The 125957-nt window shown below is 40.3% G+C and overlaps 10 protein-coding genes across 17 annotated transcripts; 4 read left to right on the top strand and 6 right to left on the bottom strand.

Moving 5' to 3' along the window:
• Positions 1-10252: 10252 nt before the first annotated feature.
• On the bottom strand, positions 10253-63263 carry LOC117462443 (guanine nucleotide exchange factor VAV3-like). Of its 4 annotated transcripts, none has more exons than XM_034104681.1 (27): positions 62955-63263; positions 58389-58505; positions 49829-49887; positions 49549-49614; positions 48731-48848; positions 48017-48109; positions 46239-46307; positions 46050-46153; positions 45410-45509; positions 44807-44902; positions 41861-41929; positions 41398-41484; positions 40041-40126; positions 39804-39936; positions 36714-36823; positions 34555-34656; positions 34018-34109; positions 32944-32966; positions 32293-32341; positions 29730-29860; positions 27060-27125; positions 26778-26812; positions 26514-26630; positions 22421-22508; positions 21783-21912; positions 12872-13020; positions 10253-11584 (listed from the first exon to the last, which is right to left on the bottom strand). In XM_034104681.1, exons 1-27 carry the CDS (start codon positions 63156-63158, stop codon positions 11543-11545), a joined length of 2535 nt encoding a protein of 844 aa, XP_033960572.1. In that variant the 5' UTR covers positions 63159-63263; the 3' UTR covers positions 10253-11542. The 4 variants fall into 4 exon arrangements, with proteins under 4 accessions (XP_033960572.1, XP_033960573.1, XP_033960574.1 ...); XM_034104682.1 differs by having other exon boundaries at positions 48017-48106; XM_034104683.1 differs by lacking the exons at positions 58389-58505; positions 62955-63263 and adding an exon at positions 50801-50850.
• Positions 63264-66964: 3701 nt separating this feature from the next.
• dcaf8 (DDB1 and CUL4 associated factor 8) lies at positions 66965-73748 on the top strand. Of its 2 annotated transcripts, none has more exons than XM_034104366.2 (13): positions 66965-67204; positions 67680-67748; positions 67833-67928; positions 68146-68846; positions 69044-69184; positions 69908-70002; positions 70288-70398; positions 70519-70649; positions 71140-71247; positions 71485-71615; positions 71794-71913; positions 72371-72487; positions 72619-73748. In XM_034104366.2, exons 2-13 carry the CDS (start codon positions 67712-67714, stop codon positions 72724-72726), a joined length of 1896 nt encoding a protein of 631 aa, XP_033960257.1. In that variant the 5' UTR covers positions 66965-67204; positions 67680-67711; the 3' UTR covers positions 72727-73748. The 2 variants fall into 2 exon arrangements, with proteins under 2 accessions (XP_033960257.1, XP_033960258.1); XM_034104367.2 differs by lacking the exon at positions 66965-67204 and adding an exon at positions 67270-67447.
• A 1711-nt stretch (positions 73749-75459) lies between these two features.
• Positions 75460-84224, bottom strand: ndc1 (NDC1 transmembrane nucleoporin). 2 transcript variants are annotated; one of them, XM_034105091.2, is made up of 18 exons: positions 84038-84224; positions 83111-83231; positions 82928-83029; positions 81835-82009; positions 81623-81758; positions 81385-81493; positions 81193-81244; positions 79999-80131; positions 79424-79516; positions 79256-79337; positions 78968-79129; positions 78574-78828; positions 78227-78339; positions 77713-77763; positions 77238-77301; positions 77050-77150; positions 76406-76566; positions 75460-76327 (listed from the first exon to the last, which is right to left on the bottom strand). In XM_034105091.2, the coding sequence occupies exons 1-18, from the start codon at positions 84074-84076 to the stop codon at positions 76264-76266; spliced, it is 2013 nt and encodes a 670-aa protein (XP_033960982.1). In that variant the 5' UTR covers positions 84077-84224; the 3' UTR covers positions 75460-76263. The 2 variants fall into 2 exon arrangements, with proteins under 2 accessions (XP_033960982.1, XP_033960983.1); XM_034105092.2 differs by lacking the exon at positions 77713-77763.
• Positions 84225-84562: 338 nt separating this feature from the next.
• On the bottom strand, positions 84563-85335 carry LOC117462608 (uncharacterized). Its single transcript, XM_034104880.1, has one exon. It carries the CDS (start codon positions 85333-85335, stop codon positions 84574-84576), a length of 762 nt encoding a protein of 253 aa, XP_033960771.1. The 3' UTR covers positions 84563-84573.
• A 999-nt stretch (positions 85336-86334) lies between these two features.
• yipf1 (Yip1 domain family, member 1) lies at positions 86335-90290 on the bottom strand. Its single transcript, XM_034104421.2, has 10 exons — positions 90190-90290; positions 89776-89904; positions 89419-89573; positions 89214-89294; positions 89015-89102; positions 88721-88837; positions 88446-88612; positions 88080-88262; positions 87356-87461; positions 86335-87053 (listed from the first exon to the last, which is right to left on the bottom strand). Exons 2-9 carry the CDS (start codon positions 89807-89809, stop codon positions 87375-87377), a joined length of 912 nt encoding a protein of 303 aa, XP_033960312.1. The 5' UTR covers positions 89810-89904; positions 90190-90290; the 3' UTR covers positions 86335-87053; positions 87356-87374.
• A 196-nt stretch (positions 90291-90486) lies between these two features.
• On the top strand, positions 90487-92839 carry lrrc42 (leucine rich repeat containing 42). Of its 2 annotated transcripts, none has more exons than XM_034104713.1 (8): positions 90487-90717; positions 90810-91218; positions 91307-91441; positions 91527-91648; positions 91760-91845; positions 91926-92039; positions 92172-92256; positions 92359-92839. In XM_034104713.1, exons 2-8 carry the CDS (start codon positions 90830-90832, stop codon positions 92652-92654), a joined length of 1227 nt encoding a protein of 408 aa, XP_033960604.1. In that variant the 5' UTR covers positions 90487-90717; positions 90810-90829; the 3' UTR covers positions 92655-92839. The 2 variants fall into 2 exon arrangements, with proteins under 2 accessions (XP_033960604.1, XP_033960603.1); XM_034104712.1 differs by having other exon boundaries at positions 90487-90722.
• A 1276-nt stretch (positions 92840-94115) lies between these two features.
• Positions 94116-97567, bottom strand: tmem59 (transmembrane protein 59). 2 transcript variants are annotated; one of them, XM_034105231.2, is made up of 8 exons: positions 97338-97567; positions 97019-97124; positions 96699-96793; positions 96442-96594; positions 96273-96345; positions 95731-95851; positions 95501-95618; positions 94116-94833 (listed from the first exon to the last, which is right to left on the bottom strand). In XM_034105231.2, exons 1-8 carry the CDS (start codon positions 97491-97493, stop codon positions 94681-94683), a joined length of 975 nt encoding a protein of 324 aa, XP_033961122.1. In that variant the 5' UTR covers positions 97494-97567; the 3' UTR covers positions 94116-94680. The 2 variants fall into 2 exon arrangements, with proteins under 2 accessions (XP_033961122.1, XP_033961123.1); XM_034105232.2 differs by having other exon boundaries at positions 96273-96315; positions 97338-97566.
• A 393-nt stretch (positions 97568-97960) lies between these two features.
• tceanc2 (transcription elongation factor A (SII) N-terminal and central domain containing 2) lies at positions 97961-99859 on the top strand. The gene is made up of 4 exons (XM_034104733.1): positions 97961-98329; positions 98437-98578; positions 99182-99375; positions 99659-99859. Exons 1-4 carry the CDS (start codon positions 98231-98233, stop codon positions 99845-99847), a joined length of 624 nt encoding a protein of 207 aa, XP_033960624.1. The 5' UTR covers positions 97961-98230; the 3' UTR covers positions 99848-99859.
• Positions 99860-100197: 338 nt separating this feature from the next.
• cdcp2 (CUB domain containing protein 2) lies at positions 100198-103657 on the bottom strand. The gene is made up of 6 exons (XM_034104879.1): positions 103591-103657; positions 103003-103350; positions 102198-102539; positions 101078-101431; positions 100696-100874; positions 100198-100500 (listed from the first exon to the last, which is right to left on the bottom strand). Exons 1-6 carry the CDS (start codon positions 103655-103657, stop codon positions 100198-100200), a joined length of 1593 nt encoding a protein of 530 aa, XP_033960770.1.
• A 1782-nt stretch (positions 103658-105439) lies between these two features.
• On the top strand, positions 105440-107137 carry LOC117462606 (piggyBac transposable element-derived protein 4-like). The gene is made up of 2 exons (XM_034104878.1): positions 105440-106819; positions 106994-107137. The coding sequence occupies exons 1-2, from the start codon at positions 105440-105442 to the stop codon at positions 107135-107137; spliced, it is 1524 nt and encodes a 507-aa protein (XP_033960769.1).
• Positions 107138-125957: the final 18820 nt, after the last annotated feature.

Genomic DNA, 125957 nt, shown 5'->3' with positions numbered 1-125957 from the left:
CAGTGCAGGGTAGAATTCCACTTATTGTTAAAATTTACAATTTTTGTAATTAAAAATAAATTAAAAAAGGGCAATAATTATGCTTTTGTGCAGAGAACAGGTTCAACATGACATGTGAATGCCTGAAACACACACATGTGAAAAATAACCTTGTGTGCTTTAATGATACGGACGAACACACTCACCAACATCCATAGGACCTTCAACCCTCCCTATTCTGATCAATGTTCAGCTCCAACGGTTGAAATTGGATTGACTCTGTGTATGCAGCAACACATCAGGAATCTGTGACTTTATCAAACTCCTATTCACTTCGCTGACACCGCAAGGACAGCTGGTGGGTGGTTCACTGGCTCGGCGCAGAGAGCCACAGTACACTAGAATCAATATACAGAACAAAGAGAAAGTTAAGCTGCCTCTGCTGGAACATAATGGAAATACTTTCTCCCTACTGCGCTTTCAGAGTTCATGGAACAGACTTAACAGGAAGCCATGCCTCCTTTCTGCCTCCATCCATTAGCCCAAGAAAGATGTGAAAAATAAAAAAATCATAAAAAGGTACAAGTCACGTATTTGATTTGAAACCATCTTTGTATCACTGGGCTCTTATGCCAGACGCTTTGTGTAGGTTGTAATTGCATCTGAACCATTGCAACAACAAATTGAATTAAAATCAGTATCTGAAATGCAGCTTTAAGCAGGACTATTTAGAAGCACCGTGCTCAAGCTATAAAACAAAATCTGCTTTCTTGTCACGACCACAAACCAATCTGATGTCCCCTCATTGTAATACAATCCAGGGCAGCAATCGGCTCTTCGGCTACAGATGGTAATCCTATTCAGTGTCATACACGATCGCAGCTCTTGTCTATTTTTTCTCAATGCCAAATCCAGCACTACTGGCCTTCAGTGCCACACCTAAATTGCAAATCAGCCACGGCTGGGATTGGCACTGCAAACCCCCGATACCCTGTTGAAGAAATTATTTATGTATCACACCGACGTCGTCCATAAATAAAAGATACCATTCACAGTCTGCTCTGGAGTTCCTGGAGCTTGAAAGAAACCGGTTTATCCTTTTTTTCTCACGTGCTGAGAAAGACTTGGGGTTTGTGTTGGTCCCTCGGTTGCATCTTAAACACCTCTGCCTGGGAAAACAAAAATAATATGCAGTACCAGTATAATAATAAAAGACTATCACCTGTTTCAAAGAACATTGCAAACAAAAACCCATACTCGGCCTATTTGAACTATTAGTATTTTTGCAGTATCATTCCTAGAGGAACCAGACAGGTTAAGTTTGCCTGACAGGACTGCACTCCGAAGCTTTGGCTCTTGTTTCTACTTTGCATTTTGATTCAGTATATTTTTAACAGTCAGGGACACAAGTACACTAAGTTAAAGCTACAATGAAACAAATGACTTGATTAAAGATGCAAAAACACAAAAGCTGTAATGCTCATCAAGAAGAGTTATAGGCATTATTTAGTAAAGGGAAACACACACATCAATCTACCTGCGCCTATTGTTATCTATGTATGCAAGTCTGCACAATGGCAGCATCCTGACCCGTGTGACTGCAGGATGACACGAGTCAGCTGACTACCATAACACACACAACAAATGCAACAGAGGAAGTTGTCAAGGTACAGCTGACAGAATGCGCTCATTAGGGGAGGAAATGGGATTCAATTGTTGCTTCGATGTAGTGGAAATGCATCAAAGCTACGAAATAGGACAATGATGTGTGCCCTGTTGTTGACTTGTTATCCCACAATCATCTGACAGAGAAAGGTCAGGATATCTCCTTTGTGCAGACTTACACACATAGATAACAATGGGTTTGGGTATTTTAATGCATGGAAGGAAGTATGCTGCACTTTACAGGAGAAAAAAATGGTGTACAATTATTGTTTTGTTAACAATGATGTCACTCTCAGTCTCGAGCCACAATTACACACAGCAGATCCACTGGTCCACATTTTGTATGATAGTAGATCTAGATGCGTGGCTGGGATGAGCAAAATAATGTGATAAAGATTGTTCCGGTGTGAAACTCAGCTTAAAAAAATACTTTCTGTCCCAAGACCGAGAGAACTATTATTTTGCTCCAAGCTCTTCAAAAGATTCCCAAACCGTCAGTGCGTCATGACGGGAATAGCTGTTTCTCTTTAATCCCACCTTCTGCACAGAGTGTGCTATAGCTGCACCAAGAGTCTGGTAACGAAATTACCAAAGGTGTGTTTGGCACGTGCCTGACACATTTGGCAAGGTGCACCTGACACATTTGGCAAGGTGCACCTGACTGCGATGTAGCTGCGCTGCTGGGTTCTTGAAAATAGAGCCTGTCGGTCCTCTTATTGCCCGCAGAGAAGCATCCAACCATGGACCTGCTGGGGAGATTTAAAAAAAAAGCTGTGAGCAGAGAACTGACAGCTGCTGGTTCTGACTCTGAGAGGTGGACATCTGAAAGATGACACATTAATAATAACATGTGCAATAGGACAACAAAGATCTATTAGTTGGACACACCTCTCTTTATAGAATGTTAGTGCTTGAAAATTGCTATAAAAATTCTGGATTTTTTTTTTTTTTTTTTTTTTAACTACATTTTTCAACATTTGTTGAAAATCAGAGTTTCTGGTGGTATTGGTTAATTCAAGCTAAGTGTTGTCTTGTGGTTTGGAAGAAAAAGAGGTACAGGTGGTGCTGGTAGAAAACCCCGAAACAAAGAGATACTGTACAAAAAAAGTGGCTAGAGAAAAGACACAGAAAGATAGTCGGAGACACTGAACGGGACAGAGAGGAGGTAGTTTGAGGCAGACAAAAACAAAGAGATTCAAGTTACAGTGGGGAGAAATACATAAAGGAGGGAGAACGAAAGCCGCCATGAAACAATGGTACCCTGATGGAAAGAGGCGGCACAAACCTGGAGGAAGGGATTGGAGAAAAAGGGGGAGACAGAGGTGGGAGAGAGAAGAAGCAGGAGGGGGTAGAGACAGACAGGCCCTGCCAAAAAGCCCCCATGCTGAGCAGCAGCACCTCGTTAAACCTGTCCTCGGGAGTCACAGGCAGATGCTCTGCTTTTTCTATGATAATGGCCGAGCTGCTAAGCAGCTAGCGCCGTCACGCTCCTTTGAACCACTATTGACCTCAGAGCCGTCGCTTTCAAGCCAGCGCTGGTTCCAATCACTCAGAAGGGGCTTGTTGCACCATACGTTTAATGCAGGCACATAGTATGTATATAACTTGTTATCAAGTGTTGTAAAATAATGTCCTCATGAGTCGATGTCAGGCTTGTGCGCTCGGCTGCGCTGCATGTGGGCATCAGATAGAGGAGCTAAAGATTCATGATCCCCAATTATGTCTTAAAACCTTTGAAAACATGCTCTCCAGACTGCGAATTGGCATTAAGGATATGAAAGTGTTAACCATTAATGCACATGTATTCACCATTTTACATTAAGGAGACCCACCGCTGTCAAGCATCAAAGCACAGTCAGCACATGGAGCAATGAGTCAAGATGAACTTACCAGGGTAAGGGAGAGATAGAGGGAAAGAGCAGAGTTCTCTGAGGATTAGCTCATTTAGTCTGCTTTGATCTGTGAGATCTTAATTGCTGATGGAGTCCTCACAGCGACTTAGCAACACTTTCCAGACAAGGAGAGAGGAGGGTGGTCTTGTCCTTACCTTCCTTATTCCTTCTTTCTCTGGACGAACTCATCGTAATCTCAGAACATTATTATTTAATAAAATGGAGATGAATGATTAGAAAGTATAAGCGTCTATAAACTCTCTTGAAGCTCCGGGAAGTTTTACAGTTGTACAGCAGTGCTATGAATGGAATGCTAATTTGAGCATGCTGAAATAATGATCTTTAGCATGCAGTATTCTTCATCTTCGCTTATTGATTCAGCTTGGTAATATTTAACTATAACTGGAAATGAAATCGGCAAAAAAATTACATTTTGAAGTGTTGACGTTCAGATTCCATGTAGCAGATGTGGATATATTTGACTGGATACGTGGACAGATGTCACACAATAGCAAACCAATAAAGAAAAATACAGACTTAACAGTTGTGTAATTAGTTGGGACTAAACTAAAATAGGGATAGAGTAGATAATGGGTATGGGTTATACATGTGCCACCCACAGCTCTTTACAATAAGACATTGCGCTTGTAGTGATCCCATTTCATAATCACTTACAATATCTTTTTTTTTTGTATTGGTACAATAATGGTATATTAGGAGTATTTAATTAAGTCACCCTTCATCAAGTAAGATCTAATGGCTTTATATGGCCATTAAATTTTAAGTGTGAGCTACAACAGCTCCTGCCTACAAAGCCCTTAATGGGCAGGCGCCATCTTACCTTAAAGAACTCATTATACCCTACTGTCCTACTAGGGCATTGCGTTCCAAGAATGCAGGGTTGTTGGTTGTTCCTAGAATCTCTAAAAGTAAAATGGGAGCCAGAGCCTTTTCTTATCAAGCTCCACATCAGCTTCCAGTTTGTGTTCGGGCGGCAGACACCCTATCCGTTTTTAAGAGTGCGCTTAAGACCTTCCTTTTTGATAAAGCTTATAGTTAGGGCTGATTAGATTCAGCCCCTAGTTTTGCTGATATAGGCTTAGTTTGTCGGGGGACATCTTACTTCTTCCTTCTCTCTGTCTATACCTGTGTACTCTCATGTTCCGATTAACCCAGCTTCCCCAAATGTCTTTCTCTTTGGTGTCTATCTACGCTGGGATCCGGAGTCATGGATGATCCTGCGGTCCTGTGTCCTGGATCGCGAGCCCTGGATCGCGAGTCGTGGCTGTGGTCCTGGATCATCGGTCCTGGATGGATATCCTCGTGGATTCATCTTCCTATTATACACACATGCATTTCCAAACATTTGGACTACCTATGTTGCAAATGTATTATCTTTTCAATTTACACACGGCATCTATTGCACGTCTATCCGTCCTGGGAGAGGGATCCCTCCTCTGTTGCTCTCCCTGAGGTTTCTCCCATTTTTCCCTTTCAACTGTGGGTTTTCTCCGGAAGTTTTTCCTTGTACGATGTGAGGGTCTAAGGCAGTGGTTCTCAAAGGGGGGGCGCAGAGGCATGCCAGGGGGGGCGCGAGAGACCAGGAGGAAAAATGGTTATAAAAAAAATAAAAAAAGATTAAAAAAAAAAAATCATCATTTGAAAAATTATTGATTCGAAAATAATATGATGCAGTACAATACTATTAAGTCTGGGTCTCTGTGTTTCATTAAAGCTTGACTCTGTGTGTGTGTGTGTGTGTGTGTGTGTGTGTGTGTGTGTGTGTGTGTGTGTGTGTGTGTGTGTGTGTGTGTGTGTGTGTGTGTGTGTGTGTGTGTGTGTGTGTGTGTGTGTGTGTGTGTGTGTGTGTGTGTGTGTGTGTGTGTGTGTGTGTGTGTGTGTGTGTGTGTGTGTGTGTGTGTGTGTGTGAGCGAGAGAGAGAGAGAGAGAGAGCGCACCGGTACCGGAGATAGTTGTTGTTAGCTTCTGGTGCTAGCGAGCTACGCTAACGGATATAAGGAGTTTTTTCAACAACAAAGTGGAGGAGAGTCCCATCCTGTCAGACTGAGAGACTCAGTGAGCTAAAGGACTCTCAGTGTTATCTCAGTGGGTCTCAAACGTTTTGGTCACCATTAATGTAAACAATTATTTCCGAGGCACACGTTTATATGATCATTATAGTTATACAAAAATAAGAGAATAAATGAAAAACAGGTATGAAATACTATATGACAGTAAAAAAAGAATAAAGTTTAAAAGGGTGATTTGTAAAATATCCATAAAGAAAAAGTAAATCTGTTTACAGTTCTGTTTCAAATGGGTGTTGAGAGATGTATCCATAGAACCCTTCATTTTGCTCTCAAAGTGCACCAGATTGATGCTTTTAACTTCAATATTTAAAAATAAATCTTCCCGGGGGAGCTTGCCCCCGGACCACCCTATGTGAGGTCCACACACCACCTGTAAAAATAGCACTTTACCCCTGCTTACACCTACAGTATATGCCGTGAGCTGATTATCGAGCCTTCATTGTAACAGTTGCGGGAACACATATGCGTGTAGGGAGTGTTGCAGTAGAAAATTCCACTGTAGCCCGGTACATTAATGGGAAACCCTAAATGTTTGAGCACCCTCTATGAAACGTCAAGCTACCCCACAGCACCCCCAAAAGAAATCTCTGGTGCCGCCACTGAACCTGACTATTTGTGTTGGGGGGGCCCGACTTTTTTTTTTCTACAGAAAAAGTTTGAGAACCACTGGTCTAAGGACAGAGGGTGTCGTATTGTCATACTGATATTCTGTACACACTGTGAAGACCACTGAGACAAATGTAACATTTGTGATATTGGGCTATATAAATAAACATTGATTGATTGATTGATTGATTGATTGATTGATTGATTGATTGATTGATTGATTGATTGATTGATTGACTGAGTTTTGCAACAAGACTGGATACATTTTTTCTACGTTCCTCTTTTGTCTTGCAAGACAGGTTTTAATGCACCTTGTCTGAATACAGAAACACTCTATAGTTGTGGTTGTTATGATTTGGTAAGTTGGGTAGACAGTCAGCAGTTGAATATAAATCTTACAGATAAAGTATTTGGGAGAGGCGAGCCCTTTAGAGAGGAAGTGAGTGCTGCCGTATAGGGCAGCTTCAGCTTTTGCTAAATCCCTGTTTAACCCCCATATAGAGATCCAGAGGGGCTGACTGGCAAAGACAGGGGGTTAAGGAGATCATTCAGACAGATGAAGATGATGCATGGCTTCCTCTCTCTCACTGTGTGTACGCCTTTTGTCTCCCTCTCAGATTCACACATACAACATGTCTTTCCTCACTGCACTTTATCGACTCCATGCAACCTTGTACGCCCATTTCTTTCTCTCTGGCTGCCATCCAACTTCTCTGTCGTCGCCTTTCATCTCTTCGGCTAAGACAGGAACAGGCAGATTAAGGAGAGAAAGAGTATTAGGGGAGCCATTCTTTCTGCCTCTTTGTGACAGGTTAGTGCAGCAGAGCCCTCCCTCTGCTGAGTTTGGTCATTAGAGAGGCGGCAGAGCAGTGAGGGAAAAGTAAGCCTGAGCCAGGGAGTGTTTACAATAGATACTGATGCTGTGAGACACTGGTGTATACATACTTTCCTGTATTAAGTGCATGTCTATGTTTCCTTATATATCTAAATACATAAAATAGCAACGGTAATAGATTAATTAAAACAAACAATGTAATGAAAATAGGAAAATGTGGCAAGAACTGTTTCAGATATGGTTATAGTAAAACTAGCTGCATGCTACAGTAAGAGGTAAGAAAGGAAGAAAGGCCAAGTGATCCCAAACTGTAAATTGCTGGAGGCAATGATGTAAACCATGACATGTAACGCAAATGAATAGACCAAGATATAACAAATTAAGTGTGAGGGCTTATTTAATCAAACCATAATTTTCTGAAAAAAGTAATAGCCGTATTATTGCTTAGAGTTGATTTACTCTTCAAAAGCAATGAACAGTCCTTTCATATACAGGACGAATAGTTATTAACGTCGTCCAGAAAAAAATAATAACTTCAAGAAATCCATGAGGCGAGGTTTGAACTTACTAACAATGTACTTTCACTTTTAATGTTCTGTTCCATGTTTCCTGGAAATGACACACATGCATTGGTGGAGTTTTCTTTTTGAAGTTTACTTGCCCAAATGCTTTTCTTGTATCTCAATGAAGCAAATGTAGACAGAAAACAGAGCTAACATCCCCGCACCACGCACTGGTGTTTTCCTTTTCTGTTCCGTTTTATTCAGCCATTATTTGAGCGTTGCAAGTTCTCAACTGCACATCCAACTCTGCAAAGACACAGCTATGATTTGTGATGAAACTACAAAGCCTTTGTTCCCGGAATGTAACATTTGTCTAAAAGATCAAATAGCCTCTCAAATTTCAAAAGTACAATTCTAAGGGTATGCTTTTATTAAATATTGATGTCACACTCATGGTACGCGGGATGCTAATGTTTGAAGGGAAACAGTTTCGCCCTTGCATGCTACCTTGCATACAGTGAACAGCCGTTTCATCAGCCTTGAATCATTCATTCCAAGAGAGAAACCAAAGAGTTGAGGTAAACACAAAATCTGTGGAATGTAAATGTTCACCTGTTTTTAAAATGAATTAGTAAAAGATAAACAGCCTGCAGTGAAGTATATAGGCCTACCTGTAATTAACATAAACTGTATATAAAAAGGTAATCACACACACGACTTGGCTTTGGAATTCCTTTTGTGCATTTTATTTTACTTTGATGATTTCAAATAGCATACAACATGAGAAATGGGAACTCTTCAATAGAAAAAAAGTTAAATATTAGAAAAGTACGGTTTTTATTTTATTTTCAAGGTCCACAATGTTAACCTAGACCCTTGTGGCGAGCCATAACTGTGATTTTTGGCGTAAATGAACCACATCTGTCCATTAAATAGGTAGCTACTGCTACAGCCAGCAGCCGGATATTTTAGCTCAAAGAAAGGAAAAAGTAATTGAATGTTTTACTGAAGAACATAACACTTTTACTTTAACGTTCCTCTATTGTGTAAAAAGTGTTTAGGGAAAAGTAATAAAGTAGGACTCTTAGAGGCACAGTAAAGAAATAAATAAGCTTATTATGATGACATAATATGCAAGATCCAATTAATTAAACACTTAAAGGCTATAAATTAAATTGAATAAACTAGTCACGTAGACCAGAGCACATCATAGCCCTTAAGGCCCAACCAATATAATCCTTATCCATAGATGACACTGCAGCCTGTGCACACAACTGCTTATCATTCAGTATCTTTCTCAGTGTAGCCTTGCAAGAAGTAAATCCAGAAAGAGGACAAAACTCAATATTCAACACATGACCGACTTAATGACCAAATAAATGATTAAATGATGGTCCAAGTAAAAGCCACACCTCGGCGGGTGTGCCACAATGCATTAAGCCACATACATTAAGACAGACACTTATCATTGAGTTAACAGCAGAATAAAACATCACCAAGAAAGAAACAACATGTAGGCCTACAATATAAACCGCAAAGGCCAAAGTACACACGATAGACAATGCATATTAGCAGGGGCGGTTCTAGGGAGGCGCAGGATTTTGTTGCTGTAATGTGAGATTGTGCAGACACGCTTATGTAAAGTAGAGATGTAACAGTTCATTGCCTTTATTTTTATATAAATATGGTGTTTAAGCTGAAGCTAACAGTAATAACTATAAGATCTATATGAAATAAATAAGTGTACTGAAACAAATACCAATAACTGTATTGCATTGTTTTCTTATGCGCAATTACTTCATACTGTCTAGTTCTCTTTTTCGTCCTGCATTCCCCCCTCAGAAAATAACTGGCCCCCCAGTGGCCCCCCCAGTCAAATTGGTCTAGAACCGCCACTGCATATTAGGCAAATAGCAAAAACAGAGCTGCATGAGTGTCATTTCTTTAACTCACCTGTTTGAAGGGCTTCCCATCAGTCTTGTGCACCATGAAGTCCCCCCAATATGCTCCAGGATCAACATCTTTAAAATAAAGCTGTTTCAAGCATTAAGCAGTCCACTCAGTCTTTATGTCCCAAACACTCAACATTTTCAAACATTTTGGGGTGGAATGAGTGTGTGAAGTTGTAAAGTGAGCAGGATATTTCTTTACAAACAAATCTCACTGAAGGTACAAGCCCCTCAATGAACGCCGACATCACCTGAAGATCCATTTTGAAAACTTTAGCAGTACCACCTGTTCTGGTAATTTCGTTGTGTTTGATTTATGTCACTTAGCGTGCCGAGAGGGTGGAGCCAGTCAATTAACAATGTCAATGTAGGTGATCGGTACGCTTTTTGGAATAATTCCAGTTTAAATCATTTTAATCTTGTCTTTATTGTTTATTAAAGTGCATGTGGTAGGTTCATAAACCACTAATTCAGGGCCAGTTCCAATTACACACACCCACACACACACAGCTATCTCTTACTCTTCCCCCTTGTGGCCGTAGACAGACAGGTGGACAGACAGACAGACAGATGAGCAGGCACACCAGCAGCTTCTCTATTGCAGCTATTGATTTATTTCCTTTCTTTTTCCATTCTTACAAAGTGTATCCTTTGAATGTGTCTTTTGTTTTTATTCTTTAAGGGACAGGAATTCAACTATAGCGAAACAAGAGATGAAAATAAGAATAAAACATGATTTTCACGTGTTGTTTTATCTCCCATTTGTTAAGTGAAAAAATCGACTGTATAACTTTTTCCATAAACACAAAATGCAAATCACTCACATTTTGGACATACATTTGATAAAATATGTACTCCTTTGCCATGAATATCAATCCAACTGAGGAGTGTGGCTTAACAAGTTGCTGTTAAAAAAATACCTTTACTAAGCTCTATATGGATTACCTAGACCAGAGCAACGGATAACATGCATGTTTTGGTAACACAGGATTATTCAGTGATTACGTGGAAGGCCATCCGAGGTGAGCTTTTGCCAAATTAAGTCAGATATGTAGATGGACTGCAGTCAGGTCAAGACCCTGTTGAAGACGACGAGCATAAGGATGAGCTTACCTGAGCTAACTGTTATTGACAGTCTGTGCAAACAATTCTGTAGTTTTTCAAACCATTTGTTTTCTGTCCTGGTGGCTGGCCGATCAAATCAAATGGTATAACTTGATTTAACGAAATTATAACAGACAAGGAATCAAAGCTTGGAGACATCAGTGGTGGATACCAAAACTTTTAAAAACATTATCCTGTGATGATATGAACAAATGACTTTTTGCTCAACAAGACATATTGTAATTAAGGTTACAATAACAGCACATGTGCATAACAGATCAATCCATCAAAACAGTGTCAGATCAAAACTCAGCAAAAGTATATAAATATCACATACAGTTTACATCAGTCCAGTGATTTAAACTTTAAAAAGTCAGATAGAGAGTCGACCACAAATATCTGAACAGCCAAGAGGGTTTTATCGTTCCAACAACAGTCAAACTCCTCAGCTCCTGCATTTCCATTAGTTGCGGTACCTGGGCGCAGTGCGCTGTCAGCAGGATCTGAGTTCCAGTTGGGTGACTGAGCCTTCCTGGTATTGAAACATGATGACAGTGAAGGCGAGTCTCACACCAGCCAATGTAGTCATCAATAATAAGACAAGGTGAGCAGGAAAGGAGGAGTGAGGGTTATCCGGGAACAGCACATGCACTTCCCAGTGGGACCGGGGACAGACAGGGCCGCAGAGAGGCCAGATACTCCTGGAATCTGTGATTTGACATCTGCTCTGTGTGAGAGTCTGTCAGAGGGCAAGAGAAGGTTTTTGAGGGCATCACCGCTTGCTCTTTAGTTTGAGTCCCCGGGTTTTTATCAAATAGATCTGACTGGAAGGGCACAGAGAGTGGCGGAGCAGCATGGCGCTCACAGGAGGAGGTCAACTTTGAATGTACACTGACTCAATGTCATTCATCCCGCAAAGTCAGTCCTCCTCTTCCACGTAGGTAGATGGGAACCAGCCCATCTGAAAGGGCGAAATAACAGGAGAAAATCCATTAAATGGCACATATAATTGACGGGTAAACATTTATCATGTAGGTTTGGAATTTTGAATAGTGCATTTTTCTCACACTGTAGTCCTTGTCCCCTCCAACTCTCACTCTGATCCCAGCTTTCACATTTTTGCATAATGCACACACATAAAGATTTCTACCCTACTCCTTCCCACCCTGTCAAGATCAAACCACCCTCCATGCAGACACTCAGATATCAAGCCTTTGTATTGTGAAAAAATGTGCTTTAATTAGTTAATCATAGAATTTGGAGTAAAGTTAGTATAGACCAGTAGATACACTGAGACTTTAATCCACACAAAATAACACTACGGGAAATCTGCTTCAAAACAAATGGTTTTACTCCCTTTAAGCTCTAAGAGATGGTAATCATTGATCATTTGTATTCAAATGAACTCAAAGCAGAACATTATAACCTAATACTGCAATTATAATGCCTGGTATTCAAGAGTGAATTGTCTAATCAAAACGATGTGTAAAAATACTGTATAAGCCTGCAGAATACATGTGAGAAGAAATTATACTAGAGCAGGGGTTCTCAAAGTGCGGCCCGCGGGCCAATGGCGGCCCTCGGAAATGTTTCTGGCGGCCCGCGATAGTTAATGTGACAGGCTGAAATGCATGCGTTATATTTTAATCCTCCATGGTTGTATCTAGTAAGAATTAGAATGGAATTTAAGAATGGTAAAACTGCGCCCCCTGGGTTTTCATTCCTAAATTATGAATGACAGCTTGTGGAAAGTTTGCTAGACTACTGGTTGCATGGCAACTAGGCATCTCGCGAGTTGCAGTAATTGGTTAGTACAATAAAGAAAGGATTTGTTTTGGAATTATTTTGTGTTCCGTTTTTTCTTGGGCGGCCCTCAATGCAATATTGGGTACCTAAATTGTCCCTCACTCATCAACACTTTAAGAACCCCTGTACTAGAGCTACCATCAGGAAAGTGGAACTTCTGTGTGAATTATTCAAATCTTAAACTGCACTGTAACTTTTTATTCATGTATTTTTTTCTTTTAATGTTTATTTTGTATCTTTGCTTTTTAATGACTGTTTTTAAATGCCTTTTTCTGAATGTCTTTCATTTTTGTAAAGCACCTTGAATTGCCTTGTGTTGAAAGGTGCTATATAAATAAATGTGCCTTGCCATTGTATTTGATAAGAGTGCAAAAACACCAAGGTAAGGATGAAATCTGCCATAGTGACACATGTCAGTAATAACATCTTACAGGAGACCTACCCTGCCGTCGACCTCTCCCTTCCACCACCCATTGGTCATCTTGGTGTAGATCTTGATGATGTCACCCTGCTGCAGGGAGAGCTCCCGCGTGTCTCTGGAGCTGAAGTCATAGCGTGCCACGGCAATACCCACCACCCTGGGGGAAAACACTGAGAGGAAGAGTCTTATTATTGAGAGACATCTCTTATTTAAGCTCATAGAGCAGCCATTTCACTTAAAATGGTAAAATAACTTCATTTTCTTTGGCACTTTATTCAGAATCTAATGAAAAAGTATGGATACTCTTAGATATGCTTGGGAGCACTTAAGGGCGAGGATTTTTAAACATTACCCTGAACTGATCTTATTTTGATATTTTAATAAAACTTTGACAAGGAAAATGTTAACTCGAGGTCAACTGCAAATTAGAAACCAAGTACTTTAAAGTTTGTTGGGGTCCATGGACAATCACAAGGCAACAAAACTCAGTTTCTCTACCTTTCATATACAGTGGTATATGTTCATTATATTTTGTAGTTGATGGTTAAGGTTTTCAATGGTATGACACAGGTATTATCCACAGTAAAATCTTTGTGGATCTTGTAAGATAAGGCAGCCCTGACTCCTGGTCCTGAGTTAAACTAAGTGTACATGTAAAAGCAAAACCACAAAGATGAGGGAGAAATATATACAGCTACCTAGCTTGGTTGCAACAAAAAAAGTAGAGGTGGTAAGTCATGGGTTATCATATATATTCATGTCTTTCTATCATTAAATGTTTCTAAAGGAGCATTTCTCTGGTTATACCAGGTTTTTCCTACTCATGCAGGTCAGGGCTCATATCACTTGTGACGCAGGTGTGCACGGGTTTGTTTACCTTATCTATGACAATACAGGAGACACAAATGGGAAAATGTGCTGGATGAAAGGGATACATTTACTCCCTCATGCACACAGGCGCATTATGCCAATACAGAAGCCTAAGCCCACACATACAGTACATGCATGCACACACAATATATGCACATGCACACAAAGGCAGACAGAGTAATCTTATGCCTTTATTATGTGTAAAACAAAACGGCATCTCTTCCCTTTTAAGTAGCTGAATTGATAGTATTTGTTGGATTTGGGTCAAATGTAAATGGTGGCTTTGCATTTCTTTGCCACTGTTTTGTGGATAATTCTGAAGTTATTTTACGAGGAGATATCAGAGCTGTCAGAAATTCGCAATATTTCCGATTTAGTTACAGGAAGCTGACGTGAATGTTTTTTTCTAAATGATGACTTAGGGTTAGCAATATGACGTAAGAGCGGCATCATTAGAATACATTATTTAACAGAGGCGGGGAAAACAAGACAGTTTGTCTTTGGAAACCTGGAAATGTGGGCATACATCAAGTGAGAGACGAAGAGAGTAGAAAAGATGTTCCTGTACCTGACCAGAAAGGCGAGGAGGAGGGAGGAACAAAGCTGCAGCCGCCAAGAGGAACTACAGAGAAACGGAGCGAGTGATGGGAGGGGGATTCAGGCCGCAGTGGCAGTAAAGACAGAACATATTGGCAAAGTTAACACAAGTTTGACAGAAAGATGGTATGAGAGAGGGTAAAGAAGAGGGAGATATAGGAAAAGTTGGCAAAGTCAAAAACAAGAAAAAAGCAAGGACGGGTGGGAGAGAGAAGGGCAAAACTGTTAGAGCATCAGACATTTGTCAAGTCACCACAGACACATTATTTTCATCAAATACTGACAAGCTATTATGTGGGCTATTCCCCTTAGTTGTAATTAAGGTTAGGTCTTATTACAGTGGCGAACCGTCAGGGCCTTCAAGGTATTCAGAGAATACTCAGATAAAACAAACAAAAAAATCAATTTAATTATATAAATAAAAGGTAATAAAATGAATAAATGAGAATCGTATCTGTGTTGTTGATCTGTACTATTACAGTGTTACGTTGATTTGTTTGTCCTTCTCCGACCATGCACTACGCATTTCAGTGGTTTTGTGTTAGAATAAAGCAACCAATCAGATCTTGCTCTGGGTCTCTGGGTAGAATATCCTTCAACCAAGGTATTCTACATCCTTGATAGAATGCCCTGGCCGTTGCACTGAATGAGAGCGTACATTTGGACTGACAGTTTGATCAACCAATCATATATTGATTTGTAGCCAATGGGCGTATTCTTTCAGAGTTCCCCTCGGTTGCAGGGTATTCTAGAAGGCCCGCTAGTTCACTGGCTCGAGACAGAGGATCTAGATCAGTGTTTCTCAAACTTTTTCATACCAAGGACCACTTAACCAATAAAAAAACACTCGCGGACCACCTAACTCCACAAATATCCCAAAACATATCGTTTTTCTAGAACAGATTATAAATCGCCTGGAAATGGTACAAACAAGTGGCAACATGTGTGACGAAGGTGTTGCCCTGGGCTTTCTCATGCAATAGAAAATGAAACGTAAGCTCGTTCCATTGTAGAGATATTCCCGCGAGAGTGCGGAAAACTTAAATGTATTTATTTATTTCAAATGTTACCAATATACTCACGGACCACTAGGGGGCGCTCACGGACCACTAGGGGGCGCTCACGGACCACCAGGGGTCCGCGGACCACACTTTGAGAAGCATTGATCTAGATGAATGCGACGAAGCAATTCATGCCGTTTTATTGTTTTTAACGTTGAAATGACAAGTGCAACAGGTGAAGATGAAGTTGTTGCGGAATTGTTGCGATTACCCTTTTCCAGACGACAATTCAGTGAAAAGACGGACATTATAACACCGGGGGGGGGGGGCTGCGGTGACGGGGGGTGTGTGTGTGTCTACAGAAGGTCCAGTTGTGATAGACACGGTTCGCCACTGTGCAACAACATAAAATAGTATTTCAGAGAGTACTGTGCTTCAAACTTTGTGGTAACAGTTAAGGGCCCTTCCCTACATGACAATGCCCCCCTGCACAAAGCCAGGTCCATAAAGAAATGGTTTTCCAAAGTTTGGTGGTGTGGAAGATCTGAGACCCTTCCAACACCTTTGGGAGGATCTGAAAGGATGTGTGCAAGGCCCGTCTTCTCAATTATTTGCATGAGGCCAATGCTGAGGTCCTTAAAAAAAAAGCACAGAGGGTTTTCCAGCAACATGTTTCACCAGCTCAACTTTTGCTGCACTGCAACACAGTATCACCCAGCATGGCGCTTCAGTAGCCAATCCAATGTGAAGAGTACATTTCTACTACACAGTTATCGTGTTGGCAGATACAATAATTGTCGTTGAGAGTTGTACAATCTTGTCTCAGAGTATAATCAACCTCTATGCAGTGATTTAGCTTTTGATAAGCCTTTGAAGGTCACTTTAACTGGGGTTCCTGGGTTGTATTTTGAAAACATCCCACTGGTATTTGAAGCAACATGACCCAACCAAGGCAGCCTATCTGTGTTATGTTAACATCATGGCTGCTTTCGGTGTGAACGCCCACTTATTGCCCAGCAGCTGTGGCCGACCTCACTGATGCTCTGTGGCTCAATGGAAGCGAATCCCTGCAGTTTTAAATTCTCCTGTAGAAGCTCCCTAGAAGAGTAGAAGCTGTTGTAACAGCTTATTGAACTGGATTCATACTGTAGCTTCTATAATCTCCCCCAAGTCATACTGTACAGTATACCACAGCAATAAGAACCTTTTAAGCTTCAGACCAGGCGAGCCAGAGCAACAGTATGGGGGTAAGTATACATCTGGGCACAGCACGAGGAAATGCCAAGAACATCTACACCGCAGAGCCAAAGACTTCTGCTCCCATATGAAATCCCATGTGAGCCAGCAGCCCCTCACACTCAGAAAGCCGCCTGCTGTCACCACAACAATATGGTTACATGACTTCTTCCTCTGCCCACAGGGATTAGTAAATGCAGGCCAATAGCTGTCAACTGTTTGTCTGACCAGAGTACCTGCACAGAGTATAAACAAACATATATGTGTGCATAAACATATATACAGTGCACAGTCCCTATAACTTAGGTACTGAACTAGTATGTGAGTATTTCTATTTCCTGCTACTTTGTACTACAATTCAGTGGCAAATACTTTACTTTTTAATCCATTACATTTATGCATCTGCTTTAGTTGCTGAAAAAAATATATATATATTATATTATTATAATAATTAATAATACAAAAATAGTATATTATATACCAAGGATCAAGGAGACTCAAGAGCTACACGGCATTATTTATAGCAACATAAATAAGTTCCACCTTTACCAGTGTAACAATTAAAGTGATGAACACATTAAAGGATCAATAAATATAAAGTATTATATTATCTTTTTTCTTTCTTGCTGGTACTTTTTGAACTATAAATACTTATTAATGCTAATGTTTTACTTAGAATTTTGAATACCACAGAGACTTGTTACGGAGTATTTACACTGATATTACAATTTTAATTTAGTAAAAGATCTGCATACTTAGTCCGCTGCTTTATATATATATATATATATATATATATATATATATATAAAGATGCAATGCACAAAACGTATGTCTCTTAAAGGTCCCATGTCATGGCCATTTCTACTGATCATAATTCCATTGTTGAGTTCTACTAGAATAGATTTAAATTGTGCAATTTTCCAAAGTCACATTGGTTTCTCAAACAGCATCTCTGTATAGTATGTGTATTCACCAGGTATTCACTCTCTGTCCTAAACGGCTTGTTGGAGCTCCTGCCCCCCCCCCCCCCCCCCCTCCGGGTCGGCGACACAGCGAGAACAAGCAAAGCTCATCCTGAGCACACACAAACACTCACAGCCGAAGTAAAAACAATAAGTGTGGCTTGATATTGAGTAAGAACAAGGTTATAACGCTGTGAGAATGGGTCTGCGGAGAGCATTTCTCCGCAATCCCAACTCGTCTATTACCAGCGTTCAGGGAGCTCTATGTAAGTCAATGGGACTCCCTGTTAGTTAGCCAAGGGATCCTGGTGTGTGAGGTGCTCCGCGGATTGGTCCATTTGTTGTTGATTTGGGTGTTCACACGTCACAGAACCCAGGAAGCAAACAATGGAAAAAGAGAAATCTCCAACGAGGCGTTCTGGGGCAGCATAGACAGTTCTTCTCTGTGTTAGAGTTGTACTCGCTACAGGGTGTACTTTGAGGGTGTGTGACTCTGCAGACCGTTTACATGCAGAAAAAGCTACATATCACACAAGGGGACGGGTAATAACCGGAAAAGCATGACATGGGCCCTTTAATACATTATACTGATGCAGTTTCATCTTATCAAACTAAACATCCAATAACATTTTCAATATTTCTCTATTAAATGCTGAAGATTATTCACTTGGAATCGTTTCTTAAGACCACAACATTGTAAATCTTAATAACACTGATGATTCTAAATGGTTTTCCATCACACACACACACACACACACACACACACACACACACACACACACACACACACACACACACACACACACACACACACACACACACACACACACACACACACACACACACACACACACACACACACACACACACACACACACACACACACACACACACACACACACACACACACACACACACACACACACACACACACACACACACACACACACACACACACACACACACACACACACACACACAAAGCACTCAGTCAGACTTAATTAAAGTTGCTGCTGGGATTCCTCTGAACAAATTACTCCAGAATGTTGATATTTTTCCGGTAGCTCTGCATCTTGTGATTGTTTGCTCAGGCTCGCATTCACTCAGAGTCGTCTGTTTTAAGATTCAAACCATTTTGTGTGTGCTTTTTGTTTCTGGCGTGACATCTGTCTTTCTGTGCTGCTGTTTACCCGACAGAGTACGTGTTGCCCACACTAAGTCTGTCTATGGGGGTGGACGACTTAAGGCAATAATAATCTATCCCAGAATGCACTGAGGCAATGCCGGGTCTATCCAGGCTTTCACACAGAAGGAAAGCGCGTTGATTGGCAGCGATGCACAAGCACACCTCTTGCCGAGCTGCTTTGAAGCGTGATGCGCTGGGAGAGCGTTGCTGCCAACGGAGGCAGAGGGACAAGGATGTAGCAGCATTTTACATCCGAGCAGACACAAAGGGCTAACTTTGACTTTGTTCCAGTGTCGCCTGCTTCCCTCTGCTGCAGCAACTGTGCTTGTTTACACATACGTCTCTTTAAGTTAAGACAGTTTACCTCCAGCTGCTTCCTGCTCATTTACATCTGATCATTTTTGCAAACTTTTCCCAGTTTTGTGGAAACAGGCGCAGCGCCTCAGTTGGACCAGGGGTGTCCCCCAGGTGTGTGTCCCCCAGGTGTGTGTCAGCAGGCGGCTGTCACACAGTTTCCTCCACTGCCAGCCCAAGTGAAATGTCATGTCCTGTCAGGAAAATTGTGAAGCCATCTCGGAGCTGAGCAGCGTGTGCAGGGTGACGTTTGGAGTAGCAGGCTCCTGGTGCTTGCCTGGGGCATCGGGCCCTAACTGGGACCTCCCTGCCAAGCCTGGTGAGCCGCCGACGCTCCTTTTAGTTACATCACTCTGTCTCTCCTACTCCCTTCTTTGTCTTTGTCTCTTCCTCTATCTCTCCCCCTGCCTTCCCCGCATTGTGTCTTTGTTCTACCTTATTCACACTAGCTATTACAATGCAATCTGTATTTGAATATGTGTTTATATGAAGGTGCAAAATCAAAAGAATGCATTAGATCTTAGTGGGAGGTAGTCTGGCTTGTAATGTGTACAGTTAGGCAGCGAGGAATGGTTCAACAACTTTTGTGGGTATCTTACCAGACTTATTGTCAATAAGATAAATATACCACAATAGTCAGGGATCCTTGGCTAAGCACAACAACTTACTGGAGTCTCCAGATGTAGCTGAGAAATAATTATGGAACAAAGAAATCCCATGAAATGTTGTTTTTACACTTTGTGTTATGCTGGAGGTGCAGAACACTGCCAGCTGACTCCCGGAGTTTCCAGTTTTCCACTACAATAAGATAGCATTAAAAAGCCCTATTTTTATTGCACACACAAGAGCGTGGTTTCCATCTCCTCCTCTAACTCTTGGTTAGCTTAAAGGTTTATTAACTCCACTACAAAAGCCTCCAGATGACCCTTAATTGTGCTCTTTTATTTACTCTATCCCTCCCCTTGCCATTAGCTCTCTTAGCTTTTTTCTTACATCAATATTTGTCTCACTATGTCCCAAATAGTTCTCTCTTCCTTTACCCTATCTTACTTTCTTACACCTCTTCCTCAACTCCCACCTATCCAACACTCTCCCTCTTTTCCCTACTTCTGTCAATTTCACTCGATCCACATTGCCCCCCTCTCACACTCTCTATTGCTAACCTGCCTCTTTCTCTCTCCTTCCTCTTCCTCAGGACCTTTCTCCTTCACATGCCTCCTTAGAGTGAATGAGCATCTGCGCCTGTCTCCGAGGGCCAGTAATCACGCAGGGGCCGGTCTTGTTGAATGTAAGCTCGAGTGTGAATGTATTCATGTCTGTTGAAGCCTGCAGGTTGAAATCAGAGCCTCTCACGGTCAACATTTACCTATTCAGCACAAGGTAACCGGTACTTTAGCAACCTTATCTCGGCTGCATGTTTCATTCATACACTGTGACAGCTTCTCATATTTGAGTTTAACAATAATTCTATACAACATCTTCTGTGAAAGGGATGGGGTCTTTCACATAGCATGCATAGCCTCATAACCCAAAGCCATACCTTATATAACAAAGGTTGAGTGTACATTCACAGTAATGCATCCTTGATTGTACATTTCACCATCTTTTACATCCTTAAGCACAATTAAATAAGGCATGATATATGTATGAGTCATTGTCTTCAAATGAATTCAAAGCCAATTAAAAAAAAGGTTTTACCCTTGAGAATAAAACATACATTACTGACCAACCTACATTAAGCACCGTTTGCAAGTTAGCAACACCGATAGCAAACATTTCAGAACCAAAAGTCGAGGTCCGATGTCATAAAGAGAAAATGTTGTATAAGACTTCATTGTAACGATGGAAAGTGTGAAAGAGGCTCAATCCAGCAAAACAGCAAAAGCATGTCTCCCAAGAAAAGCTGCTCTATCTTTCCACCAGTGCCGTTCCCTTGGGAATCCTGTGGCTCATTAAACTCTGCTAAATATTTCTAGCGTGTCTCAAATATCACAGATGGGACTGCCTCAGGTATTAAGACACACGGTGTCTGATAGCCAGGCAAATGCTTTCTGTCATCATAATTTCATAATGTTACGTGGCGTGGGACATCTTTCTATCGTTCTTGAAGGGAGGACATACAGTACATTAGCTGTTCTGTCGTCGGGGATATAGCAAGTAAAATACAGATTTTAGCAGTTTTCTACCCTTAGCTTGTTCTGTTGTTTATTACATTACATTACATGTAATTTGTTAGACGCTTTTATCCAAAGCGACTTACATACATGCAGTACTGTGGACAATCCCCACAGGAGCAATTTGGGGTGAAGTGTCTTGCACAACGACATGCTGACTGCAGTGGGACTCGAACTTCCCATCTCCTGATTCGAAGTTCAGCGCACTACCCACTGAGCCACAGCCTCCCCATTTATATGTAATGTAGTAGTAGTAGTAGTAGAACCTTTATTTATCAGCTATTTAAATAAATAAACTTATAATTTGTATAAGATATTTGACAGCTTAATGAGCTGTCAAATATCAGTTTCTAAAGATTGCTTTAGAAAAAGACATCCACACTGGTCTACTTCTGAGGGGAAACCCACTCGCCTCACTTTATCTGAACTGTAAACCCATCTCGACAGTTCTCAAAACAAATGCTTTAATTACTTTCAACTGTAACCCGGATCCAGATCTGAACTGGTAACTTTTCCCTGGGTCAGGGATCTGGATTATTGAAGCACACTCACCACTGCCAGCCTTGATAATGGCCTTGGGCGTGTTCCCATTGGACATCTCCCTGTAGGGGATCTGCAGAGTGGTGTCAAGACTGCTGAAACCCTCCTTTAGCGAGTGCTGCTTGTAGTATTCCACCAAGTCCTGTGTTAAACAAGCACAATATAACAAAACAAACTCTTAGTGAAGAAAACCCAATGTGAACGCAGATGCTATTGTGTGCAAATGTATAGAAATAAATGCAAAGACATGGGTGGGTAGGTTGGTCAGGAAGTAACTGCTTGTTTGATCTTAATAATAAAACAGCAGGCAGGGGAAGTGTTTATGAGTAGGGCAACTATCCGCAAAAACATGTTTTATCTACCCAATTCAAATTGAAGTACTGGGAACAAGCTAATATTAGCTATTGAGATACAATACCACAGGCAGTTGCTAACAACATGTCCGTGTAGCTGTGCAAGTGCACACACATGTAGAAATAAACCACAAGTAGACATATTTTATCATTTTACAAACAAAAGTAAACCTTTCTCTTGCATGCTGGGGGTTTATCTCAAGGGAGCAAAAGCAATGTCATGTCAAAATGATTATACTCATTAATGCTTCAGTAGTTTATAGGGCACACAAATCCATACAAAGTTAAAACCTTTACCGCCACAGTCCTGAACAGCCGGCTCTCAGCGATGTAAAAGCAGCCATCCTTAGTCAGAATCTTAATGTGCTTGACTTTATCGTTGAACCTGTGGAGGATGAATAAGACATGGGCTGCTAATCAACTATACATGCTTCCACATCAATCCAGTCTCTGTGGTGAACCATCACGAAGGTCTGACGGTCGGCTGCCATGCTGAGCAGAGCCAGCCAACTTTGTTTTACAAGAACTCCTTGGGTTTTCCCTGCTGTCAAAATCAGATCAAATTCACTCACATTAGATAATAGAAGCAGCATATGGACACAATGTAAGATGAATACTGTATACCAGAGTCTGCTGGTGACTCTTTATTCCAGCCTTAAAGGGGACATGACTTGTGAGTGGTTATTACAGACATGGGGTTCTTTCTTCGACCGGTGGGTTTCAAATCTTTTTTTTAAATAAGAGCTAAACATGTTGAGCAATTAACAAGAAAAACATGATTACAATACTTCCCTCCTTTGTTATCCCTTAAATACTGTCGGAACCAATACAACATTTGTAACAATTTATTTTTTTCAAACCCAGAAGAGGAAAAGAACACAAAAAATTAACTAAATGTATGTTTTTTTGTTTAACAAATTAACTCAAGATGAGAATCCAAGTTCAACTGCTACCATCCTGGAAACGTGAACAAGTTCCTACATTTTAAATATGGCTACCTATGAGCATAGGAAACAAATCACCCCTGGACAAAAGGGACATTGTGTCACCTATGGAGAAAATACTTTGAAATGTAAATGACTTAAAGGGAACTGTCCACTCTCAATATGTCAATGTTGTATTACATGCATTGTGTTTAGCTGTTGCTTAAATGTTGTATGATTGGTTGGTAGCTGTCACCACCAGCTTTAATAATGGGCCTTTTTAACAAACAGTTTGACTGATGGCAGTGAAAGCACAGGGTAATTAATAACAGTCATGCTTCTTCTCCACATCAGTGTATCAGACAGCCTTGTGAATGAGCCAGCAAACACATTGACAAGGCTCTGACAGCATTAATATTATAAATGACACCTTTCCTACTATCACATGTCAAAATATCCACTGTGGATTTCTTCTTATTTTGCTTTACCTTTCTGTTCATTACTTCATGTGATTGTGTTATTAAAGCACCCCATGGATGTGCTCTCTTTACCCAAGATGAGAACATGCATCACAAAGAATACCTTTAAGACATAATGTATGTGGGAGCAATAGGCCTGATACATTAAGGAAATTATGAAATAATAATATGTCATGTGAGACTCATAGCTCAGACTACCTCTTTAAAACCGCAGTGTGGTCCGACCTTAAAAATACACACACACACACACACACACACACGTCTCTTTACACGCATACTGTTCGGCGCCAGTGGGAATGTGCCATCAAGCCAGTTGCAGACACAATGCTGTCCATTGCGTGTGGCCCACATGGCGATGTGCATGTTACACCGGAGATGGATCCGTATTGTAAACCTCCCAATGCAGTGTATGAATGTGATCATGTTGCAAATCCGCAGATACATTATGACTATGGCGAGTAATACATTATTGATGTGTGTTGAGTTATATAGTGCGTAGCGCATAGAGACAGATGAGCCCTGTTGGTGAGTCGTTCCTTCCTCCTATAGGCTCCCGAGGCCACACACACACACACACACACACACACACACACACACACACACACACACACACACACACACACACACACACACACACACACACACACACACACACACACACACACACACACACACACACACACACACACACACACACACACACACACACACACACACACACACACACACACACACACACACACACACACACACACACACACACACACACACACACACACACACACACAGGAGACAGTTCCAGTTGATTAGTAGCAGTTCTCTGTATAAAAGCTCCATTATCTCAAATGGCCATCCTGATAATGATCTTAAGCAGTGAGACAGGCAATTAGGATTGGAGTGTTCAGAGACTGGCCGTGTACATCAAAGCTTTGAATGAGAGACGGTAGGAGTCCACCCAAACCAAATGGGCTGGAATGGTGTGTCACCGTCTAAATAGTCCTAACATCCGAACACCATTTCAGAGCGCACCCTCAATCGTTATAATCTCAGAGAGCCGTCATGTCAGGAGGTCTCGATTCCTTTTTATACAATTGAACAAGCTCTGATGTAGCCTTAAAGATATTCACCAGTTAAATGGCCAGTGTTGTATTTCAAAAGAGGAATACCGACACGTTCAACTGGCAGATAAAGCAGCCATTTTTTAAAGACTAAAGGGATTCAAGTTGTATCTACAATTCAAGTTGGATTCTAGCCATCTTTTGAAATATATGTCTGAGACAAAGAGTAGCAAAAGGTATGATGCAAAGCTATCAGGCTCTCCTTGAAGATATGTCTGAGCAGAGGAGACGGTGGTAAAAATGATCATCAATTCCACATCTTCACAATGCTGCATTTAGCTGCAATGTGTGGACTGAGCAGACGATCAGGGTAAACTAAAATTAACTTCAATAACGTTAAGGTATGATAATAATGAACCCTGATGCACTGACACAGGAAGAATGAATGCTCAAATGAGAATAATAGCATTCTCAATGTCCTCTAGTGTGTAGTTGTGCAGAGATGTGTGGTTTGGTTTTTCCCAGTTTAAGGGATATTTATCTACCTGTATCTCAATAAAGATGCAGATCAGTTTGTTTGATGCTCAGTCTTTAAAAAGGACAACAGCAACTAGTCTTTCAAGGAACAGACCTCATTTGCACCGGTTTTCATTTGGACTCTCTGCTGTACTAAATAGTTCCAATAGAATTACTAACAAAGAACTTATATACTAACAAAGGGCTGGCGTATCTATAGCCAGACATGCTTGGCTCTATGAAACCTGATGTACTTATATGATTCTGTTTTCTTCAAGGTTGTGTCTTCCTGGTGGAACGCACTTATTGTAAGTCGCTTTGGATAAAAGCGTCAGCTAAATGCAATGTAATGTAATGTAATGTAAAAACTCGCAACAGTCTGAATTATCCAGGGGAAATAGTAACTGAATATAATTGTACAAGTGCTAAAATAAATGTTGTGTGAACATACAGTGCCACAGTGTTAAAAAATGGCTCATTAATAATCAACAGTATCAGCACTGATGTGTGGGTGTAGGTGTGTATCCCCATCTGGCAAAGGGACTATCGATGAAAACTAGCCTTTTGGCTAATTCGAGTACTTTTACATGTTTTTAATATGTTGATTAATGTACACTGTCCCTTGTTTTAAATAAATCAATTCAATTCAATACACAATTGCTGATTCATTGTTTACTTGTAAGATACACTTGGGTTTCAAATAATTGAATTACCAAATATGAGTCGTAAGAACCGTCTCCTTCCAGGTGTTTACATGCAACAACCGTAACCAGCTACTGCTATGCTGGCAATGAGTATGTTTCCTACTTATCTAATGTTATCGCAAATTCAAAGTCCCTTTGCAGGCTTCATGTGATTTTGGCAAAACAGACATTAATCTTAATTCTGTCTCTCCATCTGGTAAGAATTACATTAATTATGTGACCGTTTATGTTTCTTAGATATTTAATTGCTCTTTTTACTACACTTTTAGTGTACAGTTTTACTATTATGTGTTTATTGTATTTGTGTAACTCTGGCACAACAATTTCCTTCGGGATAAATAAATCGTGATTCATCAGATCAGGCAAACTTGTTTCCATTCTTCATGATTATATAGTCACCGTAACTTCTTGTATTCATTGGCCAGAGTTGAACACAGCATGGCCTCATCCTGCTGCGGCACATCCACTTTTAACATTTGATGAGCTGCTTGTTTTCAGATACCGCACCACTGTTGGAGAGAGCTATCATTTGCATGTGGCCGTTTGCTCGAATGATTCTTGCCACTCGCCTCGAACAATAAGGTGTTTCCGCCAACAAGATTGCTCCTGACTGCGTGTGTTTTGTTTATTTCACCATGCTTGGTAAACTGAAGTGAGTTTAAATTGTAACTTAAATATGGAAATGGAAAACAAGCCATCATGTCACTTACTTTATACTTATGGCATATTCAGTGCATTCTTTACTCCTGTGTCGAATCAGATAGGTGCTGTTTCCTCGGTCCAGAAGCTCCACCTCCGCCTGGTATCTCTCCATCGGCCCTGCAAACCTGAAACACCCGTAAACAACTTCTGCACTCACAATGCAATCAATCATTCTAAACAGGATGAACACAGTCAATGCAATAGATCAAATAGAGTAGGAATGACTTGTAGTTGTTGCAAGAAATCTGCAGTCATTTATTGTTATCACTTACCAGGGCTGGGCCGAGTAATCGACAGGTTTTGGAACCTGGCATTGAAAAGAAGTGCTGTTATTGTGTGTTTAAATGGAGTCAATACACAGAGGTGCAGGTCATTTGTTGTAATGTGATATTCAAGCCACATCTAATGGCTAAAATCAGTCTTCCAGAGCGAAAAAGTGCAATTGGAAAGCCTTACATTTCAGTACCAAGACATCAATAGTAGCCATTATCCACTGAATGCATTGTAATCACACTCAGTGTGTCTTATTGATCATGAAAAAGATGCACACTTACACATGGGCATGGCCTCACAGCGTCACTTGGAAAGAAGCCAATCTTGCTTGTTGCCAGGATTCTCCCCTGCAAAGGCAACTGGCTGTTAATCACATTATATTTGTCTGGAAGCAACTACCCCTCTCCCTCTCGCTGCCTTGTTCTCTTCCCCTCCCACACTAGCTTCAATAAATCCTCAGCAATTAGCACACAACAAGCGGTGCATCTAATTTGCAGCCCAAGTTAATTATGGTTCAAACTCTGCCGGCAGTTAGATGTGTACTACATCAAAACAAGAGCCTCGTTTAACACTAAATAATGGATCTTATTCGGGTCTTTGAATACCCAAACAGCGCAAGCTCTTTGTTTGAACTAAAGACTAACAATTGTATTTGAGCTAACCTGCTTCAAGCACAACATAAGCTTTATCTGGAAATCAGTAATTCCTTCAACAAACAGTGTAGACTTAATAAACCACTTTGTTTAAGCTAATTACTTAATTTGTAATACAAACAGGCGGCTACAGATGTTCAGTTTATTTGTATAACCTTAGTACTCTATCATGTACACTACCTGGAAGACAGTAATATGCATATACAGTATATCAACATTAAATTACAGATAATTGGAGTTTCCAGTTCTGAGTTTGAGGTCAATTTGAAGTCCTTTGAGTGAATCTGAGAAGACAGTGAGTGTTGAGGGCATGTGGAGCCCCTCGTTCAGCTTCCTGCCCTGCATGCTTTCCTCCTCCTCACTCTTCTTTATTAGAGTATGAAATGCTTTTTGGGACCGTGCAAGCCCCGGCAGTAACTAGATTGGAAAGTAACTCTCTACCCATCTCAATGATTCATTCTGTGTAATAACATTTCATCAAAGCTTTTTTGAAAGCCCCTCTCTATTTGTTATGCCTTCGATAAGCGTATGATAAAGATTAAACGTATTACTCTGTTGGCATAAACAGGCAGCAGCCAACGGATCAAATGAAATTACAGTGATTGATTGTATTGTTCTGCCAGTGGGACGGGGGATAATTGCCTCCTGGGTAACAGGGGATATGAATTCTCAATGTTCTGTAATTCCATCCTCTGGCGCCACTGGGGACGCTGACGATTAAAGGAGCCCTGTGGACATTTCACTGTAAACAAAGAGGGTTTCCTTTGGATTCAGTGTTTCCCACCTAAAAGCATCGTGTGTGACCGCAACACCCTTACACACGTGTTGAGAACTCTTGCAAAGTCTTTCATTCATGCTTTGAAACTTCTATTTTTTATATTTTAATCCTTTTTTCTCTTTGTATACTGAATCCTACATTTTCTGGCTTATTACTGCCACCATCTATTGATATGCTACCGCCCTGTAAAAAAAGTAAAACCACAGGCTACAAACCACAAAATAGAATGAAACAGATAACATATGAATTATTATAATAATAATAATAAAATAATATTAAAATAATAATAATAGATGTAATGTATATAGCACTTAAAGACACTTCAATATTGATTGATATAGCGACTTATTAAAGTAAATGTGTGGATTGGAGACAAAGTCAGTTTCTATTAGCATTGCTGTCCAATAGCCTTGCAGATGTGATGTATAATTGAATCCATTCACTGATTTGCAAAGCCAGAACAATTAGCTAATTGGATCTGACTTTTTGGTGGTGGGCCTTGTTGCAGTATCATTATGCACCCTACTGGAATAGACACAAATGTGTATTATCATTTAATTCCTTTAATTATCCCCTCCAGCATGCATTGTTGCCATGGCAGCAAAGAATGCAGTGCCATCAGGTCTGCAGCGTGACATTCAGCGAGTCGTTCTTCCGGCTTACAAGAAGTCTCCTGGCAATCATGTCCTCTCCATCCACCTTGTGCTCTGCCACGACAGAGAGAAACATGGAGAATCGGGAATCTGGCCAAGCGCCAAATCCCAGCCGTGCCGTTGGCAAAGGCTGCAGTCTGATTGGAGCAGCACCAACATGAGGATGAGGCTTTAATGCAGCCGTAAAGCACAGTGAGAAACAGCTAGGGAGTCTGCCGGAAGACCCCAGATAAATCGCCCCATCCTTTCAAAAATAGATAAGGTCAAACGCTGTCAACCTTTGGCTGACCTCGTGAGATGGTTGCTAAATGGGCCTGTACTTGAGGTGGTGCACCGACCATTAAAACGTCCTCCAGAGACTCCCGTGTCCGCTGTTTTATCGTCTCTCTGTGGCACTCAATTAATCAACTGAAGCCACTAATTGGTTAGATCATCTGATGGAGGCTGTGATTCAATCCGAGGAGTGAAAGGACAGACAGATATCCTACTTTTAATGTAACTGGGGTTCTGCGGAGTTCAAACAGATATTTCCACTCATTAACGCTGACCTCATCATTTTGTCATGTTTATGGCTCACCTGACGAGACACAGAATGTGATAAAACAACCTCGATATAATGTGTGATCTATAAACAATAACGGCCAAAGGAGATAAATTGTTGATGTCACCCCGTTAGTTTCAAAGCTTTTATCGGATAGAAGGACGAGCAGCGGGTAAGAGGGAAACGGTGACATGCGGCACGGCTTCAAACCCGTGACACTGCAAAGACGTTGCGTGCACTGAGCCAAGCCGGTGAGCCGTGACATGCCGTCTTTTCAGAGTCACAGATGTTCAGATAAAAACGAAGATGAGCCGAGTGACACCGACCTGCCACCAGGTGCTGTGCAGGTCGGCAAACATCAGTTCAATGACATCCCCCGCATGGATGCTTAGTGGGGGCCCACACTGCGGATAGGGGATGCCACTGTAGTCTCTGATCACAACCATCCTGGGTAAACCTGGCAGACGGGGAACACAAACACATGCACACTCAACTTTTTAAACATTTATCGGAGAGTCTAATGCAGAGGAAGATACAGCAGGGGCAAGATAAATAATATCGTGTAGCATGAAGGAGTCTAAGAAGGTCTTGGTCATACATAGTCACAGTATTTTGTATCTATTACATGTATGTAATAGTTCAAAGATACTGTTAATGTGTCCAACAAAGAGATTGAAAATGAGTTACACTGTACTGTATGTTAATTTCTTCTTAACTAAAAATGTGATTTTAATGCTTTTACGTCTATTAGGAACTATTATTTGCAATAGAGCCCACTGGAACTAAGTCTATACGAACCATTGTTCATATAGACTTAGTTCCAGTGGGCTCTATTGCAAATAATAGTTTGATGAATTTCCTGTTACTTTTACTTATAATAATAATCCTTATATTTATTATAGCACTTTTATCAAAGACTCTCAAAGCGCTTTACAAATACACATTACACATACAGATCATACATGTAATGGTCATGTGGACAATACCCACAGGAGCAAATTCGGGTGAAGTGTCTGGCCCAAGGACACAACGGCCTGACGCAGTGGGGCGGGAGCGGGTTTCGAACTGGAGTTCCCCAACACCCACTTGATCTGATGATCAAACGCACAGACCACTGCGCCACCCGTACTTGACTTCTATCATTCTTCTTAGTCACAACAGTAACATCTCGCTCTTGAGTACATTTCTATTTAACTGCAGCAAGCTGAAGTGAGCAAAAACATGATGTTTGGATCCTGATAAGTTGCCATCTAATTGCAGATTTTCAGATAACTAAGAACGACTACGTACATGTTCCGTGACACACTGCATTTTACTGAGCAGAAATCTCCGAGGCATGACTAACCGGGTGATAACCTATTGTTGTTCTTGTTTTAATACAAAAGTATGTATTTTACACATTTTCCTAAAAGTGTCAGCATATTATCCCTCACAGGTACATACATGTGACTTCCTGACAGTCATTTTGATTGAACCACCACAATGGAACAATCCAAAAGACAGGGATTGACTCTCACAGGGAAATGCATCTCTTTGGTTCGTGTACGGCGCAGCACTGCAGCTCCAATCTTTCTCCTCGGCATGGCAGACCAACACAGCCACAAGCATCCAGCTAAGGCTAAGACTAAACGCCCCTGCCAACTTTAAAGACACAGCCACTTACTCTCCACAGACTCACACATCTAGCCCCCTCAGACACATCTCCCCTCCAGCCGTGGCTCCCCCTGCAAACCAGCCCGAGGAAACTATTAGCTGCCGGTGACCTCAGATGAATGGAATAGCTCAAATTCATGTTTTTAATAAGAACAATAAGCAAGGCTGTCTTTCTAATAAAGCCCCTTATGGAAATTGATTTATCACAAAGGCACAGCTCAGCAGTTGAGGCCGAGCCATATAGACAGCTGGAAGTGCTTTTCCGCCAGCGTTTCTCCTGCAGGAGTCCTCGTAATGATTCCACCCACTCCAATTCATCTCAATGCCGTCTCGGGTGTAGGCATCACAGCATGCGACGAGAAAAGACTTTTGTTGTGCATTGCTTAAGGATCCCTTCTACATCCTTTTATTCATTGGTTATTCTTACTCAAATATATGTGTCAACATAGAAACTGCTGTTGCTCTCCTTTAAACCCATTTTGTGAGCATGGGAGATTCACATCCTTGCATTTCCAAGAAGAATACGTTGAGCAATATTTGATAAATAATGTGAGGTTTTGTGGGTTTGATACCATCTAGAGCAGGGGTGTCAAACTCAATTTCATCGCGGGCCACATTAACATTATGGTTGCACTCAAAGGGCCGTTTGTAACTTTAAGACTATATAAAAATACAATATTTAATATATATAAAATAACGTATTATATTACATGAATGCCTCTGAATTGGATTATTATCGGATAGGGTAATAACTTCATAATTAACTACGTCTGAAAGAAGAAGTCTAGGGGAAATAATTGCAAGTCTTTTCAGTGAGAACGTCAAAAAATGATTTAAAAAGAAAAGCCAAATTCTGGAGAGGAAAAAAAAAGTGACATTTTGAAAAAAAGTCAAATTCTGAGAAAAATGCAACATTTGAGATGCATTGTGGGACATGTAGTTTATGGGCAACGTGCTTCTGTAAATCGCCATGTAACCGTATAATAAACATATATTCTTTGCACGTTCTTGTGGGGCCACAGAAAATGAAGTCGCGGGCCGGATTTGGCCCCCGGGCCTTGAGTTTGACCCCTCTGATCTAGAGGGTAAGCTATAATCTTTTTCCTTCAGGTCTAACCTTGGCCTCTGACTAACCTTGTCATTGTCCTCCTGTTTGTTGTGTCTGAATTGAGAAACAGCTTAAGACGGTACCATGTAATCAGGTTCATAGAGGCAGAGTTCATGAGCCATACTGACCTGAGTTTGGTGGTGTTGGGATGTCCTGTTGTTGGGGAGAGGAAGTACCCTAAGCAAAACGGAAAAAAAGAAATAAAAGGAAGGAAGAAATATGGAGAGAGAAATAGACTGGCCATTCAATGAGTCACACTTTTAAAAACAATTATCTGTGAGTGTTTACTCTTTGGATGTTTGGTCTAACTATTTTACATAAAAGAGTCAAATGAAGGAAGTCTGTTTCTGAGCTTTTTGTCTTTGTCGGAAGTTATATATGAAAATATTATCCACAAACCACCTGGATATCATGGACTGAACAGTCTTTAAATTAGCTGTCACAAATTACAATAACAGGGTTTTAAAGGTACAAGCCCTCATAATGTTATGACACAGAAAAAGTAATAAATATACTTTTTGAGAGTTTAATTATGGTTTATAGTTTTATTTTACCTAAGATCCATTATATTTTCGATTCAAAGTGAAGTGACAACAAACATTAACTTATTCTTAACCCACAGAGCAGCAGCAGTAGATCTTATTGGGCATCTGTTATGAGTTGACAGGAGTTTGGCCAATCAGAACTCCACATGTATTGGTGAATATTATCTTATCTGCTATGTTTTGCTTCACTAAGTACATAGGCGTAAGTTATGAAGAAAAACAGTAGAAACTTACCTTGGGCTTCAGCTTGGTGGAATCTGCAGTCAGGTGAGAGACAAACGAAGTGAGAAGAATACAATATGAGAGGGTGGTCGCTTCCTGACATACAACCTCAACTGTCAACCTCTGCTGGCCCTCATCACGCCCCAGAATACATAAAGACCACCGTGCTGCTGCTCCAGAAAAGCATGTCAAAGGCCTGAGCTGCCTTCAGCTGTCGGTGAGGGTAATGTACCTGCCTACAGCCCCACACTGGTGACAAAGAGCTGAAGCTTCACACGGGAGTAAGATGCAACAATGGCTATATATAACGTCATAGGTAGTGCAGTTTTTCTAAAAACACTATTTTAATTTTCTTTGAAGAGGGAAAAGGTATGTTTGAGAAGCAATGTGGGCATGGGGAAGGCTAAGTAAGAGAAGATCAAGGGGTTATATATTCAAAAGCATGGAGACTATGAATATTTACAACAAATGCCATAGCATGCCAGCTGTTAGATAAGATGTGTACAAGGTTGGCAATCTGGCATCTGTGCGCGCGTGTGTGTGTGTGTGTGTGTGTGTGTGTGTGTGTGTGTGTGTGTGTGTGTGTGTGTGTGTGTGTGTGTGTGTGTGTGTGTGTGTGTGTGTGTGTGTGTGTGTGTGTGTGTGTGTGTGTGTGTGTGTGTGTGTGTGTGTGTGTGTGTGTGTGTGTGTGTGTGTGTGTGTGTGTGTGTGTGTGTGTGTGTGTGTGTGTGTGTGTGTGTGTGTGTGTGTGTGTGTGTGTGTGTGTGTGTGTGTGTGTGTGTGTGTGTGTGTGTGTGTGTGTGTGTGTGTGTGTGTGTGTGTGTGTGTGTGTGTGTGTGTGTGTGTGTGTGTGTGTGTGTGTGTGTGTGTGTGTGTGTGTGTGTGTGTGTGTACTTGATCCATTTAACGACAAACTGCCTCTTGGATTTAGGTATTTTGTATGCGGAAAATTAGTCGCTAAAGGGAACTTTCCCGAACAATTAGGAAATGATTTCAGTGGTGTTCACAATAAGTTTAAAGGGACCAAAGTGTTAACAAGTGAAACACAATACATTTCGTTGTTCTTCATTGTGACTTCCCTCTCACCTGTTCTCCCGCAGATTCCCAGTCGTCCCAGGCACTCCTTATGAGCCCCCAGCCCACATTTAACACAGAGATAACCCTGGTTAAAGATGCCCCTGCAAAACAAACACCGGACATACTTCATGTATAACTGCCTCTTTAAGAGAGGCAATGTGACATTTCCGGTTTCTTTCAAATTGTCCAGGGAAGACAAAAATATACAAGAAATGTCCTTTAGCTTTCAAAAACCATAAAACAGATACTGTTTGCTGAAAACGTAGACAGCAGTCCGCAGTTATCTCAGTGCCAGTAAGCTGTTTCCAGTTAAGAGAGAGGATACATTAAAAAACAAAAAATGTTGAAGACTGAAACAAAAAATGTCATGGTGTGTCTTTCATACGTTCAATAAAGTATAACATATTTGAAAGTGAATTTGAATAGTGCAACAACACATGATGACTTGCCAACATAGGACAATTAGTGTAGTTACAGTTCATGTTCACCCTTTACAGCGGTGGTTTACAAGGACTTCTGATCAAGAGCATACAGTAAACATATTACCTGAGCAAGAGGTGACAGAAACTACAGGAAGTGATTCTCTCAAAGGTGTGCATCTTGAACTGGTGGGAGTTGTGGTTCGCTTTCTCAGGGCGAATATTTGATCTAGGAGAGGGAATAAGAACAAAACATTGTTAAATCAAAACAAGAGTCTATAATCATACTATGGTAAATGGATTGACATTTGCTTTGGTGTATGAATGCATAACAAATACTTAGAGCAAAACAGTCAAATTCAAAATAAAAGCAGGTAAGAACATAAAGAAAGAAAAAATTAAATTTGATCAGTGGTATTTTTGTAAAAAATTATCCAAGGAATAAGAAAAGATCACAGTTTGAAGAATAAAAAGAATATGTACAGTAGTGCGCGGAAAAATCTGTGCGTTATTGTAACTGATATTTACAGATTTTAAGATATTAATGTAACTTCTATGGGAGTAGAGGGTATAAGAGTGGTGCGCGGTTGTGTTGATGACAAGCAGGGGAAATGTTTACCATGTTTACCATCTTAAAAACATCAGGGGGGAAGATAATGGCACTGCAGGAAAACGTAGGGGATTCCCAAAGTCATTAGGATGTATGGAAAGAATCCTATCCAACCTATCCAATGTGTGTTGAGATATTTCAGTCAAGCCCTGAAAATTACTGTGTTTCTCGAGAACAACTTTCTTTCATTTAACTCAATTAACAAAACATTCTTAATTATTTCCTCCTCAACTGAACAAAACAAATGTGTTGTGGCAAAAACAATTAGCAATTTGTTCCTTCAACCGACTGAAGTAAAAGCAATGTTCCCCCAATGCATCTTTACGTGTATGAAGAGGACTTGGCCCAGATAAATCAAAGTTTGAGCTGCATGTGTTCAGAAGTGAGAGGGGAAACATGCATTCGCAAATAAGCACCCTTCCTGGAACATGAACAAACACGACTGAAAAAAACCCTCTTATTGGTTGAATACACCCAGAAGCCACTTAAACTGAGTGCTGCTATAAGTGGCTCCTTCATCAGCAGCCCATACAGGTTCAATGTTCCCTTTCTGAAAAGACCCCTACTGGGGTCCTTATCCCACACACACACACACACACACACACACACACACACACACACACACACACACACACACACACACACACACACACACACACACACACACACACACACACACACACACACACACACACACACACACACACACACACACACACACACACACACACACACACACACACACACACACACACACACACACACACACACACACACACACACACTTCAGTTTTCTGACACAAACCCTGTATCTGCAGAAAACTGTTTCAGGGGGTGTCAAATTGTTATTTGTTCTTAAAATTGTAATAATTACATGTTTTTTTCGATGTTTTCAGCCGGCGTTAAGGGCCAGGTGGCTGTGTAGGGTAATGCATTTGTACTGCAAGTTCAAGTAAGAGAAATAAATACTTTGAAGTAAAGTAATTAGCACATTTTAGTGGGTGATAAATGGTAATTGAGAGGGATAATCTTTGTATGAGTCTCTTCATTGTTTTGAAGTCAAAGGCTTCATAACAATACCTTTAAATTGCACATTGATTAATCTACCTCCTACACACTGCATTGTTGTGTGCATATATCAAGTGTAATCCGAAATTGTGTTCTGCAAGGCCATAGCAGATAGTCAGCATGCATTTCAGAAATATTGTATGCACACATATCCGACCCAAACACAAAACCATTTGTCAGATTGGAATGTCAAAACAACACTGAATAATCCTGAATCAACATCACAAAGGATGCAGACGGCATTCTGCCCGAGAAAAATCCTCCCGCTGTTACAAAATAATACAAAAGATATACCTCCATAAAGCGCTGATTTGAAGAGGCATCGAGTCGGAGTGACGTCTTTGTAGTTTTGCAGCTCTTTGGCAGAGTTTATGTGTACTGCCAGGGTGTGTGTGTGTGTGTGTGTGTTATCATGCTGTCAGCAGTGTGTGTTTGATTACAGCAAAGACCTGATCAAACACTGCACATGAGTCAACACCTCTCTCTCGGCCTTGGAATACCATGCATGCGAATGACAAAACAACACACACAGCTTTTTTTCCAGTGACATACATACAATGGTCTACTGTGGTGTGTCCTGACTGGTATTCACGCCTCCCTGTACTTACATGGCCATTTCAAACTGATCCAGCCACTTCTTCTTTAGTTCTCTGGTCTTGAAGAAGAGTTCAAAGCCTGTGTGCCCCTGCTGGTGAGTCACGTAGAACCCGTAGCACCACTGGAGAGGACAGAAGGAAAACATGTTCTCATGAAGGCATACGTACGTACATTTGCAAATGGATGTGCATAGAAAGGAAATGTAATGGTTATCTGTAATGATTATCTAACAGAGTGTACACTTTAAATGATGACTGGCTCAAAAGTACAATGTGAGTTAAACATGGGTGTTTCTCCTTTAAGAGTTTTATGGTTTTTATTTGTATTTGTTTGATAAATCTCAGAAACCCATGAATAGATAGGATGTGTTTGTAGGTATAGAGAGCGTGATACTCTGAGACTGGCAGTTACATAAATATGTGCGCTGTTTCCAATACCTAAGAAGCATACAGTAAAGAGATACATTCAACTTGTGTGGCTGTTCAAAAATGGTAAATATGTTTTAAAAAACGACCTGGAAACACAAGTGTAATCGAGGGTTGATGTAATGGGCTGGCGTACCACCATTAATGCCGTCTTCAATGATTTGGTGCCACTGGGCTCAAAGATCAACCAAGGATGCCGTTATATTTTGTCATTGTGAAGAGAGCAGCAGCAAGAGCAGTTTAACCAACGCTTGCCCAAAGAGGACTTACACTGTGATGACAGAAAGGCAGTCTCCTAATCTGCCTCAAAGGAACCAAAGACGCTTTTTCATCTTTCTTTTCCAAACACAACTTAGATTTAGAAACACCATCAAAACTCTTAAACCACAGTTGCAAAAGTCCTCGCATAAAAGAATTCTGGGAGTAAAACATAACTATTGATTGCTTGTTTTCTCTTTAGCCACCCAGTCCCAGCTTGGACCACCAAATAAATACCACGAGTGAAACACTCACCGCGTTAAACGCGTTAAACGCGTTAAACGCCATATTTGGGAACAATTTGAAATCAATTCCCAAGCCTCTTAGTTTTGGCCACCCTAATCTGTTGCAGCTTGCTGTGTCATACCTAATAAGAGGAAAAGTGGTCCAGGTTTACCCGGCAGTGATTGGCCAGCCTGGCAAAGTCCTGAGAGTTAAGGGCTCAGCTGAGTGTTAAATCATTGATGACTGTGTGTGTGCTCAGCGACGCCACAATCACACTCTGAAGTTTCATTTAGTAGAAAATGATATAGAGATATAAGCAGCCTTGGAGGTCTACACACATTCATCACCCGATATTAGCATATCTGTCCTGCGGTCGGTGTGTGTGTGTGTGTGTGTGTGTGTGTGTGTGTGTGTGTGTGTGTGTGTGTGTGTGTGTGTGTGTGTGTGTGTGTGTGTGTGTGTGTGTGTGTGTGTGTGTGTGTGTGTGTGTGTGTGTGTGTGTGTGTGTGTGTGTGTGTGTGTGTGTGTGTGTGTGTGTGTGTGTGTGTGTGTGTGTGTGTGTGTGTGTGTGTGTGTGTGTGTGTGTGTGTGTGTGTGTGTGTGTGTGTGTGTGTGTGTGTGTGTGTGTGTGTGTGTGTGTGTGTGTGTGTGTGTGTGTGTGTGTGTGTGTGTGTGTGTGTGTGTGTGTGTGTGTGTGTGTGTGTGTGTGTGTGTGTGTGTGTGTGTGTGTGTGTGTGTGTGTGTGTGTGTGTGTGTGTGTGTGTGTGTGTGTGTGTGTGTGTGTGTGTGTGTGTGTGTGTGTGTGTGTGTCTCTTCTCTGTGTTTCTGCGTCTCGTTACCAGTTAAGTCTTAGACCTGTCTGGCAAAATATTGGAAATTGAACAGGATGAAAATAAAGTCATTATATGTTTAGAACAAGATTATTTGTTTCTAAAACCCGGTATAATGCTAACCACACACATAACACTCAGAACCACATCAGGACCATGACCATAGTTGTTAAATACCAATCACTGCCAGACACATGTCCCACACAAACATACAACACCCAATCACACTAGCATTGCACAATGCAGTGAATGAGGATGATAATGGAGTTAAAAAAACAGAACCATTCCACTCTGGCAAGCTGTCAGTTTCACATTAGCAATCAGCACCGGAGTGAGAAGACACCATCTGTGGGCAGACATCAACAAGACATCAACAAGTCCCCTTCACTGCGATAACGTTCCCACAGGGCAGAAAATAGCATACTCTGTACCAACTGCGTGTGGTCACCGACCCTACACCAGCAAGGGAGAGAAGCACTCTCACATGGCATCCAACATCTCTCACGTTATGGTTTTGGTTCAGTTGTTTAAAGCTGGATTACAGAAAAATTACCAGAACAGGGATGTCCAAACTTTTTGAATCGGCCCTCAGCAAATTCAAAAAGTATAATGGGATGCAGCCCCCAAATGAAAATTGAGCTTGTCTTGTACTTCTTAAATACATCTGTAAACATATATCACACAGTAGTAGTCATGTGTTAATAAACCCACTTTCAGTCAAGTAAATCTAAGTTGATAAGAAAAACGCCCAATAACTTATTTACATAACAACCTGGAAATATACCCTTCCTATTATATTCCTCTGATAAACAATCTAAGGCTTCTGTTTCAAGGAATGAGCTGCTAACACAATACATGAAACCCTATGGGAAGCTGTGATGTAGGCTGCTGTATCAAGGATACTTTACTTAGATGTTGCTAACTTATAACTTCTCTTGTGAGGCAATAAACCTCACCTCTAGTGAGCGGCCCAGCCCTTCGAATATCTTTCTGTATGTGGCCCTCGGTGAAAAAAGTTTGGACACCCCTGATGTAGGAGAAGCCCTCAAGTTTTGGAGAGTCACAGGGTGGATAACCAAATTATGTTTCACTCATGGAAACGGCCTTGGTGGAGGTCTGCTCTCTCCAAGTGCCCTTCTAGTTTAAGTTATTAAATCTAGATGGCGGACAGAGGTTGAATTGTAACATTTCCATAGAGTGGTTTACTGATGTAGACCTTAATATAATCAAACCAAGAGGGACAATATTAAACCCATACATCTAATATTCAATGCAACGTGAAGTGTACAAATACTCATATACAAGCGCATTATGTGTACATGTGCATGTATCGAGGTATATTGTGTTTTCACGCTCAACTGACCTTTTTACTCTCTCTGTCCGTGGTGGGGTTGTTTGTGATCTTAAAATAGTTGAGGTCGAGGATTTCCTTCATCTCGTAGTTGTCTCCTCTTCTCTTGCAAACAATGACGGCCACGTCAAATAGGAAGATGTGTCTGTATATAAGACAGAATGTTATTTATCTTCATCAGACATTTCTTGTGTGTTGAATGTGCGTCCTAATTTCTCTTTCAGGAGGAAGAAGGTGAAACAGAACAACCTGTCCTGTTTCCTCTTGTCCACACTGGAGACCATGCGCACTTCTCCGTCACCTTTCGGGCGACCAAAGCTGATTAGAGGCTGATTCTAAAAAGAATAAAATAAAACAGGATTAAAAAATATATAAAATATGGATAGATAATACAGGACAAAGGTATTCCAAGTGAATGCATACGAAAGTAACCCATCATAGGCAAACACATTGTAGTAAAAGTTCAAATGTGTCACGAGGGAAACATTTCCAGCATTAAGCATCTTTTGCACAATCAGTGTATCTCAGTTACTTTTTAAATAACCCAGATATCCACCACCAGAACCATATCTCTCTATGGCTCTGTCCACCACCAATACCACATCATTGTTTCTTTTCTATAGTCCAAATGTATCGATATTGTGTTCCCAGTGAAACATCATGTCACATGTCGCAATCAGCAGATCAGTCCGAGCAGACTCTTGATACATTCTGCCATGACATTCAAGACAAGATAAGGTGAACTTAACCTGACAACTGAGCGATGCTGCTGGTTACACTTTCGTACAACTTTCTACCAACTGAATTCTTTCTTCACCACCATATATCGTCCTTTTCCACTTTCTTATTACCCCTGTTCGAGATAGCATATTTGTCCTTATGTATTCCATATATTACACCTTACATAAAGGTGATATCCCTGAGGGGCTTTGCTGTATCATATGTCCCTTATTGAAATATAACAGCTGTTTAATTTGATAATTTAATGACAATAATAACTAATAACTCAGACCTTTAACTGGTTTAAGGCTGTGATTCACAATTGTTTTCAATTTCTTTTCAGAAAATGTCAGAAAATGCAATTCCTCAGTGCCTAAGGTGACGAATTAAAATGTCAACATAAATATACTGACATAAATATATGTTTGTTTTTTTCACGATAAACAACATAAACAAATCCTCACTTGTGAAAAGTTGGAGACAGGAAATATTAAGCATTCTTTCTCCATTTTTTTTGTTAAATTGTTAATTTAAATGAATGAAATGTGAATAATTAGGGACCTTATGTTCAAATGGAAAGGGATGAAAATGGAATGAATAATTTAAAAATCGACGTATATAAATACAGTGGCCGACATTAACAAAGATTAGATTAATCCAGGGAAAGCAAGTAAAGTATTTTTACATTTGTACCAGCATTAACCCTCTTAGTCTTGAGTAAGAGCAGTTGTATCCTGTAACACTGATGAATTATTTCAGGGTGTGCTATTGAATGACCATGTTTGGAAACTTGACTCAGAAAGGTGTCGGCGACCTTCTGATGTTTCTCACTTTTATAAGAGTACACAGACTGCTGCTAATGGATATAGAAATCGATTTGATTTACCAGGTTTTCAATAGACCGCTGGTACTGGTCAATCTCTCTTATAGTCTCATTGTCTCTCTTCACCTCGTTGACAAACTGAGCCAGGTCCTGAGAGACACAAACACAAACACACACAAACACACACACATTTTCTATAGTTAATATAGTCTGGGGGAAATTAAAAACGTGGTGTCGGGTATTTTCTTGCTTCTGTGATCTGAGTTAAGATTCCATGTAAATATCATTTGTATGATCCAGGCCTTCATGTTTTCTAAAGCTATGCATTTCCTGTTTGTGTTGTCCTTAAATGTCAGGCTCCGGTTCCCCACAGGATCAAAAACGTTTTATATTTTTGCTTTTTCAAACCACAGCCATTTGCAGCGGAGAAACGTGTGATTTAGGAGACAGTTTGAATCAGCCTGCTCTTGGTAAAAAGCTTGAAATACAAAGACGAGGCACCATTAATATTGAGCACTGCACTTACTTTCATGGCATCAAGTGCAATCTTCAAGTTGCTCTTGTCAGCAGCGTCGTGAGTGTGTTTGACTAGCTCCTGTTCGAGCAAGACAGAAAGGAAAGGATGGGTACTGTTCACACACCAAACTCACACATTCAGCACAGGTTGTTACAATGTCATCTTCTTAGCAAATCAACTGGTGTTGTTCTCTATAATTGGAAGACAATTTCCTTAAATGTATCTTTTTGACGGCAAATGGGGAGTTTTTAGCTGAAGATTGACAAATTGGATCCAATTAATGACATCAAATGGGGGAGGGAAACAGTTTACCTTTTGCTTCACTACATTATTTGACAGCTACAGTATATTCAGTATTCACTTTGAATGTTGAGATTGTACTTGCAAAACATGTGATCAGCAGACAGAATTGTCTTTATGGACAAGCAATAACATTAAACTAATTGGATCGTTCATTATTTCATTGTAAAACACTTGTGTTGGTAGGTAAACAATATGTAAACTGCAATTTTTCAAACTTAAAATCGCCATTGGTTCTCAGAAGGCAGCTCAGTTATTGTACATTTAATTAATCTTATTTGCATTCAGAAAATGAATGTGAGGCAGAGATTGGCACGTGCTGTAGAAGTCAAATTAGTAATGTCAAATAATCAGGAAATTGAGACACGTAATTAGGACCTGTTTTCCTTCAGGTAATAAACAATATATATATGAATTATTGAAGCTCCACAGCTTTATAAAAAGACTGTCAAATGCCATTTTATTGCCAGGAAGGAATATAATATATATATACATTATTATATTTGCATAATAACCACATAATGACAACATTATTCTGCCATTACCTTCAAATATGTCACCATGAAATCTCAGGAGAATTATAATCAAATTACACCAACATGTACATTATATATAATATATATATAATATCGAATATAAAAGGTGTGTGCAATCTTTAGGTATCTTGGCCCTTTATTAAAAATTGTGATGCTACAGTGACGTTGCCTTGCTGAGCTGTGTCTACTTTTCCATTCATTTCACCACTTCCTCTTCTGTATTTGTACCCACTTCCTAAAGTCTCTCCTCAGGGGGCCTGAACACTCAGGATCACCACTATTTACCACGGTGGCCTTTACCCTCCAAAACAATTTAAAACAGCTCTCTAGTTATTGTCCTCATCTCTCCTGCCAGCTGCAGTCTGACCTCTGATCATACTAACCAGGGCAGACGGTGTCACACAGTTATCAGTGAAATTGGGGGGATTTTGAAAGGCTACAGGAAGCAAGAGTGTAACCACACTGCAACACATAGATATAACCATGTGGGCGGTGGAGGCGAAGTCGATAGGGACTTGGCTTGGCAACTGGAAGGTCACCAGTTCAAGTCCCGGCAACACCAAGTGCTACTGAGGTGTCCCTGAGCAAGGCACCGTTCCCCACATTGCTCCCCGGGCGCCGTTCAAAATGGCAGCACACTGCTCCTAACACTAGGATGGGTCAAATGCAGAGAAACAATTTCCCCACGAGGGATTAATAAAAGTCCATCTTATGTAGAATATAATTATAGTTCCACGCGTATATCCATTTTGCACTCAGGTGAAAGACTCTCCTAGAATAAATGATCTTCCTCTTAAAAAGGAGAATCTGTTGACTGAAATATATTGAACTCAAGTGGAAATGATGATACTTTATTCATTAACTGCACCAATGTTTAAGGGATGTGAAATACAAAGAGTAAATGCAGCACTTAAATTAATTGTCAAAATAGATAGGGTTTTTGTGAATCTGAGATTCTGTACAGGGAGAAGCTAAGTTGTGGAGAATGTCGCCCTCAAGTGGTCACTTCTCTACTGAAGAAGCACTTAATAGGCCCACAACTTGAATCAACTGAAATTGACAAAACCCCCCTTGTTAAAATTGGCAGTGTTTGATATCCTCAGAGAAGGAAATATCACTTTACCAAGTAAAACCTGGGCAATGTTTTTCACGTCAAAATAACTTCTATGCAGGGGGCTTGGGTTAAAGCTGTACGCCTTTAAAGGTTACAATGGAGTTTTTAATCAAAAACCTTATACACCTTAATTTTTTACTTTGTACTTTTACTTCCACTCAAGATTCAGCAAATCCATTCAAAGATGACCAAACTAAGGCAGGGGACAGGAGAGAGACCGGGAGTGATAAGCACACTTTTCCATACCATGAGAGGCTGATCTCTAGAATTAAAAAACCGGCTCCCCACACCCGCACTGCGAGGGGGACCCAAGTTCCCATCTGCAAAAACACGTGGGTTTGCTATCCTGGCCCCAAAATGGTGGAATGAGCTCATCATTGAAATCAGGACAGCAGAAAGCCTACGCATCTTCCGCCGCAGACTCAACACTCATCTCTTTCGACTCCACTTCGAGCGATATAATTACTAACAAAGAACTGCTAACAAAGCACTTCTATACTAATAAAGGACTGGCGTATCTAAAGCCAGTTGAGTAGCACTTGAAATGTTTTGGCTCTATGAAACCTGATGATAAAAGTGTCAGCTAAATGCAATGTAATGTCATGTAATGAATAAATTAATCTTCACACATACTCACTGATATTCTGAACAATCTGTGCTGTTGTATTAGCTGTAAAGTGTCTCGACTGCAGGCTATTTTTATTATATGTACAGCACTTTGGCTCCACCAAAAATCTTTTATAAATGTGCTATATAAATAAAACTTGATTTGATTTGATTCACACACTCTCACAAAGTCGTTTTGTCACCCTTGTTTTAAATCAGAAACGGGTTTATTGCCAGGTAGGTTCACACGTATGAGGAATTTGGCTTGTTGTCATGGTGCATACATCAAATATAAAACAAATTTTTTTTAAAGTACACAGATAGCGAACTATATTAAGAACACTGTAATACAAATATAGTAAGATAGCAATAAAGCTGAGTGAAGTAACAACTCCATACCTGAAGTAGCAGATGGTACTTGAGGACTCTCTGCATCGGGACCACCAGCAGATCTCTCAGTGTAAACTTCCCATTGTTGGCCCTCTTTGAGCACTCCTGCAACAAATACAACACACTTATTTGTAACAGCACAAGCTACATGCATCATTATACAGAAGGCGTTGGTGTTGTTGAGACTTTTCACACGGACTGATCAACCAAGAGACACAACTGTGTGTTAACCATAGCTTACATGTATCTGTAAGGGCTTTAACTTGTCACAAACCAAATTGTAAAATCTAGTATGAAATATCTGTATCCTATTTGGTTTAAAAGGGCGTGCTACAAGTTCAGAGTTTTCAAAGAAATTACATACACATATATTACGAAGTATCCTATATTTAATTTTATTTCAAAGATATCAAAATCAGCAATTGTAATTAAAGGTTACTAGTATTATATAGTTTTTCAAATGTTTTAAAGCTGAGACAACAAGCAATAAAGTCAATGTATGTGTAGTGTACAAGATGAACACTAGGGGTCGCTAGAAAAACTGTATCTGTGAGAGATGTGTGCGTGCATGGGTGCAAGTGTGTGAAAGTGTGTGTGATTCAGGTATCTCACCTCCAGCTTCAAGCGAACATCCTCTTTCTCTTTGCAAATGATGTCTAAAACAGCAATGGCAATCTCCACCCGACTGCAGTACATCCCATAAATGAGCAGTCTATTCAGAGCAAAGACAGGATGAAGGGGGATTAGAAAGGGAAATGGACTGAGTGTGTGCAGAGGCCAGTTAGTGATACATTGCTAACTAAAAATGAGATAAGTGTATCGTGAATATGTTGCGTGCATGCTACTTGTGACAAAGATGGTATAACGTTAACATTACATCAGTGTGTAAGAAAGTAATCCTTCCTCTTAAATGTGAACTTGCACCTGTTTTGTCCCTAAATAGAACACTGCGTAACATCTGAACTCAATGCTTGATACATAATTAAAATGTAAATATTTGCAAACATCCTGCATTCAATTCATAAGGTTTGATTTAAAGGAAGTGTGTTTGGCAATGTTTCTCGATTAAAAGTCCATTGCAAGGGAAATAACAGTGATCAACCGAACCTAAAATGAACCCTCTTTAAATATAAAGCCAATTAAATATAACTCAAAAAAAAAAGGAAATGATGTGAGGTGCCACTGCAGTTATAACTCAAATACGGTCCTCGCAACACAACAATACATTTGATGGCATGTTAATTATAAATACCTTTCTTTGTAGCTAATGAATATCTGGTAGAGGTTTAAAGCATTTTTGTTTAAGATGGAGTCCTGCACGTCGACCATCAGGCTCTTGTGAACTTTAACCAGGTCCTGAGAAAGAAGACATCCTGTTTATCTGGAAATTAAAATAACATGTCCACGTCATTTAACAAGGAGGGCAACTTGTGGCACTTACCGTTATGTTGACAAAAACTTTGTCAATTTCAGCCGCAGAGAAGAATGTCCTCAGAGGATTCAGGAAATACTGCGGAAAGAAATCATTTATATCCTGAGTGAAACCTCCATCTCCTCCTCTCAGATTATTTCACTTAGTCATTACTTACTTACTGGAGTCAATAACCAATATTAAAGGTCATTTTAAATAATAATACAGCTAGGGGTCACACATACTGAAACTAATAAAATACATCACATTGGACGTCAGATAAAGGGCAAATGTTCTTGGAATTCCACTTTTAAATGACATTTAAAAATAAAAAAAAGCCTAAATATATTATTTGTCCACAGACTTCAAGAAGTTTGTGAGGAAGAATTTGTCTGTGACATTTCTTTACTTTGTCCATTGATCACATTTCAACACTCTACACCCAATTTGTGATTTTACACAAAGAAAAGCATATTGTTTATGATCTCATTGCACTATAGAACAGCTGGATGTTTTTGTACCTAGGTAATGGTTTTTGGAGCAAAGTCAGAACGTATAAAAGTTAGCGCTGAGCTTCAGTCTGCAATGTTCAAACCAACAGCCAAAAATCTAGGTGTAGTCATGGACTCTGACCTGAGTTTCAACAGTCACATTAAAACAGTTACTAAATCAGCCTACTATCACCTAAAGAACATATCTAGGATTAAAAGACTAATGTCACAGCAGGATTTGGAAAAACTTGTCCATGCCTTTATCTTCAGTAGACTCGACTACTGCAATGGTGTCTTCACAGGTCTCACTAAAACATCTATTAGAAAGCTGCAGCTGATTCAGAACGCCGCTGCTCGAGTCCTCACTAACACTAAGAAAGTGGATCACATCACTCCAGTTCTGAAGTCTTTACACTGGCTTCCTGTGTGTCAAAGAATATATTTCAAAATACTGCTGCTGGTTTATAAAGCACTGAATGGTTTAGGCCCAAAATACATTTCTGACCTCCTGCTAAATTATGAACCATCCAGATCTCTCAGGTCTTCAGGGACTGGTCAGCTTTCTGTCCCCAGAGTCAGAACTAAACATGGAGAAGCAGCGTTCAGTTATTATGCTCCAAATATCTGGAACAAACTCCCAGAAACCTGCAGGTCCGCTGCAACTCTGACTACTTTTAAATCCAGGCTGAAGACTTTTCTTTTTGTCGCTGCTTTTAATTGAACTATTCATATCTTAGACTGCACTGTAACTTTTATCCATGTATTTTTTCTTTTAATGTTTTAAATTTAAACGTAATTAATTTCTCCATGACATTTATGAGAGGGACTGCTCGAAAGTAGGATATTTGGGATATCCATCGTAGCCAGGGTTTACGATCAGTTTTTGGGTGAGTTGTACTGAGGAACAAGTATCACAGCACCGACGGGTGAAAAATAGTGTTTTGGTAACACGGGGTGTTCAGGTAACACTTAACTTATGGAACGCAAAGCAGAGTAGGGGGCTAGTACACCCTCCTGAGGGTCCGATTGTGGATGTCATGCGAGCATACCATGGTGAAAACAATCAGTCTAAATTAACAATCGGGACGGAAATGTTCGGATTTCCAAAGGGAGGTTCTGAGAATAAATTAAAATTCAAGAACCGAAATAATTGAACTATTCATATCTTAGACTGCACTGTAACTTTTATCTTTTAATGTTTATTTTATTAGCTTTTCTTTTTAATGACTGATTTTAAATGCCATTTTCTTAATGTCTTTCATTTTTGTAAAGCACCTTGAATTGTTATATAAATAAACGTGCCTTGCCTTGCCTTACCTTCTCGATGGACTCCAGGGTCTCGGTGTATTTCTCCTCCGTCTGTTTGATCTCTGTGAGGCAGCAGCTGCGGACATCCACCTCCGCCTGCTTCTGGAAAGACGCACACCTTAGAAAGTGATGCTTAAACATTACTATCTTTACATTTGGTTATATCTCGTACACTAATGTGTGCTAGTTTATGCAGAATATGCACTCAGAATACTAAAAATAAATAGATGGAGGACGATGGATAGATGGAGGGTCTTATGCTTTGTATTTGTAGTATATATTGTCCTAGTTTGGTTCTGTTGATGGTGAAGATAGTTCAATTATGTTCAGTGATATGGTCTTTCATACTTAACCAACTGTGAAATCTTGATGAAGGTTAAGAGGGAAATTAGTCTGACATGTTAATTGTGTGTGTGTGTGTGTGTGTGTGTGTGTGTGTGTGTGTGTGTGTGTGTGTGTGTGTGTGTGTGTGTGTGTGTGTGTGTGTGTGTGTGTGTGTGTGTGTGTGTGTGTGTGTGTGTGTGTGTGTGTGTGTGTGTGTGTGTGTGTGTGTGTGTGTGTGTGTGTGTGTGTGTGTGTGTGTGTGTGTGTGTGTGTGTGTGTGTGTGTGTGTGTGTGTGTGTGTGTGTGTGTGTGTGTGTGTGTGTGTGTGTGTGTGTGTGTGTGTGTGTGTGTGTGTGTGTGTGTGTGTGTGTGTGTGTGTGCGCACGTGTGTGTGTGTACCAATGGGGCATGCTGCTCAGTCCTCATAAGGTCTTCATAGATCTCCCCCCCTGCGTTGTCTTCCTCCAGCCCGTACACCGCTGCATACAAGTCGTCATCGTTTTCAATCTCATTCTCACTATTACAGACATACAGACACAGACACAGACACAGACACACACACACACACACACACACACACACACACACACACACAATGTGTTGATTATCAGTCGTAAATAACTTCCTGCTTAGTGTAAGGTAACAGTTTGTGGTTAATTAAAACAGTGTATTAAATGCAATTTAACAGTAAGAAATATACACATATAAACAAAACACTATACAGCATTTACATTCTTTTTTTATATCATTACAAAACATTATGTTAATGCAAAAATAGATAAGGACTTGTGCTTTTCTGTTTCTCATTTTCATTAACTCATCAATAACTACTAATGACTGCACGTATAAGAGAAGTAAATGCTTTAGAAAGGCATACTGCACAATACAAAGCAAACATATACTCTAATGGCACATTGAATAAAACATATTGTATTTGTTCTGTACACATTTCATTTATATTATTTGTCTCTTATCCACCAATAGCTAAATACAGCACACTTCCAGGACCTTGATGTGGGTTGTTTTGCATGCGCTCCGCAAAAACATGCATGATTACTCATTCGTTCCCTCTGACAGTGACAGAGAAACGGAGCCAAACCTTTTACCAACACACGTGGGCGTCCGGACCCCCGGAGAGCGAGGATGATGAGCCGAGCGAAATAATCACATTCTATCAACAGCAGTAATGGCGCCGCAGAGAGGAGCCTCATACATACTCAATCAAGTCTTCCAGATTATTGTAAATGTCCTCGTCCCTCAGGCTCTCCTCAGTTGGAAATGGCCTGGAAATGACAGCAAAGCAGTGTGAGCAGTTACCAGAATAAAATCACTATACGGAACATATAATAAAAGAGGGTTGGTTGTGTACAGCAGATAAAATACATACATTCGTGAAGGTTTAGGTACTCCAACACTTCTTCTTTTTTAAACCATGGATAACTTTATGAAATGTCTACTAAGATCCAAGTTGTTTTGTTTTATTTGTTGTTGACTTACTTGAATCCTCCTTGTTGTACAGCTGCTGTGTAGGAGAGCTTGGATAGAGTGTCCATCACCTGGTGAAAAAGAGGTGTGTTAATTCATATATTCTTTTCTAGCTGGCATCATTACTGCATTGCTCTACTTTGAAGTTATGTGCAAGCCATTGATTGTGTTTTTTTCTTAAATGTCAGATCGCAAATTATGTACATTCTTTTTGTCGAAAACTTGTGCTTTCGACACTTTCGAAAACTTTATTTAAAAGGTCCCATGTCATGGCCATTTCTACTGATCATAATTCCATTGTTGAGGTCTACTAGAATAGATTTATATTGCGCAATTTTCCAAACTCACATTGGTTTCTCAAACAGCATCTCTGTATAGTCTGTGTATTCACTCTCTGTCCTAAACGGCTTGTTGGAGCTCCTGCCCCCCCCTCCCTGTGAGCTCAGTGGCCGTCTGCGAGATACAGCGAAACCCAGCCCAAAGGAAACCAGCCCGAGCGCACACACACACACACACACATCCATTTGGGTATGGCATGGGCACGTCACTGTACCCAGGAAGAAAAAGAGAAATCTCCAACGAGGCGTTCTGGGGCAGCATAGACAAGTATTTTCTGTGTTAGACTTTTACTCGCTACAGGGTGCACTTTGAGTGTTTGTGACTTTGCAGACCGTTTACATGCAGAAAAACCTTCATAACACAGGGGAAACCGGAAAAAAAAGAAGCAAAAAGTAAGCGTGTGTGTGTGTGTGTGTGTGTGTGTGTGTGTGTGTGTGTGTGTGTGTGTTGGCCACAGCCACACAGGGTAAACCAACTACACTGCACCCTCACCTTCAGTAGTTTTGCTTCAGTGCAGCTGCAATAAAACATGCCAATTAACACCACACATTTGCTTTAAATGGTAAACTCTTTATTTGATTGCAATCTGACATTACTTCAAACATTTTAGCACAGCTAACACAAGTATTTGTTTGTATCAATTACTTTATTTGTCTCTTGAGTTACCATGTCCATTGGGGGAGGTTACTTCCTGGTTCAGCAAAGGGCGTGGGCGAGCGCTGAGGACTCATAAATACTGCAAGGAACCAATTGGGACAGATTGGGACAAACCACCTGCTTCCATGACCATGTCAAAGGGGGGATGTGGGTTTTGTCAGTGTCCTTTGTGTATTCTGTTACTATTAATTATCCCTGGGTTTCAACTTGGTTTGGCCAAGCCACTAGGTTCCTTGGTTTTTCATGAAGCAGGTCAGTTTGTTGAGTTAACACCTGTTTTCTTTGGACTTTTGGGTACATAAAATAAAAACCGTGTGTGTGTGTGTGTGTGTGTGTGTGTGTGTGTGTGTGTGTGTGTGTGTGTGTGTGTGTGTGTGTGTGTGTGTGTGTGTGTGTGTGTGTGTGTGTGTGTGTGTGTGTGTGTGTGTGAAAAAGTCACTCTTTCACATGTGATAGACACTTGCCATTATTTCTGCATAAGCTACCTTAAACTCCTCAAAAACATACAGTCATTGCAAGTACATTAGCAACACATGTATGTCTTCTGCATAGACTGCAAACTGAATTGAATAGGTGCCAAATGTGTTCCTTTATCGGGGCTTTTAAGAATAAATATAATACAATCAGATACTCAGTTTTGACAGTTCCAACAGTGCAGTACATATATGCTCTAGGAGAAATAGTGAAAGGAAATGTGTGTTTGATAAGGGTCATAGAAGTCCTTAGAAATCAATTCTAATCTCATGCTTCTCGGAATGAAGAAGTTTTGATTGATTCATCTTCTTATTACAGACACATGCATTTCCAAACATTTGGTCTACCTATACTGTCAAATCTATTATCTCTTCAATTTACACACGGCATCTATTGCACGTCTGTCCGTCCTGGGAGAGGGATCCCTCCTCTGTTGCTCTCCCTGAGGTTTCTCCCATTTTCCCCTTTAAACTGGGTTTTCTCCAGAAGTGTTTCCTTGTACGATGTGAGGGTCTCAGGACAGAGGGTGTCGTATTGTCATACTGATATTCTGTACACACTGTGAAGACCACTGAGACAAATGTAACATTTGTGATATTGGGCTATATAAATAAACATTGATTGAATTGATAATGCTGCAAATGACTCTCTTTGAATTGCATGCATGGTAAGGAATAGTTGCAGTCTATCTGCAGTGTGTCTCCTCTTCCTGTGTGAAGTGTACGTTGTGTGGCTTTGGCTAAGCCCAGGTGTGCTGATGAATTCAAAGAGTCGTGTCTGTAGTGTATGAGTCAAGCTGCCAAACCACAAAAGACCTCTGCATCTTCACAACGTTTCTTCTTTCTACAAAGCAAATATGTTTCTGTCTGGTTGGATTGTTTCACTTATTCAAATAGGGTATTCATTATTATTATTTAGATGTGTATAACTTATACACAACTAGATAGTGAGAGACACTGGAGATTTCTTTCAGTCAGTTGATTCTACAAGAAAATGATCAGCATTAGAATCCCTATTCGCCTTTGCTTTAACAGCATTATGTATTGAGAGAACAGATTACCTTTTACTATTTTTGCAAAAGAAAGACTTTTGTTACTTTCAGTGTCAATTTCATTTTGATGCACATGTCACACCCTCATGATGCTGCACAGGACTTACTACTTTTTAAAGCTTTTTAAAGAAATGTAGTGCTAATTAGATAACCTTCCAAGAAAGAGATAGAAACACACTGAAACATAAACAAAAATCTAATTGACTTTTTGTAATGAATTTTAAATCATTCTACACAGGTTTGAACCAAGTTGTTCTCACAACTGACATGTCTGACGGTAGGTAAAGCCACAAGAGACACATGAGAAAGAAAGCCACAAGCTGAGCTGAATTCAAACTGTCGTGGTGAGTGTGGCCTCTTCATAAAGTGTAGCATTAATTCTCAGAGCAACATGAAAAGATAAGAAAGCAAAACAAAGCAATGGCAAAGTCACATGTGCATGTTTGTCTCACAGTTATTTTGTCATATTAATTTTTCAAGCTGTAGTATTTACATATATGAACACACATTAAAGTCCACACATCTTCCGTCGCAGACTGAAAACCCACGTTTTGTTGTGCCTCGGCCATTAAACCCAACACACCAAAAATAATCAATTGTAGCCCATTTGAAACTAAATCAAAAGCACTTACTATGGTTTGGCTAATTTGAAGGGAATATATCAGATTCTTGTGTTGTCCTTGTAAGATGCCTTGGATAAAAACGTCAGCTAAATTAACTGTAATGTGATCCACATCTAATAGGGTCTAATTTTAAGAACATCAACTACTCTCTGCGATACATTTCTTAAAAATGTTATCGAAAAAGTATCTGCTCTTAGGCTAGCCTATACTAGTGCTACCCCAGATCCTGCTCCCTGTCTGTGCCCTGCTGTCCTCGACCATTTTGAGCCTGTATCCCTCTCTTCTCTCTCGGATGTAGTCAAGCACCTGCGGCCGACAAACTGCACCTTAGACAGCATTCCCTCTCGCTTCCTTAGAGATGTTTTTTAATCAGTTGGAGCAAGTGTTTTATTGCTTGTAAACACTTCTCTTAGCTCAGGATGTGTCCCAGCTACCTTCAAACATGCCGTGGTTAAGCCATTACTTAAAAAGAAAAATCTCGATCCATCCATTCTCACAAATTTCAGGCCCATCTCCCAGCTACCCTTTTTATCTAAAGCCCTGGAGCGAGTAGTCTACACCCAGCTGCAGTCATTTTTAACCATGCATGGCATCCATGACAAATGTCAGTCTGGCTTTAAACCTATGCATAGTACTGAAACAGCCCTTTTAAGAGTTTTTAATGATCTGCTCTTATCCACCGATTCAGGCAGCCCAGCTGTCTTGGTGCTGTTAGATTTAACTGCTGCCTTTGACACTGTGGATCTTATCCTGTTGTCACGGCTTGAACAGTCCGCAGGCATTACAGGCTCTGCCCTTGCATGGTTCAGGTCTTATTTGACGGACCGTAGCTTCTCAGTGCAGTTAGGTGCCTTCTCCTCTGCCAAAGCCCCTCTTACCTGTGGGGTTCCCCAAGGCTCGATTCTAGGCCCCATCCTTTTTCTATTGTACATACTGCCCCTAGGTTCAATTCTCACAAAACATAATATCCCCTTCCATTGTTATGCTGATGATGTACAGATCTATCTGCCTCTCAATCAAAATGCCAACTCACTACAGCAGTTTTTTAACAGAGATTAAATCCTGGCTTAGCCAAAACTTCCTCACCCTCAACGAGAGCAAGACCGAGGTCATCTTTTTTGGACCCCAACCAACAGTCTCCCCGGTTGATATTCTGGGCTCCCTTAATAAAAATATCCTCCCCTCTGTTATGAACCTTGGAGTGACCTTCAACAGCGCCTTTAAATTTGATAAGCAGGTTAGCACTGTAGTCAAGACCTGCTTTTTCAAAATACGACTATTGGCTAAGACCAAGTCGTTTTTATCTTTTAAAGACCTAGAAAGGGTTATTAATGCCTTTGTTACCTCGAGACTGGATTACTGCAATGCTCTGTATGTGGGTATGGATCAGGCCTCAATTAGACGCCTGCAGCTAGTTCAGAATGCAGCTGCACGTCTTCTCACTGCCCCAATTCTGGCTTCATTGGACTGGCTTCCAGTTCGGTTCAGAATAGATTTTAAACTCCTTTTATTTGTTTTTAAAGCCCTAAATGGGCTGGCTCCTGCCTATATAGCCGAACTCCTCCATCACTACACCCCAGGCAGAGCCTTAAGGTCGGCTGATCAGCTGTTGTTGATAGTGCCTAAGACCAGGCTTAAAACCCGAGGGCATCGAGCTTTCTCAGCGGCTGGCCCTAGGCTCTGGAATACTTTGCCCCTCCATGTGAGGTCGGCCCTGACCCTGGGGGTTTTAAATCAACACTTAAAACTCACTTTTTCTCTCTGGCTTTTGTTTAATTAATTATTTTTCATTTATTTATTCATTTAGTTCTTTATTTTAATATTTATAACATAACATAGGATTTTATAAAGTATTTTTAAAATAGTTTATTACATTATTATTACATTATTCGAATATAGGAATAGTAGATAGGATTACTTAAAAATATAGTACCTTATATTTCATCTTTTTCCCTTTAGACCCTTGCGGTTTATTCTTAAAAACCCTTACCCTTACCCACCCCCCATTTCCCCTCTGCTGGTCTATGTCCTTGTAGAGGGTAACGGGGTACAGAGTCGCTTAGATAAGCGGGGGAGTGCATCTGACGAAGAGATAGGTTGTTGTGCTCCCTATCTCTGTTTCTTATCCTATATCTAATAGAACTGCTCGGGTCTTGATAGATTGAGTGGGGAAGTTCATGAGATCTTTCTAGAGGGTTATCAAGAATAACTTTTATCCAATGACCTTCTCCCTCTCTGTCTGTGTCTGTGTCTTCTCTTGTTCCGATTAACCAAATCTTTGTTCTTGTTTTGTATCTATATCTACGCCGGGATCCGGAGTCGAGGCTGATCCTCTTGCTGTAGTCCTGTGCCCTGGATCCTCTATCCTGAGTTCTGGATTAAGTCGTGGACTTCGGGTCGTGGCTGAACCTGTCTCTGCGGTCCTGCCTTGGGTCTCGTCATGCTGCTTCCCTGATGGCTTCCACAGGATTGTAGCTGACATCCTCGTGGATTCATCTTCTCATTACAGACGCATGCATTCCTAACATTCGGTCTATATGCTGTAAAATGTATTATCTCTTCGATTTACACACGGCATCTATTGCACGTCTGTCCGTCCTGGGAGAGGGATCCCTCCTCTGTTTCTCTCCCTGAGGTTTCTCCCATGTTTCCCCCTTAAACTGTGGGTTTTCTCCAGAAGTTTTTCCTTGTACGATGTGAGGGTCTAAGGACAGAGGGTCTAAGGACAGAGGGTCTAAGGACAGAGGGTGTCATATTCTGAACAATCTGTGCTGTTGTATTTGCTGTAAAGTGTCTCTACTGTAGGCTATTTTTATTATATGTACAGCACTTTGGCTCCACCAAAAATCTTTTATAAATGTGCTATATAAATAAAACTTGATTTGATTTGATTTGAAGAACGTCACACAAACTAAAGGTATCTTGTTTGTTTTATTTGTACTAAAAAACTCATTTGCTGGTTTCAGAGGAAAGGTGGAATTTGTTTCTTTCAGACCAAGCCAAGCTAGCCTTCTCTCCTGTTTGTTAAGGCCAAGCCAATCACCCCTTAGCCAGTAGCTTTATAATTTCTATAATAATAATTTAATAAAGTAAGAGAGAACAATTTGCTAAAACATTTAATTTCTTTTTTTATGGGAAGAATTTTTTTTTTTTAAATGTCCATTCACATTTGCAGTAAGCAAACATCGTGCTTCTACAGTCAAAGTTGACACATTTTATGTTTTAGCATGTATTTGAGTGAAGAAGTAAACACATGTTGGCCTCCGGGTGCAGCCTGTAGAAACCCTGCAGAGGAATGTAGGTTAGAGAGCTCTCATTAGATATTCAGTGGACTAATGCTTAGTCTACGGGCAGAGTTGGCACAACTCAACCCGAGTGGATTAGACTGGCTAAGATTTGAGATGTTCTCCTTTGAATGTTTTCTGGAAAATAGGAAAGAGCATTTCTTGTTTGGCTTAACAACCCTCCCTGGAGCCGATTCAACCCAATCGCTGAACCTGCTGTCACCCGTATTCCTAACTAATGATGAACAAACAAGTAAAGATGCGGCACAATCTTCCCACTAGTGAAGCTTGTCTGTCTGATGGACAACTCTTGGACATGACTGAGATTATGCAGCCCAGCTTGTATGTACTGTACATATTTACAGGCAGCACCTCCCCTACGGGATTATCAACAGCCAGATTAACTGCAAGCTTCTTTAGAGCGCAACACACTGGACGGAGAGAAAGGAGAGTCTGTGTGGGAAACTGCACGCAATCCTTCACACTTATAGAGAGAACCAAAGACCAGTTGCTATTCTCTGCAGGGAAGTGAATCAAAAACATTAATCATGTATAATACACCTGATTTAAATACTTTTGATATAGCTTTTGCCTGCAGGAACTTTTCCTTTAATTGAAATTTGCTCACAAATTATCAGTAGGGAGTTCTAAAAGCTGTTCGGACAAATTAATAAAATTATAGGAAGAAAATATGATATTATTTACATAAAGGATATTAGTTTTCCAAAATGAAGCCCCATTGACACGGTGTTCAGTCTTTAACTGCCTTAATGTTCTGTATTTTTAAATAATAAAATAAATATATTCAGTACAGATAAAAAGAAGGGAAATATATTCAGAAGGAAATGTTATTATATTTCCCCATGGATAAGGCAGATGCTGAGACCACTCAGGATGCTCCGAGCTAATGTATGCACTGAATGCATGGAAGCAGGGTATTGTGGGAAAAGGCTGTTCCAAAGTGAGCGTGCTTTCTTAAGTTAAATCATTCTCCTGTGCTGCGAGCGAGGAGGAGCGCACTCCAAACCCACTGGCCTGGTAACTCTGTGTACTCGGACTAAAACCAGCTCCCACAAAAATGCAGCAATAAAAAGAAGTCAACCAATCCCGTAAATAAATGCCGTGGAAAAAGCAACACCAGGCAATGAGAGGGCACGAATTGAAATCCACTTACACACATGCAATGCTTTCTTCAGAGGAAAACCTCTGGCTCAATATCATACTGTTAGACTTCCCTCAACCTTCATAGTAATCTAAATATGCGACTGGATATTCAAGCAGTCAGATTCATGAGCATTTTTATAATCTTCAGGTTTTAAATGATGACATTTCAACAACATTTTTAATACATTCTAGTTTCATGATCTAGATTTAACAATTCCTTTCTCTTGTGTAAACACTTTTTTTTAGTTGTTTTTTGTTGTGGTTTTTCTGAGTAATTGCAGCTGCAAACCCAGGATTTTATGAACTATGGTAAAGAAAAGTATTTGCTGTCTTTGAGAGGTTTTTTCTCACATTTCTTCACAAGACACCATTATGTTTTGTTTCGTAAGAAGACATTACAATTGTTGTTGTGCAAACTATAACTCAATGTTGATGTTTTTTCATCTGAACAATGGCAAAAACAATCAATTAGACAGCCAGTATAATCCCTCCCTTCTAATAGATGTCAAACAAAGGATAAAATATGTTTCATTTTGTTGTCTTGTTTTTAAAGACACCATAAGGTTTTGTTAAGTAGGAATAGTTTTGATGACAAATATGATCCCTATTAGGCAAACTTCATCACAGTTATGATGTATGTGTCACCAATTTCCCCGTGTGGTTTCTAACAACGGAACAATGGAGAAAATGTAAAACATACTATCAATTAGACAGCCAGCATAATAGCTGTAATGGAAGTCATATACATTCAACAGACACCGTGCTCACTCTAACGTATTTTCTTGTAAAACAGCTTGTAAATGTGAGATTTCCTGTAAAGACGTACATAAATCATGGCAACCAGAGAAGAAGGCAGCCGATAGAGGAAAGCAGAGCAGAAAAATAATAGAAGAAATGTGCATCGTTGGAGAATACCATCAGTTGTGAAGACAGAGGACTGTTTCCTCGAGTTGTGACAGAATAATGGATGAGGGTTTTACCTTTCCAAAGTCTCGAACATCGAAGAGATCAAAGGCTTCAAACAAGTAAGTCTTCCTCATCCCAAACACCTCGTAGCAAGACGTCAGGAAGGTGCGGATGTTCTTCAAGCACAGGAACTGCAAATAGAAAAAAAAATCGTTTTAGATATCAATTGTGTAATATTCCTGGTCTCCACAAAGCATTTATTTCACACATTCTTTCATATAAATTGCTGCCCAGGTTTAGAGAGGTCAGTGTGTCAGATGTCTCACACAACAATGAAAGATTATAAATAATACATCACACATTCCACAATTATTTTATTGAAATAGTTTCATATTTATATTTTACAAATATATTTATAAGGTGAAAGTACTTTAGATCAACTGAATTATATATATTATATGGACTAAACAACGTAGTCTACAGATTCTTCAGAGTAACAACTTTAGTGTTTATGGAGAGAAATGTTGTGGCTGTTCAATGTTTTAAAAATAAAATGTAATGCTTTAAACGTCAAGATTACTTATGTGCCCCTTTTGCATGCTTAGTGACGACTGTTTAACTTTCTTTTTTGTTTGTTTGAAGAATTTACCCTTTATTTGATTTCACCTTGACAAAGTTAAAGTAACACCATAATGCAAGCAAAGAGCACAAGAAGTCCACTTAAAAAAAGTGAAGGTGAACCGCACATAAAACAAAGCAAACTGAAAATGAAAACGAAAAATGTCATTTGTGTCACTTCCTGTTAAGGATCTGTGTCTCGGTGGGAAGAAAACCAAAAAACATTCAAAAAGACAATGGCGAGTGGTTCAAGAGGTCCAATAGCATTGTCAGAAAAACAACACCTTAAGCATTCATCAACAATAAACAAGCTATAAACATGTGTACCAGCATAGTTAGCCCGTGTGCACATTAGTGATATTACTAAACTAGAAATTGTGTATGTGCAGCAAATACAGAGCGGATTCTTACGGATAGATAGGCTCCTTTTTATCATTTGAACTCATCGTGGAGACGCCTGTAATCACTCCACCGCCCCCCCCCCCCCCCCCCCCCCCGGGGCCCTGTTAGTCTGCGGAGGAAGTGCATGAAAATGATGGCTTTGCACCACCATCAGCCTCTTACTCCTGATTACAGCCTCAGTCCTGGTGCATACTCACTTTCCTCTCATCTTCTTTGGAAATAAACACTGCATTCTTGGCTTCAAGGATGAAACAACTATAAAGTAAAAGTGCACATCTTTCTTGGTACAGTAAAACTATTGAAGGAGGGTTTGCTTTTGCAGTATTTAGTCAAAATCCTGTTTCTGATGATCTTATATTGCATATATTTTAATCAGTTATTGCCATGTTTGTGCTCAGATGTATTGATGTTTAGCAGCATGACTTTCTCTGATGCTGAAGTGTCTTGTCTTATCAATCAATCAATGTTTATTTATATAGCCCAATATCACAAATGTTACATTTGTCTCAGTGGTCTTCACAGTGTGTACAGAATATCAGTATGACAATACGACACCCTCTGTCCTTAGACCCTCACATCGTACAAGGAAAAACTTCCGAAGAAAACCCAGTTATCCTCTCTATATGAACAAATATAGATCAAAAGCAGGGGTTATGTTGAGGGTCTTTTATCCACACATAAGAATATTACTGTCACAATCCATATTTTTTATTTGAACTGAGGCCTCACATATAGAAGGGGCCTCAGTACACTGCACTCTCATCCCGCAGTACATTACTTTGATGCCCTTATTTCCATTTCCAAGATCTTAGGTCAGCGGGGCACAAAGAAAGGACCATTTCAGATCTGACATACAGTACATGGACTATATTCAGATGGCCTACAGCTGCAGGCTATGGCTAGCCATTGTTCAGGACATTATGCCCTGGGTTTGCTCTTATTGTCCATCAAGAAGATAAGAGACGAGTAGACATGCACTGACAGAGCACATACACAACAGTTTATACCACGGAGCACAATGCGATGCCCTACTGGGAGGGATTTCATTTTTTATGGAGGCTAAGATTTTTGTAGGCAAGATATGTAATTTTGTCTACATGTCTCCATTCATTTATGGCAGTGAAAGAAATGTAAAACTGATCATAATTGTACAGAGATTGTGGTGATGCAACATTTCAAGCAAACAAATAAGAATACAGTTGCATCCTTTAGATCAGGGGTTCTCAAAGTGTTGATGAGTGAGGGGCAATTTACATACAGTATACATTAAGAACTTGCAGAGGACACAAAGTTGGGTTATCTACAGACAGTGACTAGCTAAAATCGCTAGCTAACTCCCGTTTCTGATTCCGATAACTTACAACAGATTTTCCGCTTAACCGCAACTCTAGTTGCCTATAGTTGCCATGCAACCAGTAGTCTAGCAAACTTTCCACAAGCTGTCATTAATAATTTAGGAATGACAACCCAGGGGGCGCAGTTTTACCATTCTTAAATTCCATTCTAATTCTTACTAGATACGAACCATGGAGGATTAAAAAATATAACGCATGCATTTCAGCGTGTCACATTAACTATCGCGGGCCGCCAGAAACATTTCCGAGGGCCGCCATTGGCCCGCGGGCCGCACTTTGAGAACCCCTGCTTTAGATGAAGTCCAGTAAGAAATGATCACACCTGCTCATATCAAAACGTTGTGTGTGTGCGCTTCATACTGTGTCTTTTTAAATTAGGAGTTCTTTGACCTTAATAGATTAAGATTACGATTACTTGGAATTGTTCGTGTTCAAAGCCTTACTAGATAATCATGTGTCATATGTGTCATACTTATAAGAAGATAAAGATCTCATCACCGGCAAAAGGAAGTCTTGTTCCTATAGTGACACATTACTATATATAGTAGTAGGCCTAACAGTAGTTTGAAAACCCAAGCTGATTTATTTTAATTCAGATTTTTTGCAACTATAGCTATCTCGATTATATCTGAGCAAGTCAAATATGCTTTTAATTTCTTTCTTCCTTTTGTTTTATCAAATATAAAAGAGATTTTAAATTTGTGATCTGTTTTGAATGAAAATGTGTAGTTTTGAGCTTTCACTATTTATAAGTGTAAGAAATCTCCTGATGACTAACCAAACATGGTTTGAAACTCAGTTGCGAGACAACTTAAAGCTGCTGCACACACATAGTAAAAGTTCCCGAACAAATGGGTGGATCAAAGCCGGGATTGTATCAGGCCTCTCCAGTGACAGAGGCAAAAATTACGGGTAAAGAGGTGAAAAGAGGTTAAGCCTGGGACCATCTCTGTGCGAAAAGACAGTTGCATTTGCTTAAAGTAAGATTTAAAAACACATAGAGAAAGGCAAATGATGAATCGCTTTGAATCAATCATATTTAGAGGAAGTAGGCAGAGGAAGCCTTGTCCATATTAGATCTCCAAATGATTTAGAGGTCATTTTGTCGCATTATTTGTATTACATTACATTACATGTTAGATGCTTTTATCCATAGCGACTTACATACTCAATACTGTGGAGAATCCCCACAGGAGCAATTTGGGGTGAAGTATCTTCCCCAGGGACACAACGACATGCTGACTGCAGTGGGGTTTGAACCTGTGCTCCCCTGATCCGAACACACACGCCACACGCCTCCCTTTTATGAAATGCTTACAGTGACACAGCACCACAGGAGAGAGGATGGCTTTACACTTATTCTGGACTTGAATGTAAGGAGTTTGACAGATTAAAAAGTATGATATAAGCTTGCCTTATCTTCACTACTTTTGTGCATAATCCTAAAGGAAGATAATTCCTCTCACACCCCAATACACTCTAAAGAAGCCTGGAATAATGCACATTTTTACCATATGTAATGTGTTGTTTTGAGGTGAGGTTTTGAATGGTTTGTCAAGAGACCTATATGTGTCTAATTGTTCCTTTAAAAGCATCATTGTGTTAGCCTTCTAAGTTCATGCAAACCAGAACACATTTTTCTGTCAGTGTTAATAAGCATAAGTGACATTGAATTGATTTCTCCCACTAACAGGGCTAATTGATTCTGGAGCACGTGATATTTAGTAAATTAACTTACATTGACGTGTAACACTAAATTAACTATTCTGGCACGCTTTTAATCACATTAATGTAATGGAACGTACATTGTAGTGTAGTGTTTGTAAGTGTATATCATATATTCAATGTTTACATTTTGGGAGTTTGATAGGTTGGACAAGCCTAATGTACTGCCTTCCATTCTATATATGTGTATATGTATATTGTGTATTCTATATAGGCTATATATATAATAATATATCCTTCATTATTGATATTCACTGTTTTGTATATTTTGTTTATCTTCTGCTGATATACATATATTTTTTGTATTTTTGTTATTGTATGTAAGTTACCTAAATTACATTGCACATTATTCATGTGCAATGTCCTATCAATGCTGCTGTGGTGAATTGGGACCAGATTGGGATCAATAGTAGGCCTACATCTTATCTTATTACTAATGTCTGGCAACAATTTTAACTTCACAACAGTTACGCAGTTCCTCTGTTTGCACACGTTACCACCACAGTAAAGTTGCTTTGAAAGCAGAGCTGAAGATTCTACCTGTGACATCTGCGGCCTGAGATTGATCTCCTTCAGGTTGATGGTCTGAGGTTTAAGGTTGTTGAGCAGCTGGCACAGCAGCACCCCGTCCCGCAGGGTCTGCGCCAGGTCGAACACCTGCGCGGTGTCTGCAGTCACCCGGTGGTTGGCGGGCAGCACGTTGCAGCTGATCAGCCACATCGCACACTGCCTCCAGTACTCCATGTTGTCGGTGAAAACAGAAGGTTAGTACCAAATGTGTAAACGTTGTCCCTATCTGAAGCCTGTGCACGGCATGGTAGCTGCGCTCAGCGGCGTCCCCTCGTCTCTCTGAACTCCTTCATGTCCTCTGGAGGGGGGGGGGGGGGGAGTTACAGCTTTTAGACGCTGCACAGCTGGGAGGCTGTCTGAAACCCCCTCTGCATGTGTGAACTTCCCCTTCCTCCTTCTGTGACACTGTTTCCACAGAGGTGGTCGTACAATGTGCGTAAGCCTTCCCCTTGTTGCTTATCAAGTTTTAACACTTTATATAGGAAGCTCTTCTAGCTGTTGGCAGCAATTTTAAGTAATTTCACATATACATAATCTAAATGGAAATTGGTTTTTCATTCAAAGCATTTTTAAAATCTATTATTTCTGAACGATTGCTTAATAAACTAGGCCTATATGCCCATCACATGTTCCTAAACCCATTTTAAAAAAATAAAATAATTTGTTTTAAGAAATATATGCATTGTCTGAAACAGTAATCCAAAATCCCACCAATGCATATAATATGAATGAAAAAAAGATATCAATCCAAAATTTAAATTTTCCTCGATAAATGTTGATCAACGGCAATTTGTGACAGTTTAAACCTACTAACTATTTTAGTACTTTTTCTTCATTCAAAAACAGTGTATCTATTTATTCTATGAAAAACTGTGTGTTGCAGTAATCCCTCAGTCACCACTACCAGTTGACATTCCATGTGGATTATAGACAGTTTTGACAGGTGACTGTAATCTGAGTATTTAGAGAAACTGTGAAAACTGTATTTGCGTTTTTTACAAGTCAGATATAGTAAAGAATAGAGGGATACATATGGAGAGAAGGACATCCTCCTTCCATGGGATTTACTGTAGATCGCTGTCATCAAAGCCACGACATAAACACAGGAAGGAAGCGGAGGGATCCCATCTTGTTTCACCCTAAGTGAGGGAGACAGATGTTTCCGCAGATATTGGCTCATAAACTACAACTTCTTATATAAGAGTAAGTAGGTTTAGCAAGGAAACTTGCCCTCTTGATTACTTAAAGGGGACATATGAAAAACATATTTTTCTGATGCTTTTGCATATTTGGGCATTTTGAGTGCCCAACCCACTGTGCAATAAGTCACTCCAGTTCGTTTTTTCTTGAGCTGCCGATGTCCGAAAACATGTGATTCAACAAGCCATTCAGGGACATTATAATATACAGCACTGCCCCTTTCTTAATATCTCCACCCTCTACTTGAGATCTACTGTAAACGTGCAGCAAGTTTTTCTCACAATATATTCAGAGAACTGCTGGGCTATTTTGCAATAGGGGTTTAAGACAGGTAATAGAGAAGTGCAGTGTTTTAAACAGAGGGTGAAAACCAAGCAACAACCTCATGTGAAGCTTATGCAGAAGTGCAATGAATGCAGTTCATCCAATGGCTACTTAAAACTACAAAAACAAGTCAATCTCCATAAAACCTATGTTAATTGCCCAACTTTCCAGCAGTAATAAGCCAGTAATGTTGGTCCCTGTAGCTTAACTCCCTATTCATGACAATTTTAGGGGGGCTACATTCAATATAACACCCCTGTGTATTTTATACTAAGGCTTGAAGTTACAAATTATTACGGTGGCGTCTATTTTGAGTGACAGCTGGATGCCATCTCAGGCCATTAGCCTCTTGGGGTCTGCTCTGTTGTGTGACCTGGCATGATCAATTCCACTATGATGCCCATTATACAATTAGCTTTGAGTTAGACGGTGGCATCACTGCCAGAATGTCACCAGCCAGAGCCGCTCACATTGAACTTGACAACAGATCTTCAGAGATCTATGGGTCATATGATTCAGACTATGTGTTGACTGAACCAGAAGCCCTGGACAAACGGTTAGGTCTGTGTCAAGCTGAAAGTGTGGCCTATCGCACACAGAGGCAGAGATTTGGATAAGTACAGGAACTCAAGGTACGTGCTCTGCAGAGCCATTAGCAGTGCAAAGAGAAACTACAAAGTGGAGTCTAAAGGCTCTGATGACAGGGGGGTGCCATGTGGGCGGGACTAAGAACAATGACTGACTGCAAAGGGACATCAGGTGGTGCTGGGGGATTGTCTGTGTGTGTGTCTCTCCCAGATGAGCTGAACTCTTTTGATGCACATTTTGAGAGCAGCCATGCTGTGGGGGTACAGAAGGCCACGAGCCATTTTTAAAAGGGCAGATGTTGAGATCCTTTAAGGGTTCATCCGCACCAGGCTCCTAGACCTGATGGCATCCCTGGCCCTGTTCTCAGGGTGTGTGCAGTTCAGCTGGCAGAGGTGTTCACAGACATATATCAACAGGGCACTGCTGCATAGTCCCCTCATGTTTCAAATCCTCCACCATCGTTCCTGTCCCCAAAAAGACTAAAACACCAGCCTCAATGAATACCACCCAGTGGCACTCCCTTCCATCGTCATTCGTGCTTTGTGCCGTTAGTCAAAACCCACATCACCTCCTCCCTCCCTGACCCCATGGACCCCCTGCAGTTTGCCTACAGAGCAAACAGGTCCACAGACGCCATAGCCCTCACCATCCACACTACCCTCTCATAAATGAACACATGTGGGAATGCTGTTCATTGACTACAGGTCAGCTTGTAACACCATTGTGCCCTCCAAGCTTGTCATCTAGCTCAGCAGCGTCCTCTGTGATTGGATCCTGAACATACTGACGGGCAGACCCCAGGCCGTCCTCCACCCTGATCCTCAACACCGGAGCACCTCAGGGTTGTGAGCTCAGCCCTCTCCTGTACTCCCTTTTCACACACGACCGCATGGCCACACACAGCTCCAACACCATTGTGAAGTTTGCTGACGACACGACCGTCATCGGCCTGATCACCGATGGCGACGAGACGCTGTAGAGAGAGGAGGTCAGACAATTTATTTATCTTAATGTTAATCACCACAATAAACAGTATTAAATGTTTTCACTACAGTGTTTACATTTACATATTCTATTCATTTCTTCTTGCACTATTGTTGTTATTTTATTTTTTGTATTCTTATTTTTGAATTTGTTTCATTGTTTTATGTCATATATATATATTATGTTGCATTGTTGGAGGAGCTTGGGACTTAAGATTTTCATTGCTATATCTACACTAGCATCAGTGTGCATATGACAATAAAGCCTTTGCACTTGATGCTGTTTATAATGTATAGTGGTGTGAAGTAGATGTACTCAAGTACTGTACTTACTATTTTGTATATGTGTACTTAACTTTTCAATTGTATGCTACTCTATACTTCTACTCAACAGCATTTTGGAAGAATTTATTTTAATTCATTAAAACATTTTAACAGCCATAGTTACCAGCTACTGCTAAAACACATGTCATTTGTATATGACATAGTGCAGTATTGAACTATAGCAATATATATTGAAAATAAATCTAAAATTGTCTTAATATAACAAACTGCAACATTTAAATGCTATAATAATATGATAGTTTCACCACAGCCATTGTGCATAATGGGTACTTGTACTTTTCATATTTTAAGTACATTTATCTGACAATACTTCTGTAGCCTACTTCACTTGAGCAACATTTTGAATCAAAGACTTTCCCTTGAAATGAAATATTTTCAAACAAAGTTTTTCTACCTTTACTAAAGTAAAGAATCTAAGTACTTCTTCCACCTCTGTATCATGGATGTTTAATGTATACAGTATTATTTGTGTAATTGTACTGTAAACTTCCGGCGAAAAAAACCGAAACAAGCACGACACCGGAAATGGAACCAAAAAAACAAAAAAGAAAGAACCGTCAAAACATAAACAGAGTCGTCAACCTGGCAGTTAGCTTGCTTTATAGTCTGTCTTTTGCAAAAACCTTTATGCACGCTTTCCTAATGTCGTGTATTTACGGCCAGAGGATCCCTTGTCACGGCACTTAGCTCAATTGCTAAGCAGTGAGTTGGAGAGCATAAATCTGCAATAAAGATTAGGACTAAACTGAGAAGTACGCCTCGTCGGGCCTTCGAGTAGAGGTAACGCATGCTATGCTAGTTAGCAACCACGAGCAATGCTTACTGCTTGCCTTTTGACAACCAGCTGTTTGGTGCTTACGCAGGATTCAGCAGTATTTAGTTTCATTTGTGTTAGCCACACGCAGGCTAGTTAGCATTAGCTCACGACAATAACAATGACATATTGCCAAGCACTGTAGAGGACAATGCACTGTTTAAATGCAGTAATAAGCAAGTCAGGCCTGTGAGACAGCTACCAAGCGAGTAAGTTTGTTTATGTGTTTGCAGGTAGTGGGACTGGGTACTAAAATTAGCCTCGCTGTTAGTTTGGAAGAGCTAACAGGTTACTTGTGCCCCACGGTGCACAGTGCGGCAACAGATTAGTGACTACAATCAACAGTGTTGGCTTACTAAAGAATTCAAGTAGTTTATCATCTCAATAACAGCCCTAGTTAATGTGTTTCCTTAACAACCTGCATTTGGTTTTCGATCAAAGGTTCTCGGGGCGACGCAGGACAAAGAGACACAATGGCTGAACCTGAAGTCAAATCTACTGCGCTGAAAGGTAAAGGATCAGTGCAAGAAAGTGACTACCTATTTATATAGACTACCTGTTCCTAGGGTACTTAATTTGAGTGTTTTTTACCAGGTGGCTCTGAAGAAAAAGATCCAGAAGAAGATCAACACAAGGAGGAAGGTGCCTCTGGAAGTAAAGAGGGACAAACACAGTCTTCATCTCAAGATGGTATCCACATTCTTTTTGTTTAACAGCAACTTAAAAGTGTATTTATTTAACAGAGTATATAGTATAGTAATATGGTAGAGACTTTGCTTTGATCATTTTTAATGTATAATGTAACATTGATACCAGTAGCAGTTGTGTACTTTTTGTTGAATCTCCCAGTGAGACAGAAATGTCTTGACCTAGTCCTCTATGGCTCTGACTTTTCCTATTTCTGTAGATCCCAAAGAAACAGGAGAGGCTTCAGGGGACAAGCCTATGCCAGATGTGGAAGGAGGGATGAGGGCAAACGGAGAGGAGGAGGAGGAGGAAGAGGAGGAGGAGGAAGAGGAAGAAGACACAGACAGCATGGATGGAAGCGGTCTTTACTCTCTGACTGAGGATGGTGACAGAGAGAGCGAGGGAGGCAGGCGGGAGAGAGTGAGGGAGAGAGTGAGGGATAAAGATCGCGAGAAAAGAGCAGCCAGAAAGAGGAATAGACCTGGCGGCGGCACCAATCACTCCTCCAGCTCAGATGACGATGACGACGACGATGACGACGAAGAAGAACAGAAAGATGATGATGACGACAACGACGATGACGAAGACGATAACGAGGCTATGGAGGCGTGGCTGGGAGCAGAGGTCCGTGACATGCGTGCCCCCATATGGAGGTCGATACCCTCGCTGCGCTCCAGGGAGATCGGCAGGGACACACACCAGTTTGTGAGGCGTGTGTGTGGAGCGCGGGGTCTGGTGCAGAGGCTGGAGCTGCAGGGCCGGCTGGAGAGGCACACGGGCTGCGTCAACACGCTGCACTTCAACCCCTCGGGCACGCGCCTGGCTTCGGGCAGCGATGACCTGCGAGTGGTCATCTGGGATTGGGCGATCCGCCGTGCTGAGCTGGAGTTTGACAGTGGCCACAAGAGCAATGTCTTTCAGGTAAGGAAAGCCACACACTTGACCAACGCTGCAGCACTACCATTTCACCAAAGATATACTTTGGTTTCATTATGAGGGTGAGTCATAGCTTTATATTGATGATTAGTTAAAGAATAAAACGGGAGAGCAGTGGCAACGAAGTGACCAATGAAGTCGGACATTTAAAATACGTGTCCCCCTTCCCTTCGTGGACACAGGCGAAGTTCCTGCCTCACAGTGGGGACTCCACCTTGGCCATGTGTGCTCGCGATGGGCAGATCAGAGTGGCGGAGCTCTCTGCCACACAGCGCTGCAAGAACACCAAGCGGGTCGCTCAGCACAAAGGAGCGGCACACAAGGTGAGTGTCCGCACTGTATGTGCCAATGGATGTGTGCATGCAGTATATCTGAGGAACACTTGAGGGGAATGCATTCACATTTGGCACAAAGCTCCACTTTGACCCAAGGACACACTGATAAGATTAGAAAGGCCAAGGTTTTTTTAATTCTAGATGTGTTGTTAATACTTTCTGTTTACTGTCTTGGACTCTATTCTTTAAAACGTTGGATAGTTCCTCTGGGTGTCTCATTTCACACATCTCCATTATGATTGCATGTTTTAACTGTGAATACATTAATTACATTGCATTAATCGTATTTCAATCGCAATTACGATTTTGGCCCTGCAACGATCATGAAAACAACATCATCGAAATAAAACGATTATTTATTTATTTGTTTGTTATTGGTTTTTCAGATGAATTAAACTTAAACCTCAGGGTAATCAACTGTTAAAAACACACTGTTCACAATTTTTTTTCAATCAATGGATGTTTTCTAAGTAAATGGATAATCCTTTTTAATAATCGTGATATCAATTATTGACCCACATAATCGAGATTAAGATTTTTGCCATAATGGAGCAGCCCTACTTTGCAAAACACAATATCTCGTCTAATAGGTTACATTTATGAAGTGTGGACATTTAGGACAGACATGGATGGAAGTTGCAACTTGACTTTTTGTGTAAAGGCATACAACTTTAAGGCGCTTATATTAGTTTCTACTTGTTTTTGTTCCAGCTGGCCCTGGAGCCAGACTCCCCCTGCTCCTTTCTGTCTGCGGGGGAGGACGCTGTGGTGTTTGGTATTGACCTGCGCCTTGACCGTCCCGCCAAGTGAGTGATACCGTAATTAAAGTTGTCCAAGTTTAAATTCATTCACCTCAGGAATTGAATTTGGCTTTTGCAATAGGTGAGGAAAATATCATAAACTATGACACCATACACTTCTAATCACTGATTTCTGTTCAGGCAGTGTCTTGTTTTAATGAACGTCCTCTATTCAACAACTTTCTCTTTTCACTTTACCTGCGTTTGATACAGTATAAATCGTTTTTTAAAAACCTGTCCCCTTGCCAGAGCTAATACGTGCCTTTCCTTTGTGTCTCCTTTCCTTGGCAGTAAACTGGTGACCGTAAAGGAGGGGGATAAAAAAGTGGGCTTGTACACCATCTATGTCAACCCAGCGAAGACACAACACTTTGCTGTGGGAGGAAGGGATCAGTATGTGAGGTATGAAGCAGGTTCTGATAAAGTATCCTCACATTTAATATTGTTTCTTTCTATTTCTTAGATGTCACTTCCGAATGCATTTCTTCTGTTCTCACCGTCTCTTTCTCTCACCCTCTTTAGGATCTATGACCAGAGGAAGATCAATGAGAACGACAACAATGGTGTACTGAAAAAGTTTTGTCCCTCACATCTGGTATCCAGTGAGTCCAAAACCAACATCACCTGCCTTGTGTACAGCCACGATGGCACAGGTAAAACACTGATTACCATTGAAAGGAAAAGTCGAAGCATTCAAAATGGTTATCTTACATCATAAGTACAGAATAGCATGCGTGCTGTAAGAACAAACCGTAGATTAGCACTCCAAGGCATGGTTTAATTTCCCTGCAATCTACATAATCCTGTTTCCTATTTATATGTATTTTGATTATCTGTACCCTTTTTCTAATTCGGTTATGAACAAAGTAATGATCCCTTTACCTGATACTTTCTTGATTGACTTTTTGAAAATACCAACATGTCAGGCCTTCTCAGCCTTCCTGATGCAACCACAATGCGATCAGTGAAACGTACACAGCATGAGGGTTATTCTATAAAAGCATGTGCTCTCATCTTTGCAGAACATCTCTAGGGTCGAGTTTAGAGCGAGATACACAAATCTACTAAATCCAATGTATTCTCTCTTCGAAAACTTGCGTTGAAAGAAACCAAACATCATTTGACTTGTTTCTTTCTGTGCAGAGCTCCTGATCAGTTACAACGACGAGGACATCTACCTGTTTGACTCCAACCACAGTGACGGGGCAGACTATCGCAGGAGATACAAGGGTCACCGCAATAATGCTACAGGTGCTCATTTCAGTTCCTATTTATAGCAAGCATGTAAGAACAGGAATAAAGATGCACTCGTTGCTTAAAGACCATCAGTTTTGGCCCAACTTCCGAAGCATGTACCTGTTAACCAATCATTCATGCTGTTTGGAACTGTATATGTGATGTGCTTGTCTCCTGAATCTGTACTGCAGGACTGTGAAACCATTTGGTTATCGCATGGACTGAAACTGTGTCCACTTTTCTTTCTCACAGTGAAGGGGGTGAACTTCTATGGGCCGTGCAGTGAGTTTGTGGTCAGTGGCAGTGACTGCGGACATATCTACCTGTGGGACAAGAACTCTGCTCGCATTGTCCAGTTTATGGAGGGAGACAGGGGAGGAGTGGTGAGTCCAAGACAGAGAATTCATATTGTTTTGTTGGGTTCAAAGATGATCTCGTTGTCTTCATCTGGTTGTATTCACAGTAGATTTAGCGTTTTACTGCGAAGACATGCATCCCAAGAATATTCAATGTATCGTAAACTTCATCTCAGTCACTTTTCTCCCCCCTCGACAATGACAGGTGAACTGTTTGGAGCCACACCCCCATCTGCCAGGCATGGCCACCAGCGGGCTGGACCACGACGTCAAACTGTGGGCCCCCACAGCTGAGTGCCCCACTGGACTCAAGGGTCTGAAAGAGGTATTTTAAATCATCCCTACATTTAATTCTGCTTTTTATGGGTTTGTCTATTATACTCTTTGCTGTGGTAACATTTCTCCCACTTCCTTGTAGGGACAGGGCTCGAGTTAAACCATTTAGAATCATGTTTAACAGTCTGTGCATGTATATTGTACAAACCCAGTTTTACTCATTTATCTAAACCGGTTATTTGAAATAAAAAATGAAGGTTTCATTTAACTGAACTGTCCGTTATAAATGTCTATTGCACTGCAAAAAAGCTAACTCTGTATTGTTATGGATGGAGGTCAACTTAATCTTCTTTGTTCCTGCTTGAATTGTTATCATTACTTCCCATAATATGGCAATAACGGCTCTTCAAGAGGCTCTTTTTAAGTTTGAAAAAGTAGTGAAAATTCAAAGGCATATTCTTCGCCCCTGTTCTCCACACTAACACCCGTCGGTTGTGTTTGTGAAGGTGATGAAGAAGAACAAGCGGGAGCGAGATGAAGACAGTGTTCGTCATGGCGACCAGTACGACACCCAGCTGCTGTGGTTCCTGATGAGACACATGAGGAACAGAAGGCCTCCCAGGGTAAACACTCAAACAATACAACACTCCAATTTCTTTGTTCTTTTGGACGTTTTTTCTCTCCCAGCATGCACCTGGTTGGCATACTATATCAGCCAGTCTGATTTGTCTCTGTTCTCTCCGTCTGGATACAGGCCCGCCGCGAGGGTGCTGACGCAGACACAGACGAGTCGTGGAGCTCTCCAGATTCCTCCGATGAAGAGGAGGGCGGTCCAGACAACGTCCAGTGCATGTCCTCCTGAGCTACACACACACATACTTAGACCCACACACACATACATACATACACACACACACACTGTATTGCCCTTGAATTGATGCACATAGGGAAAGCACTATTGACACACTGGCACACTCAAACACAGACGAGCCACAGACTTGTTTCTCCTCATACACATACAGTCTCACCGAGATGAAAACACACATTTACTTAAACATACTTTTGAAGAAGAGATGCTTAACGCCTGCTTTCCCAGCAGTTGTGTGTGTGTGTGTGTGTGCAAATGACAACTAAAGACTATAGACACACTTCCAGAATCCTGATTTTGGGGAATTGTACAAAGAGGTTTAGTGAGTGCGTACGCCCCGACGAGCCCCCTGGAGGCTCCTGCTTGTCTATACATTATCTCTAAGCTCTGCCTAGCCCCAGAACATTGTACTGTGCATGTGTGGCAACAAGCACCTCTTCTTTAGGTACCCTGTAGGAAGCTACACCACCAGCAGGCGTCCCTTCTCTCTTAGTGACACACCTTCTCTGGAGCTCTCTGTGCTGATGGAGGGAGGGTCAGCAGGGGGTAGAATGGTACCCTCGAACCATCCCCTTGAATGTGACTCCCTTTTAAGATTTGAACACAGGAGGGAACCCCCAGTGTACTCTGCATCGCCCCAGTCTCATATTGATTTCTGGCTCTGAGCTTGTGCAGCCCCCCCCCCCCCCCCCCCCCCCGAGGACTACTACATCCCTACATGCTGCATCACCAGACATGCTACTTCCTCCCCCTCCTCTCTGCATCACCCCCTCCCCTTCACTACTGAGTGCACTTTGAATCAGGGAAGCTTTTAGTTTGAGACAAAGACAAAATGTGCACCGAGTGATTTTGGGGGGGTCTTGTATCCTTCATTGGAGACCCCACAGTGAAGTTTAGTTAATTTCTATTGATTATCTGAGTGGGGAGATATTTTGCACTTAAGAGTTTTTTGACTAAGGATTGCTTCCACCAATCTTTCCTCCTCCTCCTCCTCCTCCTCCTCCTCCTCCTCCTCCTCCTCCTCCTCCTCCTCCTCCTCCTCCTCCTCCTCCTCCTCCTCCTCCTCCTCCTCCCTCCCTCCCTCTCCATCTTTGAAAGGAAAGATTGAATGTTGAGGCAAAACGCATAGGATGATGAGGGGATCTGACGTTTAAAAAAAAAAGCCAGATTCAACCTGGATTGAATCCCAATTTAAAAACTACCAATGTGACAATTGAGATTGGAGCTATAACCACGTGGTTCCCCAAAATCCATCTGTGGCGCTAAAAGTAAAAAATAATTGTCTCAACGACAAATATTCGACACACATTTGATGGAAGTCGTGTGTTAGAAGCGAGCACACCACCTGTTAGGAAAGAGGAGAGGGGGGGTCAATGTTCTTGCCAGTCATTTGTTGTGTGAGAGCGATGAAGTCCAGCTTTTCTCATTTTCTATGAGAACTCATAGTTGAATTTATATGTACATATATAAATATATATTAAAACTGTAAAAAAAAAAAAATGTACGCAAATGCTGTTTGACTCCAAAAAAATAAAAAAAGATGTCAAACCATTTGATTGGTATTGATGCAGAGGTTTATATTCTATATGAGGACAAAGTACTTTTAAAATCAAGAGAAAAAGACATGAGGCACCATTTTTGTTCTATTTTTCTTTTTATGAATGGCATCCCTCTGTTATGAACAGATCAGCTGTCGTTTATAATATTACAGATTCTATTTCTTGTTCAAGGAAAAGGCTAAATAGTGTTTCCTTGCTAGATCTTAATCCATCATTTGAGAAAGTTCTATCCAGATTTTCCCACTGGCTATTTTTGGCATCTTGTATACATACGGCGTTAGATGAACAATTGTTTTGTCCACCACGGCCTAATATTGCGTTCTACCAGTTAAGTTGGAAATATGTACGATTCGTGCAATAAACAAAAAGACAGTGCTCTTGATGTTGTCATTTCATGGTCTCGTGTAATATTCATTTTATTTATCGACTGACAAATAAGTACTCTGTGAAGTCTTTTGCAGGCTGCTGTATATTCACTTAGAGATGCAGAATGACGGCTTCCTCACAGATCACACTTCAGGGATGTCTTTAGATTCATGTAATTGATTGATATGCTGTGCAAATATTAGCAGAGCACAACAGGTCCAAACCAGACCCAGCTCCCAAAATGTGGACCCTACGTTCCCCATAACGGAAATCAACTTTCGTGTTAAAGAGGTCACTAAGATATACCTCAAGAAATGTGACTAATGCTGGCTTTACAATGTTTTCCTTTGGTTAGGACAGTCATTCATATTTCAGGCCCTTTCTTGATTTGAGATGGTTTGGCTCAAAGGCACAGGTGTACAACATATGAATAATGGTTGAATTTAACGTGGCTGTTTCTGGTGCGGTGTCATGTGTGCCGTTCCCAAAAGAACCAAGTCAAATCTGAAAAAAGGTTGCCTATATTTAACATATGTTGCGAGCAGACATTAGCCTCATGGCTGTTTCCATGCAACCTCAAAGGCTTCAGTCTAATTGTTGATAAGGGGGGGGGGGGTTTAATCCCCCCAGGTGCCCAGATAAGTACACTACAGCTGAGCAAATAGTCATTGCAAAATACTAATCATTTTATAACCCTGCCTTTATCTGTATTAAGCGCATTGATCTATAAACAACATTTTAATTTCTGGGAGCAGTTGATCATTTGATTGTTTCTGCTGAGAAATGACAACATGAAAATGGATCTTTACATAATGTTTTTATTCAACAGGTCTGAGTGGATATCAAACTCAATACGCATTTGCAATCTAAACATTTTGCCCACACCTTTATCAGTCACACCAAATCTCCATCCTTTATCTGACATGACAGACTGCCTCATTCCTGATGGACAAAAGCTGACAAACTAAATAGTGAACAGACACAGGGCGTCTGATCCGTACATCCGATGGTGTATTTTCTAGTTGGAGAACCTGAACTGAGGTGGACAGTAAACGAGTTCTCCAGGCTGGAGTTTAGAACAAAACCAGATCTTTAAAAAAATATATATTTCCAGAACACATTTCAGATCAAGCTGCAGAGAGCAACACAGCTTCTTTCATCACTGACTCTCTCTCACTCCAAATGATAATGTTTTGAAACCAGAAGGATATCATAATTCCATAAGACAGCTTATGAAGTGCGGTACCAAAAAGCATGTAAAAACAAAGCCCTTTACAACTTTTCCAAATGAATGAGTCAAGTCAAATATCATTATCTCGTAATACAAATGAAACAAATATTTTTGGAGTAAGTTGTTTTTGTGAGCTAGTTTAAATCTCCTAAAGAGGAAGAACAGCTGGGCATCCTGTTTCAGTCTGTCGGTGTAGCAGGAAGCCTCACACATGGAGGATGTGATATAACTATCAAATACATTCCCCATGACATCTTGCACACATAAATATTAAAAAAGGAGGCACTATCATGGGCTTTCAGTATTGGCCTCACTCATGCTAGTGCGCACACAAGCTGATAAGAATCTGCAGGCACAAGAGCCAAGTGTCGGGTGTTATTCCTTGTTTTCCAGGAACTGCTGCAATCTTTTCCGGTGCTCTGCAGACATCTGAACAGCACTGAGGATACACAAATATATATACATTACACATTTTTTGTATAATTTGAAGAGAGTCCATTTCAACGACAGGCCTTACCTTAAGTGACTTCCAAAAGTAGTAGTTATCCTGTAGATGGCAGTCTTGAGAGTGGCTCTGAGGGCAAAGCGCAGTGTTTTGTGAGTGGAGTCTCCCAGGCTGCTGGCCGACCGGACGGGCTTGCTGGAGGCGTGAGGCAGCTTGAAGTGCCGATCTACGGCCTGGAGACGGGGGGGAAACACACAACACCATTCACTCAATTTCCTTGATGTCTCAGCTTCTTGTCAAACAGGTAAAAATGGTCTTTTCTATATATCTATGTTGAACTTATGGAGCGCGAGTAAGTCTCACCTGAGTGACCCCCCACAATGCATCTCTTATGTCGTATTAACACTGCAGAGTACGGCTCTAACCAGCTCTTTAATGGTTTTCAATTAGCAACAGTTTTTGACACCATTTTCTGAATAGCAATTAATATAAATAAATACATTCAGCAAGTGATCTAGATAAAATCATCCCTTTAATCAAACCTTAGCCAGCAGTAAGCCCTACACAGTTCTGGTTGTTATTGCATTGTCCAGTAGAAGGTCTTCACTTGCAAAGTCAATCCACACTCAGCACAATACAGATGCGCCATTACATTTGACAGCAGTCCCTTTTCCCCATATCTCAGGGTAGTTGCCGCAAACCATAAAACAGCTTACCTCTTGTAAGACGAGCATACACCCGAGAATGCTGGGTAATGCAGTCTGCACGACCCCAAACTGGTCTTCTGAGAAGGACGCTTGAACAAGGTACGTCAGCCCTGGGGGAGGATGTAACAGAATATATTGTACATGGTGTATCAACAGGACATATCGGCTTTAAATGAAAGTCCACCATCTCTGCCCACCTTCTAAAGCCCAGATGTGCGCCTGGCTGTCTGCAAACAGAGCCTGACTGGAGGCTTCTGGAAGCTGCAAGAGAACACGTTAACTAGCAGAGTTCAGACGGAAGCGTAGCTACCGTAGACTGATGAATCAGGAAGTTGGGTTTAGTGATACTACCCTACAAAATGCATGCATGTGCAAAGGAAAATACAAACCACTCAAAGACACGCAAACTAACCAAACTAGTTTCTAGTTCTACAATAAGGACATTGTGCTATGTCTTACAAGCATGCTACACAACTCCTTGAATCCAGCTTTTAAAGTAATTAGTAAGGCTCATTGTAACAGCTAGGGGGGTGGAAAAGAGCTACATTAGTAATGTGTGTACAACTACATCCAAACAGGGATCAATTAGTGATGTCTGCAGGTGGGGGGGGGGATTAAAGATGAGAACATGCAAAGAACCCCTCACCGTGTTCACATGCCACACATCCTTACCTTGTTAAACAAATACATTATCAGCACGCGCTTTGCCAAGAAATGTTTAACCTGAATGGGACAATTAAGTGTAAAGTTGTTTTAAAAACAACAACAAAATGAAACACACGTAGCAATAATGGCGTTTCACACTTAACCCTGGGCTAAGAAACCCCTGATCATCTCTGTACTCCACCAGATGGTGACTTCATGAAGCAGGACATCAGCAGCCAGGCTACAGAGAGGACACATGTTCCTAACATGTGTGGCACTCCTCCTGATTCATCTCTCCAGTGGCAGCACAGAAATGATTGGTGTGATTGAGCTGTGAAAAAAAAGGTGGCGCAAATAGTGCCGTGTCCATTTTCTCACCTGCGCCTCCCTGGCCCGTCACGGCGTAAAGGGCTTTGGAAAATCAGACAAGAGCGAGAGAGACCCCTCTGTGGTCTTACTTTCGGTAGCCCAGGGTTAATACATGTGTGAAAGCCTTTGTCAACACTGTATACACATCATTATATTGACAAGACTGAAATACCTGTTCTTTTCTGTTTTGGAGGAACTGAGCCAGGAGACTTGGTTTGGACGGTTCCTGTTTGGGACTGGGAACTGAGGCAGGGGATGCTGGGGGACTTCCATTGACCTGTGAATCTGAACAGAGATACTAAATCACAAATGGGGAACCAGCAGTAAAACCTTGACTTGCCGATATCTATTTTTATTGTAATACTACTGAACCTATGTAATTATACCCTGACGAGATAATGTCATACCTAAAGCATCAAAACCTCTGGTGATATTATGAATGGACTCAAAATACTACCATTAGTTTCAGAACATGTAAATACTGGATCAAAGTGTTTCGTCCGAGTGACCTCCTCTCACCTGTGGGGGTGGACCAGAGTTTTGGGAGTCTCCTCATGACGTGGGGGCTCTGCACTGTGCCGAACCACGGGGAACACGGGTCCGCAGGAGCAGTCAGACGCCGCAGAGCGGGAGAAGCAAACGGGCTGTCCGGGTCAGGACTCGTGAAGGGCGCCGTCAGAGGGCTCTGTGAGGCGCCAACAATGGAGCGAGCAAAGACTGACGCTGGGGTTTTCATCAGAAACGTGGGCCTCGGGCTCATCAGATCTTCTGTACCTGAGGTTCATTTGATTAAGAGCAATGGGAAGATTCAAAAGGTTTATCTTATATGCACAATAGCTAGGGAGGAGTCTCAAAGGATAAAGAGCACAGGTAAAAAAACAATGACATTTCTATATGTTTCATAATAGCATACTTGATGTCTCAGATGAAGTCTTCCTCTCACTACCAGTAGGAAGGGCTTTGGCCCGGCCATTGGTTGCTACGGTGTCATGATAGGCTATGAGTCTCTGGGTCAGATCATTCAGAAGAGACAGACACTCCTTACTGATGGCGTTCCAGTTGTGAGGGTGGCCACCTGTTGAGACAAGAATGAACAGATAAATACATTTTTCTACTTTAAATACAATCTGAAGTGTGTCAAGAAGGATGTTACGACAGGTCAATCAAAAGCAGTCAAAGAAAGGACCTCTCGCGGACAAACCTGGCTGACTGAGACTGAAGACCTCCGAGCGTCTCAATGGGGAGTGTTGAGCGAGCAGAGCAAGGTCCTGCAGAGCTAGAAACTGAAATGTGGAGAAAAGAATAGTTACAATAACCAAATGTGAAAATTAGAAGCACAGAGAAGAGAGTTACCATGAGTTTTATTTACCTTTAATATCATGGGCTGCTTGCCGGTAATAACTTTAGGAAGACACTGATGGGCATCCTCGGTAAAAGAAGACTGCACAGGAAAACTGTACACCTGCAGATAACAGCAGGATAATATTGTTAGTTTCAAGCTACTAAATGCAAGTTCAATTGATCACTTGAGATGAATCCTGGGAAGTTCATGAATATTATAAACAAGTTAGGCCTAGTGCACTTCAGACACTTGAGCACTCAAAGCTATGACAACATTGCCCCCTAGTGTCCCTAAATTATTTAAAAAGCAAACTGAAGTCGTCCCTGCAACACAACACTTGACTTTTAAGCCAATCGCAATCCCAGATTGGCCGTGAGATGTGGTTATCAGAACTTGGCCGAGCCAATGGTCATCAGACGGCTGGCACTGATGTTAACCTTTAACCTTTGAATGAGCTTGAGACCGGTAAATAATATATAATCGGAAGGAAAGTTACATGGTATAGAAGAGAACATATATGTTTGTAACCAACCACAACGTGAGACCTTTGCTTTTGAAATATTAGCCGTTGTATAAATGTTGTCTTCTATGGACATACACACCTCGGTGACAAAGATCCTAAAGAGCAGCAGGGTGACGTGCCATGTGAGGAGCAGGAAGCCGGCACTGACCCACAGCTGGTAGAGCAGGTTGAGGTCCAGCAGTCCAGCTATGCTGTCAAGAGGGTGGGCAGAGCTGGGGATCACGGAAAGACTTTAATGGAGTCCAAGAAACAGCAGTGAGTGGCTGCATCAGAGCTCCCGTTAGCCGGTAATTACCGGACTATGACCGGTAAAACATGCTGAAGACCGGCAGATCTAAATCATTCCAGTCAAAGTGTCCGGTCAAAATAATTTCCCTTTAGCGCAATACCGCATCAGTTGTGCCACTTATGTGACAGACAAGAGAGTGTGTGACAGACAAGAATAGTCAACTCTAATGTCTAACACTTCATGTGGAGAAAGAGATGTCCTGTATGGGTTGATTGTGCGTTGATCTGTTGGTAATGCCTCGGGGTTCCGGTGGGCATGTAAACAAATGCATAATGCTGCGCTATTCTTTGCGGCCTCACCCGGTTGCATAGCGACGCTTATTGTTTAGGTGTCTTTTAATAAGCAGGTAGTCATATCATTAGCTAGAACTAGCTGGATCTGATCGATATGGACATAAACGCGAGTGAAGTCTAATCTGACGGGAGAGAGAGATCAGCTGCTGCTGACTAGCCGACACGCAGCTCTGCATGATCACACACACACACACACACACACACACACACACACACACACACACACACACACACACACACACACACACACACACACACACACACACACACACACACACACACACACTTTAATTACCTCTCAAACTACCTAAATTAGTTATAGATATGTTTAGTTTCACTGTCGGGTCACTCATTACTGATCAGCGAGCTGCATGATACTGACGGGCTGTCAGGAGAGGGAGAGCGCTCCGGTTATTATTCCCGTGCTATTGTAAATTACTGTTCACGTTTGAATAGTTAATCTACTATGATTAGTTTGTTTAATATCGAATCATTTCAATTTGTTTTAAAGCACAATAAATAACAAAGAAGACCTTTGACCGGCACTTTTCAAATTTTGTCCGGAAGACTTAAACTTTAACGGACATGTTGACCGGCGAAAACATATTCTAACGGGAACTCTGGGCTGCATCAACATGTATGATTGTTTGAACAGATTGTAAAGACTTGATAACACAGAAGCCACACTGACCTGTTCAAATGCAGATTCAGTGTTTTACAAATCCATGCTTTTGGAATGTATCCTGTTATAAGAAAATAGATATTTAGTTAAAAACGAAGACCAGGTACAATAACTAATAGTATGCGTATGAACAAAAACGATATGAGATAACATCATTCAAGCCTCTCCTAGCAGTGAAATGATAAAATAGAAATGACTTACCCAAAAAGAAATACACAACAATGTAGTTCCTGACAGAGTAAAGGGCCTGAGTGGCGCTGCACTTCACCAACGAAGGTAGGGATCCCTTAAAGCGAAGGTATTTGTATTGCTGGAGGGAATAATAGTGGGTTAACATTAACAGTGGATGATAACAGAATGTAAGACTAATTCAATCTTAGGTATTTCATCTTGCCTAATGACCATTAGGGAGATGAATGAGTAAAGTCGCATCACATACCTGAACAGTGAGAAAAGGGACATAGTTCATGTTGTAGATCACACCCAGCATACTGTGAGACAATCCAACGAAGGCTCCAGCCAGCAGAAGGATGAAGTGATGCTCGTTCAGACACATCTGATGGGAACTGTCAGCGCTGAAAACAAATGGAGGAAATTAGACTATGGAGGAAGCATGTATAGTCAACATGATAGTTATGTTGTGCTGCTTACCCATCATCCGGTGTGCAAGGGTAGGCGATCGTTTCATATCTGCCCCCGATGGCGATGGCACAACACCAAGCCACGATTATTCCCATGATGCAGTGGGCCAGGGAGTTGACGAACTGACGAGGGTGGAGCAGCTGACCCAACAGGGCAATTTTCGAGCATGCAATTGTTGGGATGACTGAAAGGAAACGACAGATTTACAACCGAAGAATATCATATGCTCGATGTCAATTCTTGGCCTGTCAAACACAAGACTTTTCTCAACACTGATATATTAAAAAAAGTATGTATATTTAGAATCATTGACAAGGAGTGCACATTTTGGAATCATGCTTTATACTGATTGATGTATGTTCAGGGTTCATACACTTTTTCACCAATGATTCTCAATGACCTTTACCCAATTTTCCATGACCAAAAAAATACTCTCAGCGTAGCACTGAAAATGGTTTATTTTAACATGGAACAGGAAAATAAGCTCTGAATCAAATAGTAGGCTGACTAGCTCCTACACGCTAAAGCAACTCAAATCTCTCACCAGCAAAATACCTCGACATTTAAATGCCATTTTACGTTTCATTACTATACGACACAGTATTTATTATCATTATAGTATTACTATTTCAGCGATTAGATCAAATATAAATTATATTTGATGCAACTTTGGGGAAAATATTGTTTTCCATGACTTTTCCAGGTTTTTAATGACCGTAAGAACCCTGTATGTTATACTGTGTGTTAAGCAGTGTGAAAAGTATTACATATATTTTTTTAAATGTCCAGAAAAGGTGAGTTTTTTCTTTAAATGCATTCATCGCTCTACAATGAACAACCCGATAAGGAAATGATGTATCAAATGAAGTTATTCCAATTATTTAATTTGCAGACACAATTACTTACTTTCACAGTGAGCTGTCACTTCTGATGTATGAACCCTGCAGTCTGTATTGTATACAGCATAAGCTCATGTAATGTATCTATGTTCTGCTAAGCCAAAAGCCTAACCTATCAAGGCACATCCTTTTAGACAAAGCCATTTACTATTTAACAAAAACAACAACACAGGAATATTTCAGAATGACATCATGTCTCTCACCTGTATAATATTCCAGGTTGAGGAACCCCACCATGATGATGACTCCGCACAGCAGGATGAAGGAGAAGATGGCACTTGCACTCGTTAAGAAGGACATACATTCTGCATGTAAAAAAACAAGTCTACAGTGAGCTTCAGACAACTTCAGATAGTCATGAGTCTCATATCACAATGACCACTGACCTGATACTGACTGGATGGGGTGAAGCAGACTGAACCTGCTGAGGAGCACAAACACTGCTGTGATGGGGGGCAACAACAGGACAGCCCAAGCGATACTTGCCACAGCTCTCCAGCAAATCACCTGTAGAAAACAGCCAGTCAATATTAAATACATAAGAAAGACACAATGTTAACTCACATTGTCAGTTTGAAAACTTCGAGAATATACGTTAAAAAAGTTAAGGGATGAATATTGTTGTTATTATTTCTGACATGCTTACCGATTCATTCATAATGTAAGTAATAGCTATGGTCATTTTGTTTTCCTTGTTGTAAGAACTTCTTTGAGTTTGTACATACATTTTGAAACAAAAGACATCCGTATCTGGAAAATTCTATACAAATATATTTTAAGTTGAAATATTCTCATGTTGAGATAGTCATATAAAAACGTTAAATTAATTAAACAATTGCATTTTTCACTTTTTAGATATTTTTTGTGTTAATCATAGCGCTGTTTACATTTGTGCAAGAGGACTAACAAACTCTTTTTAAATTATTCCTGCTGAATTTGGCTCACTTCTCAAAGTCTTTTAAACTCATCTCATTAAAAAACGTAACTTTAGACTGAAATGTGTTGATGTATTTGTTTATAATTGTCAAACGTGCGCTACCTAGCCTTTATTTCAAAACAAAGCTTTTTTGCTCTTGATAATCCTATGTAGTTTTTTCAAATTACTCCGGTTTCTTGTATAGTGAATTATTTTAAACTGTGGCACTTTTCTTAATATTGTTGTAACTTTGGTGCTTTTGTGTGGATTAATGAAAGCTGAATGTTAGCTACAGCCACAGCTAGCATAAACAGAGAGGCTAACGGTAATGTATTAACGCAAACACACGCGATACATTTTTATCTTCTATGAATAAGGAATTAAGTTCAAGACTCACCTTGCGGACAAACCAACAGCTTTGCTCAGCAGAAAACATGTTGCTTCGATAAATAGAGAGCCAAATGGTGATAATAATCTCTTCGGCTCTCCTGCTGTCAAACTATTTTCCACTGTTTCCCATATCGCGCCACATGCATTCAAAGGACCCTGAAGGACCCCGTTAAGAGTTGTCCTTGTGACTGCCTGTTGCTAGCCAGACGATTGTAGTTTAATGAGCTTGTTCGACAATAACATATTTTTAAATTCGACCAGTCGGTCCAACTCAAGCTAGGTTAAAAAGTACAAGCTAACAAAGTATAGCTAGGCTGTTACAGGTAAATGTTGACTGAAACAGAGTGATACAAATTCTGAAATAACTACATTGTCACAGAATTAAATTACAGAAGGTATCAAAACAAGCCAGAAATCAGCTTTACGTTATTTATATTGCATATGTTTTACTTGTTTGTTTGATATTTACAGATATATCACACACTAATAATTATCTGCTTTATCTCGCTTTACTTTCTCACTGCAGGCTGTCACAGAGTTAAGTTAATTCTTAATTCCATTGGTTTCGTCGTGCATGAAAGATGTATTTTCATGATGAAAGTCATTTCCATAAGTTGGGAAACTGTGTTTATCCAAAACTGTCTTTTTGTCATGGTCCAGAGAGAATTGCTTGATCTCAAAAGCATTGACTGGGAGCTTTTGCGATGAATTGACAGACATCTCGGTTTGAATGGCTTTATGAACAAATGGTTTCTGTGCAGGTTTCTGGATAATTGCCGGGAGGGCGGCGGGTTGATCCCTCTGGACCTTCTTGTCTTCCCACAATTTCAGCAGGCGGCGTTGATTATTTGTCATATCCTTGAGATTTTGCTGCAATGAATGCACTTGATCCTCTAAAAGTGTTTTAGATGTGACTGTGTTTGCCAACTCATAGGTCAAATTATCAATGTTCAGACTCAGTTTGGCAGCCTTCTCCACAAGGGAACTGCACTCACGGTCCTTATCTTGCATGTCATTGATGATGTCCTTTGTGGTCTTTCCAGTGAAGTTAGGGTTGCACTCAAGTCCAATCTCAGTGCGAAGACCCTTCACTTGTTTCCTCAGCTCCTTGTTTTCAACCGCCAAGGTCTTCAGCTTCTGTTTCTGAGCATCAGTTGAACGCATCCTGGACTCATACTGTCTCAGTTTCTCTCTGAGAACACCTTCTCTGTGCATGGCATCATCTCTTTCCTTTCTGCATTTCTCCAAAAGTCTTAATGTCTCAAATTTGGACACTTGTTCACCTTTCCCTTTTGAAGTGGCCATCTTGTGGTGGCAAATTCTCCAAATCAGAAAAAATAAAATTAAAATGGCAATTGCTTCAAACTAATGTTATAACTCACAAGCTTTTCCAATTGCGCATTATGTTGGTAAATCCACTTCGCATTCGCAAGCTGGAGCAGCTACAGATGAGGCAGGTAACATTCCTCTAGAGGGTTATCCGTTTGACAGGCACCTCCTGTGTAACTCAAAGCTGGGGCTAGAATGACCATTAATTAGGGCGCCACCATCCATTGACACCGTTTCAAGTGACAACATGTTTTTCCTAATTTGTTGATTAATCAGCAAACGTTGCCCGTTAATTAATGGAAATCATAAACTTAACGGAGTTCCCCCCTGCGTGCAATGTATTGGCCACACACGGTGTGCTTGTACACAGGATTACATAAGTAACATTTTTCCACTGTGTGCATCCAAACAGAGACACAGTAGATCCTATCAGGCAGGACAGTAAGATGGATGAGTTGGAAAACAGTAACAGCAGCCAAATGTCCACTTTTAAAGTGAACGCTCTCTTTGAGATGTTGAAGTTATAACAATTAGGTACAATCTATCCCTTCAATATTTAAAATGTCCAACTGTTGAAATGTACTGGCAGCTTTTACCGCTGTCAGGAGCGGGTACAAGTGTATCACGTTGTCTAGACGTGTGGGAGCTTCAGTGAGTTGTCATACATATAAACTTGTAAAAAAAAGGTGAACAAAAGTCGTGAACTAACATGTTATGCATTTATATGGTGCAACTGTTCAGGTTCACAAGGAGTTTTGAAGTAGACAAAGATGGCAAATATTAAATTCATATCTTTATGAAAAATAGTTAGTGTGTTAGATTGCCTTAACTATTTGAATATCTAATATACATTACCTATGTATTACAAGTTTGGTTTATAGTAGTAGGCCTATGTATTTTAATGTGAGTGAAAACAGTTTGCAAATAATCGGTTCATTTTGCGATTGAGAATTCACTCCGGTTAGACTGTAAATATCTTTTTGTAATACCTTTATTATTGATGATTTTATCAAAAACGTGGGTCCCACAAAGAACATATTTTATTTGTTTACCCATGAAACACTCATTGCAAATGAACATATTCAATGTTATACATTTTATCAAATGCAGTTATTCAAAGTAAAAACAAATTATTTAAAAAAGTTACACAATTGTAAGAGCCTTGGACATTTAGAATGGGTCTTTGGCATTAGTTCGCGGCACTTATGGTTATATCAGAGAAAAGATGAGACAAAAATACTAAAATTGTTCAATTTCTCACTAACACCTGTTATTATTATGCTGTGAATAAAGAATCTTCATAACACAAAATTAACTAGCCAGTTCCCATTAACCGAGTATAAAAAATGTATATACAAAATCACTTTGATGCCACCAACATTACTGCATAGACTAGTTATTTAAGTACTTTGAAAAAGGGACTATAAAGCAGAACACTGCCATACTGCAAGAGATCATATATGTGCTGAGTAACACCATACCCCATGTATCTTTAAGGAAGCTGAGAACCCATCCCATTAGAAATAACATACTTAGTACCAGTGTTCATATCCAGAGGTCATTCAATTGAAACAAGCATTGACACTGGGGTTTTAGGTCTTGGGCCAGAATGTCCGAGTGCAGGTGAAATCCAACCGACCCATTACTTCATCACTGCAGCAACCTGATTCTCTCTAATAAGGCAACAGGAGAACCTGCAATTTAAAAAACATATAACACTTGGTTTGAAAAGGAGAAATCATGTAAAGGAAGTCCGGTGTCAGATGTGCTACTTTAGCAGGTTAGAAGAAAGAAAAAAAACACTTGAGAAAAAACACTAATATAAGCCAACAGTGTAGTGCAGCTACTGCCATAGCAGGAGGTCATGTTGTATGCCATTACATGTGAATAAAACAAAGTCCATGAAAAGTACAAGGATGAGGAAGATGACACACACCTATCAGGTTATTAGAGTAAGCATCATGGCTTAAACGGCTTGTGTGTCACTATTGTTTACCTTTAGACAATGAAAGGCTTCATGTCGCAGACGGTGCCTTGGTCAACTCCAGTGCAGCAGAAGGTGCAGGTGATAGTGCTGCTTCTGGTTTGCTAAAGAAATAGGCCTGGAAAAGCAAACAAGGAAAGGAGTCAAACAAGTGTAAAACAATCGGCATTTACAATATCAAGAGAAACTACTAATCAATCAAAATAAAAGCCGGTGTCTTTAAGTAAGTGTGTTGCAAATGTTCAGTGTTCCAAGAGAGAATGCGGCATCATTGCAATCCATTCATCTTTGTCAACCTTCAGACACAAGCTTACTTTGTAGACTAATGACATAGAGCAGACATATGATGGCTCTGTGCAGCTGATAGTTGGACTAATAGCCCATTCTCACACCAGTTAGCCAATGCAGTCAGTTTCCTATTGAGAAACACACAAGGAGGATATACAAAATGCTATCCATGTAGTATAGTTTGTTTGACATTGACAAGAGGGGTCAAAGCTTGGCCACGCTACTGAGTTCATTGAGGACAAATGTCTCTCATTGGCTCAATATACAAGGAAATGGACAAGCAGCTTGAATTGAATGGATTAATAAATAAGTGTTTTTGCCAAAGAAGGATATTAAATGTTGTATCTTATTTCCCTGAACAGTTTTATTTTCCATTGCTCCCAAGTTTATAATAAATCCTAACAGTAAACTGATGTAAAAGCAGCTTTAGTATAGCAAGCACAATTACCTGACAGCCTACAGCGAGCAGGACGTTGAGCAGAACAATGGCCGACATTATTGCTGCAATAACTTTGGGGTAGTCTTCCCTGACTGCAGGCCAGAAAGTCATCACCAGAACGGAGCCAGAGAGGCAGAGAGCCATCACGATGGAGCACCACCTCAGCCATTCAAATGGGAGAATCCATAGGACCTGTGGGAAAGAACAGTGCGTTGTTTAATATTCATCTGCATTACAGGACACATTCAAGGCTCTGAATGTATTCATGATACAGGGAAAAGTAGCATTAATCATCAAAACGTTTTTTATTAGATGTAATCATTCAATTGACAATATTACACTTGTTATTATGAGATAAAATAAATCAGGTCTTACCACTGCTGGTATGTATATTGCAAGGGAATATCCATATACACAGACGATCTCTATAAAGGAATATGACACTGAATTCATGATCTTGTTGTTTCTCCAGAGCAGGCAACCCCAGAGGGCAAGGGGGACAAACCAAGCATAGCTGAAGATCGCTGTTGCAGCTATTGTCACTGAAAAACACATCAAATACAAACAAATGAATAAGTAAAATGTTCAGTTCCTTCTTACCTTCAAACTGAGAATGTTGAGCCATAATATTAAAAAATAACAGCACTTGCCTTTTCCAAACTGTGGGCTATACTTATGGTTTGGTTTGCCTAAATACAGCAGGAAGTTGGAAATGTTTCCACTAATGGCTAGAGCAAACACAAGGGTGGTGCAAATCCAGAATGGTCCTGAAAGCACAAATATCAGGCATCAGAAACTCTGTGTGCCCATTTGGTGGTACAACATTCAAGTACAGCATTACATCAACAGTACAAACAGGGAACCTTCTCTTCTTTTCCAAATTAGAAGAAGCCGGACAACCTCTAATAATTAGGACTTGAATGTGAAACTGTTTAAGTGCTAACCATAAAGATCAGGACTTCTACGAAGGTGGACATGAATGAAGTTCTTTCCAGGCCATGGCAGCATGGATCCAATGATTCTTTCCTTCACCTGAAACAAATGTTAATAACAATTACACATTTAATCAAATCTATTAATGTTCTGAACTCCATATTATAAGACAACATATCACAGTGTTAAAACAAGTTATGAATGCATTACGTGATGGGTCTCGATGTCAAAAAATCTTTGGTAGTACTCAAAAGTCCAGAAGGGAGCACTTTTCTTTTGCCCAGAGAGGAGCTTTAATAAAACAAATAGAGAAGGGCAACATTAATAAAGTACGTTTTCGATGCAACAACATTGAATAGTTCATAGTTCAAAAAGTAAGAAATACGTTTGAAAAAAGTGTTATTGTTGTGCAGACCTCTGTGTTGTCATCACTGGCATGTGGGTCCTCGTCATCAACATCCGGAGTGAAACCAGCAGCCTTTCTCTGCCTCTCTGGCATGTCATCATCTTCAATGCTGATAGTGGTTGCATCTCTATTGGCTTCCAACAGATTGCCAGCTTCTTCAAATTCTAATTTCATAGCAAGGATAAATGGAAAATATGAATCCAAAAAAAGTGGATGTTGCTACCGATGCATAACAATGCAGCAGTTTAGAGAGATGTGGGTTTACAAGTGCCATAGAGACTTTGAGCGAGCCGAGTAAACTGTATAACATCATCATTGAGTAAACTTCATATCCATATCACATAAAGGATGGTGGAGGACACTTACCTTGAAATTGGAATGGATCATTAGTCGACGCCATTTACACGGATTCCCTGTCCGTGACGTGGAGCGTCTAACAGGAACTTATCGGCAAGTTTATGTTTCACAAAGACGATCAAAAGTAATCTTAGCAAGCTGTTGGATAAAGAAACAACATTTGAAATAGCTTAACCCCAAGTTGACCGTGTCTGAATGATGGTTAAAAATGGTGTACACTATGAGCAACACAGTGAACAAGAAACAAAGTTATACGTTAGCTCAAGTTAGCTACCAACTCCAAGTCCTCACTTGACAGCTCACCAACAATTACATTAGCTAACTTAATCATTTTCAGACTGGGTAAACATATCAAGACAGCCTCTGTTTTATAAACAAATATAGTGCACAGTATCAGTTATTTTCTGAACAATTAATGCCTACCAAATTATCTATTAGCACCACAAAAAAATCATTTAATTTCTCTCAGCTAGGTTAGCGTTGGCCGGAACCGGATATGGGCATGTCAACAAGCCTTCTTCCTGTATCGAAACCTTTTCAAAGTAAGATATTGAACCTTTTCAATTTAAAATATAATTAACTGTTTCATGATGGGTTGCATAACATATTTGTATAAGTTAATATATGCAAGATATCTGCTATCTATTTTTAGTTTTTTTCGGGATCTTGAAATAAGTTTATATTAGCATTGGGCTTTTATTTTGAAGTTATGAAGCAAAGACCACCACCACCAACTGTGTAAACTTGCACGGTAGGCTACGGAACTCGAAGTACTTTACTCTGATACAAGCATAAGTTGTAAATAACTTGGCTTTATAAGCCAAATAAGATGAGAAAAGAAAGCAGATAATAGAAGACACTCTCGGCACTACAACACTCACATAGGACTTGTGGGTCCTTTTTGATCATGGTTTTAGCTCATTCAACGACCATGGATGGATTAGCTCACAAGTGAGGTACTTTTTTTTTTAATGCTTAAGTTGTTTTTGAACGCAACTTGGAAGCTGACTTTTGTGCATCTGTTAATAGTGTCCTTCTTACAGGAAAACAAAAATACGTTAAGATGGAAAATAGCGCCATTTATGTCCGAGAAAGAGGTAACCTTCGTCGTGTCAGTGACATAGTCCTGGCCCAGCCGAAGCCTGTGTCATCATGCAGAAGGACAAATCCCTTTGTGCTGAGAAAAGAGAACTTTATATTCACCTACAATGCAGAGGGAAGTCTGAGATACACAACCAAATCTCTCTTTGACATCACTCTGTTATTCGTAGCTGACAACATTCACCATGTGGACTCTCTGGTGGGCTTCCCTGATCAAATAGGAGACAGACTGTTTTCAGCAGCAGAGGAGAATCGTGTATTTTTAAACGCAGACATTTCCTCAAAAGCCCTGCAGTTATTCAGTGACGCTTATGGGGAGATGGTGCTTGGATCCCTCTGTCTGAGAAATAGGTCAGTTATCGTGCCAACATATATCCAGCCTCACAGTTTGATGTGCCTGAGACAGAAACAGCATGTTATGTCATTTTCATTTCTGCAGATTTCCACTCCTGCATGAGAGGATGGATGACATAAAAACATTTCATAGTCTGAAGTGTCTGGATCTGTTTGGCTGCAGACTGGGTGATGATCATGAGATATTCCAGCATTTAACATCATCAAGCTCATTGGCAAGGTAATACTTGATTTGTCAGTCCCAAAGATATGATGTGGAAAATATATGAAGCTATGTTACTAACAATTCTGCCTTTCATTTTCAGCAGCCTAATGCAGCTTTCCATTGGCGGTAACAGGCTGTCAGACGTGGGCCTCCAAAGACTTACTGCACCTATTCGGATGCTGAGGAAAGGACTGGACTGTCTTCAGTTACTTGATGTTTCCTGTTAGTAACCAAACTATTTTCCCATTTTAGTGCAGATACCTCCACCTCCACAATTAAAACGGGTTCAGATTCATCATTACCTGTTTAATAATTCTTATTTTTCCTGCACAGATAACCCTATATCAGTCAGGGCTTTAAGATACATCACATGCTTCCCCAAACTTGAAAATCTTGATGTATCTGGGACCAGTTTGAAGGTACGACACTAACTACTGTGCATTACGTTTAGCTGCAAATTATTGTGATGCTGACATCTAAATGTAATTTATACTTCTAGCTTGGCACAGGATTGAAGACCACCATATGGGACCTGTTGGGGCTAATTTATTCTGAGAAATCACTGGACCGCTTTGATCACTCGAGATGTAAAACAGAAGGCTGGGCAGAGCAGGTAAATATATTCAGACAATGATTAAAGGAAACACGTTTCTGTAATGTAAGCACTGTTCTTCAAATAAAGGCTAAATGTTGCAATTTAGTGCTGGTTCACATCTCATGAATAAATGCATTGTTTCCTTTCCAGGTGGTAAACCAGTGGGAAACAAATAACTCACAAATGCCAAAACTGAAGAAAATTGATGAATCCAGAACATCAGCACTTCACTTTTGTAAGTTTATTTTACCTTACATTCCCATTGTAATACTTTTTAGAATGAATGATGATGACACGGTGTCTAAGACAGACTTTACAGTGTTTGTTTTTGTTGTAGTTGGCAGGCAGAAGTTTGTCAGAGACGTACTGAATGCAGCACCCTTGGTATGCGAGAGCGAGGAAGAGGCCCAGAGAGAGAGACTGCATTTCTTCAGACCTGCAGCAAACAGTCACATACCTGAGAAACAGACTCCTTCCACAACAAATCAACAAGGCAAACCTTCCTGGCACAATATCAAAAAACGGCAGCGTCAGTCAGAGAGGTGCGACAGTTCACGTCAAAGTCCTCCAACCAAACGTCTTCCCTCGTCAGCTCTTACTGCAGAGGACCTTGACTTGTTGAACAACTACTGAACTATTCGCCCTCGTAGCATGTCACAAAGCGCAGAGAGCAGCTTTGATATGCAGGTTAACTGGTAACACATAAGTACAAATTACAATAATGTTTTTCAAGATGATTCAAACTGATGAACCGTCTTGGATACAGGTGGTGTTATGTATATATATTTTTATAAATAAAGTTTAGTATTTTGTACGTCTCCATGTCCTTGCCTTTCATTTTGCTGTTTGGAAACAGTCTAGATGATTTCTGAACAGTGCACTTAATACAAAATATGGCAATTTGTGTGCCTATTGCATCAATACTTAATTACTTACAGGGCAAGGTGGAATATTGCAGTGAAACAGCTCCATGCCAACAGTGTTTGAAATTGATTATAATATTTAAACAGAATTTGCTTAGGAATACGCAGCACTGAAACCCGGTGTCAACAGCAGCGGCTAGACCTCTGGACTGGAGGGCTGTGACTAACATGGTTTTATGCCACAACCAAATATTTTTTTAATTTCCAAACTTATATTCCTGTCCGAATTGATGCAAGCGACACCACTTTAGGCAATTTATCACACTTTGCTAAGCTCCTTAAGCCACAAAACGCTTTATACATCATCTTTTTTCACATATGCAAGACCTGTAAACAGACTTTGATGTATTAAATCGGTGGAGTTCTGCTGTAAATCAAATTACCACACAGTAAACCCGGAGGCTAGGTAGTATTCCAACACAGAAACACAGTATGCAGCACAGAGTTGGAGAAAAAGAGGGTTAATAGGGGGTCTAGCGGATCTTTTGTGTGTGCTGGCCACCCAGCAGGTTCATTCAGCCATGAATAACATCTTGTATGTATTGTGTAATTGCTGTGTCTTTGAAATGCCACCATAGAGCAGTCCTCACACTCGTTTAAGTCATGCTATATTTAAGATAATTACACTAAAGCACTAAAGCCAAAAATGGCTACGTAAACTGTAGCTGTTGATTTACAAAATATAAGATTGCACCGTAGATTATAATTCCAGTGCAAGGGTAAACATGTGTTATGATTCATAACAGCACACAAGCCCCACGACAGTTGACTTGTCACTACACAGGAAACTAGTGCTATTCTAACTAACTGCTATAACTAAATGACTAAGTGTAATGATTTTAATTGGAAGCAGTCACTAGAGCTTTAAATGTGCTGCAGATTATGCTCAAATGTTAGCAGAATGTTCACAGTAATCATAGAGGCTGGAGATCCAAAGATGACATTTACAGCAATGTAACTTGATCAAGAAATATGGTATCATACTGAAGTTTAGTTTGACTTTTTAAGGACATTTTTCAGATTTAAAACTGGTATTTTAGGAATGTATCCCCTTGAAATGTATGACGTTGGTTACTTTTACAGCTACATTGTGTTGTTCAAAATGTGTTTAACAATTGTGTCCAATTCCAAAGCTAGAGTATAACATGATTGAAAAAAAGTCACACCCATGTCAATGATGTCAATCCATTGTATTTAATTCTGATCCATTATTAAAAGAACAGACAACAGTAAAGCAGGAAAGACATACGGTGTGTACCGTCACCATTAGTTAAGATAAAGAGCATACAATTGTATTGTAAAATTCAATATCATCTGTAAATCATAGCAGTAAAAACATGAACAGGGAGAGTGCAATATTAGCACAATCTTACTTAAAAGTTGAGGGTATGGGATTAAACCTGTATCACTTCAAGTCACAAATAGTTCATTTCAACATTTTTCAAGAAAACAAGCACACCAACACCACCAGCTAACGCACACATTGAATTTAAAGAAAACTTCCAAAACATTTGACTGCTGCCATCACTATATTATAATGCCTCAATTATACCAATATACAGAAAAAAACCTTTATCAATCTAATTTAGAAAGCATTAATAAAGGAGACATTATATCAGTAATGCAATTACTCCTGTTTAGACCAAAGGAAGCACGTGTCTTGTGCCAGAGGATAACAATCAACTAAAGATTATTCATTAAAAGAGGAAATTGCTTATTTGCTACAGCTTTGGCTTCTAGATGTGAGACTGGCCCAGGTTGACTTTGGAAGGGAGGGGCCCGGCTTCTTCCTCAGGGCCTTTGGAGGTGATGATCAGCAGGGAGGAGGCTGGATATGGAGTGAGCTTCTTTTCACTTAAATACTCCCTGTCACCATAGATGCTCAATTTCTAAAAAAGGAAGAATAAAGAAATTATTGGAATGTAGTTTAAATATAAAACAGTACTCGGAAGTAAACATAATCACAACCTTGAAAATAACTACACTCAACTTTATTATGAAGCAAGATGTTACGTAAGGAATCAATTAAGAATCAAGTTCTGCATTTACCAGATCCCGTTTCACTCAATAGAATCATAATTATCCCTTTGAAAAATACACTCATTAGCTTTAATGCTGCGAACCAGATGAGGAGACCGATGCTACCTTCACACCTGTACTGTTACTATGAAGCTTAATTCAGCACAAAGACTGGAAACAGTTCGCTATGATCTATCCGAAGGTTCAAAATGTGCCTAACATCACCTCAAAAGCTCACATGTTAAATCTTGTTTATTTAATCCATACGAAAACAGAAGGGTTGCAAATACAGATGCTAGGCAACCAGATGTTACATCTCAGTTTGCATACAGATTTAACAAACATTATATGCGTCAATACCTTTTGAAGCTAACCAGTTGTTTGCCCCAGCCACATATTTACACTACAGATATAAAAAGGGTATTAATCACCTCATCTACATTTCAGCAAGAAAATTAGGATTAGCCATGTCTAACATTTGATTTCAAATAACCCGAGAGCCAATAAATGTAATTTAAAAAAACCCACAGAGCTTACCTCAGCAGGTACATACTGGTCCACAGCAGTAGCCACGGTGGCGCAGCAGATCCAGATCAGGACCAGCACGGACAGGATCAGGGTTGTGGTTAGGATCCACCCTGGCAGCCAAGGGTTCCTGAGGAGGACATAACAAATAGAGAGCTTGTGTAGGTAGCGTTGCTAATATCGTGCTTTGCAAAGAAAGTTAAAAAAAACCTTGACAAATAGATAAATGTGTGCTAACCAACCTTGAAAGGCAGCTGAAGAGGTTGTATCCATCATCGTAGCTGCGGCCCCCGGTCATGTCTCTGTCCCTCTCCTGGATTAAAGTGCGGTGGTATTCTTTGTAAAATGGGCCCAACCCTGGGACTAGAAAAGGAGAAAAAGAGGTTAAACATTTGCTCCGTATGAAGATGCAAACTAGTAAAGACTGCCCAAAGAGATATACTTTCATTACATTTAATTATTATGCAAAACAGCTGGGCAATGTAGTTTCTAGAAAATGTCACTCAAAACCGAGTCACTAAAGCATTTGGTGGTCTCGTCTGAGCATATATTGTGGCAGGATGATGTATGTGAGATTGGTTAAAAATAATGTTTTCGTGTTCAATATAACAAACATGCAACTCGATTGCATTTTTTGGGTGATCAGAAGAGTACACTAGGTCAGGTTAAGACTATACCGGCCATACCCAAACACACGTTTATACGTATTATAAAGAAATGCAGAGAATAACAACAACTTCATTCATAAGGTGTATTTTAAGAAACTTAAATAAAAAGGACTTACAGCTCCTCTGCGGCTCTTCTTTGACTTCTTTTTCTACTTCAAACTGGGTGAAAAACTTGACTTGTGGTTCAGTCTGTTACACAGAATATGTTTAACAGGGTAATTTTTGCAAACAGTATGTTGGATAAGATTGCCTAGTCTGTTGTGTTTTCCCTACTGAGTACAATACCTGGAAAATGACAACTTTGCCATCATCAGCCTGGAGGTAGAAAGTCCACGTGGAGGTGATGAAGCTGTGAGCCTGATTCATCACATCCTCCCAGAGTCCTCTGACCAGCGTCAGGGGGTACAGCATGTGGATCCTAGGCATCATGGCCTCCAGCTGCAAAGTAAAAGCAAGCAATACTGAGTAAACACTCAGTTCTTTATTGAGAGATGTGTACATCCATCCCTACATGCTACTCATTGATTCACACTTGATTGTACCTGCTCATTTCGCTGCTCAGCAAATGGAAGCTGATTCTGACAGCCCAGGTTGCATGCATACTGCTCATCAGAATGAGTGTAGGCTTCACGACAGGCTGTAAAAAATGTTAAAGAGAATTGACAGTTAAAACAGGTTTGACAAAAGGAGTATAATTAGTCTACCTTGTATGCAATTGGGTGTGCCAATACCAGGGTGTATTATGAGGAGGCGCACCTGTTTACAGATGTACAGTAGGTGATGACTTCAGAATGGTGTCATAAAGGCCTGGACACGTTGCATTGGTGAATAAAATAGGTCAGTAGCTAAATGCATAACTTACTTGATTCACACTCGGATTTGGTTTGATTCAGATCATCACTTTCACGGACAAACTGACAAATTGAGAACAGGCGGCAGCCTCTCTGACAAGCATACAGTTCCTCCTCCTAAAAAAACAAACACGGGACCAGTTAAATGGCAACACAAACAACAACCGTGACATATATAACGCCATTAACTTTTGCATGAGCTCTCCTTTGCAACATTTAACAAGACAGAAGGCGTTGTGACAAAGTGAGGTTTACACTTCTGCTCAACCAAGTTACCAACGTTAGCTAACACTAGCAGACATTACTTTCCTCATCGGAAGGATTACTTACCCGTGGATACGTGTGCAAACTGTATGTCATTTCACATGACTTATGGCAGGATGCCGTGTTTCCCAACACGCTGTCGAAAGCATCAGTAGATGCTGATGTGAACGCAAGCAGGACGAAAAGTCCTAACACACAAACAAAGGAGGAGAGAGTCCCCATTTTGTCTGCGAAAAACTAAACAAACAACACGCTCTTCTTCCTCCTCCCTAATCGGCCTGTTATATCACGGGAACTCTGCCTCACGCGAGACTTCCTGAATGTTTTGCTGTGTTTGAGTGTTCCTCGTAAACTGTTAAATCCTTCACATGATAATTAAACAACACATTGGGTGAGAATCATAGACTGGTGAGAATCAGCATGTTTTTATTTTATGAACCAACAATGTTTTATTTTCATGAATTTTAGTAGATACCTAGATAATTAAAAAAGGAATTCAAATTAAGAGTTAATGTTTCACGGAGAATAAGAAACACTGAATATTGAAGCTTTTTGTAGTTTAATAATATTACAATTTTCTTTCTGAATTCATTCTTATAAGTTGTATGTATTGCACAATACTTTCCGCACAATTTACTTCCATCTTGTTGGTTCGGGTTCAACAAGCATACTGGTATTCTGGTAATTTCTCCAGCACCTGAAGGCAACATCGGTCGCTACTGTTTACTAGCAATTCAGCTGCAGCTAGCATTACTAACCAAACTGATTGTCACAGTTGTGGTTATGAAGGAAACGTGTAATTAGTGTAGTATGAAGGAATGACTTGAATCAAGCTGACAATGGCTTCAATTCACTGAATTTCTGAGGGGATTAGAGTTAGCTGGGCAACATTATACCGAAGTGCTAACAGCAGTCTTTATCAATTTGCCTGTCTTAATCTTGCTACTTTGTTTTTGAAGATGGACAAGTTTGTAGTGCGACTTCCCAACGGGGAAACACCTACAAAATCCAAAAGCAACGGAAAGGTTTACAAACAAACTACAATTGAATCTTTACGGGTGAGATATGAGTCCTACATGTGATGATCAGGCAAAGTCAGTGTTACTTTGTGACATACTGATACTACTTACTCTGGTCATTCATTGCCCTTGTGTTTTGCTGACAGAGGGTGGTTGTGATTGAGGATATCATGCGCTACAAGTCCATGTTGCAGCTGCCAGAACAGAGCAAGGACAACCTGCTGTCTGCCCTCACAGAGCTCGGCAAGAAGATCCCATCCAGAGAGGTGCTCAAGTCCACTAAAATAGGTAAATTAAGGAAACTCCAACAAGTTATTTTACAATTTGCTGGTTGCTGTGCTGATATGGAGAGCATAAACATGTATTATACATCTTAAGCATGTACAGTACTGAACACTGATTGTATAACAACCACCTAATTTAATTAATATCTCAAAGATTGACATAGCCTACTGCATAGTTACAACAAGTGCTGAGCAATATATCTATAATACATAAATATCATGATATGAGACTAGATATCTTCTTACATTTTGGATATTGTAGTATTGCTTAAGTGTCTTTTCCTGGTTTTAAAGGCTGCTTACAGTAAATGGATATTATTTTCTGAACTTAACCAGACTTTACTAGCCCTTCAATGATTTGCCTTTACACACTTTTTCATTATAACCACAAATTAGATTGTTTAAATACTTGGTGAAAGTTTCAATAGTTTACCCTGCAATTGTGTTGTAAAACATGGTGATATTTGTTCCATATCGCATAGCCCTAGGTTCAAGTCCTGAGTTGGAGTTGATTGCATTGTTACATCAGCACTAATACCTGCCAGGCCCTGAATCAGATTTACATTGTTTATTTCAACACATTATGAAAACCTCTCTCTCTTCTAAGGTCACACTGTCAACAAAATGCGCAAGCATCTGGACCCTGAAGTTAGTTCATTGGCAGCAAAGGTTTACACTGACTGGAGGACATTCATTGAGGAGAATTCCAATAAGCCGTCTATTGAAGTGCGCTCCGACAAACATTCTGAAGGACTCCGGAGCAACGCCAGAAGACTAATGTCTGAGGCCCTGGAGGTCAAGGTGAGAAGGAGTGTCTCAGTGAAGTCTAATGTGATGCCTACTACTTATTCTGTACCTCGCATCTAATTTACATTTGACATTACACCGGTTGCGGTAGTCTGGTAATATAAATGGATGACTAATGTATAAAACATTCTACAATTTTGATTGGAAAAAACTCTTTCTCACCATGTTACTCTTTATATAAATATACAGTACGTTTGATTCAAGACCATTGACATCTTTTTGTATGGCTGTTTTTTAATGTATTCTGGTTCTTTTTATTTTCTTATCTGGCCTACAGGAGGATTCGGGTCTAATAGACAACATTGAGAGAGAAGTGTTTCACCTGAGCTCCCGGTTACTCAGCGGTTCATACAGACGGACCGTGAGAGCGCTGGTGTTTGCCTTCAAACACAACCCAGAAATCAGAACTCAAGTGAAGGACAACTCAATGTCAGTCAACCAGCTGGTTTCCAAATACAAAAAATAACTGGTGTAAAGACCTCTGGTTGGTTTTACTTGAACATTGCAAATCTTTTTGATGCATTTGATTTTTTTATCTTTTTATTATTTTCTGTAAAGGAGATACAAAATATGTTTACACTTTGTGGCACATCAGCAACCTTACACCGTTTCATAACTGAATGTAAAACACAGTCAAGAATAATGTATTGTTGATGGTGATGATAATGCCGTCTTTTATCTGGAATCATAGACGTTTTTTGTAAATGATGTGTTTTCTATTGGTGAACATTTTTTTATAAAAAAAATATGATTGAAAATATGCCAACTTAAGCATTTGAGTCCTCTTTTGTCATATAAGATCATTAACGTATATTACTAAAGCAGCACCAGCCAAATTATAGCAATCACCATGAGAATAACAGCCAGAACACAGATGCTAATAAAGACAATATCACTCAGGTCATGAGGCACCCCTGGACCCCCTGGAGCTTCAGGACTTTTTTTGGCAGTTAGCTTGGCCTGCTCCTCCAGACGACGCTCCTCCTCTGAAATGATGGACACTGACGCTATCTTCCTCAGGGCGTCGCACTGCACTCTATATTCCTGCACATTCTGCTGTTTCCCATCAGAGAAATCGATGTAGAGTTTGTTCACCAGCACGGTGATGTTCCGAATTTTCTGTAAGGGATCATGAGTTACAGTATTAGAAAAAAGCAAGACTTATGGTTAATATTTTTTCCAATTTGATAATAATAATAATAATATATTTTATTTCTATAGCGCTTTTCTTGAACCCAAAGACGCTTAATGATGCGCTTTCACGCTTGATTCACGCTTGATGCATCTGAAAGTGACAGGATACGGGATAGTCACCTGTCCAGCAGTTCCACAGTTGACAAACTGAGCAAGTATCTTATATGAGGTGGCTGTGAGCTGGGCTGTACAGGACGGGTCTCCCAGGTAGATGCTCTCTCTGTCCAGCTGAGGCAAGGACTGCTGTGGTATCAGTATGGTAAATTCTGATCTTGTGCAGCTAATGTTTACAGGAACCACTTGGATTAAGGGGTAAAAAAACATAGTTATAACTTTTTTAAACAACATGGAAACCATTGTTGCATATTAGAGTCTAGCCAAGACTATTTTTAGCTGAGATGTAGACAGTAGCAGTAGGGGGTGCACCCTTAGTAGAAGTAGTACAGATACAAAAAGTTTTTCCTTCTGAAATGAATGAAATGCTTTGGTAGGGAACATTTACCTCCAAGATAAGAAGCAGTAAACCCTCTGTGAGCCTCATCTCTGTCTGTGTTGAGGACCACCAGCAACTTGTTCCCTTTGGAGACGAGAAAGGGGGTGTGATCTCTGCCACACCAGCGCCCCAGCAGGGGGTCCGTCTGACTTTCCCCGTCATAAACTGCCACAGAGTCGTAGTCGCACTCGTCTGACAGACTGTTGCGGTCTTCCAAGTCCATGACAGGGAAGAAGAGTTTGATGCGGTACCCAGCTGCTAGAGTGATGCTCCAGTGGCAGTTGATGTTGTTTGGGTAGATGTTTGGGAAGTGCGGGCTGCCGAAGTTTCCGTTTACATCTGACAGGACCTGCTGGCACTCATCTGTTAAGTACAGTTGATCAAATAAGTTAGTCAACTCTATTTATAACACATTACTTTTCTGAGGATGCTGCTTCCAATGTTTGATTCAAGTGAGTACCACAAAAGTTCATGTTTGTAAAAGTATCCTAAACTGTCTAACAGTTCATTCACTGGTGTGGTCATCAGAATTCAAAATAGATTCAAAATAATGTGAAAAGCATTATTTTATGACAAATTAAATAAGTGAGGATTAATGATCATTAATTCAAATCTGTCTCGATCCTTTTGCAACTGAGTTGAAGGATTTTCATCCTCTTGCAAATTGGTTTATGCTCGACAAGGTCAGCTGTCTAAAAAGTTATTATGCAGTGTTTGAATTGAATTCAGTCTGGGCTTTGGCTCGAACACTCAAGGCATTTTTTTCTTCTTGCTGTAGGGACGGTGATGACCGATTTGTATTGTTGCAGTGGTATTCAATTTTCATTCATCAGACGTCAACATCTTTAGAGCTATTTTGTAGGTCATTTTTGTCTTGTTTCAAATATTCAGTGTAATGTAATATATATATATATATATATATTTGTTTTCTTTCATGGGAGATTTTATCTTCTGAATTAGCTGCTTCATGATAACCTGAAAGTCTCATATTGAAGTATTTCACCTTGTCCTTTGTTACATTTCCAGTTCCTGTTGTTATTCAAAAAGCATAAAGGGGCAATAGGGTCAAATACTCAAAGGAATTTAAATTGCATTTTCAAATACAACTTATTACATTAAACCTTCCTACCTGAGTAATAGTAGGCCTTGAACCCACGCCCACCAATGTTGAAGTCAGACTTGAAGAGCACCAGAAGATGATTGGAGGTGGTGACAATGATAGGAGGTATATCTGCCCCGCAGTATTTGCCCAGGTGGTGATGGGTGACTGTCGGGCCATCAAACAGGGCGACAAAGTCAAAATTACACCCCTCGTTGTTTTCCAGCTGGAAGTCCAAGAAGACCAAGGTGACCACGCTGGTTTTGGACACGTGGATGGCCCAGGAGCAGTCAGCGTTGTTGCTGTACTCCAGAGGGTAGCCTGGACTGGAGATCACACCTGAAAGACCTGTGAGGACTCCACCACACACATCTATAGAGAAAAGAAGGCAAACTCAGATGCATCTTGCACTTATGATGTGAATGGGAACAATAACCTTTCGTGTAGTGTTGTGCCGAGTCTAATTGCCAACAACAATCGCTATAGCCTATAGCTAAGGGTTCATTATCAAAGGTTAGTATGATAACACACTCAACGCAGATGATGACATTGTAGCTGAACATAAAAATGCTTGCAACTTCCTTTATTATTGTGAGCATGCTGATGTTGACATTTAGCTCAAAGCACCACTGTGCCTAATTACAGCCTTACAGAGACATAAGGATGTCTTAAGAGTTTTTTCTATATAATGATTTTGTGATATCTAAATTCTCCTAAGGTTAAGAAGCTTTAGCTTAAAGTCATGGATTTTATCATAGCTAGAAAAAGATTAACTCAAGTTTTGGGCAGATGGCCCACCGATCCCTGTCACATTGCATCAAAGATAATGAGTTACCTTTTCTGTAGCCAACACTGAAGCCCCTGTAGGCCACATGGCGGTCTGAATGGAAGATAATGGACATGACATTCCAAGAAGATGTGAACTGAGGAGGGGAGATGTCACCACAAAATGTCCCAAGGAGGTTCCCTTCATCCTCGGATATGCCATTGTAGATCTTGATGTAGTCGTAAGCACAGTTGGCATGGTACTCCAGCTCAAAGTGGTGAAAGGTGAGGAGGACGGAGGAGCCCTCGGCCACAACAATGAGCCAGGAACAGTCGATGTTGTAGGGATACAGGCCAGGGAAGTTTGGACTAGAGATATTACCAGACGGAGCAGAGAGGATTCCTCCACATTTGACACCTTATAATTACAAAACTCAAGTTGAATTTCTTATCAAAAGGAAAATATACTTTTTAGCTCTTTCCTCGCTCAATTATTTATTTGACACTTTTTCTCCAGCAACCTGATACAACCTCTGAAAGTAGTATTACAAGCTGACATTGAACAATTGAGGCCCAACTTTCTCCGTATATACAGTACCTGCAAGACAAAGCACTTTCATCAAATGTAAGCTTTGCAAGATAACAAATAGCAACTCACCTTTTTTAGAATCAGCCTTGTCAACAAGCAGTAATAAATGAATCAGTATAGCCACCCTGAGACTCATGTTGTTATTGTTGATTCTGCTTTTGTCACGCCTTAGCTACAACAACAGCAAAGACAAACAACAGCAGCGTCAGAGCACACAGCCTTGAGACATCAGCAGCGGTGCCTGTAGAGGTAATAGGACTTCATTCATCCACAGCCTGAATGAGAAACCCGATACCAACGTAGCCCACGCTTTGGCCTCTTTGCTACATTTTAATGACTGATACCCAATGAGCATGAGTGGCTTGTCAGGACAGTGCTTGGAGAGTTGCTATACATTTTTAATGATAGTCTCTCTCACACACACACACACACACACACACACACACACACACACACACACACACACACACACACACACACACACACACACACACACACACACACACACACACACACACACACACACACACACACACACACACACACACACACACACACACACACACACACACACACACACACACACACACACACACACACACACACACACACACACACACACACACACACACACAGAACACCAGCTGCAAGTATAGTTGATAAAAGAGACAGGAAGAAAGAGAGGCGGATGATCACTTTGTCACTTATATAAATGGCTTCATTAGAGCAATATGAGAGAGAGGAGCCCAGAACTATTGATGTCTTGGAGTAAGGGGCACTGTGTAGACTTTCATTTTCTTGTGTAAAAGCAGCTCACGCACGACACACAGACTCCGACATCTCTCCTTTGAATGGGTAAGTCTACCCTTTGTGTGGTGTTCAGGTCAAATTGACCCGACTTCCATTTTCAATGAATACAAAAAAATATCAGGATATTTTCGTTCAACCTGAAACTCAATGGCCGGGGCTTATTTATTGTGAAGGACATGTGGAATTGTTTTTATTTTTTCCCACTTATGAAATGCCCACCCGCATGTATGTCCTTCATAAGAGGTTTGGGTCAATCTGACCCGCATACAATACCAGGACAGACAGAGAAAAACACACAGAAACACACAAACTAAAGACACACACACACACACACACACACACACACACACACACACACACACACACACACACACACACACACACACACACACACACACACACACACACACACACACACACACACACACACACACACACACACACACACACACACACACACACACACACACACACACACACACACACACACACACACACACACACACACACATACTCAGTCCCCCTCGCACCTGCACCCCAGAGGAGGGACTAAACAGAGACATAACCTCACATTACAGTGTGTCGTGCAGAACTACAATTATCTACCAACAAAATGGCCAAAAGATATTCTGCTCAGAGAGCCTTGGATCTAATAATGGACGAGAGTGAGTGGAATGCATTAGAAGAACACAGTGAAGTGGAACAGGAAGACATTTCTGAAGATGAGGATAATGTTGAGGTAAACTCAGAATTTGACAGCGACTTGGAAGATGAACTTGACTCAGAGCCAGCTGCTGGAAGACCCCCACAGCCAGCCGCTGAAGGACCCCTACAGCCAGCTGCTGGAAGACCCCCACAGCCAGCCGCTGAAGGACCCCCACAGCCAGCCACTGAAGGACCCCCACAGCCAGCCGCAAGAAGACCCCCACAGCCAGCCGCTGAAGGACCCCCACAGCCAGCCACTGAAGGACCCCCACAGCCAGCCGCAAGAAGACCCCCACAGCCAGCCGCTGAAGGACCCCCACAGCCAGCCGCTGAAGGACCCCCACAGCCAGCCGCAAGAAGACCCCCACAGCCAGCTACAGTAGGAGAAGAGGTGAAGACATACATGTCAAAGAACGGCAGGATTGAATGGTGTTCATCCCCAATAAGTGAGCCCACTCGCTTGTCTGCTAATATAATAAGGATGGTACCTGGACCGACACGAATGGCAGTGACGCATGTTCATGACATCAAGTCATCATTCGAGCTTTTGATGCCAGACTCCATACAAAACATCATATTGGACATGACCAATCTTGAGGGGAGACGGGTTTTTGGGAAGGAATGGAAAGAGTTGGATATTACACATGTGCATGCATACTTTGGCATCCTTCTTCTTGCAGGTGTGTATAGGTCAAGAGGGGAGTCCACTGAGAGTCTGTGGGATGCTGAAACAGGGAGAGCCATTTTCAGGGCAACAATGTCTCTTGAGACTTTTCATATTTTGTCAAGGATCGTTAGGTTTGATGACAGGGAGACCAGGCCTGCTAGACGACGGAGGGACAAGTTGGCAGCAATCCGCACAGTGTGGGACAAGTGGGTGCAGCGGCTTCCATCTCTCTACAACCCTGGGCTAAATGTTACTGTGGATGAACGGCTTGTGGGGTTTCGAGGCCGCTGCCCTTTCAGGCAGTATATTCCTTCCAAGCCAGCAAGGTATGGAATAAAAATCTGGACTGCCTGCGATGCTGTATCATCCTATGCATGGAATATGCAAATGTATACAGGGAAGCCAGAAGGAGGAGTGCCTGAGAAAAACCAGGGAGCAAGAGCGGTGCTTGACATGGTGCAGGGCCTCAGTGGCCACAATGTCACCTGCGATCATTTGTTCACATCGCACAGCCTGGGACAAGAGCTTCTCAGAAGAAAAGTCACAATGATTGGAACAGTACGAAAAAACAAGACAGAGCTTCCCCCTCATCTTCTAACGGTGAAGAAAAGGCCAGTTCATTCCTCCGACTTTGTGTTCACAGACAACACTGCCCTGGTATCCTACATACCAAAAAAGGGCAGAAATGTCATTCTCATGAGCACGCTACACAGAGATGCAAAGATCAGTGGCCGTGAGGACCGTAAGCCAGATATAATACTCGATTACAATGCCACCAAAGGAGGAGTAGAGAACTTGGACAAGCTGCTGTCCTGCTACAGCTGCCAAAGAAGGACCTTGAGGTGGCCACTTGTGATATTCTACAACATCCTGGATGTCTCTGCTTACAATGCCTTTGCACTCTGGATGGCAATAAACCCAGAATGGAACCAAAAGAAGCTCCAAAGAAGACGCATTTTTCTGGAGGAGCTTGGCAAGGCACTGGTGACACCTCACATGCAGCGAAGACAACACATGCCCAGGAACCCAGCCTCTGTTGCTATATTGAGGAAGATGGTGGCAACTCCTGCTGCTACACCTGCACGGCCAACACAACCACAATCTGCAGTGCCTGAAGTAAGTGGTGTGTGTGTGTGTGTGTGTGTGTGTGTGTGTGTGTGTGTGTGTGTGTGTGTGTGTGTGTGTGTGTGTGTGTGTGTGTGTGTGTGTGTGTGTGTGTGTGTGTGTTTTCCAGTGTTAGGAGATGTGGTGAAAACAATTTTTGAACTAATACATATTTTACTGTTGTAGATTGCACCCTGTGCCAGCAAAAGGAAGCGCTGTGAGGTCTGTGGACCCTCAAAGGACTCCAAGACACAGACTACATGCAGCAACTGCAACAAGTACATCTGTGCTATACACACGAAGAAGTTCTGTACATCATGTGTGTCCTAAACGGACTTGCCCATTGACTCACATGATGTTCTGCAGCGTCACATCATCAATATATTTTTCGGATATACTGTATTTCATGAATAGTGACTGTTAATTGTTTTTATTTTCTTTGTGTGTATATCTGTCATTTATATGGATGTTTCATCATCTCTATCTCACAGCCAAATACCTTTGGATGTGTGTTTCTTGTGTTTTAATTGCTGTTAAATTGCTTTATTTCCTTCAGGGCTTTGATTATTATATGACAGATTAAAAATAATAAACATTAATGAAAAAAGGTTTCATTTACATGTGTCCTAGAAAAGCATGAGCAAAATGTAAACCTAGTTTTATTTTTTTTAACATAAATTATATTTTTATCACAAAAAACGATGGACACTTCCATTTTTAAATTTGATCTAGCAAAGAGTATTTTCAAAAACTAATCGTATATTTCATTTATATTGTTGGGGAATGAGTTAAAAACAATATATATAAGGAATTGTGCATGTTGAATTTAGTTCTGTATTTTTTTAAACCCTGAAATATGTCCCGGGTCAATTTGACCTGAACATTACCAAAGGGTGCGAAATGTGAACATAACACAAGGGTTAAGAAATGCACAGATGGTTAGATGTTACATGGTTTCAGAGTAAAAATAAAATGATAAGTATCTCACTTTCTCCAATGCGATGTTACTATTCAAATAGCTACATCGGGGTGTTAAGCACAGTCAGTACAGTGTAGTACACTATTGAGCATGAAAGCTATAATCCCCAAACATATATTCATATTTGCCCTAGAAGAAGACTGTGAGATGCAGCTGAAAGTGTGAGATAGAGATAGTAGGGGGCCCACAAAAAATGTAACAACCTAAAACCCTTCACAGGAATAGTTTTGCATTCTGGAAAATGTGCTAACTTTGTTTCTTTTCTAAGGTTAAACAAGAAGATATCATACCACTCTCATGTGTGTCCATTGAATATGAAGCAGCTAGGAAATTGTTAGCCAATACAGCTCCTGAGTTAGATCCACAACCCCCTCCCCTCTCAGCAGCACCTCTTAAGAAATGAACATGTATTATATAATTTGTTCGATTTGGGTTGGGGGTGTCGGTGTATGAGGTAATCTATTTATTGGCAGGAGCAGTGACATGCGGGAGCCAAGCCAACTGTCTCCTGGCTGAAGCTTCATATTTAACTGACAGATTGGTGTCGACCTTCTCAGCTAATTCTCCAACAATATACCCAGCTGTTCCTTTATGTTTAAGTTATTCTCTAATATGCAATTACAAGTAGTCATTTCGCATTTAAATTTGACTAAAGTAAAAGTCCTCGAGCATTTGCACTTTAATTTAATCAAAAATGAAAGTACCTGCTGTGAGGAATGGTTCCTGTCTCTGTTGTTTATGTTACCGCTGAGGTTCACACCAGCAGCTTGTATTTGAGTGGGAGAAAAATACATCCTTCATTGTGTACCATCTAACATTTGAATGGTGCATCATACTGTGTATTTAAATAGTCCATACAAAATGTCTCTGTGGAGAACCTAATTACAGCTGTCCAATAAATGTTGTTCAGAAAAAAATAGAGTTATAACGAAAGGTTTAGTGAAATTATAAAGTCTTTCATAATATGCTTGTTTGATTCATCATCTCTCCCATTATTTGATCTAATAAAGCAATCATTTCATTCCTTATTTCAGATGTTTCAATACAAAGTAACTGAGATGGCAGAAGTCTTAACATTTTGATAGATGCAAGCTTTGTAATGCAAATTCTGTTTACACTCCACACACTAAATGCTGCAATGTCTCTCAGATGGAGATGTTGTTGTATTTCCTTAATGCCAACCATGACTCATTCCTCCTGACAGTCCTATAACTGAACAGTACAGACAAGCAACAATAATCCTGACTCAGTGGAGTGTATAACAGACAGGGAGATAAAGTACTCTTAGCAAAAACCTATTCTGCAAATAAATGCTTGCTATTCCAGCGGTGCTGTGAAGGCCGGGAATATCAAATGGTTTCAGTGAGCAAAGATAATACCTGCAGGGACCTTCTAGATGGTGCTGTTGCACTACAACAACTGAAGAGAAAATCACCACAGGCTTTTAAAAAGTCATACCGAGCTCTCAGCTGAAATAACTAAGAATGTGATTAAAATCAGTCAAGTGTTTTTCACACCACAGCCTTGCCTTTGAATTTTAATTCTGTCCTCCCTGAAAGCTTGTCATTGTTCAAGGATGTGAGCACTGGGTAGTGCTGAAATGTGTTTCTGAAAGATATCGTTTGTTCAGAGCAATTAAATCACCTATTAGCAAGTAAATACTCAATAAACAAATACGGCTGAAACTATTAGAATATTCCAGCAGATTAAAGAGGGGAACGTCAGTCAAACAAATAGCAGCCTATTGACCTGGAGCTTAATTGAATAATTGTGGTACAACTCTACATGAAATTAGCATTTTGTTACACTTTTATATATTCAGCAGTATAACAAAATCCATTATTAATATACCGAATCATATGTGGAAGGGATTTTCTTGATGGCAGGGGTGCACATTTCTATATGTGTAGGTGTGTGTGTGTGTGTGTGTGTGTGTGTGTCTGAGTTAATGTTGTTGTGGGCAGGGGGCATTTGTCAGCTATGGCATCTGGCATCTTTGGATCCAAACAACAAGAGCGCAATTGATGCAAATATTTTGTACACAAGAAATTAAAGAAACGTACTCTGTTTACAAAACACACTTTTCCACATCAAGAGAGATGATGTAAGATTCTGTTACAGCTATACAGGGACTGTTGGTAACTGCTCACTCTGATGAATGCTCTCTGAAGCTCTTGACAGTCCGGGGGAAATTAAATGAATATATAAGCATATATGTCACAAGATGATACAATGTTAATGTTTCTGACACAGCCTGCAGCTTGGCAGCACATCTCCATGCCACCTCCAAGTGTACTATGGTGTGTCTTAGTAAGCATGATTTGTCTTTTAATATGTTTGAATGCATGGTGTGTTTTTATAAAGACAGAGCCTAAGGAAAAACCTGAATGAGTTAATGCTGCATGATTTTTAGATGTACACAACACATTGTTTCATGAATAGTTGACTCTTGACTTTTTGAAAGCACATAATACAAACAACTTCCTTTCTAACAGTATGGGTTTACCTAATGACAGAGTTTTCAGCATCACAATAATAGTCCTACAGAACTTGTGGCACTTTTCATGCAGGACTGGACCAGCCACACTGAATGAATAGAGGGAACATTGCTACAACTTGTACCTTGTATTCCCAGCTGGTGCTCACTTTCAGCCAGAAATGTTTTTTTGTCACTCCGTGCCACATTGTTACATTCCCACCCTCTCTCTCTCTACCAAGGACAATATTGATATGTCTGCACTTCGAATTTAGGGGGCTTTCAGATTGGATTATGGACCATAATGAGCTAAGCCTCCCTCTATGGTTATTAGGGGCAATGCAAACCCATTAGAGGCTAAGCTACACAAAGGAGAAAGAATCATCTTCCCTTGACAACTTCTTCTATACCTTCACTCTGCTATATAAGATGACATTCATTATGTTGCATTTTAGTATTCATACAGATGTAAATGCATAAACCTAGTGAATATTCAACAAAAGCCACAAATGACCATGAAGAGATGCGAAATTTAAATAATGAGACAATGTAAAGCCTGTGCTTGGAGGCTTAAATAGAAGATTTAGCTGTTTTAATTGGATGTTATTGTCTAACTGTATGAGATAATTTTTCTTATAAAAACATACTGCATGTAATTGGTTGTCACAGCTGCATCAGATATATTCTCTAAAGGATTTGGAGTTTGGAATTTAATTTAAGTCATTACAACTCCAACAAATAGGTAAACGACATGTTTATTTTCTATTTTCTTTTATTTTCTTGTTTATTTCTAGTTTTGATTTATTGTAAAATGCCTTGTCTTTTATGCTGCTGCAACAAAAACAATAACCCAAATTGGGATCAATAAAGTACCATCTTATCTTTTCTTATAACCTTTTGAGAAATGATCGTGAATTAATCTAATACATACAATACTATAAATATACAATGTAGGACATTATCAGATACATCAGCAGTATCTCTAATTCCATCACTAAATACTATTTTATATTTACATTTGAATATAAAACAAATATAAGAGCCCAGAATTGTGAGAAGTGGTACTAAATAAAATGCCGTTTGGGACATCTAAAGCTTACAATTATTATGCAATGTGTTACATTTAGATTGGTACATTAGTATTCATTTATTTTGAATGCTAAGGCACGCCAATTGTCTCCTGGAGGAGCTTCATATTAATAGACAGTGGTATTGAACTTATTTTCTAATTCTTAAACAATGTATGTCCTGCTGTCCCTTTAGGTATCAACAACACTTTAATATTGTATTATAAGTAGTCATATAGCATTTAAATTTGACTCAAGTAAATGTGTTTAAAACATTTGCATTTTAATTAAATCAAAAATAAATGTACCTGCTGTCATGAATGTTTCCTTTCTCAGTTGTTTATGAGACTCACACAAGCATGTATTGTATTTGAGTAGGAGGAAATTACACTCTACATCCTGATCTGTCGCCATTTTTACGGGGCATATAATTTGTGTTCAATATGAACATATTTTAATACATTACACAAATAATGTAAAATGCTGGTATTGTGGAAAGGATAAGGTTTAGTAGGCAATAATTACACTGAATACTTTTAAGGATTCTATTATATTTCCACCAATCATAGGTCAAAACTTTGCTAAACATGGCTGAAAAAAACAAACAATATGTGGGAGGCCTACTAAATAAAGAACCGTTTGGGAGCCAAATGTGACTGTTTAGTATTTTTTAAGTTGATCCTAAAGATCTGGCTCTTTAAAAAGTTTCCCCATCATCTTCAAACAGCTGAGGTTGGCTGCTACACTCCTGTGACATACCTTCTACACAAGTTACATGGAACGCACCTTTTGCAGCGTGGCGGTCATTTTACATGGATGTATAAGAAATATCTTCATTCAGTATCTTCATTAAAAGAAGGAATAACAACAATGTATCAAATTACATTGTTAAAACAGTGTGACAATTTGAAAGTGGTCGCCCGGCCTTAACCTGGAGATAATTATCACGCGAATCCGCCGCTCCTTGACACAAGATGCGTTCAAGTACATCACCTGCGAAATGTCAGTGCTCTGCTCAGCACACAAAATAGTAACGCGCGCAATAGTTAAGTAGCTTTGAAGCAAATACAAATATCACAGAGATATAATGAGTGAGTTTCATATTGTTTTGTGCGTAAGGTTACTGTTTTGGTTCACAGATATTGTCGTTATCGCCAACAGGAAGCTGTTATCACCTACAGTAGAACACTTATCTGCACCAAAGACAAAGTTAGCAACTAATGTTAGCTAGAAACGTGTGAACACAGTGTAGCATTTAGCAGCTAAACAAAGCCAGATTGCCACCAAGAGTTGGAAAAGGCCAAAGACAGTGCTAAAGGGGAGTGAAAACAAGACTTCCATTTGTTCAGGTAAGTTACTACATAATGCATCTTAATGAATGTTTCTCTTGAACTGCTGGGTGTGTGATTACGTTACTCTTTTCTAAAATGTAAGCCATATTCACTTTTAAAAAGATGTGTGACATGTCTATTTCACATTTCCCCCAAACGAAATAGTGTGTTTGTCACTTGTGTTGGCTAACTCTGCTCATCATAGCCCATATCATCTTATTATGTAGCTTGCTAACTATCCCTTAATGTCATTTTCAGGATGCCTTTGTAAAATGTCATCCGTGGTCCTCCTATCAGTGCAATGTGCTGGTCTTGGACGTGGCACTACGATGTTGACTCTTCCCGAACGAATAGTGCTGCATACTTGAGCAAACTAATGCACCTTGAGCTCTAGTCTTGTCTCTGTGTTTGTCCAAACGCTATGCTGCTACAATCTGTGTGCAATTGTGTAGACTTTTCCTCTACAGTAGCTGAGCATGGTTCTGGTTCTTTATGTATGGCATATTCTATTTTAAATAATTCATGCTGTTGTTGTATGAGTGATGATGATGCATCGTTGTGCACCTTAGTTCATAATAGTGGCTAAGACTGTGTTGCTGTAGGGATGTAAACATGATTGTTGCATTGCGCACAGCCTCTTCACATAATTGTTCCCATTTACGATTGGCTTCGTGGGAAGCTTCTGTAATGGATGATGGGATGTAGTACAGTTGGACATGCTGCCTATCAATGTAACACAACCTTTAATAGAATACATTGTCTCCTCCCATCTATACATTCGTGTGAGTTAAACGCTCAAGATAATAGTTCTGCTGCATAGCTGAATTTTTTGGTGTTCATACTGAAAGCAGCATGTTGCTGCAGGTGGCTGTAAAACTATGTAATATCATCCAGGAAGGTTGGTCTGAGTAATTGATTGTGAGTTTGAGCACTTACGAGACACCAAAACACTGCACAACAGTTTTATAGCACTACGAGGAAAGATTTTACAACACTGAAAATCATCAGGATGGCAATTGTTGTATCCCTTCTGTTGCACTTGGAAGGTAAACAATATACCATTTGAGATTTCAAAGTGATTTACTTTTTTAATTTAATTAAGAATGTTTATTGCATTGATTTAATCTTCTTACACATTGTGTTGCCAGATAGCAGCAGGTTCAACGGGTTTTCCATGCAGCACTATGTGTTTTAGTTGTTCTGCTGTCGCACTCTGTTGGCCCTTTGCTGTGTCAAAGCATTGCTTTCATTGAAATAAATGATAATGTTGGATTTCCGCGCTGTGCTAACATGAAGGCCATGATGGCGATACAATGGATTGATATGTTTAGAAAGGTTGCTGCCATTCTTTCAGCTTGTTTCCTACGTAGGCTGTTTACTTCAAACCACGTCTCCAGATATGGGAAATTGTTCATTGGCTTTGAGCATTGTTTTCTGTACACAGTTGATCACGTTAATTCCCAGTTCGATTGGCTATATTGTAAACTCAACATGGCTTTTGTCATCGAGTAGTCATTTAAATATCCTTAACATGTTTTGTATTGAGCAAAGCTTTGGCAAAATACTGTAATTTAACTCAAAGCAATAGGTTTATACAACGGGTAAAACACAATCCAAAGTACACAATCCTTTTAATAACTGGCTTTGGGTTCAGTCTGTAATTAATTTTTTGATTGCGAAGTTTATCATCATCACTTACCAAATCTCCTCTATGGTGTATTTTTGTGGGGAGCGTCGGGTTTATCACTGCAACTAGACTGTGGGGAAATCTAAATTCAAATTGATCGACTAGACTTTTGATGCACAGACAGACACGTTTTGCTGATGCTGTTTGTTTGCTAATTGTGCAAATTATCTTTGGAGGCTCATTCTGAGATGTACTTTCATCTGTGACAAGTGAAGTGTTTGTTTATAATTAAAATGTATATCGCAGCTTTTGACAGCAACTACACACAAGTATAGCATCAATAGCTAAGCTCTGTAAATCAATTCCGACTCAGGCGTCTAGACGGCTGTAGGCAAAAACGGACAGAAGTTGAATTAATCACTTACGTGGTGATGCTGCAGTGTACATACTTCACATCACAGGAAGTCAAAAGGGTGGGGGATAAACCCACTGGCACGTAAACAGAGCACAATTATGGCCCTTAGCAAGAGCACCTGAGTAATCTGTGTTGGTACCCTTTACTCACTGGGTACAAAACATCTGACTCATAAATGCATCAGCGATATCTGAAGATTGCTCTTGCTAAGATATGCATGAATATTCAACCGAGTAATTAAAGGAGTGCAATGATGAAGTGGTTGGGAACACCAACGGCTGAGCTTCTCACAAATTACAAATCTGAGTGCGGTGAATTGAAAATGTTAGAATTATTATGTCACTTGTGTCGCACATTTGGATCTTATGGAGTGAATCTAGTAACTGTCAGTTTAACATATTAATACAGCCCTGTCAAAGAACGAAAGCAATAGTCGTTTTTAACAGATGCCCAAAAACATGTGTTAAGGAGATACAAGTGACTACATCCTCTCTCAGCCGTAGGAGTAATGCGTCTTGTCTGTCAGGATCATAGGATGTATGTTTGTCTTTGTTATTGAGCAACACAGTCTGTAGAAGGTAGGAGGGAATGTAAGGGTGGGATGGGACAACGTTCTAAAACCAAATCATGGTATAACTTAAACTAGTCCTCTTTAATGTGTACTAAATCACAGTATCCTTGTGAGAAGCTGTTGCTCAGGGTCGAAGATATAAGGCCTCTTTACAATGTCAAATAAGAACCCATCTCTGGCCACCTCCCTACTGTCGACCCTTTTGGCCTTTGCGCCCCTTTGGGTCTTGATCTGCTTTTTTGCTTCCTGACAGATGGCCTAATGTGCCACTAATTTCCTGGTCTGCGGGGGGCACCAGCTGTATGTACAGACTCGGCACATGCAGAATACCCACGTTGTAGTTCTCACTTAACATTCGCTTCGATATTTAGTTTCAAATAATGTGAAGTCTTGCAATGCACACAGCAATATGAAAAACAATTTGACTAGACGTAGCACTTGACAAAGGCCACGCCAGTAGTGTTCCATCTGAACAGTTTACACAACGCTGCAGTAATCAGACAAAACAGGGAGGTAAAACAATGAGCAACCTAATTATTCCGTGACATTTCTGAATTTGATATTAGATATTGTAATCCATGAAACACAAACGTTTGTATGCAATAACAATTCAAGGTGCTTTTGGACTAAATCCACTTCTTGTAAATAAACAGTTGGAGATAATCAACCCCTTATTGAGAGACAATGAACATTATTCCCAGAAGTCATTTTGAAATGATGCCCACCCGTATATTAATAGTAAGGGGGACGACATCAGCCATAGAGGCAAAAGGTTAACAGCTATTGGCCAGTAACACCCCTGGGTTGCAGGAAAGCCAATTACTTTGATGAATTGCGGTCCATTTAAATAGTCTCCCTCCCAGATTATGTTTCCTGTAAAGTAGTACCATAAGAAGAAATGACTCGTTCCTCCACACATATTATTACGCCTATGTTATTCATATCTGTGAATCTCAGTGTTGTGGGTAGATCATCCATACCCCTTATAAAACATTATCATTTCTTGCATGCTGACTGATAGAAGTGTGGTTGTGTGTCCACATGGGGCTGTTTGTGCCGTGTTCCCCCATCTATCAGCGTGCTGCCCGTCTCTGATGGCCACTGAAGCTCCATTAGTATCCACGCGGTCCTGATTGATGTTGCACAATACTGTGTTGGAAGGCTGGGATTGTTGTTCTGAACCAGGGACATGCTTATTACAACACCTTTTCACTGCAAAAAAAGAAAAGGGAAATTGCTCTGCTGATGTTGTGAGGCTCAGATTTGCATTGATGTTGAGCTCAGCAAATATTTTTAAATGATTTGCTTTGCAGAAATGTGTTTGTAAAATGCACCCTGTCTCTGAGTGAGAATAATGTTTTTGAAGACAGGGCAGTTTAGGTCATTGTGTATTGAATGAATTTGAAGAATAAGTCATTTCATGCGCTACGGTTTTGGACCCTCAGCCCCCTGATCTAGATGATTCACAGCTGCTAAGGGGTTGCATTTGAGCCGGTGTGTCAGTGTAAATGCTGCCAAAACTTTATTGCTTTATTGGAAGGATTCAAGCATTTATTGTGAGAGTTGGACGGTCAAGTCCCAGTCTCTTTTTTATCAGCTAACTGAAACAACATAAAGTGGATGATTTGTTTTGTTTGCATCTGTTTCCAAATGAAATGAAACCCTTTTAACTAGAAATTCCAAACGTCCTTGATCACATAACAACTGCGTGAAAAGGTGCTTTTGAAATGAAAAGCTTGCTTGGATTAGTTTCTGAGATCAGACAGTGATATGGTTTCCTTTATAAATACATACCTTCTCCATTTGACATATTTTCCTGCACTCTTCATTTTTTCTCTTTCAATGCTGTCACCCTCAGCGGAATTGAACGTCTTGAAAAATGTACGCTATGTTGCTACTTTTCAATATGGCCTTTGAAATTCTTGTCTGCACTCATTAGTGGGAAGCAATGGCACCGTGAGTACCAGGGCCAGCTGCCAACACATCCATGCCGCGAGACAATGAGGGAGATCGCCAGCTCTGTAGCCCCGCTGATGAGTACACAGTCTCTTTGAATTTACATTTGAAACAGACATGTAAAGCTTGTCGCCTGCTGGACTGTCAAAAAGAAACTGAGCTAAATCAATCAAGTTTGGATTTACTTTGTGCCAGCTTTGCCTTTGTTCTTTCCACAGCCGCGCTTTATTGTAATTATCAAGGTCATACATGAGTCACAAATGGAACTGAAAACTGTTTCTGTCTGAGGAGGTTTTGAGGGGCTGGACGTCCTAAAATGTGGGTTGTTGTTGATGAAGATGATGTTTGAGATTATTCGTCTATACAGAGATGCAGGTAATATGAGAAAAAGGGAATGACATGTAGGAAAGGCTGAATCAAATTCAAACTGACAGCGATAACTAGCTGAGTTTCCCACACACAAACAATTCTGTTTTTATTGTTAAATGCATGCTGGTTGGCAGATGTTGTTCATTTTTTGTCCTATTTTTTTACCAGCAGTATGCGTAGCATTGCCTTATGTACAATGACATGTGACACAGTGCGGCGATTGCTTTGCTGCATATTGAACGCACCATTTTAGTATTCCAACGCTGCACATTATTACACCCGTTTCCACACATTAACCTTTCCCGAGTTCCTTCCTTACCGTTGTGCTCATGTGTTTCCGGACTATGATTAATATGCCTTTGCCCTCATGTGATGCAATCTTGCAAATCTCCCTGCCTGCCTAGCTACAACTCCAGTCACCTTATTATTTTCGAAAGGTTGTACGGTCACTGAGCTTAGATTATTCCATTCCTTGCTGCACATCTTATGCCCTACGTGTCCCTTCCTCATTCAAATATGTTTTTTCTCCACAAATGGAATATGGAAATGTGTTTTAGCTTATGTGTGGATGAGTTTCACTATATCATGTAACCATTCCATTGACTTCCCACCAAGCTAGCTTGTATGTGTGTCCTTGGCTAGCCAGTGTTTTCTCAGCTGGTGCTGTGTGGCTCCATTCTGGAACAGAGACTATATGTCTTGGGGTTTAAAAAGTATGAATAAGGGTTTCATGAACCACATTTATTTATGACAACCCCATTCTATTGACGGCATTTTCCTTTTTCTATGTTTTTCTTTGACAGAAGTTCTCCGAGTTAAGGAGTTTGTGTCCTGGTCATTGGGTTTTTGTAAGGTGATGTGTGCCGGTCCTTAAAGGATAAGGCTATTTTTTGAATTGTCGAAATGTCCGACAATTCCTTGATTTGCCTCTCAACATCTTCAGACTATCTTTTCTGTGGTCTTCAAGCCCATTTTCTGGAGAAGACACTCTTTGAAACAGATCCCATAGGCTCTGCATTTCTGCAAACAGCTGTGCACTGTAATCTTTAACAAACCATTAATCCAAAGTTAGTAGTTTGTGCTTTTTTGGGGGGATTATATATGAATAGTCGAATAGTTGAAATTCAGGGCCTTGAAATGTTTTCAGTAAACATACTGTCTCCTCTTGACTGATCTGTGTTTGCTTTGCGAAAGCTAATTTTGTTGAACATCTGCTGCTGAAGAGAAATCCAAACACTCTGTCCGGGCTGTCATGTCAAGACGTGATTACAATAAACATGAATAATTGACAAAAAAGCTTAGAAAAGCGCAGCACTTATGAAATATTCATAGAAACATCAGCTGGATTTGCACTTGACAAACATCAGATCTCAGGAATATTACAACTATTATTAGTTGTTTATTATTATTATTATTATTATATTATTATTAGTCATTTCCACCACAGAATCACTCGAATGTCTTGGCACTCACATAAGCAATAACCTCAAGTGGAAGACCAACAGACCACATCTACAAAAAAGCCAACCAAAGGCTGCAGTCCCCTTCCATCACTCGAATCACTTCACCACCAACGAACTGTCACAAGGGCAAAGAAAATCATGTCTGACCCCTCCCACCCAGCTCACCATGTCTTCCACCTTCTGCCCTCAGGGAGGCGCTACAGGTCACTGTCCACCAAAACCGCCCAAAAACAGCTTCTTCCCCTTTGCAAATAATCTTTTAAACATGACACAATGTATTATTTATTAATTCTAGTGTCTTTCTACATGATTGTATACAAAATGATTCATTTGGGAATCACTCACAGCTTCCCATTATCAGATCTGAACCGCTGAAATAGGTCTTGTTGTATTCTTTAAATATTTGATGCAATATGTTTGTTACAAATGCACACATTACTGTAAGGCTGAAACTACTTAGTGAGAGCTGCTGTCATTTCAGCGTTTGACAACTCAAACTGAATATTTTTCTGACCTAGAATTGTAATGAAAACCCATGTTTTCCCAGACATGAAATCTTCTTATTTTGTATCACTTCTGGCAAGATTGTTAGTACAAATGTTAATATTCCCGGAAGGAAAGATGTTTTTAGTTGTTGTTTTCAAGGAGAATCTTCACTGTCTTGGACTGACTAGAGCAACCGAACGTCTCCCTCGAGTCAGTGACTGCATTTTGAGTCCAGCACGAGCTCAGACAAATAGCTCTCGCGCATTAACTGGAGTTAAAAGCCTGACCAAATGGACCTATCTACCCACAGACTCGATTCCAATTAGCACAGAGACAATGATGAAAATACATCCATTACAGCCCACAGTATGTTTTCAACAGAGGCAGATCTGAAGTCTGACAACAGGAAAACAAGAGGAGGAAGTGAAAGCTTTTGTCTCTTGTGTTTCTCTGGGGAAACCATTGTCTCTGTGGTGTAGACTTGCACCGTATCTCTTCCAACAAATCAGCCATTTCACATGTCCTCAAAGCACGCTGTTATTTTCAGAGCGAGGTTGTGAAAGATTCAGCATGTTCACAATCCGTCTTTTCTGAATTGCACAACTTCTTTTTCTGTGTGGGTCATTTACACTGTAAGAAGGGAGATTCTGAAACATGCTTCTTATATTTAAAAAGGTTATTCTGGATTATTAAGTCTTCAAATCAAGGCAAGCTTTATAATGTTTACTCAAACTGTTTGTGGTAAACATTGTTAATAGGTTCATAGGTCTGTCCTGGCTTTTATCTGCAACCATTTTTCAATTTTAAGCAAAAAATACAGGCCATTCTTGTAGTTTTTTCTAAATGTGAGGATTTGCTGTTTTACACAACAGTACATTCTGATATTCTGCAATTAATCTGACAAAACTAGTTATGTTATGATGACTATTAACCTATTTTCTTTTAAAGACAGTGAATTGACACATTAAGGAAACATCTAAATAGAATGTTAATTGCAGCCCTAGTGATAATGCAGTCTTCCTAGATTTAAGCAATTACTTTAATTGTGTACTAGGTTGTTATAACCTTTAGAAGCGGTAGCCACAGCTAGAAGAAATATGTCATTGATCTGGAAATGATTTTTCAAGTAAAAAAAAAAGAATGATTTGAGATACCTTTTGGTACTGTTATCATTTCTCCTTATTGAGTATTAACTACTCTCCTCTTCTCAGGGGGCCACCGTGTACTCCTACTGTAAATGACTGCTGTGTGTGCCTGTTCAGACCAAAGAGTACGTTGTATCTCACTGCGTGGTACTAACTTAAAAGTAGGCTAGTTCGTGTGACTCTTTCTGATCTAGGTAGAGGATATTAAAAGATGTACATGCTGTGCAGATGCCCTTTCATCCATGGCAGGATCTGCTCCTCCTGTCACCTCTGTCACTGTGACTGACAGCATGGAGCAAAGAGAGGGAGGGTCAGCTGCTCTCCAACACAGGACCACCTGTCAGAGCCAGCGGGCTCACAACTGATGATATTTAAGATCAACTTGGGGGCAGTGGACTTCACTTCAAGGATGTACGCTTCATGAACTCAATGGTGGAGCATTCATTAGCTCCATTAGGCCTAAACTTCCAAAGGTTAACCATGTCGTTGACCTGAATAGAGCGATTTCTGTTGGAATCATCACTCACTGAATGTCCTGATGTGCGCTCTTTTCACTCTGGGGTCCTACTAGTCGACATTCTTCAGAGCTGATGGCCCATATCTGCTTATATGACATGATCTAATTTGCTTTTGGTCAGTGTTCCAAATCAAATTTCATATGTCTCGCATTGCTTGACATGTGATGTCACTTTGTACGAGTATTTCCTCGGGATAGGTGGTCCCTTGCTTCCATAGGATGCTCAGTGAAGCAGGAAATTGAAAAAGGTAGCACACCAGGTTAGCCCATCACCTTTATTAAGCCTTGTTTGCACACACAGAAAAGTGAGGGTGTTCATTTCACGCTTAAAGTTAAAAGTGTCAGCTGTACCCACTTCCTACTGAACTCAAACGAGTAGCCGAGACAGATCTGCTGATATCGCCATCAGCCTTTTAACAGATGGAGCTGATCACAGAACATCTCAGCATGCTTAGCAGGTAATGGAGGATGTCTTTGCTCAGCAATCAGCAGAACCAGAGAGGAATTCATGTTGACTCTCAGGTTAGACATTTATTGGTGATCTCAATGAATCAACCTTAGTAGCCAGAGAAGGGATTTTCCTGAGAAGTATAGAAGACAGAGGAAATGGTCAGATCTGGACTCCAGGGAGATCTGCTGAGCTGTCTTTATTAATAATATGTCTATGTCTAGCAATGGAGGCATATTTGACACAGCCACATAGTTTGCAGATGACATTATGTCCAAGCTGAATATAGCCAGCTTCTACAGTCCTCAATCACCCTGGGAGTTTTTAAACAAATCGCCAGTTTCCTCTACAGTGACCTCGACAGTGACCTCGACAGTCTTAGCAAGCGCGAGCTGAAAACCTAAGAAGGCTGTGACCGGGAGATGGAGTTAAGGAATGTGCATGTACATTGTGAACTGTGGCGATGAGGAGAAAGCTCTGCGGCATGAGACACAAGTAGGTCATGCAAGAACATCTTAAGGGACTGCTGTGAAATCTAAAAAGTCATTTGCTGGGAATTGAATTTCTAATGACACTAAATGAAAATGGAGCTGTGAAAGTGTTCCGCTCTTGCGCGAGCCCCACTTTCTAAAACCCCACTGAGACACTGAGGCGACACGGGAGGGTAGTAAAGGCAAGGCTTATGGAAATGAATGGCACCATCATGTGAAAATCACATTTCATTGTGCTTTATTAAACTTTATAGCTGCCCGATGAGGCCAACGGCTATTAGATATTCTGTCATTAGTTTACAGGGTCGGGGGCTGGACGTTTTTGCTCTTTCCATTTACAGTAAACATTTCATTGGGAAAGTTGACTGAAGTAACTGCCTGAGGTATAGCCAGGTATTCCCAGCTAGAAATGTGTAAACGGAAACCCATTTTTCAAGAGCTGCTTGAGCTTAAGCTACCACGGCCTGTACACAATGTGCCCTGCTTGGTTAAACTAATGATTTATTTCATTATTGATCTTTTTATTTATTACTGGCTGATTGTTTTGTCTATAAAAGTTAGGAAAAAGTGTCCGTCACATTCTCTCAGATTTAGGAAATGCTTAATATTTATGTATAAAATAATAATAATATATATTTATTTGTTGTTCCTTTATTTTATTTTATCTTCACTATATAAAGCGTCTTTGAGCAACTGTAAAAGCGCTATCAAATTAAATCTATTATTATTATTATTAATAATGAGTATTTTGCAGATAAAGGCAAAGCAAGTTTATTTATCTCGCCCCTTTCAACACAAGGCAATTCAAAGTGCTTTACAAAAATGAAAGACATTTAGAGCATTAAAGAAAACCCTGCAACTTAATGATACACTGCTAGTTTAAAGTCATTTAAAAATGCAATGTATACTTGTTCTACTCAATAAAATGTGAAACTGTTGTATTATTGTAAATAACATAAATTATAATGTGGTTGGTCAGAAAAATAACTAAACATTAATAGACTTCCCAACGTATTTAGCAGCTTATAGACACAGACTGCTTCAGCAATAAATTGACTTTTTAATTTAACCAATTATGCCTAATGAGCAAAGAGCAAACATATTGAGGACAAGATGTCTGAAACTGCCCTCTTCGTTATCTTGTATTAGCATATTGATTATGAATTACCCATTACTTCTTTCCATTTGTAGACTTTTGTCTATGATTGCCTTTTCCCTGTGTCTTCTTTATATATTGTGCGTGTGCGTCTTGTCCTTATAAGCAACCTGTTTTAAGTTACATAGTCATGTGAAAGGCTCTTGAGTGGCTAAAAAACTAAAAATTAAAATCAAAATGCATTATCTGTGACTCATTCCAACATTTGTGAACACTTGAAAACAATTCTAATTGGTTTGATTATCTTTGAAGTGACAGTCATGCATAGTAATTTATGCTAATATACCGCTCCCCTTCCTCTTCTAACTGAGGTTGAAGATATTGGCATCTGGTGTTTTTTTTTCTTCTTCGTGTGTGTGTGTGTGTGTGTGTGTGTGTGTGTGTGTGTGTGTGGCAATCAAGCGTCTAAAATATAAATTGAAAATGGACCGGCGTGATCTGTTGCTCTGAGAGCATAAACGCTATGCCATGGATTCTCCTCATTGGCCTGGTGGTGGAGAGGCTAATTAACAGCAAAGCCTGTTGGTTGGGTTGCCAGCATCAACAGAAGGACATGTTCCAGATGCCAGCTGCTATCTGGAGGATGACTGCTTTTAGATTAATGGAGAGGACATAGTGGAGGGGAAGCTGTAAAGTAACGTTTTAAGGGCTCATTCCTTATTCATACTAAGAGATGGGCAGCCACAACGCCTATTTGATCAAAAAACATCCCATTTATTTGAACTGAAATTTTAATTCCCCTATCTTTTTGAAAATAAAGCTAGCAATGCTTACTTCCACCTAGAAAGTAAAAGTCAGGATAGCTTGTTGAATTGAGCTGTGTTGATTACATAACATGCAATTAATTGCCAACTGTATTTATAATTACTCATTTGTTAGGTATTTTTCCATGTAAAAGGAACAGAAAATGTGGTTACAGCAGAATATGTCCTGCTTTTCTCTATTTTATATCATATTAATCTGAATGTTTGGGTTTTGGACTGAAGTCTTGGATTTTATTGGAGGGAAAGATTGAAAGTTTCAGTCCTAAGTGTTGTAGTGGGAACTTTCACTGCAGTGTTCAGAAGAATAACTTGGGTAAATTGAACTTCAAGTTAAATCACGTAGTGAAGCTTTCTAATGTTGCATACTTGACTTGCCTTTGAGTGAAACACTGCATTCCTAATTTACTGCGATTAAAATGAGACCCTTCATCTTCGCAGGAAGTCACTTTCACATTCTGCAAAGAGACTGCCGGTGTAAATGAATAATTATTAGCTAACTCGGGCACATTTTCTCATGCAGATTAATGTGCTGCATCCATGACGTATAAATGAAATACTGAATCAAATAAATCCCTTTCACTTTGTTGATTTGTGCCTATCTACAGAAATGAAATATTTAAATGTTTGGCTGATTAAGATACGTTAAAAACTGGATAAATGGGATGCTTTCTTTATGATATATGGTGGGATGGTTCTGCGTTCTATGTTCCCAATTTTCTCTTTTAAACAATCTCCTCAAAGTAATTAAGATGGTAAAACATTTAAAATTATTTACTTTGATGAGCATCGATCAGAAATCGTATTAGCAGGAAACAAATTAGGAGAGGTTGAAAATAAAGTTCAAGACAACTACAAATCTTTAAAAAGATTGACAATAGGTATTACATCCTATACTGCCTCAATGTAGTTTTAGCCATTAGAGGCAAAATCTGACAAAAGTTGCTGTTTGACAAGTTGTAAAACAAGAATTTAAAATGGAGAGTCAATATTGGTGATTTCTTAGGAGACATTGTACGAAATGCAGGGTGTAGAACAGCTGCATGCTCAAGAGCTCATGGTAGTCAAGTGGACAGATGGTGGGCTGAATAGCAGAAGAGGGTCTGAGAGTACAAGAAGGGGTATAGATTTGAAGTCCAGAAAGATAAGAAGAGGCTCGGTTGTGAGGGGCCTTACAAGTTAGAAGCAGAATGGTGAAATCGATCCTGTATTTAAGCAATGAAGTTACTGGGGAACAGTAAAGTAATGTGATCTATAAGGAGCTGTGGTAAGAATACGGGCAGCTGCATTCTGGACCAATTGAAGTTAATGAAGACATTTGAGAGGAAAACCAGAGAGGACAGAACAACAATAGTCTAAATAAGCTGTGGATAATGCTCATTGGTCCCTCTAAATAAGTTTGACAGAAAAAAGAAGGAACAAGAAAAGGTGTGACTTAGGGCTGCACGATATTGAAAAAAACTAACATTGCGTTTTTCCCCCCCAGATATGAAAAAATACAGGAATTGAAGAAAAGACCGTTTTGTTTGTCCGCAAACCATCCTTTCTTGAACTTTAATGCAATACAATTGGTATTTTTTTAACTATATTTAACCGGATGAAGGATTTTAGTCACGGACGTCTGGATCTTAAGTTATCGGAGCAACAAGCTGAGCTAGCTCGGTTAGCAGCGCCGAACTGCCCTGGAGAAACACATGAAACTACTTTTACCTTTAATCACCGGGTCCGTTTGCTTTGGAGGTTTGATTGTGATTGGTGGTTTGCTGTGCATGCAGAGCCAGCATGTCACTCACTCAAGTACCCCTGACATGAGAGCCGCGCAAGTTTTCTTTTTGTAGCAAAAATAATGACGTATATCCAATCTTTATTCCAGACTCAAGGTCCATATCAGA

The sequence above is a fragment of the Pseudochaenichthys georgianus genome, chromosome 17 (assembly GCF_902827115.2).
Source record: "Pseudochaenichthys georgianus chromosome 17, fPseGeo1.2, whole genome shotgun sequence".
NCBI classification, from domain to species: domain Eukaryota; kingdom Metazoa; phylum Chordata; class Actinopteri; order Perciformes; family Channichthyidae; genus Pseudochaenichthys; species Pseudochaenichthys georgianus.
This window is presented reverse-complemented; position numbering and strand designations above follow the sequence as displayed.

Bases quoted from the DNA above. Each gene is read 5' to 3' on its own strand.
- LOC117462443 (XM_034104681.1), bottom strand. From the start codon at position 63,158: ATGGAGTACTGGAGGCAGTGTGCGATGTGGCTGATCAGCTGCAACGTG. The intron at 46,154-46,238 runs GTAAGTGCCACA...CTTCTTTCTCAG, and splicing joins AAGTTTTTGTCAACATAACG to GACCTGGTTAAAGTTCACAA. The intron at 26,631-26,777 runs GTAAGTGATAAC...CGGGTGTTTCAG, and splicing joins GATTACTCGGCCCAGCCCTG to GTTTGCAGGGCCGATGGAGA.
- dcaf8 (XM_034104366.2), top strand. From the start codon at position 67,712: ATGGCTGAACCTGAAGTCAAATCTACTGCGCTGAAAG. The intron at 69,185-69,907 runs GTGAGTGTCCGC...TTTTTGTTCCAG, and splicing joins ACAAAGGAGCGGCACACAAG to CTGGCCCTGGAGCCAGACTC. The intron at 71,914-72,370 runs GTATTTTAAATC...GTGTTTGTGAAG, and splicing joins GACTCAAGGGTCTGAAAGAG to GTGATGAAGAAGAACAAGCG.
- ndc1 (XM_034105091.2), bottom strand. From the start codon at position 84,076: ATGTTTTCTGCTGAGCAAAGCTGTTGGTTTGTCCGCAAG. The intron at 83,030-83,110 runs GTCAGTGGTCAT...TTTTACATGCAG, and splicing joins CCCCATCCAGTCAGTATCAG to AATGTATGTCCTTCTTAACG. The intron at 82,010-82,927 runs GTGAGAGACATG...GTTTCCTTTCAG, and splicing joins CAACCTGGAATATTATACAG to TCATCCCAACAATTGCATGC.
- LOC117462608 (XM_034104880.1), bottom strand. From the start codon at position 85,335: ATGGCCACTTCAAAAGGGAAAGGTGAACAAGTGTCCAAATTTGAGACA.
- yipf1 (XM_034104421.2), bottom strand. From the start codon at position 89,809: ATGGCGTCGACTAATGATCCATTCCAATTTCAAG. The intron at 89,103-89,213 runs GTAATGCATTCA...CATTTGTTTCAG, and splicing joins TTGACATCGAGACCCATCAC to GTGAAGGAAAGAATCATTGG. The intron at 88,838-89,014 runs GTTAGCACTTAA...TTGTGCTTTCAG, and splicing joins TAGAAGTCCTGATCTTTATG to GACCATTCTGGATTTGCACC.
- lrrc42 (XM_034104713.1), top strand. From the start codon at position 90,830: ATGGAAAATAGCGCCATTTATGTCCGAGAAAGAGGTAACCTTCGTCGT. The intron at 91,649-91,759 runs GTTAGTAACCAA...TTTCCTGCACAG, and splicing joins TCAGTTACTTGATGTTTCCT to ATAACCCTATATCAGTCAGG. The intron at 92,040-92,171 runs GTAAATATATTC...TTTCCTTTCCAG, and splicing joins CAGAAGGCTGGGCAGAGCAG to GTGGTAAACCAGTGGGAAAC.
- tmem59 (XM_034105231.2), bottom strand. From the start codon at position 97,493: ATGGGGACTCTCTCCTCCTTTGTTTGTGTGTTAGGACTTTTCGTCCTG. The intron at 97,125-97,337 runs GTAAGTAATCCT...TTGTTTTTTTAG, and splicing joins GTTTGCACACGTATCCACGG to GAGGAGGAACTGTATGCTTG. The intron at 96,346-96,441 runs GTATTGTACTCA...TCTGTGTAACAG, and splicing joins GCAAAGTTGTCATTTTCCAG to ACTGAACCACAAGTCAAGTT.
- tceanc2 (XM_034104733.1), top strand. From the start codon at position 98,231: ATGGACAAGTTTGTAGTGCGACTTCCCAACGGGGAAACACCTACAAAA. The intron at 98,330-98,436 runs GTGAGATATGAG...TTTTGCTGACAG, and splicing joins CTACAATTGAATCTTTACGG to AGGGTGGTTGTGATTGAGGA. The intron at 99,376-99,658 runs GTGAGAAGGAGT...TCTGGCCTACAG, and splicing joins CTGAGGCCCTGGAGGTCAAG to GAGGATTCGGGTCTAATAGA.
- cdcp2 (XM_034104879.1), bottom strand. From the start codon at position 103,657: ATGAGTCTCAGGGTGGCTATACTGATTCATTTATTACTGCTTGTTGAC. The intron at 102,540-103,002 runs GTAACTCATTAT...TTTTCTCTATAG, and splicing joins CAGTGTTGGCTACAGAAAAG to ATGTGTGTGGTGGAGTCCTC. The intron at 101,432-102,197 runs GTAGGAAGGTTT...TGTACTTAACAG, and splicing joins CAAGGCCTACTATTACTCAG to ATGAGTGCCAGCAGGTCCTG.
- LOC117462606 (XM_034104878.1), top strand. From the start codon at position 105,440: ATGTCAAAGAACGGCAGGATTGAATGGTGTTCATCCCCAATAAGTGAG. The intron at 106,820-106,993 runs GTAAGTGGTGTG...TTACTGTTGTAG, and splicing joins CACAATCTGCAGTGCCTGAA to ATTGCACCCTGTGCCAGCAA.